Genomic DNA, 135569 nt, shown 5'->3' with positions numbered 1-135569 from the left:
CCTTCACCTTCACAGCCCTGCTCTGTCTGGGTGAGATGTGGAGAGGGGGAGGGGACACTGTGCTCTGGGGTTGATGCTGCCCCACAGCCCAGCACTGCTCAGTTAGGAAATCCCAGGCTCTCAGGAGGTTCTGCAGAGGGGAGGACCTTCTCAAGCTTCAGGGACAAACCTCTCACAGGGAACTCTCTTCCAGGGCTGACACTTGAACATGGGACACCAGTGCTGGCAGGTGAGTGAATGAGTGTCTGTAGATGTCCTGACATCACTTCTCATCATTCCTGGAGCCAGGCTGGGCAGTGAGGATGGAAACCAGCACATGAGTGCTGACTGATGATAAAAGGGCTGAGAAAGAAATCAGAGAAACATCACCCTTTACAATTGCCACAAACAACATAAAATACCTTGTGGTAACGCTAACCAAACAAGTGAAAGACCTGTATCACAAGAACTTTGAGTCTTTAAAGAAAGAAATTAAAGAAGCCCTCAGAAAATAGAAAGATCTCCCATGTTCTTGGAAAGGTAGGATCAATGTAGTAAAAATGGCAATCCTGCCAAAAGCAATCTACAGATTCAATGCAATCCCAATTAAAATACCAGCACAATTCTTCACAGACCTTGAAAGAACAATAATCAATTTTGTATGGAAAAACAAAAGACCCAGGATAGCCAAAACAACCTTACTCAACAAAGCAACATGTGGAGGCATCACCATCCCTGACTTCAAGCTCTATTATAGACCTATAGGCCTGAAAAAAGCTTGGTATTCGCACAAAAATAGACAGGTAGACCAATGGAATCGAATTCAACACCCTGATAATAACCCATACATGTATGAACATCTGATCTTGGACAAAGAAGCTAAAAGTATACAATGGAAAAAAAGCACATTCGACAAATGGTACTGACATAACTGAAAGTTGGCATGTAGAAGAATGCGGATCGATCCATGTCTATAGCCATGCCCAAAACTTAGGTCCAAGTGGAGCAAAGACCTCAACTTCAATCAAGGCACACTGAACCTCTTAGAAGAGAAAGTGGGTGGTACCCTTGAACAAATGGGTACAGAAGACAGCTTCCTGAACATAACACCAGTAGCACAGACAGTGAGATCAACAATTAATAAATGGGACCTCGGGAAACTGAGAAGCTTCTGTAAGGGAAAGGACACAGTCATCAAGACAAAAAGGCAGCCCACAGAATGGGAAAAAATATTCACTAATCCCACATCTGACAGAGGGTTGATCTCCAAAATTTACAAAGAACTCAAGAAGCAAGTCTATAAAACAACAAAGGATCCAATTAAAAAGTGGGCTGCAGAACTAAACAGAGAATTTTCAATAGAGGAGTCTAAAATGTCTGAGAGGCACCTGAGAAAGTGCTCAACATCCTTAGCTATCCGGGAAATGCAAATCAAAACAACTCTGAGATACCATCTCACTCCTGTCAGAATGTCTAAAATAAAAAACACCAACGACAATTTCTGCTGGAGAGGATGTCGTGAAAGGGGAACACTCCTCCATTGCTGGTGGGAGTGCCAACTGGTTCAGCCTCTATGGAAATCAGTATGGAGATTCCTCAGAAAAAATGGGAATAAACCTACCACAAGAGCCAGCAACTCCACTCTTAGGCATATATCCAAAAGATGCCCACTCATACAACAAGGATGTCTGTTCCAATATGTTCACAGCAGCATTATTTGTAATAGCCAGAACTTGGAAGCAACTTAGATTCCCCTCAACCGAAGAGTGGATAGAGAAAATGTGGTATATTTACACAATGGAGTACTATTCAGCAGAAAAAAAACAATGGAATCCTGAGATTTGCAGGCAAATGGATGACACTAGAAGAAACCATCCTGAGTGAGGTAACACAGTCACAAAAAGAGAAACATGGCATGTTTTCTCTCATATATGGATTTTAGACATAGATCTGGGGAGTGCCAGCCTACAATCCCATGGCCAGAGAGTATGGGAAACAGAAAATTCATTCAGTGGCTGATGGAAGAAAGGCACATTCCCACGGCTAAGCACTGAGTTCAACTCAAGAAATCCACTGACAGAGAGGGAGGACTGATGACCAAAGGGATTAAGACTGGGTTGGTTTAACCCCCAGAAACTGCTGACCTGACAAAGATTAACTCTTGAATCCCAGGCATCAGCCTTGGGATCCAGCATGGGACTGATCAAGACCCCCTGAGTGTGGGTGTCAGTGAGGAGGCCTAGGTAATCTGCTGAGCCTTGGGCAGTAGATCAGTACTCATCCCGAATATACACATGGATTTTGGACTCCCATCCAACAATGTGAGATGCCCTCTCACACTGAACTCTTGGGGGAGGGTCTAGGCCCTGCCCTGGAAGAAATGACAGACTATGGACACCCCCATGGAGGGCCTCACCCTCATCTGGCTATGTGGTCAGCCGTTATGCTGCCTGAGAGTGCCATGGATGGAGGAAATGGGGCAAGGTTGGAGAAGAATCAGGACCCTACATCCTGGACAGTTCATTTACATGGGCAAATGTGATGCCTCTGCTGGAACTCTACCTCTAATCCATCCTTGTCAGAGAGGACTGAGGAGATGCCATGTGTAACCCCCTGTCATCTGGGGCAAGTTCACTACATAGAACTCATCCCACCATGTCAAATGCAGGTGTTCAGTATTGCAGTGTTCCGCAGAAAAAAGCATGGTCACCCCAGGATGAATTTTAGCTTTTGCAGAAGCAGGGGAACCAAACTTCAGTGAACTGACTGAGTTTTCTTCACAAAAGCTGCTTTATTGTTATACAGTTTACACTTAGCAATTCAATTTCCCCATACCAAAACCTCTTAGCTAAGTCTTCACAAAGGAGACAAATTCCAAGGCAATTCTCAGTCCCAGGACCTCTCAGTTTTCTGAGTCATCCTACAACCAAATTTTGCATAGGTTTGAACCTTTCAGGATGAACTCAGATAAAATTTACTGACTTCAAACTGAGGACAGTAAACACAAATGATAAGAGCAACAAAACACAAATCAAAGCACAGGTGCTAACACTGCACCTTACACTGCACAACCAGGAGAGGGCAGCATCTCTCTTCACTGACAATGATGCCTATAGGAGGCAGGAGAATTTTTGTGATTCCAGCCCAGTCTGGTCTACATAGCCGGATCCCCAACAGCCAGGGCTCCACAGAGAGAGTCTGTGTCAGAGCAGCAAATGATATACTTAAACCCATAAGCATAATAAAATGATAACAGATAAAAAATTAAAGGAACGTCAGAAATGTAAAGTTACAAGATGAAGTGGGTGTGACTAGGGATGGGTATGGATCAAGGACAGTAGAATACTGGAGGTCCCTCCATCAATCCCTAGCACCACAATTAAAAGAAAACTAAATAGCTTTACTGATCTCTCTTGGTCTTCATCTAGGTGCTGAACAGACACCAACATACAGGTCTTTGACAAGGTGCTAAAGGGCAAGACCATCACCCGCCAGGTCCAAACAAACAAATAATTGCATCGAGAATGGCCAGACTGTAAGAGAAAAGCTGCTAGCACTAAGTGTCTACATAAAGAGAGTGGAGAAATCTCACACACGTGAATTAACAGCACACCTGAAAGCTCTAGAAGAAAAGGAAGCAGACTCACCCAGGAGGAGTAGATGCCAGGAAATAATCAAATTGAGAGCTGAAATCAATAAAGTAGAAACAAAGAAAACATTACAAATAATCAATGAAACAAAGAATTGGTTCTGTGAGAAAAATCTACAAGATAGACCAACCTTTATCCAAATTAACCAACAGGCAGAGACAGAATATCCAAATTAACAAAATGAGAAATAAAAAAGAGGCATGTAACAACAGACACTGAATGAATCCAAGGAATCATCAGGTCATGCTTTGAAAATCCATACTCCACAAAATAGGAAAATAAAAAGGACATTAAAGAGAAATCTGGCATTAGGGAAATGTTCAAAGATCCACAAGAATGACCCCCAACTAAGAATCTAGTCAGTAGTGGAGAGGCTACATTTGATGCCTATCCACTATAATGAAAATGACAACTACCTTAATTTCCATCATAGAACCTTCATCCAGTAGGTGACCGAAGCAGACGCAGGCATCCACAGCTAAGCACTGAGTCATACTCCTGGAATCCAGTTGTAGAGAGGGAGGAGGGATGAGCAAAGGAGCCAAGACTGTGCTGGAGAAACCCACAGAAACAGTTGACCTGACCTAGTGAGAAACACAGACCCCAATGGTAAAGCTTGGGAACCAGCACTGAACTGAACCAAACCTTCTGAATGTGGGTGCCAGCTAGGAGGTCTGGGCAGTCTATGGGACATATAACTGTAGAGCCAGTGTTTATCCCCAGTATACAATGGACTCTGGGAGCCCATTCCCTATGAAGGGCTACTATTGCAGCCCAGATACACGGAAGAGGGCCTAGGCCCTACCCCAAATGATATGACAGACTTTGATGATCCCATGTGGAAGACCTCACTAACCTTGGGTGTGGTTGGGGGAGTGAGTTGGGGGTTGGTGGAGGACAAGGGAGGATAAGACAGTAAGGGACTGGGGGATTGGTATGTAAAATAAGATTGTTTCTAAAATAAAAAAGATTAAAAAAATAAAAGAAAACGAAAGAAATGCACACTTTTCTTGACAGGTACCACATACCAAAATTAAATTCAGATCCAAGACAAGGAAGGCATCCCACCTGAGAGTGGCTGTTATCTGCTGCCAGCAGATAGACGATGACTGCTTCCTGACCAGTGACAAAGTCTAAAAACAATCCCACATTTCACCCAGTGCTGTGCCTGTGTGGTAGCATCATAGAGCCATCCCTTTCCTGTTTCTTTAGAAGTACAACTGGCCTTCCAGGCCCCAACTTCCAGCGATCCCAGCTTCAGGTGAGCTTGGGTCTCCGGGGCCAACACCCATCCCCTCAATCTTCCTGGGGCCTGCTCCTCATATCCAGAAGACCTGCCAATAAAGGAAAGACATTAGCCCTTCCAGGCCCCAACCTCTGGGGATCCCAGCTTCAGCTTCAGCTTCAGTGTCAGTGTCCCCAGCTTCAGATTCAGGAAGGAAGGAGACCAGTAGATTCAGAAAGACGCCACCTGCACCCACTGGAAGGAGAGATGGGAAGAAGACAGAATAAGAGCTCACTCAGCAAGAGAAAGACCAACATGACTCCACCAGAATCTAGGGAACCAATGCCAGCAAGACCTGAAAAGCACTACACAGACAAAGCAAAGGGGACAGACCTTAAAAATTATTTTATAATGATGATAGAGACCCGCAAAGAGGAAACGAGGAAGTCCCTTAAAGAAATACAAGAAAAAAAACAAACAAAAAAATCCATGAAATGGGGGGAATCTAAAGATTACCAAGAAAAAACAAACAAACAAATGAAGGAAACAACTCAAACAGTTGAAGGATTGAAAGCTGAAACAGAAACAATAAAGAAAACACAGAATGAGATGCTGGAAATAGAAAAGCTTGGTAAATGACCAGGAACTACAGATGCAAGTATCACCAATAAAATATAAGAGATAGAAGAGAGAATCTCAGGTGTTGAAGACTCATTAGACGATATACAGTCGTCAACCAAAGAAAATCTCAAAACCAACAAATCCCTAACACAAAATATCCAGGAAATATGGGACACCGTGAAGAAGTCAAACCTGAAAATAATAGGCATAGAAGGAGGCGAAAAAGTACAGCCCAAAGGTACAGAAAACATATTCAACAAAATCATAAAAGAAAACTTCCCTAACCTAAAGAAGGATATGCCTATGAAAATACAAGAGTCTTACAGACCACCAAATAAGCTGGACCTAGCCATATAATAATCAAAACCTCAAACCTACAGAATAGAGAGAAAATATTGAGAGGAGCTAAAGAAAAAGGCCAAGTAACATATGAATGCAGGCCTATCCCAATTACATCTGACTTCTCAATGGAAACAATGAAAGCCAGAAGACCCTGGACAGATGTCCTACAAACGCAAAGGGAACAAGGATGCCAGCCCAGACTATTATATACAGCAAAGCTTGCAATTACCATAGATGGAGAAAACAAAATATTCCATGACAAAGCCAGATTTAAATAATACATATCCATGAATCTAACTCTACAGAAACTCCTGGAAGGAAAACCTAGACACAACGAAGATAACTACATTCACACAAAGACACAGACAAAAGATAATCCCACTTTACCAAACACCAAAAGAAAAAGGGAGGAGAACCTACACAAAATAACTCCACTACCAATAAATCAAGCACAAACAAGAATCATCAATCAATGCTCATTAATATCCCTCAATGTCAACGGTCCCAACTTACCTATAAAAAGACACAGACTAGCAGAATGGATATTAAGACAGAACCCATCCTTCTGCTGCATACAAGAAACACATCTCAACATCAAAGACAGACGTTACTTCAGAGTAAAGGGTTGGGAAAAGATTTTCCAATCAAACAGACCCAAGAAACAAGCAGGTGTAGCAATCCTAATATCTAACAAACTAGACTTCAGATTAAAATCAATCAAAAGAGATGAAGAAAGACATTTCATATTCATCAAAGGAAACGTCCATCAAGATGAAGTCTCAATTTTGAACATCTACGCCCTATTACAAAGGCACCAGCATTCGTGAAAGAAACATTACTAAAACTCAAATCGCACATAAACTCTCACACACTAATAGGAGGAGACTTAAACACTCTGCTCTCACTGCTAGACAGGACCTCCAGACAGAAACTTAACAAAGAAACAAAAGAACTAATAGAAGTTATGACCCAACTGGGTTTAACAGACATCTATAGAACATTCCACCCAAATACAAAGGGATATACCTTCTTCGCAGCGCCACATGGAACCTTCTCTAAAATTGACCACATAATAGGAAACATAGCAAACCTCCACAGATACAAAAAAATTGGAATAACCCCCTGTATCTTAGCAGACCATCATGCATTAAAATTAGAATTCAGCAGTAACACAAATCGCAGAAACACTACAAACTCATGGAAATTGAACAATGCACAATTGCACCATACCTGGGTAAAGGAAGAAATAAAAAAAGAAATTAAAGACTTCCTGGAATTCAATGAGAATGAAGACACAACATAACCAAACTTATGGGACACTCTGAAAGCAGTGTTGAGAGGAAAGTACATAGCATTAAGTGCCCACATGAAGAAACTGGAGAACAGTCACACTAGAGAACTATTAGCACAGCTGAATGTTCTAGGAAAAAAAAGAAGGAAACTCACGCAGAAGGAGCAGACACCAGGAAATAATCAAATTGAGGGCTGAAATCAAACAAGTAGAAACCAGGAAAACATTGAGAAGAATCAATGAAACAAAGAGTTGGTTCTTTGAGTAAGTCAACAAAATAGACAAACCTCTGTCCAAACTAACCAAAAGGCAGAGAGAGAGCATGCTAATTAACAAAATCAGAAATGAAAAGGGGGACATAACAAAGGACACTGAGAAAAGCCAGAAAATCATCAGGGCATACTTTGACAACCTGTACTCCACAAAATTCGATATTTAAAGGAAATTGACAATTTCCAGGATAGATATCACTTCCAAAACTAAATCAAGAGCAGAAAAACAATCTAAACAGACCTATAACCCTTAATGAAATAGAAGCAGTCATCAAAAGTCTGCCAACCAAAAAAAAAAGCCCAAGCCCAGATAGCTTCAGTGCAGAATTCTACCAGAAATTCAAAGAAGAGCTAATTGCAATACTCCTCAAATTATTCCACACAATAGAAGAAGGAGGCTCACTGCCAAACTCTTTCTATGAGGCAACAATTACCTTGATACCCAAGCCACACAAAGACACAACTAAGAAAGAGAACTATGGACCAATTTCCCTCATGAACATCAATGAAAAATACTAAATAAAATACTAGCAAACCGGATTCAAGAACACATCAGAAAAATCATCCAACATGATCAAGTAGGCTTCATCCCAAGAATGAAGGGATGGTTTAACATTAGAAAATCTATCAATGTAATCCACCATATAAACAAACTGCGAAAGAAAAACCACATGATCATCTCACTAGATGCTGAAAAAGCCTTTGACAAAATCCAGCACCCCTTCATGATAAAGGTCCTAGAGAGATCAGGGATAACAAGAGCATACCTGAATATAATAAAAGCAATATACAGAAAACCAACAGCTAACATCAAACTAAATGGAGAGAAACTCAAAGCAAGTCCTCTAAAATCAGGAACAAGACAAGTCTGTCCACTCTCCATATCTCTTCAGAATTGTACTTGAAGTTCTAGCTACAGCAATAAGACAACAAAAGGAGATAAAGGGATACAAATAGTAAAAGAAGAATTCAAGCTTTCAATATTTGCATATGATATGATAGTTTACATAAGTGACCCGAAAAACTCCACAAGGGAACTCCTAGACCTGATAATCACCTTAAGCAAAGTGGCAGATACAAGGCAAACTCAAAAAAAATCAGTGGCCCTATTATATATAGATGATGAAGTGACAGACAAAGAAATTAGAGAAACATCACCCTTTACAATAGCCATAAACAGCATCAAATATCTGGAGATAATGTTAACCAAGGAAGTGAAAGACCTGTATATCACGAACTTTGAGTCTTTAAAGAAAGAAACAAAGAGGATACCAGAAAATGGAAAGATCACCCATGCTCTTGGATTGGTAGGATCAACATAATAAAAATGGCAATCTTGCCAAAAGTAGTCTACAGATTCAATGCAATCCCTATCAAAATTCTGGCACAATTTTTAACAGACCTGGAAAGAAGATTAATCAACTTTATATGGAAAAACAAAAGGCCCAGGATAACCAAAACAACCCTATACAATAAAGGAACTTAAGAGGCATCGCCATACCTGACTTCAAGGTCTGTTATAGAGCTATAGTCCTAAAAACAGCATATTATTGGTACAAAAATAGACAGGTAGACCAATGGAACCGAAATGAAAACCCTGATTTTAACCCACACACCTATGAACACTTGACTTTTGACAAAATAGCTAAAACTATACAATAGAAAAAAGAAAGCATCTTTAACAAATGGTTTTGGCATAACTGGGCATTGGCATGCAGAAGACTGCAGATAGATCTATGTCTGTCACCTTGCACAAAATTTAAGTCCAAATGGATCAAAACCTCAACTTAAATCGAACCACACTTAAACTCATAGAAAAGAAAGGGGGTGATAATATTCAAAGAGTTGGTACAGGAGACCACTTCCTGAACATATCACCAGTGGCACCGACACTGAGATCCACAATTAACAAATGAGACCTCCTGAAACTAAGAAGCTCCTGTAAGGCAAAGGACACAGTCAACAAGACAAAAAGGCAGTCCACAGAAAGGGAAAAGATATTCACTAACGCCACATCTGACAGAGGCCTGATATCCAAAATTTACAAAGAACTCAAGAAGCAAATCTCCAAAATACCAAAGGATCCAATTAAAAAGTGGGCTACAGAACTACATAGAGAATTCTCAATAGGGGAGGCTAAAATGACCAACAGACACTTAAGAAAGTGCTCAACATCCTTAGCCATCAGGGAAATGCAAATCAAAACAACTCTGAGATACCATCTTACTCCTGTCAGAATGGCTAAAATCAAAAACTCCGAACACAATTTATGCTGGAGAGGATATGGAGAGAGGAGAACACTCCTCCACTGCAGGTGGGAGTGCCAACTCGTTCAGCCACTTTGGAAATCAGTATGGAGATTCCTCAGGAAAATGGAATCAGTCTACCACAAGACCCAGCAATTCCACTCCTAGGAATATATCCAAAAGAGGCAAGTTCATACAACAAGGACATCTGCTCCACTATGTTCATAGCAGCATTATTTGTAATTGCCAGAACTTGGAAGCAACCTAGATGTCCCTCAACTGAAGAGTGGATAGAGAAAATGTGCTACATTTACACACTGGAGTATTACTCAGCAGACAAAACAATGGATTCCTGGAATTCGCAGGTAAATGGATGGCACTAAGAAGAAACCATCCTGAGTGAGGTAACCCAGTCACCAAAAGACAAACATGGTATGTACTCACTCATATATGGATCTTAGATCAGGATAGTGCCAGTCTGCACTTCCACTGACAGAGAGTCTGGGAAACAAGAAAGAACCTAGAGAGATATGCATGGTACCCAAGAGAAGAGGAATGAGGCAAGATCTTCTGAACAGATTTGGGACATGGCAAGGGTTGTGGGGGGAGTGGAAGCTGAGAAGAAGAGAGGGGGAGAAGAGGAAGAGAGAGTAGGTCATGGGTGAACAGGAAGGTTGAGTGGGGTGTAGAATAGGAGGAAGAGGGAATCACAGGTTAGAAGACAGATCTGGCACCAGTCAGACCTCTAGTGATTTAAAGGGATGACACCAACTGGCAAGCTAAGCAATAGTAGAGAGACCACCTTGAATGTCCATTCCTGATAATGAACTTTATGTCTATAGCCATCCTAGAACACTCATCCAGTGACTGATGGAAGCAGAAGCAAACACCCACAGCTAAACACTGAACTGAACCCATTGACACAGATAGATGGAGCGACGAGCAAATTGGCAAAGAATGGGCTGGCAAAACCAGCAGAGACAGCTGATCTGAACAAGGAAGAACTCTTGGACCCCAGAACGACAGCTGGGAGGGCAGCATGGGACTGATCCAGACCCCCTGAATGTGATGGTCAGTGAGGAGGCTTTAAATCTATGGGGCCCTGGGCAATGGATCAGTATTTATCCCTGGTGTACAAATGGACTTCGTGTGTTCATAACACAAAGAGGAATGCTCTCTCAGCCTGGACTCTTAGGGGAGTGCCTGGATCCTGCCCTGAGTGAAATGATAGACTCTAGATATCCCCTATGTGGAAGGAAGTAGCGAAAGGGTGGGAGGCTGGGGGGGATGGGGGGTGTCCGGGAGGAGGGGAGGGAGAGGGAACTGGGATTGACATGTGAAGCAAGCTATTTAAATTTTAAAAAATAAAATAAATAATAAACATAATTTATTATTGTTACATAAGTGCAATTTAAGAAATATGTGTAAATAAATAAGTGTCATTTAAACTTGTAAAGTACACACATCAAAAAGGAACAAACACATACAAAAAGTGTGCACAAGTGATATGTTTTTTAAAGATGTATTTACTAATATGTACAGTGTTTTCCTGGATGTACGCCTGTACACCAGAAGAGGGCACCAGATCTCATTATAGATGGTTGTGAATCACCATGCTGCAAATTGATCACAAGAGCTCTAGAGGAGAAGCCACAGCTCTTAGCCTCAGAGTCATCTCTCCAGTCCCTAGTTCACAATTGTACGGCAGCACTTGAGACTGTGAGGAAGTGGATTATACATGTTATTCCATGTAGATGTGGGCAATGAGACCCTTCAGAGAAACCTTCAAACACTTTGAATGGGAAGAAGTATATCACATAAAAAAATATGAACAGGAAAAAAGCAAGCCGACCTGAAAACTTGTATTTTTTATGTGTAATATTCATTCGTGCCTGCTACCACCCAGTGCTGACAAAGATGAGGATGAAGGAGACAGACCCTGATGGGATTTTAGAAATGACATCCACTAAATACTGATGGAGACTTCTGCCTGACCTAGCCACAGACTTGGGGAAGCCAGAGCCTGGAGCCTGAGGAGGGCAGTTCCCCTTCCTGTGGGGCTGCTGAAGTACAACCCTGTCATAGGGAGGGCACTGCCTCCAGAGGCCACACCCTGTGTCTCCTGTCCCTTAGACAGTCTCTGTAGCTCTGTCCACAAGCACAGCTGCAGCCTCCAGGAAGAGATGCCATGACCTTCACCTTCACAGCTCTGCTCTGTCTGGGTGAGATGTGCAGAGGGGGAGGGGACGCTGTGCTCTGGGGTTGATGCTACCCCTCAGCCCAGCACTGCTCAGTTAGGAAACCTCAGGCTCTCAGGAGGTTCTGCAGAGGGGAGGACCTTCTCAAGCTTCAGGGACAAACCTCTCACAGGGAACTCTCTTCCAGGACTGAGTCTGCGACATGGGACACCAGTGCTGGCAGGTGAGTGAGTGAGTGTCTGCAGATGTCCTGACATCACTTCTCATCATTCCTGGAGCCAGGCTTGGAAGTGAGGATGGAAACCAGCACATGAGTGGTGACCCTGGGGAAGGAAGGAGGGTTGGGATCAGGTGCTGCCATCTGAGGGTGGCTGCCCGGCGTCCTAGCTGATCTTTTCCTTGCAGGAACTCTCAAACCTATCCTCAGTGTACAGCCAGACTCTGTGGTCTCTGTACAGACTACAGTGACATTCTTATGTGAGGGGACCACAGGAGCCCAAGGATATCGTCTGTACAAAAATGGAAAATACAGGCGCCAAGAGATTCCTCCAAATCCGAAGAACAAGGCTGAATTCTCAATCTCAAAAATAAGCTCTCAAGAGGCAGGGCAATATACCTGTCAATATTGGACCTATGGAGGAGGATGGTCACAGCAGAGTAATTCCCTGAAGCTGGGGGTGACAGGTGAGAGGAATCACAGTCCACAGCATCAGGCTTCACTGTCAAGAAGTGGTTCTGTACACAGGGATGACTCCTCCTCCATCCCTGGAGGATAATGAGTTCTTTGAGGACACTAAACTGATTCCTCCTTCTCTATTAGGGGCCTACAGTAAACCCAGACTCTCAGCCCAGCCAAGCCCTGTGGTGACTGAAGGAGGGAAAGTCAACCTGCGGTGTGAATCAAATCAATGGTATCACAAGTTCATTCTGACTAAGGAAGGACCACAGAAGCAATCCTGGACACTGGACTCAAAGTATGACCATAACACTCAGCAGTACTATGCCCTGCACCATGTGGGTCCTGTGACCTCCAACCAAAGGTGGACATTCAGATGTTACAGCTTTGACAGTAACCAACCACTGGTGTGGTCAGAACCTAGTGACCCCCTGGAGCTCCTGTTCTCAGGTGAGGAACCCCAGCCTTTCCCTAGAATGATGTTGAAATGACACAGGTGCTGAGGGTGGTCTCAGTGTGTGTGTGTGTGTGTGTGTGTGTGTGTGTGTGTGTGTGTGTGAGGAGCCAGGGCTCCTGAGACCAGAGACACAGATCGTGGTAGACAGAGGGACACAGTATACAGAATCCAGGGGACACAGTGACAGCAGAGTCTAGGAGGTCCAGGACAGACAGGAATCTTCATGGATCCCTCTGTTACTCTGGATCAGATTAAATAACATCTACAAGAACTCAGACAGAAAGGAAGTGCCACACAGCCCTCAGGACACCAGGAGAACACAGAACTCAGGATAAACTCAGCGGGACCATGAGGGCTCCCAGAGACTAAAGCAGCAATCAAGGCACAGGCATGGGTTTTCCCTAAGCCCTCTGCACACATGCTGTGCTGATTTACCCTGGGTTCTTTTTATTTTTGTTTTCTGAGGTTCACTGTGTCTTGACCTCACTCTGTAGACCAGGCTGGCCTTGAACTCACGCATATCTTCCTGTGCTTGGCTCCTGCATACTAGGATTAAAGGCATGCACAAGCACAGCCAGACTAGCCTTTTAGTTAGACTCATAACAATAGGAGTCTGGAAGTCTCTGACTCTTTTGCCTACACAGGGGACATTTTTCCTCCTACTGGGTTGCCTTCTCCAGTCTTAATAGGAGAGGTTTTGAATATTACTGCATGTTGTTATGTCATGTTCCATTAATATCCGGGGAAACCCTGAACTGTTCTGAAGGGAAACAGAGGAGAGGCGGATCTCAGGGAGAGGGCAAGTGAGGGGGCTGCTGCCAGGATATATTGTCTGAAAGGAGAACAAATTACATAGAAAAAAAAGTGCCTCCTGCAACTGTGACTTTCTCTGTCCTGTGTCACTTTTAAACAGACCCACCTCCTCCTCTCCTATTTCCTTGCAGGGACCCTCCACAAACCCACCATCAAGGCTGAGTCAGGCACTGTGGTCGCCTCAGGAAGCCCCATGAACGTCTCGTGTCAGGGAACCCAGGATGCAGAAATGTGCTTTCTGCATAAAGAGGGAAGCCAACAATCCTGGGGTACACAGACTCCAAAGGAGTCTGGGAACAAGTTCATATTCTCCATTCCTTCTGTTGCAGACTACAGTGGGGGGCAATATCACTGTTACTGTTACAGCTCAGCTGGCTGGTCAGAGCGCAGTGACATCCTGGAACTGGTGGTAACAGGTGAGGGGACAGTCAGAGTCCCAGCCCCAGGCTCTGCTCTCAGGAGTGTTCCCTCCCAAAGCCTAGCCCTGAACAGCACTGTGACTGAGTGAGCCCATGTAACAGGCTGCTCCTTCCCTCCTAGGACTCTATGACTATAAACCACGCCTGACAGCACTGCCCAGTCCTGTAGTGACCTCAGGAGGGAACATGACTCTCCAGTGTGTCTCATGGGTAGGATATCACAACTTCATTCTCACCAAGGAAGATCAGAAGTTCCTCAGCTCCCTGAACTCGCATTACAATCCCAGTATTGGGCAGTACCAAGCCTTGTTCTCCAAAGATCATGTAACACCCAACCACACAGGGACATTCCGATGCTATGGTTACTACCAGCAAAAGCCACAGCTGTGGTCAGTACCCAGTGAGCCCGTGGAAATACACATCTCAGGTGAGTAAGCCCCATCACTGACCAATCATTCTTTGACACCCCAATCCCTTTGCCATGGACCTGTCCCACTGTTTGGTTGCAGGTAAAGACTGACAGAGTGAAAAAGGATGGGTCTGGTGGCTGAGCCAGAGCCCCAAACCTGGGGAGAAGCAGTGACATGTGCAGAACAGGACGGGCAGGGATCAGTGCTTGTGAAACCAGGTCCCCAATCACCAGCCTGTCACCTTCCCTCTAGGCCTGTCTAAGAAGCCCTCTCTGCTGACTCACCAAGGTCATATCCTAGACCCTGGAAAGAACCTCACCCTGCAGTGTTGCTCTGACATCAACTATGACAGATTTGTTCTGTACAAGGTGGGAGAAACAGACTTCACCCAGCTCTATGGCCAGAGGACCCAGTCTGGCCTCTCCTTGACCAACTTCACACTGGACCCTGTGAGCCACTCTACTGGAGGTCAATACAGATGCTATGGTGCACACAACCTCTCCTCTGAGTGGTCAGCCGCCAGTGACCCTGTGGACATCCTGATCATAGGTGAGCAACTAAATAGATTCAATCTGGTACCTAAGCTCTGCATGAGTTCTCATGTGGACCTAAGAGCTGATGGCTGGGATGAGGAAAGGGATCTTATTTGGGAAGAGATGGAGACACAGAGAGCAGGAGAGAGGGTAAGGCAGAGAAAAGACAGAGTCACAGGTGCTCAGAGCTGACCTGTGTGAAGTCTCGGATCAGAGCATTGGAGACAGCCTCTCATTATCTCTGTTCTCTTTAGGACAGCATCTTGACAGACCTTCCCTCTCAGTGAAGCCGAACTCCACAGTGCAGTCTGGAGACAACGTGACCCTGCTGTGTCAGTCAACATACACAGCTGACACTTTCATTCTGTCCAAGGAGGGAGCAACACACCAACTCCAGAAAATGAAATCCAAGTCACAAGATGGGGAGCTCCAGGCAGAATTCTCCATGAGTGCCGTGACCTCTGCCCACTCAGGCACCTACAGGTGCTATAGTTCTCATGACTCATCTCCCTACATGTTGTCACATGCCAGTTTCCCTGTGGAGCTCTCTGTCACAGGTGAGGTGACCCTGAACTCTCAGGGTGACTTACAGACCAAACATTAGGAGAGTCCTTGACTTGGTCGGGATTAAGGCGACAATAGGAAGCATTAGTCAGAAGTCAGTTTCCCTGCAGATACATGGATGAGAGCACGGTCCCTCAAGTACTGTGCACTGCTTCCTCTATCGCAATCTAGGTTTGGGGTAGACAGCAGGAGGATCTTGGGGAGGATACAGGTCAGATCTAGGAAAGACGGCAGAGGCAGATTCCTGAATTAGCATCTATCCCTAACCCACTCTTGTTCTGTTTCCTAGGTCACATTGGAGCCTCCATCCCACCACCCTCAAGTCCCTTGCCAACAGCTGGTAAGTATCAGGCATCCACTGAAGTCCTGAATTCTCTGTCACTTCAGCTTGTGAGTGTGGGAGGGAAAGAGACCCCATCAGAGACCCCAGAAGCCCAGGACACAGAGGTTAGGTTACAGAAGATTGTGCTCAGAGAGAGATCTTTTGGCTCAGTCTGGAGGATGGAGCAGGTACTTAGTGAGAGGGAAGGGATCCCAGACACTCACCTCTCCATCTGCCTCTAGGGTCCTGAGAACACACCTCTCACCTCATTGATTCAGGGACGAGAAGCCTATGTAAAAGTCCTATTGGATGTGGTACCCAGATGGGCAATAGTTATGGGCTTGAAACAGCAGCTTCTGGAGATGCTGACTTGGACAAGTCCTTCCCACTCTGACCTGGCTGCTGTTTCCCCGGCTATAAAGGGAGAGGCCTGGCCCATCTGTATAAATTTCTTTCTGTGCTGGCCTTGGATGTCAGCTCTAATAACACAGGAGTCCTGCACATCCTGAGTCTGCAGTAGGAATGTCCCACCTTGGTGGTGACATGGGCAAGGGTGGGACACAGGATCATGGCAGGTCATTCCTGCTCCTTCCCTCCAGCTCCTGAGGCTCAGCTCAGGTGGAGAGAAAAGAGGTGGAAGTCAGAGTCCTGGGTTCAACTCCCAGCTCTGCCACTTCCAGTCAGGTGATCTGAGGCAGGTGAACTCTGGGGATAGAAGAGACAATTGCTCGATGCATGATTGTGAGGATGGCAGATGATGAGTGCACCATAGTTCTGTCACACAGTAGGTGCTTAGATAAGCATCAACAGTCCCTACTCATGGTGTCCCTTGTACCTCAGGTCTGGAAAAGTACCTGAAAGCTCTGATCGGAGTCTCTGTGGCCTTCCTCCTGTTACTCTTGATTCTCATCTTTCTCCTTCTCCGGCGAAGGCATCAGAGAAAGTTCAAAACGGAAGGTGAGTTCACTGTGGTTGACCTAGGTCTCAGGTGGGGATGGGTTCCTCAAACTGGGCCTGGGGAGTCTAGAAACACTTGCATGTCTCAGATCAGAAAGCACGTGATCTCAGAACCTGTGTGACATCAGGGGTTCTGTAACCTTTACCATGTCCTGGGACATTTGCTCACTCACCCCTGTTGTAAAGTTCCCTTCCTTCCTTCCATGCAAATGCCTGGGGGTGGCCCCACCACCACTAGCTGAGACTCATCTCTTTTGCAGCCCAGAAAGGGACAGAATTGCAACTTCCTGCAGGAGACGCAGAGCCAGTAACCAGAGACAGAGGCCGCAAGAAGAGGTAACTAATGGCCAGGGACATAGACCCCCACCTTCCTGACACAACTCACTGCCAACCAACACCTCCTTGTCTTTCCAGATCCAACCTAGCTGCTGCCATCCAGGAAGAAAGCCTTTGTGAGACAATGAGGGTCCTGGGGTGGAGTCTGAGGTCTCAGCATTGCAGGGGTGGTGAAGAGGTTCTGAGGTCTTTGCTGTTTGTGTCTGAACTCACACTATGAACCCTGGGACATTACAACACTCCCTGCTTCCCTGTCCCCACTCTAGTAAGGCAGGAAACTTGAGACCTGAGACATCCCTAGACTCTGGTCAGGAGACATTCTGTGTTTCTGCTATGACAGATGCTTCAGTGGAGGACATGAAACCTGAGGATGAGGTCAAGATGGACACTTCGGTGAGGTCCCTGTCCCAATTGCAGTGCTAAGAACTAAGGGCCCATTTTAGTCCAGACAGCCTTCTTCATTCTCCTTCGCTTGGCCCTCAACAACATCCATAGCTGACCCCTCCCTTCTCCACCAACCTGGCTCCTGTGTGCAGTGGCCTCACTCTGTCCTGGGGTTCCTGGGATTATGGGTCTCATCACTGCTGTCTGCTTCTGACTCCTTGGCATCTGTCTGGTTGTCATCTGAGGGGCAGCCCAGATGGAGAAGCCCACAGAAACGTCTAACAGAATAGCATCTGCAGGCAAAGGAACCAAAGGAACTTGGGCAGAAACACGTGTGGTTTTGTTTTGTATTTTATTTTGGGGGAGGGTGTTTTCCCTGCACTTTGTCTCTGTACTGCATGCCTGTATGATGCTCCCAGAGGTCAGAAGAGAGTGTCAGATGCCATGGAACTAGAGTTATAGATGAATGTAGGTCGTCATGTGGGTTCTGGGAAGCAAATCTTGGTGCCATGCGATAGCAGTCAGTGCTCTTAACTACAGAGCCATCTCTTCAGGCCCCAGATATGGGTTTTCATGAAGATGGACTCTGTGGGTACCGCTAAGACAGCAATGTTTAGAGTGTCAGGATGAGAGGCCAGAACTGTAGGAAGGAGGCCCCGGAAGTTCCCATCAGGGATGCTGTCATCTGAACTGTCACTGTGGCCTTGTTGTGGAAATCTGGCCAGGGGAAAGTCACAGAGGAACAAGGTGACATTATCTATACCTCACTTTTTTCCTGCTACAGAGACCATCTGAGGAAGACCCCCAGGGAGAGACATATGCCCAGGTGAAGGACTCCAGGCTCAGGAAGACAAAAGCTGTCCATCCTTCTGTCACATCAAGAGAAGTCCCAGAAACAAATGATGAACAAGCAGAAGAGGACAGAGAGACAGACACCCAGGTTGGTCCTGTATTCCCCATGCCTTCAGCATCCAGCATGTCAAGCATATACATATTTAACATTGTCTCCCACTCCAGGCTGCTGAATCTGAGGAGCCCCAAGATGTGGTCTATGCCCAGCTGTGCAGCAGGTCACTCAGACAGGGGACAGCTGCACCTCCTTCCTCCCAGGCAGGAGAAGCCACAGAGGAGCCCAGTGTATACGCTGCTCTGGCAGTCGCTCGACCAGGTCCTGTTCCCAATAATGAGGATCAATGACCCTCTACCTGCCTACAGACACCTCTGAGGGTCTCTGTGAACTTGGCTGCATTTTACTAACATCATATATTTTGGAATTAAAGCAGATTTGTCAATAATCAAGTGAAATGAGAAATGGTGCAGACGGGAAGGCTTTATACTGAGTAAGAATTTAATGACATTACTCATCAAAGCCATGAAATGAGAAAAATTTCAGGCACAGATCCATAATCTCAACCCATGGGAGGCTGAGTGTAGAGAATTTCTTTTGTTTCATGGCCATCTTGGGCTACCTAGTTAATTTCATGCCGGCCTGGGATGAGTAGTGAGACTTGTTTTGAACAGTATCAGCCACCAAAGGCCACATCTGAAATTCTAGCACTTTCGAGGCCTGGACAGGTGGATCAAGAAGTCAAGGTGATCTTCACCCTCACATCGTAGGAGTAAGAGGCCAGGTTGTAACACACGTGACACTGTTTTCAATAAATACATAGACCAGGCATGGTGGCGCATGACTTCAGTCTCAGCACTTAGAAGGCAGAGACAGGCAGATCTCCAATGCCAGCTGAGATAATACTGAGTTCCAGGACAGCCAGGGCTACATCGAGAAACCTTGTCTGGAAGAATAAATAATAAAATAGGGCCAGTGAGATGGCTTAGTCAGTAAAGCACCTGTCACCAAGTTGATAACCTAAGTTATATCAGCAGCAATAGGGGATGAAGAAAACTCCCACTGATTGTTCTCTGACCACCTAAGTCCTTGGTGTCCACTCTATACCCAACAAATAAATGAAACAATTTTAAAAGTAAACTAATAGGGGCTGAAGAGATGGCTCAGTGCTTGAGAGCATTGGCTGCTCTTCCAGAGGTCTTGGGTTCGATACCCAGCACCCACATGGTAGCTCATAATTATCTGTAACTGCAGTTTCAAGGGATCTAACATTTCACACCAATGCACATAAAACAAAAGTTAAATAGATTATTTTTAAATAAACAAATAATCACAAATGAAAGCTGGGTGTGGTGGTGTAGACCTGTAATCCCCACAGGGCTGGCCTCAGACTTGCTGTCCTTCTGCCTTGGTTGCTGGCATTTGCGACCATGTATTTGCTTTATTTTCTTAAAGGTTTGTTGTGTTTTATGTATGTATATGTATGGGTCTGTGTGGTTTTATGCCATGTACATACAGATGCCCATGGAGGCCAGAGTGGACCCTGAGGCTGGAGTTTTAGGTGTTTGTGAGCCACGTGCTGTGGGTGCTGGGAACTGAACTCGGGTCCTGAGCTAGAGCGGTACATACCTTAACCACAGGGCCACCTCTCCAGCCTCCTACATGCATTCATAATGTAATAGCAGCAGAACACTATCAACAATTTCATACCAACGTATTAGGACCTGTACATAAAATGGATATATTCCTTGATGTCAATAAAACATTTATTTATTGCTCAATAAATACAAAATCTGGAGCCGGACGTTGGTGGCTCACACCTTTAATCCCAGCCCTCGAGAGGCTGAGGCAGGCAGATCTCCGTGAGTTCGAGGCCAGCCTGGTCTACAAGAGCTAGTACTAGGACAGCTTCCAAAGCCACAGAGAAACCCTGTCTTGAAAAATCAAAAAAAAAATAAATAAATACAAAATCTGGGAGGGAAAACTATGGTTGGTACGTAAAACAAATGGAAAAAATGTTATTTAAAGAAAAGAAAAAAATTAAATACAAAATCTGAGTGGCTTCTCGACTTCTCTCACATTGAACAAACTGTCATTAGAAAAGTTCCCCTTTGGAAATTCTCTTCCTGGAAGTTGGTGGTTTTTTTTCAGATGTTTGTGCGTTTGAAATAAAGACCTTATGAAACTAGAGAAAGAGGAAATAACTCCATATAGCTTATCAAATCAGAAAATAATTATCAGCAAAACCTGACAAAGAAAACTAAGAAGAAAGTTCTTTCTCATCAGTCTAGATGGGATCCATTTAAAAAATTAATCAACCAACAACTCGGGAGCCTACTTGGGACTGACCTATACCCTCTGCGTGTATATTACATTTGCATAACTTGGTCTTCTTGGGGACAGTCTAACAGTGGGATCAGGGGCTGTCTGACTCTGTGGCCTACTTTTGGGACACTCCTACTGGATTGTCTCATCCAGCCTTGAGAGAAAGGAGGTGCCCTCTGTCCCTGCAACTCGATGTCCCATGGCTGCTGATATCCATGGGAGGCCCTCCACTTTCTGAAGAGAAACAGAGGAGGAGGAGTGGATGGACAAGTTTGAGGGTGAGGAACTAAGAGGAGAGGAGGGGGGAGAAACTTTGATCGGGATGTAAAAACAAGAAAATTAATAACAAAAAACAAAAGTAAGCCAGGCGTTGGTGGCACACGCCTTTAATCCCAGCACTCCGGAGGCAGAGGCAGGCGGATCTCTGTGAGTTCAAGGCCAGCCTGGTCTACAGAGCGAGTTCCAGGACAGCCTCCAAAACAATCCAGAGAAACCCTGTCTTGAAAAAAAACAAAACCAAAAACCGAAAAGTAATGTTCAGTAACAATTTTAAGGATGTCACAATCACGCTGCTGGTTTGACTTGGCTTTTTTGCCCCTCCCCCCATTTCTGTCTTCCTTTTTTTTTTTTTGAATACTGTTTAATTTTGTTTGTTTCTTTGTTTTTGTTTGTTTGTTTTTCGAGACAGGGTTTCTCTGTATTGTTTTGGAGGCTGTCCTGGAACTCGCTCTGTAGACCAGGCTGGCCTTGAACTCACAGAGATCCACCTGCCTCTGCCTCCCGAGTGCTGGGATCAAAGGCGTGCGCCACCAACGCCCAGTTGTTTCTTTGTTTTAATACTGGCTTCAAAGACATTGGTGGGCCTGGTGGTATGGTCCTGATACCACCGCTACTTTGGAGGCTGACGCAGGACACTATAAAATGCAAAATCCACTTTAGCTGCAGAATGAGTTCAAAGCCATTCTGGACAAATTAGTGAGACACAGTCACCAAATAAAGGGTAAAAGAAGTTCTGGGGATGCAGCTCAGTGGAACAGCCCTTGCCTGGCAAGGACTGTTCTTGGGTTATTTCTTGATCCTTCATTATCTTCTTTCTCTTCCTTTCATTGCTTGATGTACCCAGACACAATGTAGCCAGCTGGGCTCATACTTGCTATTTAGTTATTGCTGAACTTGAACTTCTGACCACCCTGCCCCACCCGCTAAATGTCTAGTCCACAGGCTTGTGTCACCTTGCCCAGCTCTGAGTCCTTTTCTAGCGTCTGCTGTTTTCTGTGCCCATGATGATGCTGGTTTTAGATTTATAACCTAAGCCATCATTTGTCTTTTCATACATTATCTTAGGTTTAGGTCTCTGCTTGTGTTTTTTGAGTCTCATCGTGTAGCTGACTGACCTGTCATTTCATATGCACACTGTCGTCAGAGTCATTGGCTTTCAAAACGTTGGGATGAGAGCTATCCATCACCATAGCCAGTTTGAGATGTTCTAGTTCTGTGGAGAATGTCCCTGAAGTTTTCATGGGGACTGTTCTGAATCTCTCTACAATGCTTCGGTTCACATAGCCTTTTCCCACTGCTGACTCACATAGAGAAAAATTTTCCCTTTTTCTGTTGTCTCTAATCTGCATGTGGGTGATGTGTGCGTGAGGGGTCACAGGTCAATGCTGGATGTCTTTATCAATGGTTCTGTGTCTTTCTGGAGGGAAGGACCAGAGAAACAAGATTTCCCACCGAACCCAGAGTGCATGAATCTGGGTAGGTTGGGTGATCAGTGACTGAGCTCCAGGGATCTCCCTGCCTCTACCTCCCCCAGCACTGTGTAAACTTCTTGTTAAGTTTACATAAAATGCTTTGAGTGCATTCTCCCCACCCTCCACCCCTGTAAGCACCCAGCTTTTTTTTTTTTTTTTTTTTCCCGAGGCAGTGTTTCTCCGAGGCTTTTGGAGGCTGTCCTGGAACTAGCTCTTGTAGACCAGGCTGGCCTCGAACTCACAGAGATCCACCTGCCTCTGCCTCCCGAGTGCTGGGATTAAAGGCGTGCGCCACCAATGCCCAGCTGTAAGCACCCAGGTTTAACGAGTGCTGTGGGACAGGTTCATATGCTTGCACAGTACAATTTTGCAGACCGTATCTGTCTTCTTTAACTTTGAATCTTCAGATTAACATCGCTCACCGCAGATCTTTAGCCTCCTTGGTTAGGTTTATTGAGAAGCTAAATTGGTGTAGTTTTAATTTCATACCGAGGCTATTATGGACGCTCCCTCTTGAATTCTAAATTGGGGAGATCATCTTTCCAGTTCTCTAGGGAGGCTCCAGGGTGAGCTGGAGGCAAGACTTCCCAATTCCTATAGCACTCACTGAGACCAAATCCAAGGATGAGAACCTGTTGAGAAGTACCCACAAGTCCTGCCTCCCATCACTGGCTCAAACCTATTCCACTGCCAACAGCTGTGCGGAGATGGAGTGGACAGGCGATGTGAGTGTTTGGTAGGGTTTAAGTGGCTTCTGGCGTCAAGGATGGGAGAGGAGTCTCACAGGTTGCTTTTGGTCTGTAGAAGGATGCTGGGTAACCTGACTCGCCTCTGCTGACCAGTCACTTCTACAGCATCCTGGACTACAGGGCTCCAGAAGGGTCTCAGCACAGCACCTTTTGGCTTTCTCCCTCGCACTAACCTTTGTGTGAAACCAACTTTTTGCTTCTTCCAGACAGGGTTTCTCTGTGGCTTTGGAGGCACAGAGAAACCTGTAGACCAGGTTGGCATTGAACTTAAAGAGATCCATCCACCTATGCCTCCCAGGGCTGGGATTAAAGGTGTGCGCTGCCAACTAAACAATGGGGGGTTCCTACACCATGGCAGCTCCCAGGGGTGTATGCCTGGAGCCTGGTTTCTGTTGAAAGTACCAAAGCCTCTCCTTTCTAGCCCCTACAAACTACACCAGCTTTTCCGTATCACAGGCATTTATAACTACTCCTTGGCAGATCTGTTCGACTTAAGTATAACCAGGGTAAGACCAGTCTCCTACAGAAAAACCCCAAGTCAAGGCTACCCCCACCCCACTACTGTATTTCAAAGGGCTCTGACTGCTGTTTACTCATCAGTAAGGTGCTCTGCCCAGCTAGCTGCCTTGAAGGCCCATGCCCTCCACAGTCCAGAGATCCTAAGACTGACCATCGACTCTCAGCTGTGATAAACCCATGCTGGTTAGAGGCCACTTAATTTGTTTTGGAAATTGTCTTACAACCTACCCAAGTTCCTGCAGAGCTTACTCCAACCCATCATGGATGGCGAGGACCAGGCCACTTGCATTGCCAGAAGATTCTAGGCAGGCTGTAAGTCTTCTTGCAGGTTGCTGACCTGACCTGACCTGAGTAGGAAAGCAGCTATCCCTGACGGTTGCTTTTCAATTTCAAGTGGGTTCTCACTTCCTCAGAGATCAAACCACATCTCTCTATCTGACTCAAGCTTCCCAGAAAGGCAAAATAGAAAGAGGAAGTCAGCCCTCTCTCCTGACCATGAGTACAAAACCTCAGCTAAAAATTTCTTACGTGGCACCTTCCTGCTTCCTACCAAAACCACATCTTGAGACACAACTTTCAAAACCTTGGAAGGTTACAACCAGTTAACCTCAACTGGAAACCTTTGATTATAACCCACTAAGCAAAGACCAAAGAGCAAATAACAAAGCATCTGGTCAACCAAGCTTCTCTCCTGGGAACATTATCAAACAAGTTGTGTAGCAGCCTGGCCTACATCTGGCAGGGCTTCTTCCCAATGCAGAGACCATGTTCAAAGCAGAGGCATACCAGTATACCAAGTGTTAATTAATTCTGTTTTATTAGTCAACTGGAAATCTGGATGACTCTGCAGTCTGGGGAGGAGTGACTTAATCCTCTTCCTCATCGTCACCAGCCCCAGCACCACCCTGGCCCTTCTTGGCGTTCTTCCTCTTCACGCGGCCTGGGCGTCCACCACCGTAAGGAGAGCGGAGGGAGAAGTCAATGTGCTTCTGGGAGTCCAGGCGGACAATGAAGGACGGGATGTTCACCACCTGCTTGCGGACCCTGAACGGAAGAACAGGTTAAAGGGACAAGGTGAGGAGAGGTTGAACCATTCGGTCCTGTCCTTGACAGCAGGCTGATGGGCACTATTGACCACAGGCCCAGATAGATGTCTTATGGGTAGCCTTGGAACCACAGAACCCATAAAAATGCTTCTTTGTGAGTACAAAGCCTCAAAACAGCTCAGACATCAAGAGTGCATCTCTGCCCAGAGAGGAAGCTGGTGAGCGAGAATCTGAACCCTCCCTGTAAAGGGCTTATGACTAGTGCTCATTTGCAGAACACAAACTTCCCACTCAGTCACTTCAGCCAGGCTATCAACTGGCAAATTAACTAATAGGAATAAAGCAGTAAGGGTCTGGATTGGAACTCAAACACCACGCTCCAATGACAAGTTTACCACCCCAACAACATCAACTCAATCCTCTCCCTCCAAGAGGGTACCAGGAGCTATTACCTGTCCAGCTGCTCGCATGCCTGGCAGAAAACTTCGCAAGGTGTACGGCTTATGCCGCAGTGACGCTTGCGCTGGGCTATGGGGAGACAAGGCTTCCCAATTCCCCCATAAGCTTTCAGTCTGAACCCTCAGGGTGCTCAGATTTGTCAGCTTCGAAGGCTACACAAGAGATAGGGACGGCAGCTTAGCAAAGGAAGCCAACAGCATAGGTAGGAAAGCAAAGAAAGGCTTACAGGTCTCGCTGTAGCTTACCTGATATGACGCTGGCGGATGAGCACGCGGGCATGGTGAATAGATTTAGCCAGGCCCAGCTTAAAGACCTGGGTCTGCAGCCGCCTCTCCAAGAAGTCCTCAATCTTCAGGCCCAGGATGTAATCCAGCTTCATCTTGCCCTCATCCAGTACCCCAATGCGAACAAGTCGCCTCAGCAGAGCATTGCCTGGGGATGGGAGTGTAACCCAAGTTAGACCTGACCTCAGACTTCCTCCCCTCAAAGCCTGGTAAGGTAGGTTACTACAGCCTACACCCATTTTTGCAAGGAGCACAGGAGAAAACAGTGATGTGCCTCATGATAGGTAAGGTAAACTTTTGGTTTTTCGAGATATTGCTTTGGAGGTTGTCCTGGAGCTTCCTCTGTAGACCAGGCTGGATCTCAAGAGATCCTCCTGCCTCTGCCTCCCAAGTACCGGCATTAAAGGCGTGCACCACCAACGCCGGGCAGATAAGCTTCCTTTAAGAGCTCCTGGTTTTGACAGACATGGCCACTGGATCACCCTTATAGCAGGCATTATACCATAGGTTTACAGCTTTTTAACCTTCATCACTACAATGGGAACTTTTACTTGCAACTTAAGGTAACATGCTGCTTCCACAAGAATCATGGTACTCGTGGAAACTAGGTAGAGACCAAAAGATAAGACTACACAGCACCAGGCCAACAAGATATACAGAAACTTTCATCTATTCAAGGAGTTTGGTAGAAAATTGTGAAAGCCCAGTCCCTAGAAAGAAACCAAACCGAAAAACATGCACCATCCATTTTACTCCAGCATGGTAAAATACAGGCCTAAATTATTATGTTTTATAAATACTAGTCAAGCACAATCTCTGGCTTCCATTTGACCAAAGCTGACAGACCAAGAACTCTATATGTTAACTCAAATAGACCCCTTGTGGCACAAACTGGTATTAAAGTTTCTAATCTGAAATCTTGACTGGCAACCAAGTGACTACCACATGGCAAAGCCTAAATCTGAATCAAAATAGTGCCAACTTCAAAACTCCAGGGCTTTTCCTTCCTAACTGTCGCTAGACGGTTTCATTCGAAAGTGATCCCTGGGAGGCTGCCTTGACAATTTCCACTTCTGCTCAAGAAAATCAAAGGCAGTCTCATATACCTGCAGCTCCCATTCTCCCGTAACTAATTCCAAAACTAATTCCCCCTAGCAAAGGGTTGTGGCTCAAACCCAGTACTCCTAGATCCTAGAGTTGAAGACCAATCTACATCAAATATTCCCCAGTAGCCCAACCTGTTCATCGTCACACCGCCCAGGACCACGGTGTAGCCTAAAACCTCAGCCACCCAACAAACACGCCACCACCCACTATTTGGAAATGGGCCCATGCACACCTTCAAAAAGACGCCGCGGGTCCTTTTCGTCGAGTGTCAGCAGCTCCCGGGCGGCCTTGCGGATCTTGGCCAGGGTAAACTTGACCCTCCACACCTCACGCTTGTTCCGGAGCCCATATTCTCCTGCACGCGGGTGGGGGGGGGAGGACCACGGGTCACCACGACACTCGTGCCTTCACAGCACGAAACTAATCTAGCCCACAACCTCCCCAGCGGCGATGGCGCCCAGGGCGAGCACGTGGCAGGGCCGGCCTCACGGCTTCCTAACTCCTCCCCCGACCCCCCATCCCCGATCTGAAACTCCCACCTTGGGCCACCCACTCACCGATCAGCTTCAGTTCCTGGTCGAGACGCGACTTCTCGAAGGGCCTCCGTGGGGTGACATAGGTTTTGCGACAAACCCAACTCCTGGCGACTGGCATGCTGGCGTCTCAGGGCCCGCCGCGCCTGCGCAAAGGGTCGGGGTTTTTACAAAAAAAAAGACAAAAACGCCGTGGCGCACGCGCAGCAAAAGCCCACGCCGGCACGCCGCGGCCCGGCATCAGCTCGGCTCTCGCGAGAGCCGCCCTAGAGAACTGGAGACTGTCCCCGCCGCCGTGCTGTGGAGTTAAATGTCCCGCCACCTCCCTCTCGCTTTGTGCGCCCGTAAACGCTCGGGTGGCCCCGCTAACCTCCCCGAAAGCCCACCGGATCGCACCCGCGACGCTCACCTGCCAACTCACGCCGGCGACGAAGAGAAACGTGGCCGTCGCACCGGGCTTTTATAGCCACGGCGCCCGGCCGTGACGTCACCGCGCACGGCTCGCGGCCCCGCCAATCAGAAGCGGGAAGGCAGTAGAGCGGAGGTGGGGGGGGGTAGGTGGGGCCAGAGCGGCGCCGGGGCGGGACTTACCGGTGCGCTGCTCACAGGCGGCTCCGGAGGGCGGAGGTGACGGACGTCCTGGTTCAAATCCAAGGATTAACGTGGGCAGCCGCCGCTGCTACGGCAGGGACGCCGAGCAACGCACTGCAACTGCCATTTCTTGGCTTTAACGAAGACTCTTGGGGAAAAAGCTTGCAGGAAATCCAGGGCGGCGGCCACGGCTACCCACCGATGTCTTGAGTGTCGTGACAATTATCCCCCTGTCTTGGGCCTTACCGATGCATTTTTAGGTCTCTGAGCCTGCCTCCGTGCTGGGCTTATAATATTGAAATATGCATCCTGTGCCTGTTCGTTGTTTGTCAGCTTGACACAAATCTAGACGTATCTGGAAAGAGGAACTCTTAGATAAGAAAATGCACCCACCCCCATCATCTCGGCCTGTAAGTCTCTCCTATTTTATTTGTTGTTTTTTGAGACAGGGTTTCCCATCAAATGACCATGAATTCATGATCCTCCTGCCTATAGTTCCCAAGTGCTGGGATTACAACCCATTTTCCGGCAGATATATTCTGTTTCGTTTGGTTGGGGTCCCTCCACCACCTTGCCAAGACCGGTCCTTCTACTTAGTCCTCCCTGTCTCTGGAGCTGGCAATGTGGACCAGACAGACCTGGAACTCAGAGATGCACTTGCTTCTGCTTCCCAAGTACTGGGATTAAAAGTGTGCACCACCACACCCGACTTATTTATTTTGAGGTGAAACTACATAGACTCATAGGTTCGATGTTCCTGCCTCTATCCCAGAGTAGCTAAGAGGACAGGCCTATACCACTAGGCCTAGATCAGGTATTCTTTTCTTTTAACCAGTTTGTCTGGTAGGGATTTACATTTGCATTTATATACTCAGAAGGCAAGGATCTTGCTCAGTCTGGGAGGACAGAGTGAGGGGAGGGGACAGGTAGGGACAGGAAGAAAGACAAGTTTACTTCCTGTGTCAAATATTTGAGGTTTTTTTTTAATGTATATGCATTGGTATTTTGCCTGTATGTATTTTGACACTGTGGCGGTGTCAAATCCCCTGGATTTGTGACAGTTGTGAGCTGCCATGTGGGTGCTTGGAATTGAACTTGGGTCCTCTGGAAGAGCAGCCAGGGCTCTTAAGGGCTGAGCCATCTTCCCAGTCCCAAGTTTTAACTTTTAAAGACGATTTAATGTGCACAGGTGGTTTGCTTGCATAAGTACACGTCTCATGTGTGCACCTAGTGCCTTCAAAGGCCAGAAGAGCTTAGATGCCCAGAAACTGGAGTTACAGATGATTGTGAGCCCTGTGTATGCTGTGACCCAAACCCAGGTCCCCTGCAAGAACACCAAGTACTCTTATTATTCATCTCCCCAATCCGTATTTGTCCGAGCCAGGCCCTGCTGGCCTGGCACTTGCTATGCAGACCAAACTAGCCTTGAACTCAAAGATCCCCCTCCTGTCCTACCTGAGCACTGGGATTAAAGGAACTTTGTTTTTAATTATGTGTATTTATGCGTGGGTACGTGCGGTTGCCTGTGGAGGATGGAATAGGGTACCAAATTCCCTGAAGATGGAGTAACAGGCAACTATGATCTGTCCTATATCGGTGTTGGGAACTGAACTTACTTAGGTTCTTTGGAAAAGCTCAACTACTGAGCCGTCTCTATGGCCCCAAAGGTGTAGCCCGAGCGGGCCTCAAACTCATGATCCTCCTGCCTTTACCTCTTTAGCAGGCCTTCCTGGACTGGTACACACCATTACAACCAGTTCATCAAAGTTTTCAGTTGTAACCTTTATATGCAACTGAAATGGTTTATAGAAATCTCAAGGGCGTTGGTGGCACACGCCTTTAATCCCAGCACTCAGGAGGAAGAAGCAGTTGGATCTCTGTTGAGTTCGAGGCCAGCCTGGTCTGCAAAGCAAGTTCCAGGACAGCCTCCAAAACAATACAGAGAAACTCTGTCTTGAAAAACCAAAAAGGGGGGGGAAAATCGAGAACAGGCTTTTTTTTTCTTTTGATTTTCGAGACAGGGTTTCTCTGTATTGTTTTGGAGACCTTGAACTCACAGAGATCTGCCTCTGCCTCCCAATTGCATATACCACCACCATCAGGCAAGCAAGACCAGGCTCTCTTACACTTGTCTTTTGTCCTCCGCATATGTCCCATGACACATTCATGCCCACATACATACATACAATAAGTATAATAAAAAAATAATCTTCAAGGCACCACTTAGTGGGATACACAGAGGCAGACTCCTGAATCAGAAAGGCTAAGTATAAAGCCCCAGGCCCAATAGTTTTGTGACCCTGGGCGAGTCATTTCTTCTTCCCTTTTCTCATCTGAATATAGAAATAAAAGCTCTGCATTCCAAAGGCTGTTGTCAGGACTCAAAATACAAACATTTATTCAGCAAATTTATTGAGAACTGCCCAGTAGAAAACAGAAAAGCCAAATAAAATAAGAGCAGTCTCAACTCTGAACAAGCTCACAGTTTGGAAACAGAAATACAAAACAACACAGCCAGGAAGTGCCTTAAAACGGGGTGGGGGGGGAGAAACTAGAAAGAATGTAGTGTTCAAAACTCTGGATTCAGGCAGGGCGGGAGACACAAGCCTTCATGTGGAGACAAGCTGGGGTGACCATCCAGGAGGTTCTTAGGGCCCACAGCCACACCCCCTCACTCTCCGGCTCACTGTAGGCTGGCCCACTGCAGGGAGGTGTAGACCACCTTCCCGTCAGGCTGTGGGGAGCAGAGAAGCAGGGTCTTTCTGACACTGGTTCCCAGGCGGCCGGCAGAGACCAGGTCCTGAAGTGGGATGGGGTCTTCGGCAGCCCAGCACTGAGCAATGTAGTGAGCATGGAAACGCAGAGGGTCACCTGGGGGACAGAGACAGATGCGTGGCACTTCCCGCCTGCAGGAGCTGCAGTCCCGACCAGGGGCGCTCCGCTCGCTGCGTGTTTGCGGTTCCTTTGTGGTGCTAGGTGTGGGCGCCTTGTGCAGGTTAGGGAAGTACTCTCCGGCTTTCTTCTTGTTTATTTGAAGTATAAGAGTGTTTGCTTGCCTGCACGCATGTATGTGTACCGTGTGTGCGTGGTGCCCGTATATGCCAGAAGATGGCACCAGGTCCCACAGCTCTGGGGTTGCAGGTGGTTGTGAGTCAATTTGTGAGTGCTTGTGTCCTCTGCAAGAGCACCATTGAGTCATCCTCTGGCACCTCTTTGTACTTTTAGAGACATTGCCCATGCTAGTCTTGAACTTGCCCTATGGCCCACACTCACCCTAACCTTGGCATTCTCATCATCCTATCTTACTAGCTCTCTGAGTAGCTGGAATTAGGAGCTACATGGACATTCTGCACATACCTAATATTTTGAAACACATACCCTTGGACCCAGCTACTCTACTTTTTTTTGACCCGAGATCTCGCTCTCTCTCTATATATAGCTTTGGCTGTTCTGGAACTCATTATATAGACCAAGTCAGCCTCAAACCAAGAGAAATCTGCCTGCCATTGTTTCTTGAGTGCTGGGAATACAAAGTGGTATGTATCAGCCGGGCAGTGGTGGTGCACACCTTTAATCCCAGCACTCGGGAGGCAGAGGCAGGCGGATCTCTGTGAGTTCGAGACCAGCCTGGTCTACAGAGCAAATTCCAGGACAGCCTCCAAAACAATACAGAGAACCCTGTCTCAAAAAACCAAAAAAAAGTGGTAATGTATCACCACACATGGCACAGCTACTCTACTCTGAAGGATCGTCTCTCTCTTTTATTTTTAAAGATTCATTTATTTATTATGAATACAACATCCTGCCTCCATGTATGTCTGCACTCCAGCAAAGGGCACCAGATCTTATTACAGATGGTTGTGAGCCACCATGTGGTTGCTGGGAATTGAACTCAGGATCTCTGGAAGAGCAGCCAGTGCTCTTAACCTCTGAGCCATCTCTCCAGGCCCAGATCTCCTCTTTAGAAAAAAAAATTTTTGTGACAGCTGTTTCATGTGACCCAGGTTGCTTTTTTTTTTTCTTTTTTTTTTTTTTTTCCGAGACAGGGTTTCTCTGCGGCATTGGAGGCTGTCCTGGAACTCGCTCTGTAGACCAGGCTGGCCTCGAACTCACAGAGATCCTCCGCCTGCCTCTGCCTCCCGAGTGCTGGGATTAAAGGCGTGTGCCACCAACGCCAGGCCCAGGTTGCTTTTGATGGCCCCAAATGGCTTCACAATTGCCAATAACAGAATAGAAAGCACAGAAAGGAGGACTGGCGAGATGGCTCAGTGGTCATAAGCACTGGCTGCTCTTCAGAGGACCCAGGTTCAATTCCCAGGACCACATAGCAGCTCACAACTGTCTGTAACTCCAGTTTCAGGGGACCCGACACCTTCACACCAATGCACATACAATACAATTAAATAAATTAAAGAGAGAGAGAAAGCAAAGAATGGTTGCCTCCGTGGTACAAGAGACATCTATAAGACTAAACAGTACACAACTATCATGATTAGAAGATATGGTGAGACAGGCTTGTAACCTCAAGCACTTAGGAGGCTTAGGCTGGGCGGGGGACTCCTTGAGCTTAGGAGTTCAAGGACAACCTGGGCACCACACAGACATTTTACCATACAGAAAGAAAGTCAGGATTAAAAGATAAGCCACATGGGCTGGAGAGATGGCTCAGCGGTTAAGAGCACTGACTACTCTTCCAGAGGTCCTGAGTTCAATTCCCAGCAACCACATGGTGGCTCACAACCATCCGTAATGAGATCTGGTGCCCTCTCCTGGCGTGCAGACATATGTAGAGGCAGGATGTTGTATTCATAATAAATAAATAAAATCTTTAAAAAAAAAAAAAAGATAAGCCACAAGTGCTGGTATGTAGCTCATCAGTAGCCCACTGATGGATCCCTAACACCGCAGCTACAAAACAAAAACAACCCACCTGAGACTTTAGTAGACCAAAGACGAATAGATTTTATATAATACGATAGAGCAAAAATGGAAAGTTCCCTCCAAAGCCACAGAGAAACCCTGTCTCGAAAAACCAAAAAAAAAAGGAAAGTTCCATGCTAATCCCAACACTTAGGAGGCAGAGGCAGGTGGACCTCTCTTTGAGTTCCAGGCCAGCCTGGTCTACAGGGCAAGTTCCAGGACAGCCAAGGCTACACAGAAAAACCCTGTCTAGAAAAGAGAAAGAAAGGAGGAAGGAAGGAAGGAAGGAATTAAGGAAGGAAGACAACTAAACTGTCAATAGGACCCTCCCACCAAAAAAAAAAAAAAAAAAAAGAGCCAGTCGGTAAACATGGTTAGTTTTGTGGGCCTTGTTACAAATACTCAGTTCTGCCAGCATAGCACAGCAGTCACAGGTTACATAAGCGGAGGCCCTCTGATGGCTTTAGTCACTGAACAGCTGACAGTCTGTCCCTGGGAGAGGTGGATCTAAGTTAGCGGGCCAGGAATCTGAAGGCGACTGTACAGGGGGTGGATCGCAGGCAAGGGAAATTTAAAACGGAGAGCTGGAGAGGTGGCTCTGTGACTAAGAGCGCCTACCACTCTTCCGGAGGCCCCGAGCTCGGTTCCTAGTATTCGCACTGAGCTCGTAATGGCCTCAAGTCCAGCTCCAGGAGAAGCCAGTGCTATCTTCTAGTCTCCCTGTGCAGCCACACACATGCACACGTACTAACACAGGTAAAAATCTTTGGGGGTGGGGATCTAAGCCACGAGACTGTGTAGCATTCTAGGGGATTGTTTGCTGAGTCCCGGCTTGGCAGCTGGGTTCCTGGCAAGAGCCTCGCCAGAAGCGAGAGCATCTGGCTGTTAAGGCCGCAGCCAGCTAAGAGGGCACATCAAAATGCTGGAGTAACTAATCCTGTAACTGTTTTCCTGGAGGCTTAGGAACTTTTGAGCCTCAGGCAAAATTTAAAAATAAATGTTAACAGTGATCGAGGCCATTGGACACTATTTCACAGGACACAAGGATTCTCTCAGTGTCCCGTGTTTTAGAAATATTGCCCTAGCAGAACTAATTGGTCAGTGCCAGGCCTGAATGCTCGTGCATTTTAATCACCCCAGCACGCCCACATTTGAGGCCAGCCAGGGTTACATGCACTACCCTGTCAAAGGAAAGAAGAGAGGCAGGAAAAAACAAAAAGTTTACCTTATGGGTTCAATTCAGTTCAATTAGAGCTGGATGTGGTGGATTTGTCAATCCTAACTCTTTTTTTTTTTTTTTTCAAGACCGGGTTTCTCTGTATTGCTTTGGAGGCTCTGTCCTGGAACTAGCTCTTGTAGACCAGGCTGGAATCGAACTCACAGAGATCCGCCTGCCTCGGCCTCCCGAGTGCTAGGATTAAAGGCATGTGGCGACGGCGGCACCACCACCACCACCACAGCCCGGCTAATCCTAGAAGGCCGAGGCAAGAAGATTGCTTCCAACTGTGGTAAACTGGACATCCGGTTGGGATTCGATACTGAGACTTTGCATTAAAAAAAGAAAAGAAGTCCTGGTATGGTAGCGGATACCTTTGATTCCCAGGCAGATCTCTTTGAGTCTGAGGCCACCCAGGGTTACATAGTAGACCTTATCTTAAAAAATTGTGAGAATGCCAGGCATGGTGATACAAGCCTTTAATCTGAGCACTTGGGAAGCAGGCTCTATGAGTTCTAGTTTACCCCGGTCTACAGAGACAGCCAGAGCTATATACAATGCCCCTATCTCAAAAACAAGAAGGTATAGAATTAGGTAACTAACTGACGTAAACTAGTTATTTTAAGCTGCAGCAGTTCTGTCTAGGAACAGGAGTCTCACTCACTACGTATGTTGCACAGGTTGGTTTTTAAATTCCAGGTCCAAGAAACTCTGCTGCAGTTTCCTAAGTAGCTGGGGATACAGGCACATATCATCGTACTCGGACCTAGCTAAAACTTCGACAATCAAGGCTACTTAAATGGCATGTATGCATCTGCATATCTATATCAACATATAACCTACCATATATTCTCAACCACCTGTCATTTTTTTTCACTTTTGATTGTGTTTTTTCACATACATGACCCTACTTTTTTTTTTTTTTTACTTTTTTTTCCAGACAGGGTCTGGCCTGAAGTCACTATACAGCCTATATAGGTCTCAAACTTGTGGCAATCTTCCTGTCTCAGACTCTAAAGTGCTAAGATTATAGGTATAACCATCACACCCCATTTTTTTTCTTTATTGAGATGGGGTACCACGCAGCCAAAGCTAGTCTCAAACTGGCTATGACTGCACTTATCATTAGAGACATGTCTCACCATACCCAACTATAACCCTACACATTAATTCTTTGATAGCTAATGCTGTGTTTCTCAGACTACTGGTTTTTAGTTTTTTGGATGCGTTTTTTCTTGTTGTTTTGAGACTGTCTCCTGGCTGGCCTAGAACTCAGAGACACACCTGCCTCACCAGAGCTTGATTAAAAGAAGGGACCACCTTTCTGTCTTAATTGCTGTGTTTTGTCTTAATTTGTTTTTTTGTTTGTTTGTTTGTTTTTGCTTTTTGAGTCAGGGTTTCTCTGTATTGTTTTGGAGCCTGTCCTGGAACTCGCTTGGTAGACCAGGCTTGGTCTAGCGATCCACCTGCCTCTGCCTCTCGAGTGCTGGGATTAAAGGTGTGCGCCACCACCACACGGCGACTTTGCTGCTTTTAATCTTTCAATTGTATAAAGAATCTTGCAGTATATGTGCTCATGTTTTGTGCACACTGGTAAGGATTTCTAAGCCCATCTTGTAGATCACAGACAGTATTTACGAGAAATTAGTAAACCGAGGCAGCTGTTGTAACACAGGCCTTGAATCCCAGCACTTGGGACGTAGAGAGAGGAAGACTGCATTCCAAGGCTAGCCTGTGCAGCATAGCAAATCCCAAGCTTGTCTTGGTGACATTGAGACCCCGTCTCAGAACAAGTTACTGAACCACTCTCCTCGAGCTCAGGAGAACCCCCTCATTACTTGCTGTCCCCTGGGTCCCCAGGGCATACAACAAAAAGAGAAAACACAGAACAAATAACGACCATCGGGAAAGGTACAGCCACTAGCGCCCCAACCTGAACTCACCAGGATAGACCAGGAAGTCACCCCCAAACTTCCCAGCCGCGCTGAGGAAGAAGCCTCTCTCCCACAGGTCTCGGTAGATGCTGTAGCGAAGCTCGTGGGCAGGGCGGCCAGCATGGGGCCAGTCTTTGGACTGCACACGCCAATCCAGAGGCTTAGCCTTTACAGGCCGAGGCCTGGCGGTGGCCAGCTGGATGAGCAGGGCTGACCTGGGCAAGGGGGTCACCCCGTTTGAAGGCCCTGGCTGGGGAGATGAAGACTCTGGGGGAGATGACGAGTCTGGGGAGGGTGCAGAGAAGAGTTTACTGAACCCGCAAGGCAAAAGGTCTGCTTATCCCCAGAAAAAAGCACCCAACTAAAATTCCCCAAAGCTTCCTTCCCTCCTGCCCCACATCTGAACTGCAAACCTTACCTTCACCTGCTCCCTCCGGCTCCGCAGTAGCCGGGCTAGCATCACTGGTCTCACTCCCTTGGGTGGCTTCGCTTCGGCCAGCATCACTGGTCTCACTCCCTTGGGAGGCTTCGCTTCCACCGGCTTCTTGGCCTTCATCTGCCCCTGCATCCTGCTCCAGCTTCTGCTTCTTGGCAGCCTGGCCCTCTACGATCTTCTCTAGGAGCTCCTGACGCCGGGTCTCACGGGCCTCGGCTGCCAAAGTGCTCTGCTCCTGGAAGCTCTGCTCTTGCTGCCGTTTGAACGATGCTAAGGCCTGAGAAGTAAACTTAGCTGCAAACCCCCAAGCAAGACAGAGCCTGCGTGCGATCCCTTAGGGAAACAGGGAACTCTGACCCCGTTTACGGACCTTCCAGCAGCATCCTTCCAGAACAGGCCCTCCCAGGCCTCCCCACCACCGGGGCCTTTCGCTTCTTACCAAGCCATGGTTGCGGGGATCCGGGCGCGGGGCGCTGACCAGCGTCACGGCACCAATCTCGGCCAGGAGCCGGGCTTCCTCGGGTAGCAGCAGAAGCGGGAGGCCCAGGCGCGAGTTCTGGCGGGGCCCGCGGGGCAGGGCTCCCACCGTGCGGCCCCCGACTCCCAGGCGCTCCCGCAGCGCCTGCACCGCCTCAGCTCCCCACACCAGCGAGCGGCCATTAGCAACCTCCACCACCAGCATCCTCCTGCAAAGTGGGGCGGCCGTCGGTCACCCAGACAGCCCCGCGGAGCCGACCGAAGCCTTCCACGCCGCACACTCCCCCCCCCGCTCCCGCGCCGCCCCCCTCCAGCAAGCGAGGCCCCGCCCCTGAACCCGAGGGGGCGGAGCGAATGCCACCTGCGCCCCAGGCCAAGCCCCACCCGGAAGGACTGCTGAGACCACGCCCCTCGCCCAGGTCCCGCTGCTCCTGCCCCGCTCTGCCCAGCCCAGCTCCCGGTGGCCGTCATCCCTGCCAACGCGTGCCAGCGCGTCACGTCTCCGCAGGGAGACCAGCCGCCACGGCGGCGCACCGTCCTCTGCGCAAAGCGGGCGTCTTCCCCCGGGCGTGTCCGTCCAGGCCCCCGGACGCCTCTGAGTGGGCAGTTCGCTCGAGCCGCCACACCCTCCTCTAGAAACTGGGGAGCCCGGCCCCGCCCGTTTCGAATTTCCCTCTCCCGCCTGGTCCCCCTTAGCCGGGACTTTCTAAAAGATACCCCCCTCCCCGGGGTCCCGTTCGATGTCCCGGCATCCTCGGCTGCGCTCAACCCGGAGCCCCTGGCCCACCCCGAAAAACACGAGCGTTGTCAGCCCTCCGGCGATCCGGGGCTCCGTCGCACCGGCCACCCCCTTCCAGAGTGGCCAGATGCCCGGTCAGTCCTCCAGCTGCGGCCCCGCCCACTCCCTACCCAGTTTCGGGAGTTCTCGCCCACGATCGACCCCCCTCTCGGTCGCACTCCCGGGCGGGCGCAGCGCACGCCTCGGCCTCCCTTCAGGCCGTGGCAACCCGTCCTCGGTCGGAGGCAGCAAGCCGGCTTTCCCTCGCCGACCCTCGCAGGAGAGGCGGGGCCCGGCTCTACGTAGCGCGTCTTCCGTCACCCCGTCACGTCAGCCGCGGAGCGGAAAACCGGAGGCGAGCTCGCGCCGCCGCCCGGTCTCCAAAAGAAGTGGGACCTTGAGGGGCGGGGGTGGGAGCGGGGCGGGGGCGGGGGTCATCGCTCTTGGCCCCACCCCCGTGCCCGTCAGTCTCGTAGGCCCCGCCCCGTTCCAAATGACACGCCTTTTTCCGGTCTTCTCTGGCTCCGCCTTCCTCCTACCACTCCCCCACCCCGAAAGAAAAAAAAAAACAAGACTGGATGTTTCGAGAACAGGGAGCTAAAACATATTTAACTATTCGGGGTGGGGGGGAATCACGAGCATTTGGCTCCGCCCACATTCCCGCTGTTCTTTGACACCGCCCCTCCCCGCCAGACTCCGACTATCTCCGAAGTAGGCCGACGCAGGTGACCCCGCCCACATCGCGCGGCGTTCGCCTAGGGCTACACGGAGGCTTCGGGAACCGATTACCTCCGAATCGCGCCGAAGCGTGCGGGCTCCGCCCACACCCGGCCGAGTTCGCGAACTGCTCTAATTCCGAACCGTGGCTTTTAGAACTCGGCTTTACCTCCGAAGTAAGCCGAAGCTCGTGGCCCCACCTCCACGCCCGTCCGCTCCAGCTCCCGAGGGTGCCCGAAGGAACCCGAAGCTGAGGGGTCCGCCTCTTTCCGAACGCCAGCGCTCCGGGTCCCCGCCCCCCTTTTCAAGTCTCAACCCGTTTCCTCCGGACTGGAAGCCTTGGCCCCGCCCCTCTGCCTCGAAACCCCGCCCCTTCACGTACGGGCTGCTCTTTGCCCTGCGGCCTCCCAGAAAGAACGCGGCGGGGCTTCGCGCGGCGCGCTGGCGTCCTGGGCTCTTTTCCTCCGGCGCTGGGTCCTGCACTGCAGCCGATCTCTGGGCCTGGGCCGCGGAAGCCCTGCGGGCACCCTCCGGAGCGAACGGTGCGGGGGCGTGCTGAGCTGGGGAGGCGTGGCCCGAGCAGAGGCGGTGGCGAAAGAGGGCTTCTCCTCCGCAGCCTCCCGGCCGGCGGACGACTCAGGTGGGCCCGGGGTGGGGTTGTGTGGAGGCGTCACTGGAGATCGTAGGGTGGCAGGGTTGTGGGATCAGCGGCCGGAGCGTGACCCGGCTGGGTGGCGTAACCGCCTGTGGATCTGCTGGGGCGGAATCGGATTCACGCTGGGCTGCGCCGGGCTGGGTTTAGGAGGGAGCCTGCAGATCAGACGGGGTCATTGCCTTCTCTCCGGGGTCTGGGTTGGAGAGGACGCCGGAGCTCTGAGGACCGGTGGGTGGGTGCTAAGTGCTGGATCCCTCCCGGCTGGATGGGGGTGGAAGTTCTGGGTTCTTGGGTCAAGGGGAGACAGAGGATCCAGACGGGATTCTAAAGGGTTCCCGGGCTATCGGAGAAGAAGGCTCTTGCAAAGGATTGTTTTCCGGACCGGAAGGTGTCTAGATGTCTGGGTCTTAAATAGGGGTACAAGTACTTTTGATTTGTACATTGGCAGAGGGCTGCGGTGGGGGCTTGACTCCTGGGTCCTGGAAGGAGGAGCGAGCTGGGGGGGCTGGGTTCTCAAAAGTGGGGGATTCTGTTCTCAAAAGAGGAAGGGACTGGAATACTGGTTCTCATTGGGAGCCCTTCCACCCCCAGACCATGACACCCGAAGAATGGACGTATCTAGTGGTCCTGCTTATCTCCATCCCCATCGGCTTCCTCTTTAAGAAAGCTGGTGAGTCAGGTTCCGCGCCCAGTGGAAAATTGGGGGTGAGGGAGCCGAGGCGGGCATCATCACCCCCCGCGAAGGTTCGATCGATGCTCATACTTTGCCTTTCCCTTTCAGGACCCGGACTGAAGAGATGGGGGGCGGCAGCCGTGGGCCTGGGGCTCACCTTGTTCACCTGTGGCCCCCACGCCTTGCATTCTCTGATTACCATCTTGGGGACCTGGGCCCTCATCCAGGCGCAGCCCTGGTGAGAACTAGGTGGCCAGAAAGAAAAGAGGATGCAGAGACACGGCAACCTGTTTCCTGTCCGGGTCTTCCATTTCTTCTCTCCCGGTCTTTTCGCCGCCTCTTGTTTATCTCGAGTTTCTCTACTCCTTGGCCATTTTTTTTTCCTCCCCCACCTTGTTCCGTACCTTCTTGTCAACCTGCTTATGATATGCCCGGTCCTCAATACCTACAGGCCAATCACTCCTAACCCGGTCTTGAGCCCTGGAGCTTGCAGAGGGCTCAGCTGTCTTCACCACAGAGCTTCTCTCTTAACCCTCCTCATTCTCTTCTCCTCTCTGGCTGTGCCTCTCCCGGCCCTGCCTGCCATCCACCGGTCCTCCCCCGCCCCTCTTTCTGTCTGAATCGGGGTGGGGGTGGGGTGGAAAGCCACACTCAGGAGAAGGAAGTGGAGGCTGAGGTCCCTGTACCCAACACTGTCCACCTCTGTCCTAGCTCCTGTCATGCCCTGGCTCTTGCGTGGACATTCTCGTATCTTCTGTTCTTCCGAGCCCTCAGCCTGCTGGGCCTGCCCACTCCCACGCCCTTTACCAATGCTGTGCAGCTGCTGTTGACCCTGAAGGTGAGACTTGGGAAACACTGCTCTGTTTTCCTGTCTGCCAGCCAGGCAGCCTCCTTGCTCTGTCCTCCCAGACCAGACTTTCTCAACAGGGCTTTGGGTTTTTTGTTGTTGTTAGTGTTGTGTTTTGAGACGGGGTTTCTCGGTGGCTTTGGAGGCTGTCCTGGAATTAGCTCTTGTAGACCAGGCTGGTCTCGAACTCACAGAGATCCGCCTGCCACTGCCTCCCGAGTGCTAGGATTAAAGGCATGCGCCACCACTGCCTGGCTTGGTTTTTTTTTTTTTCTTTTATCTTTCACAAACCCTAAACTTGGAACTTCACCTCTCCCTGGGGACAGAGTTCACCTCTCACATACTCTGGAGACGGTCTTCACCTCTCCACTCATTCCAGGGCAAGGAGATGTCCCATGTGCTCCATCACAAGCCACTTGGCACACCTGGAATATGCCTGCCCAGCATGCTTTGCCAACATTCTCTTCTAGAGTCTATAGCATTCAATCCTCCAAGGAGGAAATATCACTGTGGAGAGAAGGTATCTGGCCCAAGGGCACAGTGGGGACAACCAGGTCTCATTTTGTTGCTTTGTTCTTGGGACAGAGTCTGTTGTAGTACCCTGTGTTGGCCTCAAAGAAAAGATGACTTTGAACAGTTTTTTCCCTAGGTTTCTTTGAGACGGCTTCTCTGTGTAGTCCTGGCTGTCCCGGATATGTAGACCATGTTGGCCTTGAACTCACAGAGATCCTCTTGCCTCCTGAGTGCTGGGGTTAGAGGAGCGTGCCACCACCACCTGGCAAGTCTGACTCTTAATCACATAGGAATAGGGCAGAGAGAGGCTGATCCTCAATTCCTAGCCCAGACCACAACAGTGGAGAGCTCTTGCTGGGTTCTGGGCTCTAGCAACAGAGGCCTGGACAGTCCTGCCAGGCGGAGAGCCGGTTTCTCCAGAGTTCTTTGTTCTGATTGACAAACTCAACAGTCGGCGGTGATTGGTCAGCTGGAAGAAGAGACTTTCGGGGTGTGTGTGGGCCTGTGCATGTAGATGGGAATGGGGTGGGTCCCGCAGATGACGCTCACCGTGTTCACTTTCCGAATAACATACAGTTGAATGGGCAGCAGAAGCCAGGCCACAAAGGGCTTTGTTGGCTGTGGTGAAGATGGAGCTTACTCCTAAATGGCACTGAGATCCCTCAGCAAGAAAGTTTTTTTTTATTTCGCTTATTCGATTTTGGCTTGTTAGCCAAGAGACAGGATACACCAAATTTGTCTCTTTGATAAGTAGAATGGAATGAGAGGAGATAGGATCCTTTTAACAAAGTCGGGTATGGTGGTTCATGGACATTGTCCCAGCCTTTAAAAAACAAAACAAAACACAAACTGAGCATGGTGGCACATACCTTGAATCCTAGAGAGGCAGATCTCTGAGTTGAGGCCAGCTGGTGTACATAGAGATTTCCAGGGCTATTTAGAGATAACAAAAAAATAAAACACCCCTCTCTTCAAAAAGTACAGTAATGAAGGTAGCCGGGCAGGTATGCTGTGGAATTGGATGAAAGCAGAAAGAAAAACACAAACACAGAGAGAGAGTAAGGTCTACTACTGAGCCCTGGGGAAGGCCACCAATTAGAGGTCCCTTCGAATACTCTGCCTATATAGTGCCATCCATGAGGTGGGACCTCATCCCTAGCTATAGACTGAAATGAAATGGGTGTGAAGATGGCCACTGATCATATGTCTCCCTCTCTCTCTTCCTGCAGTTGGTGAGTCTGGCCAGTGAGGTCCAGGACCTACATCTGGCTCAGAGAAAGGAAATAGCCTCCGGCTTCAGCAAGGAGCCCACCCTGGGCCTCCTGCCCGATGTCCCCTCTTTGATGGAGACACTCAGCTATAGCTACTGCTATGTGGGAATCATGACAGGTGAGTGGCCTGCCCAGCACTGCCGGGTGACCCTCTGTCTCACTCCACCCGGAGTCCTGTTCCTGTTCTGTGTCCTCGGCCCTATCCCAGACTACCTGTACTCTGTCAGCTGCTGTCCTGTCCTGAGCGTATCTGTCTACTGTGGGAACCAACCCTGGAGTACTGCTTCCTTTTCACCTATTAGGGGGCCAATAGGAGAGCTAAAGGAGACAGGCCTGTGTCAGCCAGGGGTGTCTTGTAGCTGGCAGGTTTCTTGTCGCACCAGGTTCTGCCACCATTTAGCCCCAAATAAACACATGGACGCTATATTAATTATAAAACTGTTGGCCAATGGCTAGGGCTTTTTATCAGCTAGCTCTGTCTTAATTATTAACCCATAACTACTAATCTATGTATTTCTATATGGCCTTATCTTACTAGAGAACACCTGACACATCCTATCCTCCCGGTCTCTACATGGCGACCCTCTGGCGGCTTCTCTCTGCCTCTTCTCCCAGAATTCTCCTCATCTCCTGGCCCTGCCTATCTTCCTGCCTCTATTGACCAAACAGTGTTTTATTCATCAACCAATAAGAGAAACATATATACAGAAGGACATCCCCCATCAGTTTCTACCATCCAGGGGACAAATATTTGCAGCTCAGATAGGGGATAGAACTCACACGCGATCACCAACGTGTATGTGCCTATACCCACTAAGCCATCTTGCTCCGTTTGATTTTTTTTTAAATATATGTGTGTATATATGTGTGCCTGCTTGTCTCTGTGTGTGGAGGCCAGGAGAGGGAGTTGGATCTCCAGTTCCAGGAGATCCAACGCGTGGGCTGGGAACCAAACTTGGGGCTTCCAGAAGAGCAGTGAGCACTCTACTGAACTCTGTCCAGCCCCCTTTGTTTGGTTTGAAACAGGGTCTTGCTGTGTAGCCCAGGCTGGTCTTAATTTAACTCAGGATCAGGCTCAGCCTCCCAGCATCTGGGATTACAGGCGTGCCTGCCAGATTCCTAGTTTGTTTTTGTTGTTGTACGCCGTGCTGAGGCTTGAACCCAGGGCCTGTGCATGTGAGCTGTGAGCTGATTGTTCTACTACTGACTTGTATTTCCTAGCCCTGGCTTTCTTTCTTTCCTTTCCTTCTCTTTCCTTCCCTTTTCTTTCCTCTTTCTTTCTTTCTTTCTTTCTTTCTTTTTTTGTACAGCCTTACGGAGCCTTATTTCTGTATGCATCCTCCAACTCACTGGCTTTTATATAACTGTGAAGCCGTCAGCGGCGCCTGCTTGTTTGCAGGACAGGCTCATCTCTGAAAAGGAGCCGCCCAGCCTTTAGTCATCAACCCCAAACCTCGTCCGTCCCTGACACCACCGACTTCTTCCTTTAAAGACGCTCTATAGAAACAGAGCCGTACTCGCGGCTTATGGTGGGCCTCCAAGGGCTTCAGCATCCATGCCTTCATCCAGGCTTGACCTATGCTCCCTGGGCCACACCCTAGCTGTCCTTTCCCCTGCTTTTCTCCCAGATGCTCAACATCCCGAGGGAGCTTATGGAAAGTGCTCAGCTCTCCCTGTCAGGGAAATCTACAGCGGTTTCCTGGTCTGGTTTCCTATCTCCTCACTCCCGCCCCTTTACCCCCCCTCTCCTTAGCTCTTGTCCCTCAGTTCTCTAGGTCTCTCCCCCTCTTCCTTTGCACGTCCCTACCTGCCCTCAGCTCCTCCTCCTCCTCCCCTTCCCCTTCTCTCCATCCTTTCCCCGGTAGGCAGGCGCAGATAACACAGCCTCGAACCACCTGCTCCTTGCCGCCCTCCACAGGCCCCTTCTTCCGCTACCGCACCTACCTGGATTGGCTGGAACAGCCCTTCCCGGGAGCCGTGCCCAGCCTGAGACCCCTGCTGCGCCGTGCCTGGCCAGCCCCGCTCTTTGGCCTGCTCTTCCTGCTGTCCTCCCACCTCTTCCCGCTGGAAGCCGTGCGCGAGGATGCCTTCTACGCCCGCCCGCTGCCCACCCGCCTCTTCTACATGATCCCGGTCTTCTTCGCCTTCCGCATGCGCTTCTACGTGGCCTGGATCGCGGCCGAGTGCGGTTGCATTGCCGCGGGCTTCGGGGCCTACCCGGTGGCTGCCAAAGCCCGGGCCGGGGGTGGCCCCACCCTCCAATGCCCAACCCCCAGCAGGTCAGGCGGCGGGAGGGAGGCTTCCCAAGACCCGGCAGGTCCCACCACCAAGGGTTGGCTCTGCCCCCTAGTAGGGAGGAGAGCAGGGAGCAGGGTGTAGGGCTACCAGCTGTGGTTGACAGCCTCTTGCCCCCCCAACCCCTGGTGACTGTCACCTGCCTTCCCTGGCCACTAGGGAAACCATGTGTTCCTGGTACCTACAGATTGCCCCCCTGTTGCTAGCCCTTGTTACCCCTTGGTATGGCTAATTGCCCTCTGTTGCTTAGGGAAAGGGAAACAGTATCATAGCAACCACATGCCTACCCTGTGTTGCCATAGGAAGTGTCACCCCCAAAACCAGGTCATTGCTGGTTACTGGAGATACCATCATTTGGGAGTAGTGGGTCTACCTTCTGTTGTTAGGGAAACGGTTCCTTAGGAATTGAACTGCCCCTAGGAAACTATACCCCTAGCCACCATGGTTCCTTCCTTCTTGCTGATAGCCTTGCTGTTTGTGGCTGTGGATTCTGCCCCTTGAACTGCCTGTCTTGCTGAGAGTCAGCCAGCCGCCCATCCTGGGATGTTCCCACAGAGCACCTCCCAGTTGCCCTATTTCTAAGGACGTAGCATCCTTCAGTGCTCTCCTCAGGCTGAGGAGAACACTACTCTCAGTCATCTTAGCCTTACTGCTGAGGCTTAACCCTTTACTAGTAAGGCTACCCCCCCCCCCGACCATCATTGCTACATGAGCCACCAAACTAATAGCTATAGGGTTCTTGTCACTTAGGAAGTATCACTCCTTGTCGATGGGAAAATGGTATCCCTAGCAACCAGTAATGAACCAAATCTCGGTTTCTGGAATCCATTGTCAGCCTTCCAACTGGGGAATGGGGTAGCAGCCACCCCCAGTTGTAATAAACTGCCATCCTGTTGGAGGCAGACACACCCCCAGGATGCTATTTACACCCACTGCCCTCGTAACTGGGCGCACCTCCCACTGCTAGAGAGAGGGAATCCTACAGAGAAGTCAGGCAGAGATCCAGTGCTGATTTAAGTCGACAAGTCCCACTGGTGAAGGCTGCCTTCCCTCCCGTGTCCAGAAGCCACTGGAGTTTCTCCTAAGCCCAGCATCTTTCTCCATAGCTGACATCGTTGGTGTCGGGGACCTGGAAACCTCTGATATTTCTGGAGGTGGCACTTCTCAAACAATCACAGGGACCAGGCAATAGGCCTGTTCTGAACGATTTTTCTGAACAGCCTGGACCTTGTTGCTAAGGAATGCCTTTTCCCTAGCAACAGAGATCATTGAGAGTCGCAAGGCCTAGAATATCTCCCTGGCAACCATGAGCCACCTTTTTAGAGTGGATGCTTCCCTGGCAGCCGCTCGGCCCCACAGGTCAGGAGGGGACCATACTTGGAAACTGTCCCCAATATACTGAGCTTGGTTGCTGGTGGACTTGATAGTTTAGCAACCACAGCCTTCCAAGGCTTTTTAGTGGCTGTATTAGGCCCTATTAGTTACCAAGAGCACCCCGCTATCAGTGAACTGTGCCCCACCCACCTGACCCCCCCCCCCCCCCGGCCTATCCTACCCCGTTACCCTTGAAAGTCACAGCCAGAGAGAGAGGGAGCTGTCGCCTGTCCCGAACCCTTTCTTTAGCATCGGGCTGGGACAGAAGCAGGTGTCAGGAGGGGCGTGGCTGAGCTGCATGTCTGTCCCCATCCTCATCCCCCCACCTCCCCCAGTCCGGAGGACGCAGCTTCCCTGGAGTATGACTATGAGGCCATCCGTAACATCGACTGCTACAACACAGACTTCTGCGTGCGGGTGCGGGATGGCATGCGGTACTGGAACATGACGGTGCAGTGGTGGCTGGCACAGTACATCTACAAGAGCGCGCCTTTCCGCTCCTACGTTCTCAGGTGAGGGACACCACCACCCCCCCACCCCCACCCACCCCCCCGTCCAGCATCACACACAGACAGGGCAGAACTACATCTCCCAGCAGGTCCTGTGACAGTCGGGGGCTTCTCTGGCAGAGCCCCTAGTCCTGAGGCTCGTGGGAGTTGTAGTTCTTGGGTCTGTTGAGGTTAAATCTTTACTCTGGGCCTAAGGCCAGCATCCTTCAACAGTGTAGCCATTCTCTGTCCCGGAGATTCACCTCGGGTCATCAGGCTACAGGGCGCTTTACCTACTGGGTGTGTTTTGACAGTCACTGTTTGTTCTCAGGCAGAGCCTCATGTGGGCTAGACTGACCTTAATCTAGATTGGTACCCAACCATGACCTAGATATCCTGATCTGCCTGGCTCTGCTTCATGGCGCAGGTGCGCACTGCGACTGTTTTGTTTTGTTCTTGAGATAAGCTCTCACTCTATAGCCCTGGCTGTTCTGGATGTGTTACATGAACCAGACCGGTCTCAAACATCAGCTATCCTCCTGCCTCTGCTCCCTTGGTGTTGGGATTACAGGTTTGTGCTACCATACCTGGCCAACTTTTTCTTTTTAACTGTTTCTTTTCCATCTGCCTTTTTCCCGTTGCTCACGTGTCTGCAGAACAGCTCTCGGCCGCTCAGTGGTGGCTTCAACCCGTTCAGTGGCCTGAGCGGTGGGGGCTGCAGACCAGTCCTCGGCCTAACTTTTAAATTGTTTTCATTATTCTTGGTTTGTTTGTTTGTTTCTTTCTTTCTTTCTTTTGCAATGCAGACACTCAGCCTTTTCCAAACTGCCAGATGTGATCAGTGGACACAGAGTTAGCATCTCCTGATAAGTAGTTAACGATGGCAACTTGTGAACTAGATTTCCCTGGGCATCATGGGAACTGTGGTTTAAAGATCCACTCTGAGGGGCTGGAGAGGTGACTCCAGTGGTTAAGACTGTCTATTGCTCCTGGAGAGGACCCTAGTTCAGTTCCCAGCACCCATATCCGGTTTACTGCCACTAGTAACTCCAGCTCCTCGGGATCAAACACTCTGTTTTAGCCTCCGTAGGCACTGCGCTTACATGCATAACCACCACACACACACACACACACACACACACACACACACACACACACTTAAAAAAAATTTAAGCCAGGCAATGGTGGCTCACGCCTTTAATCTCAGCACTTGGGAGGCAGAGGGTGGATCTCTGAATTCAAGGCCAGCCTGGTCTACAGAGCGAGTTCCAAGACAGGCTCTAAAGCTACATAGAAACCCTGTCACGGAAAAACAAAACAAAAGGAATTTAAAGACAGATGGTGGTGGTGGTGCATGCCTTGAATCCCAGCACTCAGGAGGCAGGTGACTGACTGTCTATGAGTTGGAAGCCAGCCTGCTTTACAGTTCAAGTTCCAGAACAGCCAAGACTACACAGAGAAACCCTATCTCAAAAAAAAAAAAAGGGGGATTTTTTTAATATTCACTCTGAATCAGGCAGGCATGATAGCACACACTTGTAATCTCAGCACTCTGCAGGCTGAGGCAGGAAGTTTGATATCTTGGGCAACTTAGTGAAATCACATCTCTAAAGAAACAAAGATGTGCTTTGTGTCTGATGTGCATAAGGCCCTGGATTCCATCACACACACACACACACACACACACACACACCCGCAGTGAAGAAACAATCTGCTCTGGCCTTGTGGGGAGAACGTTGTGGTGGCAGAGGTGAAACAGGAGGGTGGACTGTGAGCCTTTAGGTATCCGGATGGGAGCGATGGAGAGGAGGGTTCCTCCACAGGCCTGACACTGGCTTCTGGGGGAAGAGCTGGGCCTTAGAGACCTGAGCAGGAGCAGAACAGAAATGAGCCTCCCTTCCCAGGCCGCGGGTTGTGGTCGGTGCCCGGGAAAGCCTTTCCAGAAAGGGGGACACCTGGCGTGAGGAAGCTGCTGGGACATGGGTGAGGCAGGAAGACTTGAGTTTCGTCCCGCTCACTTGAGAACTGCCGGATGTCACTGGAGAGGCAGATGGTAACATGAGGCTGGCACTTAAGGGAAAGGTGTTAGGAGTGGACACTGAAGCCAAGAGAGGTAGCACTCATTGCACTGGAGCGTCGGGCAGAAGGATCGTGAGTCCCAAGTCGCCCAGGTGACAAAGTGAGACACTGCCTCAAGATAATAGCAATACAGCAGCCGCTGAGGCGGCTGGACTTGTGGAAGCACTTGCTGCCAAGCCTGGCCACCTGTGTTTCATCTCCAGGACACACATGGTAGAAGGAAGGAGAGAACTGACTTGTTGGTGTAGTTCCTTGTCCTACCAGGTCCTACCGCCCTACAGCCCCAAATAAACACACAGATGCTATATTAGTTATAAAACCGTTGGCCGATGGCTAGGGCTATATTAGTTATAAAACCGTTGGCCGATGGCTAGGGCTATATTAGTTATAAAGCCGTTGGCCGATGACTAGGGCTTCTTACTGGCTAGCTCTCTCTTAATTATTAACCCGTAACTACTCATCTATGTATTTCTACATGGCCTTATCTTACCAGAGAACGCCTGGCGCGTCCTCCTATCTTACCGCTACGTGGCGGCTCCTTCTTGAGGTGCTTCTCTGCCTCTCTTCCCCAGCATCCTCCTCATCTCCTAGCCCCGCCTATCTTCCTGCCTCTACTGGGCAAACAGTGTTCTATTCACCAACCAGTACCAGAAACATCCCCCATCACTGACTGCAGCGAGCTGTCCTCCCAACACTACACATTCTTCATGATACACAAGAGTACATGCGCGCGCGCGCGCACACACACACACATACACAATATGGGGTATGGGGAGCACACAGCACACACACACACACACAATATGGGGTGGGGTGTGGGCTGGGGGTGTAGTTCATCTGGTAGTGTTTGCAGGTAGTGCTTTACATATGTAATAACAGCGCTTGCAGAGCGGAAGCAGGAGGACCAGGAGTTTGAGGTCAGCCTCATGAAACCTTGTCTTTTCAAAAAGGACATTTGAGTGTTAAGTTATAGACGGTACTATTAAAACCTTGGGGATCAGGGTCAGGTCAAAGCCCAGGGCACCTCAGTATTTTGCTCACTTACTCTCAATTAAGGGAATTGTGCTGTACCCTCAGGGGACATATGACAATGTCTGGAGACTTTTAGTTTCCAGGGCTCCAGGCATACCAGGCAAGTGCTCCAGCACTGTCTTAGAGTTTCTGTTGCTATAGTAAAACCATGACTGGCTTGGGGGAAGAAATGGTTTGCTTCAGCTTATAGTTGTCTATAGTGGAGGGAAGTCAAGGCTGGAACCTGGAGCAGGAATTGAAGCAGAAACTAACGGAGTGCTGCTTACTGGCTGGCTCCCTATGGCTACGGGGTTTCCATGCCCAGGACCACCTACCCGTAGGGCTAGGTTCTTCCACATCGCTCATCAGTCAAGAAAACACTCCAAGATTTGCATAGGCTGATTTGATGTGGTTATTTTCTCAACTGAGAGTCCCTCTTCTCAGATGACTCTAACTTGTGCCAAATTGACATAAATAAAAAACAGGGGAACCACTAAGCTGTATCCCATGTCGGGAGACTTTTTTTTTTTTTTTTTTTTTTTTTGCTATGGCTGAGACATTCCCTTGGCATCTGTGGTGGAGACATAGGATTCTCTTCTGGTTTCCCCCCTGCCTCTTAATAGTATGGTCAGCATTGTGCTGTCATTGCAGTATGCTGGTAGGTATGTCAGAGACAAGTCCCCAAGCAGGAAAAGAACGCAGGAGTACCTGCTTCTGTTAGGTTGCTGCCCAGTTGGAGAGCGAAGTAGAGAATGCTTCATTCTGTGTCCACCTTGGGAGAGGGTCGCAGCCTGAATTTGTGGACTGATAGGTAGAGGCGTTAAGGTGGGGAGAGATGACTCAGTAGTTAAGAGCACTTGCTCTTACAGAGGATCTGAATTTGGTTTCCCAACACTCACATGACAGCTTGCAACAGTCTGTAACTTCAGTTCCCGGGAGCCCTCTTCTGGACTCAAAGGGTCCCAGGCACACACATGGTATACAGACATACATGCAGTCAAAAATCACCCATACACATCAATAAAAATAGAGAATTTAATCTCTTAATAAGAGATAGTGAACCAGCCAGGAATGGTGGTGTCACACACCTTTAATCCCAGCACTTGAAAGGCAGAGGCAAGCAGATCTCTTAAGAGTTCAAGGCTACATAGTGAGACCCTGCCTCAAAAAAACAAAAAAGAGAGAGAATCAAACTTTAGGGTCCACCAAGAAGAGGTGGACCATCCCTGACTTTTTTGTTTTATTATTTTATGACTGCTTTGCTTGTGTGTACGCCTGTATACTACACGCTTGCCTAGTACCTAGGAAGGTGAGGAAGAGGCATTGGGCCCCTGAGACTGGAGTCACAGATTGTCGTGAGCCACCATATGGATGCCAGGAATCGAACCTGAGTGTTTGCACGAGCAAGAAGTCCTCTTAACAGCTAGGTCAGCTCTCCAGCTCCTCCTACACAGATGTATACAGCATGCCTGATTTACCTACAGGGTTTCTGATGCAGATGAGAGGATCCTAAGAATGTATATTCTCCCATTCAAATACTAATCTAGCCTGACTCTATTTAGCTCGAGATCAAATTAGTTGTTTTTTTTTGTTTGTTTTAGGTTTACTTTTTATAGCCAGGCTGAGGTGGCACTAGGGAGATAATAGGCAGGCGTATCTCCTGTGAGTTCAAAGTCAGCCTGGTCTACAGGATGAGTTCCAGGACAGCCAGAGCTACACAGAGAAACCCTGTCTTAAAAAAAAATCAGGAAGTAAATTTTCTTGCATTTCTTCGTTCTGAAGGAGGAGGCCCCTACAATATGAGACATTGGGTCTTTCTAGGAGGAAAGAGCCAGGGGTAGCCTCCCTGGAATCTGCAAAGAGATTGGGAGCTTGTTGACCACAGAAAAAGAAAGCTCAAGGCTGTCTCAGTATGCTGGAGCCTGAGAGATGGCTCAGCAGTTAAGAGCACTGGCTCCTCTTCCAAAGGACCTGGGTTCAATTCCCAGCACCCACGTGGCCGCTCACAACCATCCGTAACTCCGGTGTCAGGGGATCTGACGCCTTCTGGCTTCCTCAGACACTGGGCACACATACGATGCACACATATATTTAATTTAAGAAGCTGTCTCAAGCCGGGCAGTGGTGGCGCACGCCTTTAATCCCAGCACTCGGGAGGCAGAGGCAGGCGATGGATCTCTGTGAGTTCGAGACCAGCCTGGACTACCGAGCGAGTTCCAGGACAGGCTCCAAAACAATACAGAGAAACCCTGTCTCGAAAAACCAAAAAAAAAAAAAAAAAAAAGAAGCTGTCTCAGGAGCCAGGCAGTGGTGGCACGCCTCTAATCCCAGCACTTGGGAGACATAGGCAGGAGGATCTCTGAGTTCAAGGCCAGCACGGTCAAAAGAGCAAGTTTCAGGGCAGCCAGGACTACACAGAGAAACCCTGACTGGAATAAGAAAAGAAAAAAAGAAGCTGTCTGAGAACGCTGGTGATGCAGCTTAGTAGTACATTATTGCCCGGTGTGTGCAAGGCCCTGGGTTCAATCCCCAGTGAGAAATAAAAGCCTCCTTGACTTTGAGGATGCAGGAAGGAAGAGTGGGCCTGAGCTCCGCCGCCTGAGGGAGGAGGGCGCGAGGCAGTGGCGACTGTGTCCTGACCCGGTCTCTTTCTCCAGGAGCGCCTGGACCATGCTGTTGAGCGCCTACTGGCATGGCCTCCATCCTGGCTACTACCTAAGCTTCATGACCATCCCGCTGTGCCTGGCCGCTGAGGGCTCCCTGGAGTCAGCCCTGCGGAGACGCCTGAGCCCCAGGGGCCAGCGAGCCTGGGACTGGGTCCACTGGTTCCTGAAGATGCGCGCCTACGACTACATGTGCATGGGCTTCGTCCTCCTTTCCATGGGTGACACGCTGCGGTACTGGGCCTCCATCTACTACTGGGTCCACTTCCTAGCCCTGGCCTGCCTGGGGCTAGGGCTTGCTTTGGGTGGGGGCAGCCCCAGCAAGAGGAAGACGGCATCCCCGGCCACCAGCGGCCAGGCCAGGGAAAAGCTCCGGGAAGAGTGAGCTGTGCTGTGTGCTGGCCTGCCAGGCACCTCGGGCTTTGCTTGGGAATTCCGTGAACCGGGCTGTCTCTTCTCCTTCACCCAGCAAGAATCCCTTGTTTGGCTAGGAGTCTGGAGAGGATTCCTTCTTCCCAGCTAATCCCCTGCCTCTGACTTAAACAAAGTCAGGGGTACCCTTCTCCCGGATGCTTACAGCATCCTGACTTCTCCGAGCCTCCCTCTGCTGACGTCAGGGTGTTAACTCTCCATTCTTGCCCTGTCTCCCCGGAAGTCTTCAGGTATTCAGAATGCCACACTTCCCAGAATGCAAGGGCACTGGCCCAGTGGTCATGTGGCATCTTGGACAAAGTCCCCCGTGGGTCCCCAGTATTGAGATAGGAGCCTCAGGGTCAGGTCCTGGGGAAGGGGAGGAACACCCTTCCTGTTTTCTTCTTGGCCTTTATCATCAACCCAGCATTTCAGAGATCATGACCTTACACACCCTGAAGGGGAAACCGAGATGTATAAAAGCAGCCCCAGGGGAACATGCTCCTACAGAAGCTTCTGTCTGAGCCGTTTCTGGGCCCCCACGCAAGCTGCCACCCAGTGTCATCCTTGGCCTGTGACAGGTCAGAATGTACAAATCCTCCCCAATAAAGTGTTACACATGCATCTGTCTGTGAGTGCATCTGTGGGCGACAGGGTACACTCAGCCCACATTGCCAGCCTGCCCTGCTGAGGTCCCGGTGCCACGAAGTTCTGCAGGCTCAGGCGGTGAGGACTTCAACTCCCAGGAGACGACTTAAAGCAGAGGCCTGGCCTTACAGGAAGTGTACCCAAGTCACCTCAGGCCACCTAGTGGGCAGGTACATCCCCACCTCAGGCCCCTCCCTTACCTAGGGCAGTCCCCGCCCTGGGGGCCTCTAGACACGGAAACCACAGGTGCAGAAAGCACATCCACAAACATGGACGAGTGTCCCAGGGACGCCTGGGGCCAGCCCAGGGACTGGTCTAGCTCCCGGAAGTCAAGAACAGGTAGGAATGACTCCTGGGAAGTCAGGTCCGTCGGTCAAGGAAAGTAGGAGCTGCGTTCCTGAGCCCGAGAGCAGGATTTCATTTCCTGGGTTTCCTGAGACGGAAACTCTGAACCCCTGAAGAGGAACCTGGAAGAGGCCTAGTTACAGTGTTGGAGGAGAGAGGCGGGCGTTGGGTTCCCAGTATCAGGTACAGGAGGGGCCAGGGTTCCAAACTCCGCAGTGAGGAGACAGGAAGTTGCAGTTCGGACTCACACTTGGGGGGCTCACACCTGGGGACCTTAGGAGGGAGAGTCTAGGACTGTGGGTGTGTCAGCCTGAGGTTTTGAAACAGTATGAGGAACGGCCAGGGCCTGGACCCCTGGAGCAGAGGGATAAGAGCTAGGTTTGAGGGAGAAATCCCTGGTTTGAGGGAGAAATGATGGGATCTGTAGTTCTGAGGGAAGAGAACCTGAATCTAGAATCCCGGGTCCGAGGGAGGTGGACTGAGGCCTGGGCTCCTAGGTCTGAGGGAGGAGGACTAGGGATGAGGTCTGGATCCCTGAATCTGAGGGAGGAGGCTGGGGACTGATCTTCTTCGTCTGAGGGAGGAGGGCAGGGGCCTGGCTGGTGCCCTGAGTGTGAGGGAGGCGACTGGGGCCTGGACTCCTCAGTCTGAGGGAGGAGGAGGGCAGGGGCCTGGACTCCTCAGGATGAAGGAGGAGGAGGGCAGGGGCCTGGACTCCTCAGGATGAAGGAGGAGGAGGGCAGGGGCCTGGACTCCTCAGTCTGAGGGAGGAGGGCAGGGGCCTGGACTCCTCAGTCTGAGGGAGGAGGGCAGGGGTCTGGACTCCTCAGTCTGAGGGAGGAGGAGGCTGGGGTCTGGACTCCTCAGTCTGAGGGAGGAGGGCAGGGGTCTGGACTCCTCAGTCTGAGGGAGGAAGGCAGGGGTCTGGACTCCTCAGGATGAAGGAGGAGGAGGGCAGGGGCCTGGACTCCTCAGTCTGAGGGAGGAGGGCAGGGGTCTGGACTCCTCAGTCTGAGGGAGGAGGAGGCTGGGGTCTGGACTCCTCAATCTGAGGGAGGAGGGCAGGGGTCTGGACTCCTCAGTCTGAGGGAGGAGGAGGCTGGGGTCTGGACTCCTCAGTCTGAGGGAGGAGGGCAGGGGTCTGGACTCCTCAGTCTGAGGGAGGAGGAGGGCTGGGGTCTGGACTCCTGTATCTAAGGGAGGAGACTGGGCCCTGGGCTCCTGAGCCTCGGGAAAAGGACTAGGTCTGAGGGAGGAGGGCTGAGTCCTTTACTTCTGGGTCTGAGGGTCCAGGCCTAGGGCCTGGATTCTGGGTCTGAGGGGAAAGGATGGGTAGCCTCGACTCCGCCTGTCTTCCAATCCTTCTGTTTTCACGGCCAGGCCCATCGCTGGCCTCTGTGCTGAATGACCTCCCAAGTGCTGCTACTCTCCGATACCGTGGCCCTGGTGTGCTCCCTTGGGGGGCACATGAGGATGAGGATGGAGGAAGGAGTCTTCAGGCCTTTGCGGAAACTGCCCAAATGGAATCTCACTCTCCCCGGGAACTTCCCTGGCCTATGCAGGCAAGGCGGGAATACAGGTGAGCCCCTCTGACGCCTCCTTCTAGCAAGTAACTCTTCCTGGTTTCAACCGGTTATTTTCTTTATTGCCTCGCCACTGGCCAGGGTAAGGTCTGCCTGGGTTTGTTCTGAACTTTGTGTTAGAGAATCAGGAAGACTTTTTGTTGTTGTTGTTTTTCAAGACAACCTAGGGTCAGGGTTAGGGTTTTTCTGTGTAGCCTTGGCTGTTGCGGAACTCGCCCTCTAGACCAGGTTGGTCTCACAGAGATCCGCCTGTCTCTGCCTCCCCAGTGCTGGGATTAAAGGGCGCCGCCACCGCCCGGTTTTTTTGTTTGGTTTCCTTGAGACATGGTCTCACTCTATAACCCAGGCTGGCCTGAAATCACTGTTTATCTCAAGCTGGCCTCGAATTCTCACACTAGTCTTTCTACCGTGTTCTCCCTATTGAGGGGACTACAAGCATGAATGGTGTACCACACCGGACTCCTTCATTTTCTCTCAAAAGCATGTCACTAATCTGACCAGCCTGTCCTGGGACTCTCATGCCCCTGCCTCAGCCCGACTACTGGCGGGGTTCACCACCATACGTGGCTCTATCGCTATCTTGTGCCTGGTTTCCTATGCACAACGCAGACTTGTTTTCTTTTTAATTGCTGGAGAGTATTCCGCTGCATGGATACAGCGCACCGCAACCGCCACCCTCACCGTGTTCGAGGTGTTTGTGTCTTTGGGTGGTTCCCAGTTTGCAGTTTCCAAACCCTTCGTTTCCCGACTCTCCTTTCTTCCCAGGAGGACCCAGGCCAGGGAGCAGGTGGCCTCTGGCTCTGAATCGAAGGCCGCCCACTGGAGCCGGCAGCTGTCCAGGACCAAGGGGAAAATGAAAGAAGGCTTTCAAACCATCCAGCCCTGGGCATGGACGCTGAAGAAGATTGGGGGTGTGGTCCGCTTTAAAGGATGAGGGCTGGGGCCTGGACTCCTGGGGTCGAGGGAGGAGGGCTGGGGTCTGGAGTCGGTCTTGCACTGGACTGAGATGTCTCTGCTGCCCCCTGCAGGCCAGTTCGGAGCAGGCACCGAGTCCTACTTCTCTCTGCTGCGGTTCCTGCTCTTCCTCAACCTGGTGGCATCTGTGATTGAAGTCTGCATGAAGCTGATCCCCGCCTGGGCGGGAGGGCCTCCTCCGGGTCCCCCTGGCCCTAACATCTCCTCACCCTGTGGTTCCTACACCCCCAACACCCAGGGCCTGGTCTCCTTCCCGACCCAGCTCTTCAACTTGCTCTCTGGAGAGGTAGGTGCCGTGGCCCCGGGTTCCCTCAATGGCCAGCTCCCTTTGCCTCTACCCGGCCCCACAACGGCCCGTGCTCTGCCTCCCCCTCCCTCCCCAGGGTTACCTAGAATGGTCCCCTCTGTTCTATGGGTTCTACCCGCCCCGATCGGACCTGGCCGTCACCTACCTGTGCTCCGTCTTCGTCATCGGCCTCATCTACTTGCTGTTCATCCTGCACCGGTTAGTGACGCCCACATCCCGACTCTGATGGGGAGGGGACCCTGGAGGCTAGTGACACCCACATCCCGACTCTGATGGAGGCTAGTGACACCCACATCCCGACTCTGATGGGGAGGGGACACTGGAGGCTAGTGACACCCACATCCCGACTCTGATGGGGAGGGGACACTGGAGGCTAGTGACACCCACATCCCGACTCTGATGGGGAGGGGACACTGGAGGCGGCATAGAAAAGCCCCCTCCTCCCCCAGGGGCCGTTTCTTCAGCGTTGAAATCTATGTCAAATTCAGGTATGGAGCCTGAAGCCAGCAGTCTCTCGTCACTTGGGAGACTGAGGCAGGACGCTTAGGTCAGCCTGGGCTACAACAGAGTAAGCTGAAGGCCACCCAGAAAGATCCTGTCTGCCTGCGCATGTGGTCCTGCTCCTTTAATTCCAGCACTAGGGAGGTAGAGGCCTGAGAGACCTCTGAAGCCAGTGTGGTCTACAAATTGAGTTCTTTTTTTTTTCTCTAAAAGAGACAGACAGACAGAAGAGAGCACAAATTGGGAAGTCCCCACCCGCAGCTTATCTAGTGGTACCCTAAGGTGAGGGTACCCTAAGCACATGAAGGCCTGTTCTTTTTGGTTTTTGGTTTTTTAAATTATTTATTTACTAATTTATTTTATATACAGTGTTCTGCCTGCGAGTATCCCTGCAGGCCAGAAGAGGACACCAGATCTCATTACAAATGGTTGTGAGCCACCATGTGGTTGCTAGGAATTGAACTCAGGACCTCTGGAAGAGCAGTCAGTGCTCTTAACCTCTGAGCCATCTCTCCAGCCCCTTTGTTTTGTTTTTAAGATTTATTTATTTATTTATTATGTTTTTTTTAAAAAGATTTATTTATTTATTGCATATACAGTATTCTGTCTACACACCAGAAGAGGGCACCAAATTGAACTGTAGATGGTTGTGAGCCACCATGTGGTTGCTGGGAATTGAACTCAGGACCTCTGGAAGAGCAGTCAGTGCTCTTAACCTCTGAGCCATCTCTCAAGCCCCTTTGTTTTGTTTTTAAGATTTATTTATTTATTATGTATACAGTGTTCTGCCTGCAGACCAGGAGAGGGCACCAGATCTCATCACAGATAGTTGTGAGCCACCATGTGGTTGCTGGGAATTGAACTCATGGCCTTTGAAAAAGCAGGCAGTGCTCTTAACCGCTGAGCCATCTCTCCAGCCCATGAAGGCCCGTCTTGAAGATGCATAATTACACTAATTCCAGTGCTTGGGACGATGAGGCAGGAAGGTTACCTTGAACTCCAGGCTCCGTCTCAAGATCCCCAGTTATATCAAGGAATAGAACACCAAGCTGGCAGGGTTTTGCCGAAGGTGGGGATACTTTTTGACAACCTGTCTTCCATTCCCAGAACCTGCAGGGTACAGAGAGGAACTTCCACAGATTTCTGTGTGACTACCACACACGTTGGACCATGGCACACTAGTGCCGTCACACGAACACACACACACACACATACACACACACACCCACACTGAATAAATACATCTAAAAAGAGATGAATTAGAATGCTAAGCCTTCAGGGATGGCGCCTGTCCATAATCCCAGCACTGGGGAGCAAGATCCGGAACTCTAGGTTATCCCTGACTGCACAGTTGAGGCTAGCCTGGGCTACGTGAGACCTTGTGTCCTGTTTTTGCCCTTTATATAAATGGAGACTCCGGGTATATTGAAGGGGAGAGCACCCAGGAATTCCTGTGAGGGAGGCAGAAAATGGAAGTTATGTATCACTTCCTGTACAGGTATGCTATTTTTTTATTTTATTTTATTTTTTTGAGACAGGGTTTCTCTGTGTAGCCCTAGCTGTCCTGGAACTCACTCTGTAGACCCGGTGGGCCTTGAACTCACAGAGATCCACCTGCCTCTGCTTCCAGAGTGCTGGGATTAAAGGCATGGACCACCACCACCGCCACTTGGGTATTTTGTTTTGGCAATGCGTCATGCTGTACTTGAGGCTGCCTTAAATTTTGTTATGTAGCCTAGACAGGTCTTGAACTCATGGGAATCCCCCTGCTTAGCCTACTGAGGGTTACAGACTTCCCAGCATGCCTGTGGGGTGTGTGTATGTGTTCGTGAGGCTGGGGATGGGATCTGGGGGCCTCATGTATACTAGGCAAGTGCCCTACCACTGAATGGCTCCCACACCCTCAGGCTCTGAGGTAACTTTCAGATGTACAAAGGAAGTCCTGGGCAGGTATTTATTTGGGTACCTGAAAAGGGTAGGCGCTGGAGATTCATGTGTGGATGTATCTCCCTCATCCCTTCCCAGGAGGGGACGGAGCTTAGGGCTTCACACTTGCTAGGCATGAGCTCTGCCACTGAGCTAAATCCCTAATGCTGAGATTGATGAGACTGAGAGATCTTCAAGGAGGGAAACCAAATATTTTAAAAGGGGGTAGGGGTGGGATCATGCTCCCAAACTAAGAAAGCTATTAAAAAAAAAATTAGTGTCTCCTAGTTGACAGGCATTGCTCCAGCTTGCAGTTCTGAGGGTAGACACAAGTCATAAGACAGACTGTTTAATTAAGGACAAATATAATTGTGAGCAAGTATAAAACACGAGTAAATGGGTAGGGGAGCCCAGGCCTGCACTGGGGAGGTAAAGGAAATAGGATTGTGATTTTGAGGCCAGCCTTACCCTCATAGTGAGACCTTGTCACCAAAACAAACAAAACATCCTGGCGGTCGTGGCTCACACCTTTAATCCCAGCACTCGGGAGGCAGAGGCAGGCAGATCTCTGTGGGTTCAAGACCAGCCTGGTCTATAGAGTGAGTTCCTGGATGGCTAAGGTTATACAGAGAAACCCTGTCTTGAAAAAACAAACTAACTAAATACAAAGGCTGAGGAGATGGCTTGGTGGATAAAGTGTTTGCAGCAGAAACCCAAAGACAGAGGTTCAGACCCCAAAACCCACAGTAGAGCTGAGCGTGCCAGCCACACACATCTGCAACCCCCGGCACTGGGGGATGGGGAAGGCAGCAGACTCAGGAGGACCCCAGGAGCTCACCGGCCAGCCAGTGTATCCTAAACAGGTTCAGTGAGAGACTCCATCTGAAAACACAAAATGCAGACTGACAGACACCTGGCATACACCTCTGGCCTCCAAGCACACACACACATACATGTGTAAGTGCACCCATATATTCATGCACACACACATTCCCTAGTGCACCTGTACACCCATGCATACAGCACACAGACACTAATCCCAGCACTCAGGAGGCAAAGGCAGGCGGATCTCTGTGAGTTAGAGACCATCCTGGTCTACAAGAGCTAGTTCCAGGACAGCCTCCAAAGCCACAGAGAAACCCTGTCTCAAAAAAACAAAACAAACACACACACACACACACACACACACACACACACACACACACACACACACAGAGAGCGCTTCCTGGTTTGCCAGGAAGATGCTCAGTTCTTGGAAGCTGGGAGAAGATTTGTGGCAGTTTTCTTTAAAAACAGGAATTCCTGGAGGCAGAGGCAGGCGGATCTCTGTGAGTTCGAGGCCAGCCTGGTCTACAGAGCGAGTTCCAGGACAGCCTCCAAAGCCACAGAGAAACCCTGTCTGGAAAAACCAAAATAAATAAATAAATAAATAAATAAATAAAAAACAGGAATTCCTTCTGATTTGCATAAAAATGATGTCCCCGCAGGTTCAAATACTGAGAATGGAATCTCTACAGATGCAGAGGTCATGTGGGAACACTCCCTAGTTGTTCAGGGGAGAAAGGAGGGGGTAGTGAAAGTAGACACGGACTGTTTGTCCAGTTACATTTTTCTCTTCTTTTTGTTCTCATCCTTCCTTCTTATTCTCTCTAGTCTTTGCCGCCTCCCCCAACGCTTGTCTTAGTGGGCAGGTTGAGACAGTTCCCCTGTAACCTTGCATACCTCTGGCTGGTCTGGAACTCACTGTGCAGCCAGGCTAACCCTTGAACATGCTACGTAGCCTGGATTGTAGGCATCCTCCTGACTCAGCCTCCTTCCACCGGGCCTGCTTGCCTTCGTCGCGCTAAGAGTGTCTTTTTTTTTTTTTTTTAATTCTTTCTTCTCTTACCTCTGTCTTCTCGGATCTCTTCCTCTCTCGGGAGATCTAGCAGTCTCTCCTAGGTCCTTCTGTCGCTTTAAGGATGTCTGCTTCCCAGTTCTCTCTTAGCCTTTGGTTCCAAGTGCATCTCTCTGACTCCAGCTGATGGCACCCGATTACAGGTCTTTGAGTTCGTTTCATACTCCCTATTCTCGTGGTCTCTTCTCACAGTTCGGTGTCCGGGTTGAAGGAGACGCTGTTGGCCGAGTCCGAGGTTCTGACCAGCTACAGCCACCGGGTGTTCTCAGCTTGGAATTTTGGCCTCTGCGGGGCAGCGCACGTGCGGCTGCGCCAGCACATCATTTTGCATGACCTTCAGGTGCGCTCGCGAAGGCGGGGCTACAACTAGCTGTGGACCACACAAGACCCGCTTGAGATAAGGAGGAGCTGGGCATCGCTAAGAGACGAGAGTTCAAAGAAAGCCGCGCTAAAAATGCCTGGCATAGAAAGGACTAGGGGGCGGAGGGAGGGATTCGCTTAGGGAGGAGGCGGATCCCATGGCTGGTCCAAAGCGAAGTAGGGGCGTGGCTCGGAGGCTCAGAGGAGTGGATCCTGCGATTCATGGTTGGACAAGGGCCTCGGACAGGAGGCGGAGCCTCAAAGGGGTGAGGCTCGGGGTTCTCGGTTAGACTAGGGAGGGTGAACCTTGGGTGCAAGTCCGGGCTGCGGAGGGTCAGTGGCCCGAGAACTAAGTGGTCCCACGGACATCCCTGGAGGGCACGGAAGAAAGGAGAGGGCTGTGTCGGCTCCATCTGAAGCAGAGCCAGACCTGGAGGGATGGATCCCCAGCGGCAGGCGTTCCTCTTGGCCTCAGGTGGAGCTGGAGGAAGCCATGGTCAGGCGTCGTGCTGCGGAGCAGACGCTGGGCCAGCGAGCCAAGGTGTGGTCGTTGAGGGCTGTGCTCAACCTGCTGATCCTCGCGCTCCTGGCGGCGGCCTTCTACGGCATCTTCTGGGCCACCGGGTTCACCGTGACGCTGCAGGTGCAGAGGGTGTTGGAGGAGTGTCTTGGTTCTGCAACTCACATTTCCTGTGGGACAGAACTGAGGTCTACAACCCCTGGGCTTTTAAGAGGCTTGGAGACGGGGAGGTGTTGGGCCTGGGATTTTAGGGTCCTTTGAGGTGAAAAGAAACTAAGGGCGGACAGACTTTCTCAGCTTGCTTCCTTGTTCCGCACCTCCTCTCAGGAGACATCCGTTGTCCAGCAAACCCCCATACTGAAGCTTCTGGTGGATTATCTTCCGTCCATTTTCATCTCGGTGTTCAACTTCGTGCTGCCTCTCGTGTTCAACTTCATCACCTCCTTAGAGGGCTACACGCGCAGCCGCCAGATCGTCTTGATGCTGCTTCGGTTCTGGACTCCTGGGATGGGCTGGGCTGGGAGCTCTGGGAGAAGGGAGAAAGGGACAGGCAGAGAGAGGGTCTCTGGTTCTCTGGTTCTACAAATAAGGCGTTGGTGGCGCACTCCTTTAATCCCAGCACTCGGGAGGCAGAGGCAGGCAGATCTCTGTGAGTTCGAGACCAGCCTGGTCTACAGAGTGAGTTCTAGGACAGCCTCCAAAGCCACAGAGAAACCCTGTCTCGAAAAACCAAAAAAAAAAAAAAAAAAGACAGAGAAGTCTGGGTCGGTGAGGTGGCTCGGAGGATAAAGGGGCTTGCTGTGCATGTCTGTGCATCCCCAGAATGAATGTAAAGGCGGAAGGAGGAGCCAAATGCACAGAGTTGTCCCCCTGATCTCACACAAGCACTATTGCATGGACTTGCGCACACGCATGTGCGTGCACGCGCGCGCGCGCACACACACACACATACAGAGTTTTTGCACACAGAGTTTTTGTCTTTAAGACAAAGGAACTAGAGATGGCTCAGTGGTTAAGAACACTTATTGCTCTTGGAGAGGACAAGGAGTTGGTTCCTAGCACCCAACTGCCTGAATATCTAGGTCCAGGGGATCAGACTCCATCTTCTGGTCCACTAGCATGCTTGTGGTGCACACTCAAATGTATAGGAACACTATATATACATACATATGTAAATATACATACATATATATACACATACATACATATATATACATATATACATAGTGTGTGTGTGTGTATAGGACACACAAGTCCCATGCATGTGAGATCCAGGGAGTTCTGGATTCAAATCCTGACACTGAAACACAATTCCTTCCTTTGTGGAAAGGGGCGTGGGCGGGGAGGCCGTGAGCTTGCACCCAGAAGGAGGGACCAGCACCGTCTGCAGGACATCAGTGTGAGCGTCTGCAGGACATCAGTGTGAGCGCCTCCGTCTGCTTCGCCTTGCAGGACGGTGTTTTTGCGTCTGGCGTCCCTGGTGCTCCTCTTGTTGTCTCTGTGGAATCAGATCACGTGCGGGGGAAACAAGGAGGCAGAAGGCTGCAAGGCCTGTGGCTACAATTACAGAGAACTTCCGGTGAGATGACGGTGCTGCCGGTGTCTAGGTGGCATTCTTGGGCTTAGGGGTAGGACAGGGACTGTGGGAACTGGGTGGGTCCTCCCTTGGCTTGGGAGGAAGCTGAGCTGAGCATGAGTGTTTATGAACACCGAAGCCCCCACCCATCCACCCACCCAAGCACGCCATTTACGGGGGCGGTTTCTGATGCTGGCTGGCAATTTGGGGCTTCGGCTGCTTGAGCCTCCGTGCCGGAGGGTCTGGTCTACCCATGTCTTCCTTCTGCAGTGCTGGGAGACTCGTTTGGGTCAGGAGATGTACAAACTTGTGATCTTTGATCTGCTGATGAGCCTGCTGGTCATACTGTTGGTCCAGTTTCCTAGGAAGTAAGTGTCCTGCCCTCCTTGTAGACCTGCCCTACAGGAGCTGGCCCCGCCCCCGTGGGACCGCCGCCCCCTCCTGTTCTACCTGTTTTCTTTTCTTTTGGGCGGGGGTCTTTACACAAGCGAGGTAGTTTGCCAGTGACCCAGATATTGTAGCCCTCTTTATTATTTCCATCCGTCTTAATTTATTTGTTGGTGTGCATGTGTGTTCGTGTGAGCATATGCGGCGTGCTTGTGTGTGGGGTGATCAGAAGAGGGCTTTGCATGGCTTCCTCTATCGCTCTCTGCCTGTTTCTTTGAGGCAGGGTCTCTCTTTCCCTGAACGTGGGACGCACATTTTCTTAGCTAGGCAGGAAGTCAGCAAGCCCCAGCGAGTTTCCTATCTCTGGCCCTCTCAATGCTGGGATTACAGGCATGCCAGTGCCTGGCTTGTTAAGTGAGTCCTGGGGTCTTAACTCTGGTTCTCATGATTGGCCAGCAAATGCTTTTAACTGCTGAGCCACCTCTTCTGACCTGTCGTGTGCGTGCGTGCGTGTGTGCGTGTGTGTGTGTCTGTGTGTCTGTGTGTCTGTGTGTCTGTGTGTCTGTCTTTTTTGGTTTTTCCATACAGGGTTTATATTTATTGTAAATTTTTATTTAAATTAGAAATAATCTTATTTTACATATCAATTCCAGTTCCTCTCCCTCCCATCCTCCCATGCCCCCCACTGACCCCCCATCTCACCTCCCCATCCACTCCCCAGGGAGGGTGAGGCCTTCCATGAGGGATCATCAAAATCTGTCACATCATTTGGGGCAGGGCCTAGGCCCTCCCTCGTGTATCTCGGCTGAGAGAGTATCCCTCCATGGGGAATGGGTTCCCAAAGTCCATTTGTGCACTAGGGATAAATACTGATCCACTACCAGAGGCCCCATAGACTGCCCAGGCCTCCAACTGACGCCCACGTTCAGGGGGCCTGGTTTGGTCCTATGCTGGTTCCCCAGCAAGACAGGATTCTCTGTAGCTTTGGAGGCTGTCCTGGAACTCACTCTGTAGACCAGGCTGGCCTCGAACTCACAGAGATCCACCTGCCTCTGCCAACTGAGTGCTGGGATTAAAGGTATTCGCCATCACCTCCAGCTTGTATGTGTCTATTTTAAAGATTTATTTATTGCTGGGCGTTGGTGGCACACGCGTTTAATCCCAGCACTCGGGAGGCAGAGGCAGGTGGATCTCTGTGAGTTCGAGATCAGCCTGGTCTGATTTTCCAGTCAAACTGGAAGTCAAGCCTTGATCTAGAAAGTGGGTAGGATACTGGGAGTGGTGGGTTAGACTGGCAATCAGAGCCCCAGGGAGGCTGGATCACTAGTTCCAGGCCAGGGAGGCTGGATCACCTCCAGTTCCAGGCCAGCCTAAGCTACAGTCAGACAGTGCCTGAGAAGACTAAAAAGGGGGATGAGAGAGACAGTTCAGTGGTGGCGCACGCCTTTATTCCCAGCACTTTCAAGGCAGAGGCAGGTGCATCTCCATGAGTTCAATGCCAGCCTGGTATATACAGAGAATTCCAGGACTCTTCTTCCGGAGGACAAGAGTTCAATTCCTACCACCCTCATCAAGTGACTCACAAACACCTGTATCTCCAGCAGCAAGAGATGACACTCTTTTCTGGTTTCCAACGGCACATACACTCACATGCACATACCCACTCCCTGTTCCACCACCCCACAAACATAGCTAAATAAATTTTCTTCTTTCTTTCTTTTTCTTTTTCTTTTTCTTTTTTTTTTTTTTTTTGGTTTTTCGAGACAGGGTTTCTCTGTATTGTTTTGGAGGCTGTCCTGGAGCTCACTCTGTAGACCAGGCTGGCCTCGAACTCACAGAGATTCGCCTGCCTCTGCCTCCCGAGTGCTGGGATTAAAGGCGTCCGCCACCAACGCCTGGCAAATCAGAGATCTTAAAAGTCCAGCTCCTCACAATCCTTTACAAAATGGTTGGGAAGACATAAAAAATAAAATAAAGCAGGCCTATGACGGTCCCACCTGTCCTTCAGGATACTCTGCGGCCTCTGTCCCGGGGCGTTGGGTCGTCTGGCAGGGACCCTGGAGTTCCAGGTTCCTGACGAGGTGCTGGGGCTCATCTATGCTCAGACGGTGGTCTGGGTGGGCAGCTTTTTCTGCCCTTTACTGCCTCTGATCAACACCGCCAAGTTCCTGATTCTTTTCTGTCTGAAGAAGGTGAGGCTGGGGACGATCCCCAAGTCTGAGCTGAGGGGTTTGGGGACTGTGCTCCTGGACTAGGGAAGGGGGAGAGCCAGGGTCACGGGAGGGGGAGGGAGGCAGGGAGGGGGAGGAGGAGAGGAGGAGGGGGAGGAGGAGGAGAGGAGGAAGAGGAGGGGAGGAGGAGGAGGGGAAGAGGGGAGGAGGAGGAGGGGGAGGAGGAGAGGAAGAGGGGGAGGGGAGGAGGGAGAAGGGGAGGAGGGGAGGAGGAGGAGGGGAGGAGGGAGAGGAGGGGGAGGAGGAAGAGGGAGGGGAGGAGGAGGAGGAGGGGAGGAGGGAGAAGGGGAGGAGGAAGGGAGGAGGGGGGGAGAAGGAAGAAGAGGGGGAGGAGGAGGGGGAGGAGGAGGAGGGGAGGAAGATGAGGAGGAGGGGAGGAGGAGGAGGAGAGGAGGAGGGGAGAAGGAGGAGGAAGGGAGGAGGAGGAGGGGGAGAGGAGGAGGAGGGGAGGAGGAAGGGAGGAGGAGGAGGGGAGAAGGAGGAGGAGGAAGGGAGGAGGAGGGGAGGAGAGGAGGAGGGGAGAAGGAGGAGGAGGAAGGGAGGAGGAGGAAGAGGAGAGGAGGAGGAGGGGAGGAGGAGGGGGAGAAGGAGGAGGGGAGGAGGGAGAAAGGGAGGAGGAAGGGGACAGCGCTGGAAGTCAGTCCTGGGTCCAGAGAAGGAGGGATCTGAGATAGTCTGCCCTCTAGGGCTGAGCAACAGGTGGCTCGGGTCATCTTGGTCCTGCCTCAGAGGAGGCCAAAACGTCCGGATGGGAAAAGAGGATAAACAAAGGACTGACTGTTGGGTCTCAAACCTCCATTTCCCGACCTCTCCCCGCCAGATGACGCTCTTCTCCATCTACTCACCGGCCTCTGGCACCTTCCGGGCTTCCGCCGCAAATTTCTTCTTCCCTCTGGTGCTTCTCTTGGGTCTGGCGATCTCTGCTGTCCCCGTGCTTTACAGCATCTTCCTGTGAGTACGAGGCACCCGTTTCCCGTTGCGTCACCACGGGGTCCTCCCTCTGGCCCTTCTTGGTTGAGCCCAGAGTGTCTCTGCCCGCAGGATCCCACCTTCTAAGCTGTGTGGCCCATTCCAAGGAAAGCGGTCCATCTGGGTCCACATCCCCCAGTCCATTGAAAGCCTCCCTCAGACCACCCAGAACTTTCTCTACTTCCTGGGCACACAGGCTTTTGCCGTACCCCTTCTGATCCTCTCTTGGTAAGTGGGTCCAGACTTTACGGTCAGATTTTGGATATGTGTGGTTTAGTGTTTGAAAAAAAGGGGGGGAGCTGGGGGCTGGGTATCTGAGTATTAGAGAGGAGGGCTGCTGCCTGGGTACCTATGGGGCAGAAGGGAGCTGGGGTCTACCTAGATCTGGGCTGGGGTCTGGACTCCTGGGGCTAAGAAAAGAGGCCTGGGTTTGGAACACTGGGTCTAAAGGAGGTCTGCAGACAGTCTAGAACCTTGGTCTGAGGGAGGAGGGCAGAGGTGTGAAAACCTGGATCTGAGGGAAGAGAGAATGGAAGAGTGGCCCTTGGAGTCTCAAGAGGGTTTTGAGGGTCCCGATCCTGGTTTCTGAGGAGCCATATGATGAAGATGTACATACACATTTTTTTTTTCCGGAGTGACTTTCCTTCCTGTCTTCCTTAGCATCCTGATGACGTATACAATAGCCCTGGCTAACTCTTACGGACGCCTCATTTCTGAGCTCAAACGCCAGATAGAGACGGTGAGCCATGGTGGTTCTCTCTGAGAGCACGGGGAGGACATGGGCGTGGAGGAGCAGTGCCTCACTTCCGCCCCCTTTGTCCTCAGGAAGCGAAGAATAAAGTCTTCCTAGCCCAGCGAGCTGTGGCTCTGAGCTCGGTGAACGGAGCGATCTGACCCGTCTCGTTGGAATGCCGCCGCGCCTTCAGACCCGCAGACCCACGAATACTCCTCAGTATACGCTACCCCCTCATCTCTAGGATCGAGTCCCCCGCCCTCCGCCACCAAGTGCCGCACTCTCAGTTGAACTGTATCAATAAACGGCAGCCGAAGCTGCTCTGCGTTTTGAAACCGGGTCCTGAAGCTGCGGACAGGGTTTGGGGAGGGGCCCGACTTCGTGTCCCGGGTTTTGTCTGCGAGAAGGGCTAGACGGGCCCCGCGTCACCAGCCTCAGACAGCGGCGTCCGGGGTGGAGCAACTCAGGTTGCAGACGTTTAGGATTGGCTGCGATGCAGGGCCTCTTAGCCAATCACCTCCAGATAGGGCCATGAGTGGGCGTGGTAACTGGTCCGGAACCAATGCACAGGCACGGGTGGGACCATGGGGCGGGGGCGTCCTCGCGCCAATCGGAAGTGTCGGAGAGTGGTCCTGCCGGTCGGAGGTCAGCTAAGGAACCATGAATATCTTGCCCAAGAAGAGCTGGCACGTCCGAAACAAGGACAATGTCGCCCGCGTGCGGCGCGATGAGGCCCAGGCCCGGGAGGAGGAGAAGGAGCGAGAGCGGAGGGTGCTGCTCGCTCAGCAAGAGGTAAGCTTGGGGCTGGCCCGGAAGCGAGGCGGGCCCGGCGGTCGCTCGGGGTCCGGCGCGGGTCTGGGTTTGGCGATGTTTCTCCGCAAACCCTTTGCTGCCTTCCACGGAACCGTCCTAGATTACCGCGCTGGTGTAGTTGAAGTGGCCAGAGACTAGCATCTAAGAGTGGGACAGATATTCGGATTTATAGATCGTCCGCACAAGTTTAATTACTGAGCACCCACTGTGTGCGTGCCTAGGCTTGATAAATCCCTCTTAGAGCAACTTTGAGTCCTTAAAGGGGTGCTGTCGGCACTGACTGCAGAGGGCGAGCAAGCTGGAGTCCGCTCCGTTAGACGCGTTTTCTCCACCATTGCTCCCCCAGGCAAACACACCCAGAGGCTTGCTTTCTTAGAAACAGGGTCTATGTATGTAGCCCGGACTAGCAAGTAGCCAGGCTGGTCTCGAGCTCTGAGATCTGCCTGCCTCTGCCTCCTGAATGTGGCATTGAAGACCACACACATGCATGCACAGGCGTTAGTAATTAATTACTCAGTCTTTCTGGTTTACAATTAAGTCCCTCGGCCAATCCGATCATGAAGTAGCTGGATTTAGTGACGTTTGTATGTCCAGATACTGAGACTACAGAGGGGAGGATCGTGAATCGGAGACTACCCTGAGCAGTTCTGAACCCCCCCCCCTGGGATGGGAGTGACACGGGCAGTCATTAATGTGCTTGGAATAGTGACCTGGAGCCACACCTGGGATTCAGATCCTTTGCCCAGAAACTGTTTGGCTACCTAATAAGCTGTATTTGGGAGTTTGTGCATGCGTGTGCTGGGCATAGCTTAGTGGTTTTGGATAGCTGTTTTTCTTGCATCACTCCAGGCTGCGAAGCCATCTGTTTTAGGTCGAGGATCTCCCCAACTATCCGTGGTAATCCAGTTTACTGTTAAAAAAAAAAAAAACCACCCATTCTCAATGGGCGGTGGTGTCGCACGCCTTTAATCCCAGCACTTGGGAGGCAGAGGCAGGCGGATCTCTGTGTGTTGGAGACCAGCCTGGTCTACAAAGTGAGTTCCGGGACAGCCAGGACTGTTTCACAGAGAAACCCCATCTCAAAAACCAAAACCAAAACAGGCAAAAACTAGAAATGGTGTCTTTTCTGACTCCCAGTACCTCTACCCCCCCCCCCTTTTTTTTAAGTTTTTTTCCAGATAGCATTTCTCTATGTAGCCCAGCCTGCTCTGGAACTAGGGCTGGCCTGGAATCTAGAGATCCACCTGCCTCTGCCTCCCGAGTGCTGGGATTAGAGGTGTGTGCCACCAGCAGCCCGCCCATGGCTCTTTCTTGTAGCCCCCAGCACTTTTCGGTTCTAATGTCCTGCCCAAAACTTTCTTCACAGGCCAGAACAGAATTCCTACGGAAGAGAGCCAGGCGCCAGAACTTACTCCCTGAGCTGGGAGCAGCAGATGCAGAGGCTCCAAGCTCTGGCCCTGTGGACCTGTTCAGGGAGCTGCTGGAGGAAGGGAAAGGGGTACCCAGAGGCAACAAAGAGCACGAAGAAGAGAAGCGGCAGGAGAGGGTGAGCTGGCGGCCTCGGTTGGCTGATTGGGGGCGGGCGGGGCGGGGGCTACCAGCTGTGACCACCAGCTGTGAGGGTATGGTGACAGAAAATCCTGAATGTGACTGAAAGGGAGCTCCTGATAGTTTGGCTACTGCTGTAGAGCGCCTCAGGCTGTTTCTGATGAGATCTCAACTACACAGACCAGGGTGTCCTCCAGCTCACAAGCCCTGCTCTGGCCTCCTGAGCGCTAGTCATGAGCATATGTGCCGCCAGGTGGCGCGTGTTCCTCACACTGTGAATTGCACTCTGACTCCTGTGTCTGACCCACCCGACTCTGGAAGTCACTCCTCTGCTCTGCTGTTTTCCGTAGGCTTCTCCACCCCCACCCCGGTCACTGTCCTCGTTTCCTCCTCCCCCCTGCAGGTCAGCCCTTGGCACGTTGCATAGCTAGTCCCAGGTCTGTGATTTCCGTCGTTGAATACCTACCAGCCCTTGCCCTCACTGGGAACTCAGGCCCTGGGTTTCCCCACAGCCACATCTCCGGCTCCCACAGGGACTTGCAAAAAAGACTATTTTGTCTTCTTGCCCCCACAGGAGAGGCAAGAGAAAGCACTGGGCATCCTGACGTACTTGGGCCAGAGTGCAGCAGAGGCTCAAACTCAACCTCCTTGGTACCAGCTCCCCCCAGGGCAAGGGGCTTGTCCTCCAGGCCCCAGCCCAGACGAGAAGATCAAGAATCGGTTGGATCCCTTGCGGGAGATGCAGAAGCACCTGGGAAAGAAAAGGCACAGCAGTGAAAGCCGTCCTTCCAGAGAGGAGCGGCCTCGGAAACAACGGCCCAAAGAGTAAGAGTGGACCCAGGGCACAGAAAGCAGCGAGACTGGAGGGGGGTGGCGCTATCCACCAGCCCGGGCATCACAAAACAGCTCAGCGATGTGAAGTGGTTCTCAGTGTGCGCTCTGTGGAGACAGACTTAAAAAAATTCCTAAGATTGATTGATTTACTATGTATACAGTATTCTACCTGCATTATTCCTGCAGGCCAGAAGGGGGCACCAGTCTCATTATGGATGGTTGTGAGCCACCGTGTGGTTGCTGGGAATTGAACTCAGGGCCTCTGGAAGAGCAGCCAGTGCTCTTAACCGCTGAGCCATCTCTCCAGCCCCTTCTTTAACTTAGGCTTTAAGAATAGTATCTCCTCTTATTGCTAAGGGTGTGTGTGAATGTGTGTACAGGATTTCTCAGTTTTTTTTCTTTAATATGCATGGGTGTCTGCTATGTTTGTGTATGCACCACACGTGTGCTGGTGCCTTTAGAGACTAGAAGGCACTGGATCCCCGAAACAGGAGTGCCACAATTGTGAGTCACTGGATAGTACCGAGAATCAAACCGGTCGCCTAGAAGGGGAGCCAGTGCTCTTAACCACTGAACGATCTGTCTCTCCAGCCCTTCTGTTTTCTTGTGAGACAGGGACTCTCTATGTAGCTCTGCTGACCGCTGCCTCCAAACTGCGTGTGCCACCACACCGAGTTCAGTACAGAGATATAGATACATAGATACAACCTACTGCCAGGTGCTGACAGTGCACACCTTTAATCCCAGTGCTGGTGTGTGTGTGGGGGGGGTGGAGGCTGGGAGACCCCGAGTTCGAGGCCAGCCTGGCCTACAAAGTGAGTTCAGGACAGCCAGGACTGTTAAACAGAGAAACCCTGTCTTAAAATCTTAAAAGATCTTTGTGGCCCTTGGGTTTCCCCCCACCGCCCCTATAAATGTTCTGTAGTGTTGCATGTGAAGGCTAGACAAGGACATCAGGTGTCTCCCTATCAATTTCCATCGTACTACTCTTTGTACTGGCTGGTTTCTTGGTTCTGCCTGTATCTATGCAGGCCAGAAGAGGGCACCAGATCCCATGATGGATGGTTGAGAGCCACCATGTGGTCACTGGGAATTGAACTCAGGTCTTCTAGAAGAGGAGCCAGGGTTCTTAACCACTGAGCCATCTCTCCAGCCCCTAGGTTTTGCTGCTGTTGTTTCTTAATTTTTAATTTTTCTGAGATAAGGTTTCATTATGTAGCCCTGACTATCACAGAACTGGCTATGTAAACCAGGCTGACGCTGAGCTCAGAGATGCCTGCCTCCCGTGTTGGGAACCAAAGTGTAAGAATCCCTAGGATGAGAGAGTAAGAGCAGGTTTCTGTCTGTGAGGTGCTAGACTCTATCGACTGGAGAAGGGGTAGTGGCGGGCGGGCAGGCTACCCTCTGAGAATGGTGCGGGGACCCGCAGTCCACTGCTCAGAGTGCCTGCTTGACGGGAGGGCATCTCATCTAAGTTATTCAGGGAGGCACGGCTCTCAAAGCGAGTCTTGGACTTGCTGAACCAGGTGGCTTCTCTCAAGTGTGCTGCTCTCCGTCTCCTCCCTGCAGGCCACCTTCCCTAGAACAGCTCCGGGCTGAGCGTCGTCAGCGGGAAGCAGCTGAGAGGGCCCGAGCAGAGGCCCTGCTGGCCCGCGTACAAGGCCGGGCCTCGCAGCAAGATCAGGCAGACGTGGAAGAGACAGATGAACGGAGGCGGCGGTACAACTCCCAGTTCAACCCCCAGCTGGCCCGGTGCCCCCGCCAGCAGAACCCCACTCCTGCCCACTGACTCTTGGGGGGGGTAGGAGAGGCTGCAGCTGCCAGCCGTCATATAAAACTATTTATTCATAAATATTTTCCAAAATGAAAATAGGTTTACCAAAAAATGTCCCTCACTGGGGAGGGGAGGAGGGGGCAGCTCTCGCCCCCAGGGTAGGGCAGAGAGGAAGAGAAAGCCTCCCTGCCCTTTCCCTGCTTCCTGGGGGGGGAGGGTGCCCCATGGCCTTGGGCCTCCCGCAGTCTTCCAGGGCAGGGCCCTCACCTGGGCAGGGGGTCAGCATGCGGGGGAGGGTCAGGTAGAGGGCCGGTGTCACTGGAGGTCCCGGTCCTCCAGGTAGCGGTACTCAAAGGTGAAGCCTTCCTTCTTCCGCTGGCCCCACTTCTCGTAGTCAAAGTAGATGTAGGTGCCCTGGTCGGGGAAGAAGGCAGTCAGTGAGTGGACGGACGACGAGGGGCCAGGCCTGGGCCAGGCACAGACACAGCAGCTGTCAGGGACAAGGAGCAGCCAGGCCGACCGTCCTACAACATGGAGGACCAACACAGCCACGAGGTCTAGGCTTATTTGTGTGCAGACACTGAGGAAGGGGACCAACGGTGGCCTACAAGGCAACAGATGCAGCGTCCACAGCCAAGTGCTCTCTGCGGGGACGCACTTCACTGACTGACATTCACGTATCAATGTCGAGGACGAACCAGGGTGGGAGGGCACAGAGAGAAGCTGGCCTGGCAGGGACAAGTGTGTGTGGAAAGGTAGGGATGGAGTGATTCTGTGAGAATGGGAACCACGAGGGCCGGCCTGGCACCTGGAAGTGCAGCGGGGAAAGCCACTGTGGAACACCCCAACTGGAAACAGTGAAAATTTCCGTGACGCTCACTGTATAGCAGGCACCATGAGTGCTTACGTGTTATCAACTTATTTAATTCTTGTAACAACTGGTGGGGATGGGCGCTGTCCCTCTCAGTTTTACAGACAGAGAAACAAGTGAATAGGTCCAATTGACTTGTCCAAGATCATTCAGAGAGAACGGGGCTCAAAGCCACATCAGCTGGCCTTGAGGTATTGAGGGAGAGTGGAGTTTCTAATCAGCTAATGGCTGAGACTCGAGAAGGCTGCCTCGGCACACTTCCTTCTAAGTCTGCTCAGTCCGCTACTTGCCAGGAAATGGAGAAGGGGCCACTGAGGTCAGGTTCAGGAGATGCCAACTAGAAATTCCCACACGCAACTAACGCACCCAGGGCTGCATGGTGGAGGCGTTGGCAGCTCTAGGAAAGCTGCTCTTTGGAAGCAGCAGCAATGGCTCAGACTTAAAGCACTGGGAATTCAACAAATGGAGAGGGATAGCATCCCAGGCCAGGTGAACAGCCTGGGAGGCCAGACTGGTCTGTCTGCAGAAGGTCAAAGGCCAGCAGGACTAGGCTTGGGGACACTAGCCATACCCCAGTGGGACCAGGGTGGGCGGGGCCCTCACCTGCTCAAACTCATCTGTGATGGTCTTGGGCTCCTCGTGCCTCTGGAACCACATCATGTATTTGGTGTGGAATCGCCAGGACTGCTTCTTCAGGGCCTTGGCTGCTAAGTACTGTGCCTTGGTTCCCTGGGAAAGAAAATGCAGAGGAGGATTGGGGGCTATCCAACCCAGGTAGGGAGCAGAGGGCCAGGGCAGGGCATCGGAGCTGCACTCAGGCCCCACCACAGACCAGCTGAGGTGGAGAGTCCACCTGGAGTCAGGCTGGGAGCACAAAACATACCATGGTCAGAAGAAAATGAGACAGGAGGTGAGAGGTGTTTTCAGAAAAGCTTTGAGGAGTAAACTAATGCACAATGAAAGCGGAGAGGAGACTGTGGAGGAAACTCAAGGAGTGATGGAGAGGGCACAGGTCCTAGTCTCCAGGGAGGCCTTGAGAGTGCCTACGCACTCGGCTACACCAGGAGCGAGCGCTCTCGGCAGTGGGAAGTGCACACAGCCTACGGTCTGCAGTCTCCCTGAGCTGAGCACCAGGAATGCCTGGACTGGACAGGCTTGATCTGAGGGGGCCTGGGGCGGGGAGGGGTGCGGTCCCAGTGGCCGCAGTGGGACACCCACCTCGCCCCTCCAGCCCGAGGGGGGATGGCAGCGGTGGCGGCGGAGCTGGGGGGCCCGAGGCTGCCCCGGGGACCCTGCTGTACCTCCAGATAGTAGAAGATGAAGAAGAGTGTCTCGGTTGACAGGCGCTGGTAGAACTCCACGGTGTCCGAGTGTGGGGGTGGCATCTGATGGTGGTAAGGGGGCGTCGGGCAAGGGTTCCGGGGGAGGTACTGCCTGTGAACCACAGAGGGTTTAGTGCCAGGCGGCTTCAGGAGGCTGCTCGGAAGCACACTTTAGCCTGCTGTAAGGAGCCCCAAGGCACGTCCTCAGCACTGGGAGACAGTACTCTACCTAGTCTCTCAGGGCCAGGGACCAGCTCCTCCCTCAGACTGGGGAGTCCCGGCCCGGCCCCTTTCTGCGGCCCCTCACCGAATGCGCTCGGAGTCAGAGGGGTGGGGCATGTGGTGCCAGGCGGCCTCTTCCATGGCCTGCTGGTAGAGCTGCTCCTTGGTGAGGGACACCGGCCCCAGTGGACACACGCCCAGTGACAATGGTATGTTCACCTCGGACAGCTGCAGGGGGGGCTGGGCTGAGGTGGGGGGTGCTGACGTGCTGCTCAGGATGATGTCTGTAGAGAGGGTGGGGCCCCAGGCCCCTTAATGATGAGGACGGGTCAGTTCCTTGTAGCCTCTGCCCCCCCACCACTCCACGACTATCAATCACCTCGCTCCGTCAGGTGTAACGTTGGCACAGGGTCCTCAATACCAGAGCTGATAGCTGCCCGTTCTGCCATGGATTTCAGAGAGCTCAGAGGTTCAGGGGCCTGGGAAGAGAAAGGGGACGAGCCTCAGGACCCGGAGCAGAGACTGGGCTGCAGAGAAGTGCAAAGGCTGCTGGGACCTGCATGTCTGCCTACTCTTCTGCTGTCAGCTCCCTGTTCTGAGATCTCCCCATATTATGATAAAGCGTCATGGCTGTAGGGAAGCTGCAAATCTGAGGTCACCATCAGAACGCGGTCCACTGACTCCACTGTGTAATTCTGGACAGGGTACATAGTACCCTACAAAACACGGTGGACAGGCCACGGCACACTCCTCCGTGAAGACGCTACATGCTGGGAAAACACCCACGGGATTGCCCACAGTAGCACGACATCCTGAGGGAGGTGGCTGGCAGGATGGCAGGCTCTGCTGTTGCCTTAGGGCTGGCGGCCATCCCTTGGGCACTCAGTCTCCTTGGGAACATCAGTGGGTTGGGTCTGCAGCCCCCACACTGCCTTGCCTGGTGCAGCAGCTTAGGGCTGGCTCCTACCCACTCTGTACAACCCTTCCGGCACAGCCAATAAGGCCCAGTCCTCCATCCTCTCCTTCCGCCATCCCACCCACAGCCTCACAGGAGCCCCTCCACAAGGTGTCACCTGTTTCTTCTCCCCCCAAAACCGTGCCAGAGCCCCATCCCCACTCACGGGAGAACTTCTATGCTTTTCCCCTAGAAAAGTAGACACACTGGACTTCCTGTCCCAGGACAGGTTCAGGGCCCACATCTGAGGAGCTCACCTTGATTTCTGGGGTGGTGCTGAACTGTGGAGGACCATTGAGCAGGGTGCCAGCTGCCTTGGCCTCGCTGAAGCTGGGCGTTGGAGAACTGGGGGGATTCACAGGCAGTGGCACCAAGAGGCTGGGTCCCCCCGAGTTGTTCCCTGAGCCTGCAGCCACATTCCCAGTCCCAGTTGGGGCTGCCGTACTGGATTCTTTTCTGGGTGAAGAATGGAGGCGACTCAGACTCAGGTCCCTAAGGAGGATGGGCACAGAAAAGGGGCTCCGAAGGGGCGGCTGCAGGGGACACCTGAGGCAGGCGGGGGCAGAAGCAGTATCTGGGGTCCTCTCAGTACAGCAGAGGTACTGAGCTGGGAACACAGGCTTTTAGGATCCCCTGACAGCTTAAGAGATGGGGGACGAGACACTGGGGCAGACTCAGACTGAATAAAGTCGTCTCGCACAGACGCACATGGTGCGATCCCACTAAGCTGCTGGCGTGGGGCAGATCTTTCCTTCAGCATGGATTCAGAAACAGCTGGAGGAATCTGAGGTCATCTCTCAGAAATGGGGGACTAGGGCATTTCACTCAGAAAAGAGAAAAAAAAGCCCTCACACCCACGGAAGATAGGTGCTTCAGAGCAAAGGGCAGAAACAGGAGAGAGCAGTCTGGAACCTAGAGTAAGAGTAGGTAGGAGGGACAAAGCTGGGAACTGCTGCACCACGTCCTGGTGTTAGGAGCAGGGACGGAAACCCTGCCGAGACAAGGCAGAGGCACTGGACACTCCCCGAGGAGGCAGGACGTGGAGCCCTGCAGCCAGGGTGGCGTGAGACCGTGCCCAACCCTCCACCCCAGAACTCACGAGGTGATGGGAGCTGGGTTGTGCGGGCCCGAGGCGGGCCCCAGGGCTTGGCCGCTGGCACCGCTGCCCCCACTGCTGCTCAGGGCCGCCTCTGCAGGGCTGTCTGCAACAACCGAACTGTAGCCTGGGGAAGAGAGGGCACGTGTGAACGCGCTGCAGCCACTGCCCACCTCGCCCTGTCCCAGACTGGCCTGCACTTACTGGTGGCACCGTTCTGCTTGCCAGCCCCTCCGCCTGTGCCACTGTTACTATTGCTGCTGCTCCCTCCGCTGCTACCACCACTTCCCCCGCTCGGCTGGGCACTGGGGGGCCGGGGCTGGGCAGTGCTGGGCCCGCTGGCATTGGGTGGGGCCACAGCCTGGGCATAGGGGGCAGGAGTACCCGAGTTGTGGCTGGGAGCTGGACTGGCCTTGGGGCCCAGGGCACTTGGAGGTGCTGCTGGGGTAGAGGCCCCATTGTTGCCAGGGGTGGAGCTCAAGGCAGAAGTGGCAGATGGGGGGCCAGAGGGGTAGGTGGGCGGCACAGCTGGGGACTGGGGGTGCTGGTTGCTGTGGACAGGCTTGGAGCCGTTTTTGGCTGGAGACTGCAGGAAAGAAAGAACAAAGGGTGAGGTTCTAGGCCAGCCTGTCCACTTACCACTCCCTTATTATCTCCCCACATCTCTGACGGCTGTCAATGTACACACCCTCCAAGGCAAGAACTCAATCGCCTTCATGTTCAACAACTATTTACTGCCAGCCTGCTCGGCTGTCCAAAGTCCTTGCTGGACATCGCCCCTGTAGCCCACATGAATCCCTCAGGTTATTTCATTAAGACAAGAGACCAGTGGAAACTTAAACACCCTCCATTAGAGACCTGGAGTGGTGGTGTACCACCTAGCACTTGAGAGGCAGAGACAGGCAGATCTCTGAGTTTGAGATTAACCTGGTTTCTAAGGCAAGTTCAGGCCAGCCAAGGCTACACAGTGAGATGCTTTCACAAACAAAAACTAAATAGCCCCATCCCCTAACAAAATCACCTCAATTTGGGATTAGTTGGATCAGCCTAAATGTTTAAGGGTAAGGACAGTCAGGATACATCTAAAGGTCCATTTTATAGCTAGTCACACAACTGTAAAAACAGTGCAACCACCAGGCTGCCATGCCGCACTGTCTCCTGGACTTCTCAAGTGCCACAGAACCTCACTGGCCAAGTATCAAAGGGAACAGGCCATTCACTGTCCTCCTGGGATCACTGTTGACAGTTAGGGCCCATTCCCAGGAGTCCCTGCCCCAGTCTCTCTCTCAGGCCACGACCCTTGCTGTTTCCAACCCTGGTGCCCACTGAGGTCCTCCCAGAGACTATTCCTTCTATCACCCCAGAGGGGCTTTGGGGTCCTTCTGCTCCTCAGCACCCCTGTTTCCTAAGGTATGTCCCTGTCTTAGGAGACGTTGACAGAGCTAAGAGAGCTCACTCACTACAAGTGCCACACACTGCCTTCCTTTCTCAGGGAGTGCTTCCTACACACAGCACAGCACAGCACAACAAAACACAGCACAGCACAGCACAGGCAGTCTGGCCTTCGGGTCACTTCCCAGGCTTGTTTGGTTCCTTCAGAGACAGTCTACCCAGAGCAGGTCCTTGGTCCAACAGGCCTACTTCTCATACTTCCAAGTTTCCTGCCGTAGCTCCCATGGCCTGCTGCTGCCCACAGATCCACCGGGTCTTGCTCTACAGGCCAGGATACAGGCCACCTCCACCACAGCACCAGTCATCAGCCTGCCTTCAGGGTGGCACGCCACTGTCTCAAGAGCCCAGCGCTCCAGCTTCAGTAATTTTAAGGACCAGTGAATAAACAAGTGACAAGCCTTCAGAGACTGACTTGGACCCACCTGACTGACTTCACTGTCTGTGGAGCGGCCTCTCTTCTTATCATCTTCAGAGTTTTCCTGAGGTAGGGGAAACAGATTCAGAAACTGTGACCTCCAGGGTCCCAACACAAAGGGCAATCCTTTAAGGACCCAGGAGGGCCCTTACTGCTCCTAATCTCTCACGGGCCCATCTGACTGCCTGTGACCCACATCTGTTCCAACAGTCAACCCCAACCTGGGAAACACCTAAATGTGAGCTCACCAGGACCATCTTGTGAGAGGCAGCACTCCCCCCCCCCATGGAGCACCTAGGAACCTTCTTTCTCTCTAAATTTCAGCCCTGGATCCCTGTCAGAGCAAACAGCCAGCTGCCCGGGTCCTCAAGCGTTCCACACTCACCTAAACCCCACATGCACGCCAACCCTGAGTGGGACCCCAGGGTCTACCCTTGGCTTTTTGATATGCATTCCACACCAACAAGGGCCGAGAGCACGAAAAGCCTAGACCTCACTTCCCTAGCTGCTCTCTGGGGCAACACCGACTGGGCTTCTGACTTCTCCATGCCCAGCCTTCTTGGGAACCCGGGTAATTAATACCCCGGCCCTCACCGTAGTGCAGTTAGCTGGGCTGGGAGGGATGGGAGAGCTGGAAGTTGTGGAGGTGGGCGTGCTGCTGGACTGGTTGAAGATCTCATCCTCCATGTGGCTGTGGCTGGGTGGGGAGGTGGCGACCAGCGCCTGTGCTGTGGGGGCAGGGGGGCAGCAGGCTTAGCTGGCTCAGCTACGCCTCCTGCCCTCACCCCGTGCCATGAAGGTCAGCCCGGGGCCTCACGAATGTCCTCGAGGTCCAGGTCGTCATAGAGGAATTCATTCTCTTCAAAGTCGGGGTCCTGGGACGAGTCAACGTAGTACTCCACGTCATCCTTGATCTTTCGGATGGCGTCGACCAGGATGGAGTCGTTGTCCAGCATGCGCAGGATGGTCTCCAGCATGCGGACATGGTAGCGGTGCTTCTCGATGTGCCGCTTCAAGCCCTCAATCCGGTCCTGCTTCTGCTGGCGAGCCCAGGGCCAGGCTCAGGGGCTGCAGAGCACCTGCCCGGCCCTCCTGCCCCCACAGAACCTGTCCTCAGTCCCCCGTCCCCAGGGCACCCCCAAAACTCCACTCCAGCCCCTCCTAGCCCACCCTCTGTCCCAGTGAGGACCAATGTGAGGGTTATGACATCTCAGAGATCCACTTCTCCCTCCCAAAACCCTGTGGGCTCTAGGGACCCCTAGAGCCTATGACGCCTGAGCAAGCCCTACAACTTGACCTCTGTCTGCCTCACCTGTCAGCCAGTCTCCCCCAGGCCACCCCCACCGCTCTGACCTCTGCCTGGGATACCCAGCCCATCTCACTGCACAGTAACGGCAGTAACAAGGGCCAGCAGTAAGAGGAACCCCTACTCCTCTCAAGGTTCCAAGTCCCTTTACCCCTGGACGCCTTCGTGCTAGCTCCAAATTCCTCCTCCTGACAAGCACCCCGCTTCCCCCAGTCCTGGTTCTCACATCCCTCACCAATCATGACAAGTCGTTCCCTTTCCACGCCGTCCCAACTTCCTTCTCGGCTGACACCATTAAGCAGACAGCCCTTTCAATGCACACCCTACAGTCCTAGAGGTGTAGGACCCAGAACCCTAACACATGACTCTGGCCAAATCATCCTTTCCCGGGCACTCACGGCCATTGGTTTCTCAGGGACAACCCCCTCAGCTGAGAACCTGGGACTTTAGGGGTGCCATGCACCTTCCCAGTCTGGTTGTCCCTTCACGTGTCGCTTTATGGTCCCAGCCGAACCTGTCAGTCTTTACCAAAGCGCCCCTCACAAGCACCCCAGGTCCTGTCTCTCCTCCTCCCGCCGTCTCAGCCCCAGGTGTGGCAGGCACCCAGAACAGACTCCCTAGCCCTCGGCGGCTTCAGGTCCAGGCCACGCACCCCCCTCTGCGCTCCCCCACTCACATCCTTGTCGCCCTTCTTCTTGCGTGTCTGGACGGACAGCGACTCCACCTCACTCTCAAACTGGTCCACCTGCATATTTAGGGTGTCAATGGTGTTCTGGGGGAGAGAAGGGAACAGGGGTTTGTCCTCAAGTCCCTGGCATCCACTTAAGTCTGGGCCCATGAGCTCACCCCGTTTTTGGCCCCAACTCACCGTAAGCCACTGGCCAACCTCTTCCTTCTCCTTCTGGGCGGGGTCCACCTTCTGAGCCAGACCTAGGCCCTCCTTGCTATAAGCTTTGGTTTTGGTCTCTCGTTCCACAACTTTGAACCGTTCCATTTGCTGTGGAGAGCAGTTGATGGCGAGCTCTCAAAGGCGGGGCGGGAGGCGTAAGGGCGAGCAATGCTAACAGCCTGGGACCTCATGGCTCAGCCCTCGCCCTCGCCCTGCCCTTCGCTTGGTTGTGGAGACACCACTCTGCCCAGGGGTCTGGAGTGGCTGCTCCACCTCTCCTCCTAGGCACCCAGGAACCCGACCACACCCCCACCCAGAGTCCCAGGCTTTGCCTTCCTACCGTTTCGATGAGCTTGCGGTTTTCGATGAGCTGCCTTTTGTCCTTGATCTCGTTGGATGCTACCCATGTCTTGATCTGGTCCCTCAGCCGCTGAAGGGACACGAAGCAAGGTCATCAGGCTGCAGGTCGGAACTGGGGCCCTCAGCGACCTCTCCTCCTGGGACCCAGCAGTCCACTCTCCCCATCCCTCCTCCCACAGGACAAAAGAGTCCAGCCCCAGCCCCCTCACTTGTAGCTTCTTAATCTCCTTCTTTAGGTCAGCCTCATACTTTTCTTTCTGGTTCGCGTTGGCTGCATTGTGGAGCTGAGGGATGAAGAATTCAGCAGTCAGTGAGTGTGGCTGCCCACAACTCGCCAGAGCAGTAAAGGTCCAGTCTCTCTCCCTCGGCTGGGAAACCTAAGACCCTCTTCCCCACAGTCGATCTTAGAGATGCTCCCTTGGCCAACACCCTGAGACTTTGAACCTCTTGGTTCTTCTCCCCACAGACCCAGACTTGGAGGTTCTTAGGCTGTGTACCTTTTGCCAAATATCTTCAAACTGCTCCACGCCTTCGGACACCTTCTTGAGGCAGCGATCAATCTCACCTGGCCAGGGAGGAAGACTGTTAGGACCCTGCCGAGGCAGCAAATAGCCAGAGACAAGTTCCCAGAGGAGAGGGCATGTGGCCAGATCTACAGGAGGCAGTCTGTTACCTTGGAGTTTGCGCTTGTCCGCCATCTTCCCTGCCCTACAGACGAACTCTCTTCATACTCTCTTGGAAACGGACGCTGCTGGGAAAAATTGGATAGGACTTAACATCTGTTCCCTGGCTAGTCGAAACCCAGAGGCATGGTGGGAATCATGGAGCAGGCAGGACGGTGAGGAAAGCAACAGTTACCTGCCCTCTCTCCTACCTGAGGGCAGAACTCAGGGCCTCGCACAGGCAAGCCTTCTTTCTACTAGCTACACCCCGTTTCCTATCTGAAGAGGGAGATCAGGCCTGTTCTCACATTCCTTCCATTGCCCAACAGAGACGCCAGACTAGACTCTGGAAAACTATGTCTATCTGTGGGCCTCTGACTTAGGAAGCAAATATTTCTAGAGCAGAGTATGCGTTCTCTAGATGACACCACAGCACACAGGTGGACTGCTGTGAGGGAGGCCAGAGCCCCAGCAATGAGGATTCTAAACAGGTTGGGCGCAGAGGTGACTGGGAGAGGTCACTCCAGGCAGGTCGGGAATACACGAGGCTGGCGGCTCCCGGGAAGGAGGAGGTGCTGCATCTACAGGTGTGACCTGCAGGGGATGAGCCACAGGGGACTTGGGAACTACGAAGACCTGGACCTGCTCAGACAGGACAGGGCAGGATGTCACTTCCAAGAAGCGTATTTCACTGCAGAACCCTGGAGGCAGACACTCAAAACGGTTAGAAACTGGGTAGCAGGCAGCAGCTCCTCAGAGAGGGCTAGGAGAAGATAGAAGCTTACAAAGATAAGAGAGTAAAGAGGCACCTCGGCTGTGAGAGAGCAGGTCTGCACACATGGAGGAATCCCTATCAGATAGACTGGCAATTTAGACTCAGAAACGTGAACCCATGGGGCAGAAAACAAAATGCACAGAGGGGCATCTAGTTTTACTCTCAAGGAGGGTGAGCTTAACTCAGAGGGGCCTGAGGACAAACCATGAAGAGGGGAGTTCACACAAAGGGAAACGCACACTACGAAACTTGACTCTGCAATGCAAAGAGGATTTCTGAGCTGCTAGTAGAAGCTGTCCCCACTGGGGCTACATTAAAAAGCAAGGCTCTGAGGACTAGACTATACAGGACAGGGGTGCCCTAAAGTAGCTCTTAACCATAAAGGCAGAAACAGCCCTGCTCCCAGAAACAGTGAGGGTCCTTACTACCAAGGAAAGGAATACCCAGAGAACAGTTTTAACGGAAGATGCAATGTGGGAAATGTTCCAAAGTGCTGTCAGCCAGTGTGATGGAAAAACGGATCCTTTCCCTTTGCAAGACAGGGCCTTACTACACAGCTCAGGCTGGCTTTGAACCCAATTCCTGCCCTGACCTCCCTAATGCTGAGGTTAGAGGAGGGCACTGCCACTCCGGGCTGTTTTTTTTTTTTTTTCAGTTGTACGAATTGCAAACTGCATGGGACACTGCATTACAGAGACAGCTTTCGAAAAAGAGGCACAGAGAGGACGGGGCTGGCACCTTCTCTGAAAGAAATGTAAAAAAATAACTCTGTTGAGCCCCACTCAAACTCTGGGAACTTGAATCTCTTCAGTACAGGGCCTATCAACCCCCTCCCACCCCACCCTCTCGAAAACCAGCACTCTCACTGAGGATGGGCTGACACACCACACCCCAGAACCTTCAGGAAGATGAAGCAACTAGCAAAGGACTCGGCAGAGAGCCCACCGAGGAGACTGAGGCATAGGTACCTCCCATCCAGGCACCTCGCCTGGATCAGCAAGAGACGCTCAGGAGTGAGTCTTGGCTCTAACGTCCATCAGCACAGAAAGGCCTCTCTTTACACCAGGGAAGGAAGGGTTGTCAAACAACAGCTTACACTGCCCACTCTGTCCCGAGAGCCGGCGGCAGGGCTCTGGGAAGACACTGCAACCTTAAGGAGGTGAGGCCCTACCCTAATTCCACAGTGAAGAGGTTGGGGCTGCAGCACAGGGGAGGAGGTGAGACGGCCCTGCAGTGAGAATACATCACCGTGGCGGCGGCAAAAAAGTGACAAAAATCCTAGAGGGCCCGGAAACAAGGCGCCATCAAGTAGGATCAACAGGGACCAAGAGTGACAACCCAAAGTCAACCTCAAGGAGTCACATGGTAGAGAGAGAATCAATCTCTCCCACATGTACGCTGGCACGCACACCAAATAATAAGTCCGAGAACACAATGCTGGGCTACGGTTGGCCCTTTAATCCCACCCTTGGGAGATTGAGGCACACAGATCTCAAGGCCAGCCTGGTCTACACAGTGAGTTGCAGGCCACCCCAGACTACATAGGGAGACGGTCTCAAAAGTTAAAAAAGTAATAAAAAATAATTACAGGCCGTAAGACGGCTGAGTAAACAAAGGTACTTGCTACGAAGACTGGTGATCGGGATTCAACCCTGGGTCCCAAATTGTAAAAGCACACAATCAACTTCCCAACGTTTTTCTCTGACCCTCACATTCCTGTCATGGCATGCATGCGCACACCAAATAGAAAAAAAAACACATTTAAATAGAAGAATAAGGCAACTGAGAACTGAGATGCCTTGGGTTAAGAGCACGTGTTGCCTTGTCTTTTTACACAGCACCCACATGTACAGCGCACACTGCCTGTAAGCCCAGTTCCGGGGACTAACAGCCTTCTCGGGTACAGCACATATTCTCAGGTACAGCACATACACAGGGCACTTACATGAGGGGAGACAAAATACACAGAATAAAAGTAAACCTGGAAGATAATTTAAAAAAGAACAGCTGTAATACTTCGGCCGTCAAGACTGGGTACAGCTGTGGTTAGAGAAGACACTATCTGACTGGCAGAGAGCAGGACAAGGCCCACACACCCAGGAATTTCTACTCCAGAGGCTGGAGCCTCAGTCACAGCGGTGGCAATACCTTCTATACACACACACACACACACACACACACACACACACACACACACACACACACACACACACACCCCAAAACCACTCCACACCAAGAGGGTGCGCACACCTGAGCCAGTGCTGAGCCTCACACCACAGGTGCGGCCAACAGGAGACTGCCCACCCCACTTCCCAAGACCCTCTGGGACAGCATGGGGGAAGGTGGAGCCTCTGCCCAAGGATGTGGTACATCCTCACAACAGCAGCCAGCGACAAAACAATCCCCAGAACTTTTCACCACAGACTCCGGGGTCATCACGGCGCAGAGACCCGATGAGGGGCACAACCCGACGCTGAAGGTGGTGCTGTCGGGACCACACAGGCGTCCCGGGGCACAGCACAGGCAGGGGCAGCTCAGAGGGCTCACACTACAGCAAGGAGGCGGTGGCCAGCAGCGCGCTGGAGGAGGAACCTAAGCCCCGCGGAGGAGCCTGGCACCACCGCACAGGGGTTCTGTCAGGTGGATAGAGTCCTGGTCGGAGGTAACTGTGAACCCCGCCCCCGCAGAGGCCTGACACCAGACAGGTAGGGGATGAGGAACCTACACCTTGAAAGGGCATCCCTAATCTTCAGTCCCACGCAAAGCGACCACAGCAGTCTCTCTCCCAAGTCCCACACGCCGCCCAAGAAGCTTCACTGTAGACCCACAGAGAAACCACAAATTAGGAGCGAGTCACACCAGCCGCGGTACTCACACCCAAAGAGTATCCTAGCCTCAAGGTGGGTCCGCAGGGGTGGAGCGATCCCAAATGCAGGGACGGGGGGGGGGGGGATGCCACCACCAAAGGAGGCGGGAACTTTACCTCGCAGGTGACAGCGCTACCCCACAAAGACAGCCCAACTGCGGGGAGAAAGATGTCTGCATCCCGACAGGGTACCAGTTTGGGTGAGCAGGACTAGCCCTCGCGTACAACGCTTCCCTTCACCCAGCGGGTTTCAATTATGCGAGATCACACGTTCACACACGGGTGGGCAGCTGGGGATTCAAACGCGGGAAGGTGAACAAGCCCACGGGATGAGGAGAGAAGGTGAGGACAGAGATCGAATCCTAAGAAGAGATGCCAGATGCCAGAACCGAGATGCAGCCGTTTACAAGAGGTGCAGAAGACCGTCCCCGACAGCAGCCCACCAGTTAACCGAGAGCCTGGGCGCTCACATTCCATGGACACAGGCCCACGGGAGCTAAACAGCTCCCACCACGCACGGCAACAACGGTAGTAGAGACGACACCACTAGAGCCTGCATCCCCAGAGCTAGAGGCCGCTGATACCCTACCTCAGAGATGTAAGAGAAGCCAGGAAGTGAACAATACGGTGGCCAGTCCTGAATCCAACAAGGTTTGGGGAGGGAGTGTTATAAAAACAATAAACGAATAAATTTGTAAAAAGCCATGCTTCCTTAAAAGAAGACCGGTGGAATGGGACATCTAGGAGACTTCACTGCCAGGGCTGTGAGCACAAGGTGGAAACTTTGGCTTAGGCTCCAACTCACAACGGGAGCTGCACCCTCGCTCGGGTCTTGGGGGGGGGGACTTTTGCCTCCACCAGATGCATCTCTTGCAAAGAGGCTCGCCCCTCTATCGAGACACCAACAAGCTGGAGCTCTCGGGTGCACGGGGACCACCGCTCCCGGAGGGAGCTCTCGGGGGGAGGGCATGACTGCAGGAGCGGTCCCCCACCCCCCGCCAAAAAAAACCCCCACGGCAGAGAGCCGCCCCCTCCCCGGGTCCCGCTGCGCGCCCATCGCTCCAAAGCCCGGCCAGACGCGGAGGAGGGCGGGCACCTCGCTCGCTGGCTCGCACCCGGGGCGGGCAGGCGCGCTGCCACGCGGGAATCGGGACGCGGGAGGACTTGGGGGCCGAGGGTCCCCGCCCGCCCGCCCGCCCGCCCGCGCCGAAGCCAGGCCTGAGCGCGCGGCCGGGGCCCGGCGGGCGCGGAGGCCGTATCGCGACAGGCGGAGGGGTCGCGGAGCGGCGAGGCGGCCGACGACGCCGAGGGGGGTTGGGGGAGAGGGGAAGGGGTCCGGCCCAGCCGAGCCTGACGCTCTCACCGCAGGAGCCGGCGCCGCCGCCGCTGCGGAGCGTATCCCGACGGGCGAGGAGGGGGGAGACGGAGGCGAGCGCCCGCCAGCCGCCTTCTTTTTTTTTTTCCCTTTTCCCTTTTTTTTTTTTCTTCCGCTTTCCTCGCGCCCCAAGCCCGGGCGCTATCGCGATAAGAGGGCGCGAAAGCCGGAAGTGGGGGGCTGGGTTGTTGATAGAGGAAGTGGGCCCGGTGGGGGCTGTTCTAGACGACCGAGTAAGGGATTCGGGGCTCAAGGGAAGGCCCCGCGGCGGCGGCGGCCGACGGCTCCACGGAAGCTGAACGGGCCCGGTCCAAGATGGCGGCGGCGGCGGCGGCGGCGGAGGAGGCCTCCCCTCCTCTCTTCTCGGCTCCGGCGCCGGCCCGCCCCGAGCCCCGAATAGAGGTCCGTCATTGCTCCCGCAGCACGTCGCTCCGCGCCGACAGGCGCGTCCCATTGGCCCCTGGCGAGGCTGCGGCCGGCCCCCTCGCGCCGATTGGCTGCTGCCTGCAGGGCGCGGCGTTCGATTGGCCTCCCGCTCCGCTGGCTTGGATTGGCTCAGGGTTTTTTCTTCCCCCCGGCTCCTCCTCCTCTCCGCCTCGGAGCACAACACGCCAAGCGCGAGGGCCCGGCTGTCAATCAGGAGGTCCGTGGCGTGCTGATTGGGTGGGTCCGCCCCCTTCTCCCAAATCAATTGGCCGCGGGGAGGAGTCGCGGCGAGGGGCGGGAAGTCGTCCGTCAAGTTTGAAGGCGGCTGTCATTGGTTGCGAGGGGGGGTTCTGCCCCGAGCTCATTGGTCGGGGCGTGGAAGTGGGCAGGCGAGAAACGACGGGAGGAGGCGTGGCGAGTGGGTGTTAAAGGCCGCTCACCTAGTCCCAGACAGACAGGAGACGGGGATTGGGGGGGCGGGCAGTAAGCCCAAGCTATCTGCCAATCAAAAGAGCCGCCTGGCCTCAGGGGAGGCGGAGCCAGACGGGAAGGCCCCGCCCATCCTATCCGTTTGGCCAATAGGGTAGTTTAACGGAGGGTGCTGCCGACAGGTGTGGTTCTCCGAAGCATCTTTCCCGATTCCTGCAGCCCAGGCTGTTCTTTGATCCTCATAATCGTTTCCCCAAGTGCCTGTGCTTTCTGGAGGGAGGGGAGAAGGAAGGGCGGAATCAGAGCCAAGCCACCAGCTAGCACCGTGCATAGCAGAGGTGCCTGAGAAACGCACAGCCTCGGGTCTGCCCTGTTTCCGAGTAAGTGGGCGAGCGGACTGTGGAACACTCCACCTCCGTTTCTTGGACGTTTCAAGGATCCTGTAGTTGCAGAAGTTGCAGAAGCAACTGCGCTTTACCCGACCTCGATTACAAATGTAACGGCTATTCATTAGAGCTCTGTTACGCTTCCATTCTTAGGGAGTAAACTTCCCTGACCACCCTTGTAGAGTGCTTGGGTGAGCCTTTCTAATTTTGTTCAAGTCCCGCCTTTTTAAAAAAAATTACTTAATTTGGTCTCTCTCTCTGGATTTAGCAGTGTTTAGCACTTATAATGCACCCCGCAGCTTTTTGCTGAATTAATAGATGAATAGTCCGAGCAATGACTTGTGTTGGAAACTTCTTGAGCACCACGCTTTCCTGAATTGGAAAACCAGATCTGTTTCTGTCTGCCTAGGTGAAGGAAACTAAATACAAACTTGAAGAGAACCCTACCAGAGCGACATGAAGCAAGAGAGGAAGAAATGGCTTATAAAAACCGTATCCCTCTACTGGAGAGATGGCTCAGCAGTTCGGACACACTTTCCTGCAGAGGACTCGGGATTCTGTTCCCAGCACCCACACAGTGGCTCACATGCCTTAAACACCAGTTCCTGGGTATTCGACTCTCATTTGGCCGCTGCTGGTACACTTACACTAACACAATCACATAAATGCACATTTTAAGGTCACGTAGACTTATGAAAGTGAAACCTGGGAACCTGCGTTTGTCCAGATTTTTCTAACACCCCCATAGTTTTTCGAGTTCCTTATTCATGTACAGCTTTGCTCTTGTGTGTGGGCCCTGAATGTGAAACTGTTTCTGGCCTTATCAGGAATCCCTTGTGAATTTGTTAAGATACAGCTTATCCATTGAATTGAAAAAGCCCTCAATTCTGCTTTTTCTAGCAAGCTCCCAGGGCATGCTGATGGCCACAAAAACACAGGGTGATGATTCTCAGGCTTGGAGGCACTTTAGAATCACCTGGGAAGTTGGGTGGGTGGGGATCCAAATGCCCAGGCTCATGTTAGAGCAATTACATCAATCTCTGGAGGCGGGAATGGGCTATCAATCTCTCCCTGAGATAATTCCAACGTGCAGCTAGTTTAAGAACCACTCAGAGCCGGGCGTTGGTGGCGCACGCCTTTAATCCCAGCACTCGGGAGGCAGAGGCAGGCGGATCTCTGTGTTCGAGGCCAGCCTGGTCTACAGAGCGAGTTCCAGGACAGCCTCCAAAGCTACAGAGAAACCCTGTCTCGAAAAAAAAAAAACAAAAACAAAAAAAGAACCACTCAGGAAAAACATGTGTGCCTGGTACCCAGGGAGATCAGAAAAGGATGCCATATCCTCTGGGACTGGAGTTATAGATCACTGTGGGCTGCCACAAGGGGTGCTGGGAATTGAGCCCAGGTCCTCTGGAAGAGCAACCAGTGTTCTTAACCACTGAGAAATCTCTCCAGCCAACTCCCTTTCCTGAACTTGTGTGCACATATGCAAGCGTTGATTGTACTGTGAGTAGCTTGGGCATGGGCTTGTGAATGCCAAACCAACCTTCGAAGTAGCGGCTTGTTTTTTTTTTTTTTTTAAGACAAGCCGCTCATCAGGACCTGGGACTCACTGTATTTCAGCCTGCAATCCTAGCTACCCTAGCATGCCCCAGTGATCCACCTGTCTCCACCTCCTCAGCATTGGGATGGCAAACACATGCTGCCACTCTTGGCATTTTATATGAGCGCTGAGCATTGAACTCAGGTTCTTATGCTGGCTTTTGTTTGTTTGTTTGTTTGTTTTTTCCAGACAGGGCTCTGTGTAGCTCTGGCTGTCCTGGAACTCAGACTCAGAGATTTCCTCCCTCCCCAGGTTCTTACGCTTTTATGAAGAGCGCTTTACCAACAGTGCTCTCTCTCCAGACCACGCCCCAGCTTTTTGGAAGCAGATTTTTTTCTACAGCCCAGGCTGGCCTTGAACTCACCATATAGCCCAGGTAGTTCTAAGCTTCTAATCTGCCTGCTCAGGTCCCTTGGGTAGCTAGGATTACAGGCTGAAATACAGGTGTTTGAGCTCTCTTAGCAAAACTGAATCTAGAACTAGCACCCATGTCTTAGAGAACGCTCAAGGCATTCTGCAGCATGTTGAATTCTGAGACTCACGTCTTCATATTGCGTTCACTCGCTACGGGCAATGTCAGATGCAAGTCAGGCAGGGGCCGAGTAGGGATTCCAAAGTGAGTGATAGACAAAGTGCTTTCCCTAGCAGACCCACAGGGGATTGGGATCAAGACAGGGAGCAGGGAGACAGGTGAAGACCCAGAGGGAGGAATGGGGACCAGGAAGTCCAACCCTCACCAGCTGGGTCCATGTTCAGACCCTCAAGTTAAGCTCAACCTGAGAGAAACGGAGCCCAGCAGCGACTCTCACTAAATTCTGCAGAACCAGATTCCTAACACACCAAAGATGGTCCACCCTGTTCTACTTTGTCCCTTGGCTGAGCATTGGGTGGTGTGTTTCTTTTGCTTACCTGGCTGGCATTTGTGCCTCCCAGGGCAGGGTACTCAAGATGGCCCCCCCAGTCAACATGGATTAAAACCACTGGCTCCCCAATCAGCCCAGTGCTGGGTGCGTTCTGCAGACACTTCCCAGGTATCTTAGGTGCCCCACAGTGCAGATGTGGATCTTAGACCAAGGAGGCATCTAGCCTGAGGGTTAACAATAATCCTACGACCTTTAGGCCCTGGAACTTTGTGGTGGCCATGATGCTGAGGTTCTCAGGGGGTGGGTGATGATGTCAGAAATGGATGGGGCTTTTCTCTTCTTGGATTCCAGGACAGGAGCAGACGAGAGCTTGGTTCATGATACCTGGACTGGAAACCCCACACTTCTGACTCTGGGTCTTTCACGAATTATCACACCCTGTAGTCAGAGTCTGACACTGTGCATTTAATTGTACTCGATCTAGAACAGCACCTCCTTTCCCCGTGTAAGTAAAAAAGATGAGTGAGGGAGACCTCCGCCCATTTAACTGGGGCAGCAGCAGTCTGGGTGCTGGGGAGGCGGGCCAAGGCTCTTCACCCCTTTCCTTGGATGCTCTGGTCTTGGGCCAAGGACAGAGCAGGGCAGGCTGCCTCCACCACAACTTCCTGGCTGGACGTCCATCACTCCAGAAGCTCCAGTCCTCCGTGTCCTTCCAGCGGGTGGCCACCCGGGGCGTGCGCCCCTTCAGGTGGACATGGTACCGCTCTTCTCACCCTTGACCTTGAGGAACTCAGCCATGCTGGAGAAATACTTCTGGTTGGCCTCTGCCACCTTCTTCTCGGCTGCTTGTGGGTTCACAATCTCCAGACCCTGGGTTGGGGAGGGAGAGGGGGACAGATAAGGTGGGGAGGCTCAGGCCTCCCTGCTGTATGAGAAGCAGACATGTCTCAGTCCCCAAACACTCTAGCGGACCGTCCGGGAGGTTTTGACCCAGCGGGTCTGGGGACAGGGCCTGGGCATCAGGGCTGTTAACTTCCTCAGGTGATGCTAAAAACACCACCCCTGTCTGATTCCGGATGAGGAAACTAAGCCTTACAGGGACGTGACCGGCCAGAGCTTCCTGCAAACCTCACACCATCTCAGTGATGATAAGGCTGGCACTGTACTGGCTGCTTCCAATCTTCTTGCTGGACCTTTCCTTCCTGCTTCTCTCTGGCACCCATGGCCTTCTAATACAGTACATACTTAACTCCCTCATCTGTCCTCTAACCTGTGACCCCCAAAAGGCAAGGCTTGTCTCCTTTATTCTACGCCTGAAGCCTGGAGGATGGCAGGCAGGAGCTCGGGAGACATTCTAGCAAGCTTGTGACATTACGGGACACAGCTGCCCACCTGTGTTGAGTAACCTGAGGCCACTCTGCTTGCCGCTGGGCTGCTGTGACACTCAGGCCCACCTCGAGGCTACCCTGACTACTGGGCCTGTCTCTGAGTGACGACCGGGAAGCTCAGGGAGTATCTGGATCACATGAACAGAGTCCAGTACCGAAGTTGGTCTGAGCCTGTCACAGCTGGCACTGCCAACGGTTTGCAGTCACTGTGCGGCTCTGGATGCCTGAGCTCTTCAGGTGTTAGGTCAGCATGCTTGGCAGGAGAGGGTGCGGTACCTGGAGCGGAGTGAAGGCCACGCTGGAGGCAGTCCCTGAGGAGCGGTCTCGGATGGTAGACTTCCCGCCATACACCACACTCTGTTTCTGTAAGGTCCGCTGAGGGAGAGGGGGAGGGGCCATGATGATGCAGGTCACCGACCTCCACGCCCTACTTGCCGCCCACTCCCACGGGCCCTGTCCATACCTGCAGTGTTTTGGAGATCCTGGCTTTGGTGGCCTCATTCACCTGTGTCTGCCGCACACGCCCACTGCCGGACTTGCCCAGGTGGCCCAGGCTGAAGCCCAAATCTTCTTGATAGGCATCCTCTTCAATCTGGAGAGATGGCAACGGCCTGCCGTTAAGAAGCTGGCTACCTTCAGCCAGCCCCCCAGGACAGTCCACTGGAAACCCAGGGAGTCTCCAGTCCGCAGGGCTCACGGTCGCCCACTCAGCTGGGAAGACTGCACTAAGTGACCTTCTAAGAGCCCAGCCTAGCCCTGCTTGGGTGTCGCTGGGAACCCTGTGACCTAGCAGAGAGTGGCCGCCTCTCCCTGACCCCAGCAGAGAGTGGCCGCCTCTCCCTGACCCCAGCAGAGAGTGGCCGCCTCTCCCTGACCCCAGCAGAGAGTGGCCGCCTCTCCCTGTGTTCTGGTTAAGTTGCCAAGCACTGGGACAGGCTGCACTACGGAGATGCCACCTAAGTGGACTCTCAGGACCTCCGGGACGAGGGTCACATACACGTGCAGCGTGGGGAGCTGGGGGGGGGGCAGCTGGCTCAGAGCTGCAAACATCACCATGGGGTAGGGCGGTTTGAGAGGAGAGGCTAGGCAGGAGGGAGCAGGAGGCTGGGGTGGCCCCAGATCTGCTCTAGGGTTGCGGGTGGAGAGGAGCGATGGCAGCAGGATATATGCCGGGAGAACCCTCTAGGTCCCACTGCTACTGTGGAGCAAGCCTGACCTCTCCGAAGCTCATGCGGTTGGCCTGCTTCCGGATCTCGGTCAGCCCCAGCCGCTCCTTCATCTTGCGGTACCTGGGGAAGGTGGGTGTCAACAGGGTACAGGAAGTTGACTGGGAAGGGGCCCGCCTCCTTCCCCCACCCTCCCCAGCTCCTTACCTGCGGCCCCCTCGCTTCTTCCGCTGCCCATCAAGGGGTGCAGGCAGGGGCTTCACCTGCTTCACAGGTGGTGGCTCCTGCCACTTGTCAAACTTGCGCTCAATCTCATCCTTTAGTTCGTACCCCACCTGGGCAGGGAGTCAGGGAGAAGCTGTAGGCAGCCATGTAGACTGCTCCCCAGGCCGCATGCCTGTACACCGTCAACCCATCTACTGCGTATCTGTCCACCTGACAATGTACCCTCCCCCAAGACAAATCTGTCCTCCTCGGGCCAGGGATGGTGTCCCCGGGGGTTCTCAGCCTTGCACTTGTAGTTCAGGGTCAGCCCTTACAACCGAGCTCGGCACCCTGTGCGTGACTGCTTCCTTCCGAGTCCTTTGAACATAAATGGGCCAGGCAGAATCCCTGTGTCCCCAGTCAGACGACAGCACACCACCCCCTCTGTATCTTCTCATACCACACGTCGCCCTGGCCTCTCAGAACAGACCCCATCACAGACGCATCTCCACAGCAACCAGAGGCGCAAAGGCGCACACTACCTGCTCCGTGCAGCAGGCTCCTCGCCCTGCTGGGGTTCACCCGACTGTAGTCTCAGGTTCTCACTATTCCCTCTGCTTGAACACTCCTTCAACATGCACACGACCGACCCTAACTTCACACGGGCCCACACCAACACTTCCACAAAGCTCCTCCTCACATCCTAGCTAGGTGAGAATCTAAGCTTCCTCGCCCCACGACTCCCCTTATCATCCCTGGTGTTCGCACAGTACTGGACCCGGTCAGATTTTCCAGGCCTCTGCCGGGGTGTTTTGGTTCCAGCTAGAATATAGGTGCTGCGCAACACCAACCTCTAATCCCAGTTACCAGGGAAGCTGGGGCACGAGGGTCAAAGCTCTTCAAGGCTTCCCTGGACTAGAGAAGAGCCCTATCTCAAGGGGAATAAAGTGAGGGTGGGGAGACACTGAGAACCTAGCTCAATGGTAGAGCATTTGTCTAGATCATATAAAGTTCTAGGCTCCATCCTGGTACCTCCCTCCAAAAAAAGAGGCAGACATCTGTAATTCCCTGCTGCGCTGCCCCGTCTAGACAGTGACAAAAGGCAGAGCGAGAGACTGAACCCTGACTTACGATATGACGGAGTTTCTAGCAAACGGACACACACAGCAGAGACTCTGTACTTTCTAAGCCCACCCAGGGAAACAGAGGGTGCTATTAGAGTCACGTCCCTACTATCGGAGGACAGGTCCTAGTGTGGTGAGCAAACACTGGCCCCTCGCACGCCAGGTGTCCTGGTCTCTAGAATCTGTGACTACAGTTCACATGGCAGAGGATCTTTGCAGATGTGACTAGGTTGAGGACTGAGACGTGACAATACCTTGCATTGTCAGTGTGAGCTCAACATCCTACAAGGGGCCCCAAACTAGCAGAGTCAGAAAGGCTGGAGATGCTGTCTTGGCTGGTGGCCTCTGGTGCTGACAGGGACAGGAACATTGCTTCCCAGGAGCCTACAAATGGGAACAGCCCAACTCACACCCCAGTGTTGTTAATCCGGTGGGACTCTGTGTGTGCCCACATCTGAGGCCAGAGCTTGACAGGGCGTGGCTTCTACACCCGCTCCTCGCCCCATTTCTTGAGACAGGATCTCTATTAACGCTGGAGCTTGATGATCGGGTTGGCGGGCCCACAAGGCCCAGATACCCGTTTGGGAACTGAACTTAAGTCCTCACGCTTGCATGTGCATGCAAGGACTGAGCTGATTAAGTCACACTCATCTCCCGCCCTGTGCCGTTTTCAAAGGCCGCATCTCACTACGCAGCCTCACCTGGCCCAAACTGTCATCTTCCTGCCTCTTCCTCTCCAATACTGGGGTTAAACATGGAAGCTACCAGGCCTGGCAAACGTGTGTGTGAAGCCACCCATCTACAGCGACGCACGGAGGGGAGAAGGTGACAATCTCGGTGCGGGTGCAGACACACACGTCTGTCTGCTTGTCGGGAGTCCCCTCATGAAGACCCCAAGCCCCAGGGGCGGGTGCCTGACCCCTCCTCACCTTCCCCTCTGCGCTCTCATGGAAACTGTCCACACGGGCTGCCAGAGTGCACTTGGCAGCCACCAGCCGGGCCGCCTTCCGCCGGAGATCCTGGAGCAATGGAAAGGGGAGAGAACTGTGAACCTCCAACAGTCACGTCTCAGCTAGGTCCAGCTGTACCCCGTGTTCTAGGAGGCAGGCCTCACCCCTGTGGACTGTCTACTAACAGCCTCTTGAGGGGTATACTCTAGCTGCCAAACTGCAGGCTTCCCAGCTTCCAGCCCTCCACCATCCTCGCTGTCAAGTGGTGGTCCCAGAACTGTGTCCTTGCTATTCCAACCCATGCTGCCCTATGCTCCAGGCTCCTGAGTGCTGCTCATGGCCAAACCCGGTAAGGCACGGGGGGGGGGGGGGGGGGGGGGGGGGGGGGACGACGACTGGGGACAGCGGACAAGGGCTCACTGGGGGCAGAGACTGCACGATGTCACTGTGGTAGATGTAGCCGGTGTGGGGCAGCACTGAGGTAGAGGAGAAACCGGACAGTGTCTTGCGCTGGGCTCCCAGCAGCATGATGTTGCAGGCAGGCATCTTGGAGAGGTTGGTCAGGCCGCCGGCCACACCTGCAACAGGAGGTGAGGTCAGGAGACAGGGCTTGAAGAAGAACGTCCCCAGTGGCTCATGTGTCTGAATGCTTAGTCACCAGGGAGCCAAACTCTACTAGACTAGAGGGGTTAGGAGGTGTGGCCTTCCTGGAAGAAGTGTGTCCCTGAGGGTGGGCTTTGAGGTTTCAAAAGAATGCCAGGTCCCATCTCTCTCTTTGCTTGCTGATCAGGATATAGCTCTCGGCTACTTCTCCAGCACAACACCTGCCTGTTGCCTGCCCCCTGCTCCCAAGGATGATGACCATGATGATAATAGCTTAGGCCTCTGTAAGTGTAAGCAAGCCCTGAGTGAAATGTTTTCTTTTATAGGAGTTGCCTTGACCATGGTGTCTCTTCACGGCAGTAGAACAGTGACTAGGACAATTTTGCACCTTCATGGTGAGGGAGCTGACTTTACCACTCTGTGGCCGCCCCAGGGTCCAAAATGGACCCATTGGCAGGAGGAGACTGACCCACCATCTGTGCAACCTGCTTAACCAGCGTTTCTTCCAAGGGGTTGCTGCACTTCTATTATTTGCTATGCCAAGCTGGCTGACTGCAGTCTCCAGATGACAACATAACAGAGCTCCTAATGTCAAGCCCCACTTCCCCGGGACGACCTAACCTATCAGCACACCCAGCTGGGACCCAGCGGGGAACTCACCCATGATCTTGGCGGCTGTGGACGCTCCAATGATGATGGACAGGTTGGGTGCAATGAAGGACATCCGGGACTCCACGTATTCATAGATGCGGTGCTTGGAGGCGTTCAGCTCCAGTGCCATGTCACAGGCCTCCTCCAGCCGCTCCAGCTCCTCATCCGACAGCTGCTGCCTGAGTTGGGACGTAGGTAGGAGTTGGGGCCAGCGCCCAGTTCTGCTGGACACACGTCTAACTGGTGTTCAGCCCCACCCATCCTCTCGGCTTTGTAGGCATGTGTGTTTGTGTGTGTTTGTGTGACTCTGGGGCTATCCCGAGTTCTATCAGCCTAGGGACCACGGTTCTCAGCCAGCAGCACCCTCGCCATCAATGCCATTCTGCCCGCTCTGGTCTCTGCTTCTAGTTGGCTGATGGTGGGCCTGGAGCACCTCACTGTGTGGTCCACGTACCCCTGGGTGGTGGAGGCGGTGACGCTGACAACCATGATGGTGGCATTGGTCAGGATTTGCTGGAGGTTCTCATTGTTCTTGCATTTGTCCAGGCTGTTGCCCAGCTCCTGGGGTGGGAAGGGGAGAAACAGAGAGACCGTAGTAACCCCAGAAGACGCTAGAAGCTCTTTTGTTCCAACACCAACACGGGTCCCCCCTTGAGGGACCCGGGAAAGCTAATACCGGAGACCTCTCTTGCCTTTCACAGGCTAATAACTTGGCTGCGTAAAGCACCAGCGCTGCCTGCTCGGCTCTGCTCTGCTGACCCAGAAGAGGAAGCTGGGCAAGTGGCCTCCGAGGATGACACGCTGCACTAAAGAAGCCTGCAGGAGTCACGGCGCGAGACAGAGGTCCTCTGCTACCACCGTGACCTGGACAGAGGTGGGGGCCCTGCTCTTTCCCCTCCTCCTGTCACCTCTCCCAGAGGAGCCCAAACCTTCCATGTCTGATGTGCTCCGACCTTTCTGACCTGTCAAGCGCCCCTCCCCGCCTCTTCTCACTTCCTCCTCGTTGGTTCCCACTCGGGACCTCAGCTCTTATCTAGCTGAGGCCTCTGCCTGTGTCAGCCTTCAGATGCCAGTTCAAAGGACACCTGGCCCAATGACAGCCAGAGGCAAGGGCCAGGCCAACGGGGATCCTCCCACAGGACCAAGGGGAGGGGAGCAAGCGACGTGTGTGTCATCCTTTCCAGCATCTGTCCCTTCCCACTGAGCCCCACTCATGCCTCGCCATCGTTTTCTAGACCCCGAGGCCTCATGGTCTCGTGGCCTCAGTCCTTCCGGGGCCAGACTCCTCTCCACTCACCTTGACCGTGCGGATGTAATCCAGAGCGTTGGGGACCAAGGATTCTAGCTCCGGGAATCTCTTCGAGTACTTATCCCGGATGAACTTATGGATAATGTCTAAAGCGGGCAGGGAGGGCGGGTGTCCACTTAGGAGGGGGCAGACTCTGCTGCTATCCCCAACACCCACGTCCACCTCTCTAGTAAACAACCCCAGATCTTGGGTTGGTGCATGGCATGAGGCCAGCATGAAATCTACATTTCCTAGCTGTCCCCAGGGCTATGTGCTGGCAGGAGTCTGCTCTAATGTCTACAAGATGTGAACTGAATTGGCATTTTCAGCTTGCAGACCACAGCCTTAAGGAAACAACCACACCCTGGCTTCCCTCCCCTTTTGCCGGTAGGAACTGGAAGTAAGGCAGTCACCCAGGAGCACGAAACTGGTGGCAGAGTCTGGCCGCTGAAGGGGCCAAAGGGTGAGTCTAGACCTGCTGCTTACTCGGGCTTTTAGGAAGGAGAATCCACTTTCTCTTTATGTAAACCTAGTCAGGGCAGTAGTCTAAGAAAGGCAAACAGAAGCAGTCCAGGTTCACGCGCGTTCTTCCCTCTGCGTCACGAAGCGCGAAGGGCACACGACAGGGCTGTCCCACGGCCCTTCCCATCACTCACTCAGCTCATTCTCTATCTCCACAGTCAGGTTGTTGGCATCCACAATGACTCGGTACTCAGGCGCTGCCTCCACTGGTCCCATCACTATGAAGAGGAAGGAGGAGGGCTGTGGAGGAGGGAGGGACACCCACCCCTCTCAAGTCACAGAGCTGGGGGAGAATGGAGCTGAACTGGATGGGATCAGAAAGGAAGGGCTGAGGCAGAGACAGGTGGATATCTGTGAGTTCGAGGCCAGCCTGGTCTACAGAGTGAGTTCCAGGACAGTCTCCAAAACAATACAGAGAAACCCTGTCTCGAAAAACCAAAAAAAAAAAAAAAAAAAAAAAGAAGAAAGGAAGGGCTGAAGCATGCACTAGGGGCTTGGAAACCTCCCCAGGATCCTTATTCCGGCCTCTCATCTCTCTCCTGCAGCCCATCCTCTGGGATAATCTAGTCTTGACCTCATCTTGCTCCGAAACTTTACCCTCCTGTGGCTCTCCAAAGCCCCGAGGCTGACGAGCGAGATCCTCTGACTGGCACTGGAGGTCCCCCATCTAGATGGAGGCCACACAAGGAGGAGAACAGGGCCCATGGTCCCCACACCGGCACCCTTGGTGCATACAGCACAGGAGCCCCTCCAGCGGGATCCGCTGACTCATCACTCCATGAAGTCTTTCTGCCTTCCTGCCTCGTCCTCAGACACTCAAGGCTTTCTCACTCCTCAGGCCTTCATGAACACTGTGCCATCTCCCTGCAATGCTCCTTCCTTGAGTCTGTTTCTAGAAACCTTTTTTTTTTTTAAATATATGTGGTTTCTCACTTCTAAAAATTTTTATTTTATGTGTGTGTTTTGCCTGATGTACATAATGTATGTACAATGCATTATGGGAACTGGAAGATTTCAGAGCTCCAAGAAGTAGAGTTACAAATACTTATGAGCTATGTGGATGCTGAGAACAATCCCAAGTCCTCTGGAAGAGCAGTAAATACTTTTTCTTTCTTTTTGGTTTTTCAAGACAGGGTTTCTCTGTGGCTTTTTGAAGTTGTCCTAAAACTAGCTCTTTTTTTTTTTTTTTTTTTTTTTTTTTGCTTTTTCGAGACAGGGTTTCTCTGTATTGTTTTGGAGGCTGTCCTGGAACTCGCTCTTGTAGACCAGGCTGGCCTCGAACTCACAGAGATCCACCTGTCTCTGCCTCCCCAGTGCTGGGATTAAAGGCGTGCGCCACCAACCACCCAGCAATACACATTTTTGAGACAGGGTTTTCCCCGTCCAACCCTGACCTGACTATGCAGCCGAGGCTGGACTTGAACTTATGCACCTCCAGTCTCAGCCTCCCAAGTGGCTGAGGTTATAAGCAACCATCGACATGCCTGGGTACAATGTGGTATGCTTTCAGAGGGCTGGTGACTGGGATGAAAAGAAGAGGGGGAAACACTCGGTTTTCAAAACCCCAAGGAGCAAAAGCGCCACGGGGCCAGGGGAACGGACAGAGGGAGGCGTGAGGGCGGAGAGGTACCTTCTGAAGCTTTGGCTTGTTTGCTGATATACTCCTCAATCTTCATCATGATCTCAGCAAACTGACGGGGAAGCGGGGCACAGTCAGAAACTAGACTCTCAGGGAGAAGACCGGCCGTTCCTACCCACCCTCCTCCCAGGAGCAGTCGCTTATAGGGACCGTCTCACCATCTTGCTGTCCCAGAGCTTGGCAATGCTCTTGACCGAATCCCCGGAAAGATCCAGCTGTGTCTCCTCCTGGACATCCTCGATGGCCGGTTCCTCCTCCTCCTCGCCATAGCTTCCTCCTTCCTCCTCTTCCGCTGCCTCCTCGAGGTCAGCCAAGAGCTCATCTGCCAGGGACATCCCGAGGCCTGTGGGAAAGTGAGACCGAGGTTCCCCGATGCCGCTGCACCTTGACTCTCTGTCCCCTTCACGTTACCAGAAGGAGCGCCTCCTCCCCGGTCCCCCCGAGGTCTCCAAGGCTTCCTACTCTGTTCCCGGAGGACGTCCTCCGGCTCCCACACACACAACCCACAGCGCACCCCTCCAGGTGCCACCCGACCTGGAGACGCTTCTCCACGCCTCTGGGGCCTTCGCACAGCCGCCTGCCTCCTCTGCCTAACCTGGCTCTTCCCCTCGCCCCGCCTTCAAGCTCGCACACTACCCCGATCTGGCTCACACGCCCCATTCCAGTCTGAGCAACGAGGTGATTCAATGACGCCCTGTGCACGTCGTTTCCAAGGCGCTTCGTGCGTTCACGATGACTTTAGGCTACGGTTTGAGTTGGCCTCTCCTCCCGGACCCAGCAGCAGTCTGGCTTCCCCGCCCTCCCTTCCCCTCCATCGCACTCACCGCTTAGCTCCTCTCACGACCGTTTCTTAAGAAATCCGCTTTTTTTCCCCTCCAACCCCAGAGCTGCCGGCGCTCTTTGATGACGTCTTACAAGGCGCCGGCGATCTGCGTTCTGATTGGCCGCTTCCCCGGCAGCGTTTGGACCACAACTTTACTTAGCGGCGGCCTCGCTGGGGCCGGCAACCGGGAGAGCCGGGGAGTGGGGCGGGCTCGGGCGAGTGCGTGCGACGTCGTGGGCCGGGCCTACGACACGGCGACGACGAGGAGGCAGAGACCAAGACGGCGACGACGCAGACGATCGGCGGAGGCGCTGAAAAGATAAACCCGGGGCTTCGAGGCGCCTGCGGGTCGGGCGCAAACCACAAGTCCCAGGGGATCCTGAGCGTGCCTGTGTCGCAAGGCCTGATGGGACGGGTAGTTTGGCGCCCGGCTCCACCTCTCTGAGGCTCGAGGTCTCTCCTGACCCTAGAAATGGAGCTGGAGCAGAGAGAGGGGTGAGTGGCTGAGCCCTGTGTACACCAGAACTCGGAAAACCCAGGCGCGTGATGTGCAGCGGCCGGCCTTAGCGATCCCAGGAGGATGGGGGTTGTGGCTTGTGCTTTCTCTTTGGAATCTTTTTGGGGTGCTGGGGGCTGTCCCGGAGCACCCTGGGGGCGGGAGGAGGATTAGGATTTTGTGTGCCCTCATGGATCTGAAAGCAGGAGAGCGTGGACTCTAAAGGTCCGAGGCTGGGGTCTGATTCCTGGGTGATAGGGAGGAGGGTTAGGGCCTGGACCCCTGGATGTGAGGAGGGAGGCTGGGGTCTGATTCCTGGGTGATAGGGAGGAGGGGTAGGGCCTGGGCCCCTGGATGTGAGGAGGGAGGCTGGGGTCTGATTCCGGGGTGTTAGGGAGGAGGGTTGTTGGGGCCTCGACCCCTGGGTGTGAGAGAGGAAGGCTGGGCCCTGGCCCTGAGCGTCTGAGGAGGAACTGGAGAGCCCGAGTGCCCGGCTCCTGAAACCTCTCGGCCCCACAGGACCATGGCAGCCGTGGGATTTGAAGAGTTCTCAGCGCCACCAGGCTCAGAGCTTGCTCTGCCTCCCCTGTTTGGAGGCCACATCCTGGAGAGTGAGCTAGAGACGGAAGTGGAGTTTGTGTCCGGTGGTCTGGGTGGTTCGGGACTCCGGGAGCGGGATGAAGAGGAAGAGGCAGCCCGGGGTCGCAGGCGTCGCCAGCGGGAACTAAACAGAAGAAAGTACCAAGCTCTGGGTCGGCGCTGCCGGGAGATCGAGCAGGTAGGTGAGTGTGGATTCCCATTTGGGGGTCCTCAGGCTTAAACTGTCTCCTCCTCCTCCCCTTCCTCCCCCTCCTCCTCCTAGTTTCCTTCTCTTTTCGTTTCCTCTTGTACTAGGACGAGTAAATAAACAGATCCATGTGGATCAGACTGCCCCGCACCCTGAGGAAGGGTTTACTCTGGCTTAGAATTTGGCAGGGGAGGCATGGCATGGTGGGGGGAGAGTGGAACAGCTGATCGTCTATAATCAGGAAGCAGAGAGAAACAGAGACGAGTATTGGTGCTCGGTTGACCTTTTCTTTTCATTAAGTTCAACTACTTGGGAAGGGTTATGAGGTCTGACATTATTGGAGGAGGTGTGTCTCTGGGGGGCGGGGCTTTGAGGTTTCAAAAGCTCGTGCCAGGCCCAGTCTCTTTCTCTGCCTGCTGCCTGCAGATCGGGATGTCAGAGCCCTGTCTGTCTGCTTCCCACCATGAGGATAATGGACTAGCCCTCTAAAACTGCTGTCTGTTACACGATCTGCCTTGGTCGTGGTCTCTCTTTACAGCAATAGAACAGTAACTAAGGAAGGGGGTTATTTCAGGTCCGTAGTGAAAAGTCGTGTAAGCGTTCATTCAGCAAGGTTTGACTGAGGCTCTACCAGGCAGGCGCCGCTAAGGCCTGGGGGACACAGGCACATTGCTGTCACTGGGGAGCTTATGTTGTGGGTGGGGAGACAGACAGTAAGCAAACCAAGTAAAGAAAATGTGGATGTGAAGAAAAAGTAAAGGAGCCAGGTGGTGGTGGTGGCCCGTGGCTCTAATCCCGGCACTTAAACCACAGTGGAGACAGGTGGATCTCTGTGAGTTCGAGACCAGCCTGGTCTATAGAGCAAGTTCCAGCCAGGACAGGCAGGGCTGCACAGAGAAACCCTGTCTTGAATGCCCCCCCCATAATAAATGAATAAATAAAGAAAAAGAAAAAATTAAGCTGAGCCAGAGCTCTTCGAGTTTTAGGCCAGCCGTTGCTACATAGTGAGCTGCATAAATAAATGAGTGAATGAATGAATAAATTGTAGGTGTGTGTGGCCAGGGTTCAGGTGTGATAGCCGGGGAAGCCGTGTCGCAACTTGGTGGTGAGGCGACTCCCTCAGTAGGAGACATTTTAGCTAGAAACTGACTTTGGGGGAAGGCCAAAATAGAAGGGAGACAAAGTAGAAAGGCCGTCCCTGGACCAGGAGTGTGGTCTGGGGAGTCAGGCCAGCCCCTGGCACTTGGTGAGGAGGGCGGGTAGCATCAACTCACAGTGGACAGGAGAAAGTAGTAACTTAGTAGGGCCTCGGGCCCCAGAATGGCTCCATAGAGCCGGGCGCATGGGAGCGCGGCATCAGAAACCCTGAAGGACTGAATAGGGGCGTGATGGAGTCCAGCTGACCTGGGCGTCTCTATTAGTTACTTTTCTGTTGCCGTGGTAAAATGCCATGGCCAGGGCAACTTAAGGAAGAGTTTCTTTCAGCCTAGGGTTCCAGAGGGTTCCAATGCAAAATGGTGGAGCAGAGAGGCATCTGGAAGCTGAGGCCTCACATCTCGAACAGCAAGCATGAAGCAGAGAAACAGCCCTGGGAATGGTGTGAGGCTTTTGAAACCTCGGAGCCCTCGCCAATCCCCCCACCCCACCCCTGCCCAGTGATGTCCTTCCTCTGGTATGACCACACCCCCTAGACCTCCCCAGACAATGCCGACGTATGGGACACAAGTCTTCAAATGCCGGAGCCTCTGAGGACAGCCCTCATTCAAACCACTGCGTTTCCTCCGCCTCCCTGCAGGTCAACGAGCGAGTCTTGAACAGGCTCCACCAGGTGCAGAGGATAACTCGGAGACTCCAGCAGGAGCGCAGGTACCGTTCTGCGTGCCCCGGGGGACCCAGCGCCTCCGCTCCCACGCCTTCCCACCACCGTCCACCCGGTGTGCCCTCTCTCCTCAAGTCACAGGGTCAAAGCTGAGGTGAAGGGCCCAGAATGAGATAAATGGAGAAGGGGGATCGGGTGGTGGAGAGAAGAGCTGGGACCGGGTACGCGGTCAGACTGAGTGTTTTCCGTGCGAGTGGGGAGGACGGCGGGAAGGAGGCAGCACACGGAGCTCACCCGCTGTATCTCAGAGCAGCTATGTCTCAGAGCTGCGCCCTCCAGCCCTAAGGGTGGCAGCAGCATCAGGAGGCTGCAGCGAGGCTTCAGCTAGAGTTCTTCGCTGTGGCTAGCTCAGGTCGGCACCTCCTGCCGGGCACTGGTGTCACACCGTGACCGCAGGGTGTGGGCCCTGTAGCCAGCTGCCCGCCTGGTATCCCATTGGCGCAGGGACAAGCTTACGTTTCGGAGCTCCGTGAGGCCGAGTCCACCCAGCTCTTCTCAGCTCCACGGCCTGGCACATTCGGCCTTTAGAACACCGTCCTGGTGTCCCGGTCCCCCTAGGCTGTTCCTTCTCAGCCATCTCTGCCTATCTGTCTTCACATCAGCGCCGCTGCGACGACCCCCCCCCCCATCCTCCTCACCCAGTCAGTTCCCAGGATTCATTGTCAGGCATGGTAGCTGCCAGCTCCTGGTGGCTTTTCTTCCCCCCTTGTATTTGATAAATTAAAGTTTAAATTCCCAGACTGGAGAGGTGGATTTGGTGGTTAAGAGTGTTTACCGCTCTCGCAGAGGACCCGGGTTCAATTTCCACCACCCACATCGTGGCTCGCAGCTGTCTGTACCTCCAGTCTGGGGATCCAGCTCCCTCGCCTGGCCACTGTGGCCATCAGGCATGTGTGAGGTATACATGTATACAGGGAAAAAAACCCCTCAAACTTAAATGACAGAGCAGAGAGAGAGAGAGACAGACAGAGAGAGACAGACAGACAGACAGAAACAGACAGAGAGAGAGAGGGAGAGAGCGGGCACGCGCTGGGGATATAGTTCAGAAGTAGTAACGTGCTTGCGTGCTGCCTGGAATCTCCCAGTAAGGGACTGGGGTTTGGCTCATTAGTGGACCACCAACCTAGAGTCCCCAGGAAGGGCTGGGCTCAGCAGTACAGCATTTGCCTAGTATGTGCATGGCCCTGAGTTCAGTCTCTCTGTCCCCCTGCCTCCTTCTTTAATTTTATTTATTTTACATCCCAACCACAGTTTCCCATTACTCCTCTCCTCCCAGTCACACCCACCTCCACCCTTCTGTCCCCCACCCCTCCCTTTCTGTTCAGGAAAGGGCAGGTCTCCCGTGGATATCAACAAAACATGGCATATCTAGTAGCTGTGACACTAAGCACCTCCCCGTGTATTAAGGCTGGACAAGGCGACCCAGTATGGGGAATAGTGTCTCAGAAGCCAGCAAAAGGGTTAGAGACAGCCAAAGCATTAGGGACAGCCCCTGCTCCCACTGTTAGGAGTCCTACTCAAGAACCAAGCTGCACAGCTGTCACACACATGTAGAGGGCGTAGGTTGGTCCCATCCGGGCTGCCGGGTTGTTAAGACCCTGTGAGCTCCTATGAGCCAGGTTAGCGGATGCTGTGCGTTTGAGTATGTCAGAATAACACTGGACATCATTACATTGATGTTTTTATCCAGTCCTGTTTGGCTCTATCCTAGGTCTCTGCATCATCCAGCCTCTGGGTCCTGGAGCCCCAGGCAGTGTCGGGGGGTGCGGGGGTAGGTTTGCTCTCCCGGTGTGGGTCTCAGGCTGGACCAGTCATCCGTTGGTTGACCATTCCCTCTATGCTACTGTTACCCAGCACATCCCACAGGCAGGACAGAGGGTATATGACTGGATTGGTGTCCCAGTCCCTCCACTGGAAGTCCTGCCTGGTCACAGGAGATGGCAGGTTGAGGCTGCTCTATTGCTAGGAGTCTTAGCAAGGATCACCCTTGTAGATCATCCTTGGGAATTACCCTTAGGCCAGGTTTCTACCGTTCCGCTAGTGTCTTTCAGTATTTCTCCCCTCACCCCCCCCCCATGTTCACATCACCATCCTCCTTCAGTCCACCCACAAAGCACCTCCTATTTCCCACTCCCAGAGAGATCTGAGTATCCGTCTTGAGCCCACCTTGTTCCCTAGCATCTGTGGGTCTGTGGTTGATAGCGTGGTTATCCTTTACTTTATAGCTAATATCCACTTAGGAGTGAGCACATTTGTATATAAGAGGGCTACTGATTTTTTGAGTTAATCTTGTATCCAGCTACTTCAACAAAGTTGTTTATCAGCTGTAGGTATTCCCTGGTAGAATTTTTGAGGTCACTTATGTATACTATCATGTCATCTGTAAATAGCAATGCTTTGATTTCTTTTCCAGTTTGCTAAATTTCCCATTCTTGTCCAGTTCTCCTTTTGTCTCATTGCTCTAGCTAGAACTTCGAGTACTATATTGAATAGATATGGAGAGAGTGGACATCTTTGTGTCATTCCTGATTTTAGTGGAATTGCGTCGAGTTTCTCCATTTAGTTTGATGTCGACATCAGCTTATTGTATATTCCTTTATTATATTTAGGAATGTTCCTTGTATCCCTGATCTCTCCAAGACCTTTATCATGAAGGGGTGTTGGATTTTGTCAAAGGCTTTTTCGGCATCTGAGACGATCATGTGGATTTTTTCTTTCAGTTTGTTTATATGGTGGATTACATTGACAGTCTTCCATTGAACCTTCCATGAGTGTCTGGGATGAAGCCTACTTGATCATGGTGAATGATCGGTGAATGATCTTTTTGTTGTGTTCTTGAGTTCGGTTTACCAGTATTTTATTAAACATTTTTGCATCAGTGTTCATGAGGGAATATTGGTCTGTAATTTTCTTTTGTTGTTAAGTCTTTGTGTGGTTTGGGTATCAGAGCAATTGTGACTTCATAAAAAGAATTTGACAATGTTCCTCTGTTTCTATTTTGTGAAGAGTATTAGCTCTTCTTTGAAAGTCTGCTTGGAACCATCTTGCTCTGGCTCTGTGCTTTTTTTGGTTGGGAGACTTAATTGACTTTTTTTCCCCTCGCAGCTTTTTCCCCCTAGACAGGATTGTTCTGGGTAACAGTCCTAGTGAAAAGTTTCTACACCCCATAAGCCTCTTCGCCAGTAGAGCAATCCAAATCAGACCAAATCAAACCAAATTTAAAAAGCCCACGCTTAATGGATACAATTCTCCCAAATGGCCTTCCAACCCCCCAGAGAGGAAAAAGGAAAGAGAAACCAGAAAGCCACGAGTCTGGTTTCTGGGGGGCAGTTTAAATATCCTGTGGGAGTGGTCTTGAGCATCTCTGGGGCAGGGGTCATCATTTGTCAGATCTCTTGAGATGTAGCAGGGTTTGGAGGGAGATAAAGGGGGAAGCCTTGGGTGGAACTTCCACCATAACAGTCCAGACTCTTTGGTTGTATGGATGCCAGGGGCTGGGTGAAGCTTCCACAGTAACACCTGTCCTGGAAGTCACTCTGTAGACCAGGCTGGTCTTGAACTCACAGAGATCGCCTGCCTGTGCCTCCCAAGTACTGGCATTAAAGGTGTGCGCCACAACCACCCTGCATCCCTTGCAGCTTTTAATATTCTTTCTTTCTTCTGTATGTTTAGTGTTTTGATTACTATGTGACTTGGGGATTTTCTTTCCTGATCCGATCTTTTGGTGTTCTGTAAGCTTCTTGTACTTTTATAGGCATGTCCTTCTTTAGGTTTGGAAAGTTTTCTTCAATGATTTTGTTAAACATATTCTCTGGCCGGGTGTTGGTGGCACACGCCTTTAATCCCAGCACTTGGGAGGCAGAGGCAGGTGGATCTCTGTGAGTTCGAGGCCAGCCTGGTCTACAAGAGCTAGTTCCAGGACAGCCTCCAAAGCCACAGAAAAACTCTGTCTCGAAAAACAAACAAACAAACAAAAAAACATATTCTCTGGGTTTTAAGTTGGGATTCTTCCTCTATTCTTTTTGCTCTTAGATTTGATTTTTTTCATTGTGTTTCAGATTTTCTAGATGTTTTGTGTTACAAGTTTTTTTTTTTTTTAACATTTTCTTTTTGGTTTTTTGAGACAGGGTTTCTCTGTATTGCTTTGAAGGTTGCCCTGGAACTCACTCTGTAGACTAGGCTGGCCTCAAACTCAGAGATCCGCTTGCTGGGATTAAAGGTGTGAACCACCAAGGCCCTGCCTAACATTTTCTTTGAATGATAATCTAGTTCTTCTATCTTATCTTCAGTGAATGAAATTCTTTCTTCTATCTCTTGTATTCTATAGATGACGCTTGCATCTGTAGTTCCTGATCACTTTTCCAGAATTCCCTGTTTGTGTTTTCTTTGTTGCTTCTATTTTGGTTTTCCTGTGTTTTCAGTTTCCTTCAGGTGTTTGGGTTTTCTTGGCATTCTTTAAAGGAGTTATTGGTTTCCTCCTTGATTTCTGTAAGCCAGTTTTTCATTTCCTTTAAGGACCTCTGTCATCTTCATACAGTTGTTTTTAAGGCCATTTTCTTGTGTTTCAGTTGCGTTGGAATACTCAGGTCTTACTGTCTTTGGATAGCTGGGATCTGGTGGTCCCATGTTGCCTTGGCTGTTGCTGATTGGTTGGGTTCTTAAACTGGTGTTTAGGCATCTGGGATGATTATAGTTCTAGGTCCTGATTCTAAGCTTGTCTTTGTTGGATGGGTGTTTTGTTCCTTTTGGGTCTTCTAGTCTTTGTGGCCTGGATTTTTGGCTGTCCTGGAACTCTCTGTGTAGACCAGTGTGTCCTCGAACTTGAAGGTCCACCTGCCTCTGCCTCCCAAGTGCTGGGGTTAAAGGTGTGCAATTGTTTTTAATTAGTTTATTTTTAAAATCTTTTGTGTCACTGGTGGTGGTGGCACAACACCTTTAATCCCAGCACTCAGGAGATACAGGTAGGTGGATTTCTCTGAGTTGGAGGTCAGCCTGGTCTACAAAGCAGAGATAGCCAAGGCTATTACACAGAGAAACCCTATCTCAGAAAAACAAACAAGTTTGAGCCTCCTAGCTCAGCGGTGCAATACTCGTGAGGCATGTTCAAAGCCCTGGATTTAGTCTTCATTACCAACAACAAAACTGGAATTCAACTGAATGTTCGCCAGATGCTGACACCGTGTAATTTAGGGAATAGTCTTTGGAATGTACAACTACAGCACCTAGCCCAGACAAGGATGTCGACTTATCTTTGACACTGTGGGTGAGGCAGGTTCCCAGGCTATGCTCTCAGGCTCCAGAGCTCCAAACCTTTCTAGTCTGGGACAAGTTTAGATTGAAGTAAAGGGAGATCTGGACTTTTCTCTGTTACTTCCCTCCCCCAGAAGATGCCCAGTGCCTACATTTCTGTCCTCACAGGTTCCTCATGAGGGTGCTGGACTCTTACGGGGATGACTACCGGGCTAGCCAGTTCACCATCGTGTTGGAGGTGAGCTCCGCTCTCCAGGCAGGTTGGGGTGACTAACGTGTACAGTCCAGTTAAGTCTTTAACCGCCTCCAATTCTCATTTTGCCAGGATGATGGCAGCCAAGGTACAGATGTCCCCACCCCAGGCAATGCTGAGAATGAGCCTCCAGAGAAAGAGGGGCTTTCCCCACTCCAAAGGACACCTGCACCCTTAGACCCCAGCAGCCCAGCCCCTGGCGAGGGGCCCAGTGGGCGGAAGAGGCGGCGGGCACCCCGGGTGGGAGCCTCGTTGACCCCAGAACTGGCCCCCGTGCAGGTGGGAGCCGAGGGCTGGGGCCAAGGCGTGGTAAGAACCCTGAGCTGGGCCTGAGGGGCCCGGGGCTGGGCGAGGGCTGGGCAGGGTGGCAACAGGATTGAGGACGGGAAAGAAGTTGGAAAATTTAGGGTTAGAGTTTGAAGAATGTGACTAGACGCAGGAACAGAGGGAGAAGAGGAAGTCAGTTGAGGGAAGCTACTCAGGGTTGCCTGAAAGTGAGAATGGCCTGGGAAACCAGGGCCCAGAGGCTGATTGGGTGCGTGGGTCGGGGTGGGGTTTGTCTCCTAAGTCTCCATACCCACTCACATCTGATTCTCTTTCCAGATTAAGGTTGAGGACGACTTTGGCTTTGAAGCAGATGAGGCCTTGGATTCAAGTTGGGTTTCTCGAGGGCCGGACAAACTGCTACCCTACCCTACCCTAGCCAGCCCACCCTTTGACTAATTCTCTCTCCCCAATAAACAGACCCCCCACCACCACACGTACACTTGTCCAGGCCACTGTCTGCTGCTCCCATCCCTGAAACACTCAGGTTCTGGGATTGGAGGCCAAGGCGGAAGATGTTTTGCTAGTGTGAGGCCACCCTGGCTACACACTTGAGTTCCAGGTCAGCCTAGGCTACATATACAGTGAGACTTCCTTCTCTCAAAGCAACAACAAAAAGACTCTGCGGTTGGTTTTCAGTTTTATTGGGGGGCAACAGGGAAGTAGTCCATCAGCAGTATTCACAGGTTCTTCAGCCATTCCAGGCTTGGGCCCTGAGGGTCCTGAGGGTGGCTGGGCACATCGGGCATGTTCCCATTATCTCGAACAGGTACTATAAAACAAGAGGATGAGCCACTGAGACCAGCAGGTCCCTAGTGCCCTGTAGAGAGCAGCCTAGTCTGTCTCTGTATTCAGACAGTACAGACGCCAGGTGAGAAGGAGAGGCATGAGGGCCGGAAGTGCAGCAAGGTTATTAGGCAAGCAAGGGAGAGATCCCAATGGGTGGAGGAACCCAGAGACCCCGAGAGACAAACTCCAGGCATGGTAAAGGTATAAAGAACGTCCGAACGCAGCAGGGACTCTGCGACACAGCTGTCTGCCCCGCCCCACAGCGCAGGCGGCTCACCTGGGTAGTTGTAGGGTGTGGCCTTGTTGATCATGGTGGCATACTTGGTGTAGGGGCTGATTATGGGCATAATTATAGCTGTGGAGACAGACATGAGTGTGAGACCCAAGGATGCAGCGGCTCTCGAGGTGGGAAAGGGGAGCAACAGCCCTGGCCAAGGGGAGCGGGAAGGGCCGGCCTACCCAGCCAGGCCCTTTGGTAGTTCCCTCAGCACTCCAGCATCCCCACTTAACAGGTCAGTGTGACTCCTGAGACTGGGGAGCAGCGGAGAGGATGGAGCCTAACACTCATGAACACATGAGGCCCACAGGCTGGTCACAGGTTGATAGCTTTTGGATTAGCCCATGTGGGCTACAGCCAAGAGTCTTCAGGAGTGGAGGCGGTGTATAACGGGAACGTTAATAGGCCAGTGTTGCTGACATAAGGTAATAATTTCACATCTTCAACTGCACGTGTTTAAAAGGGGCTGGAGATGGCTCGGTAAAAAAGAACGTGTCGCCTTTGCAGAGTTCGGCTCCTAGCACCTAGATTGGATGCTCACAACTTCTGCAACTGTAGCTCCAGCTCCAGGGTATCCAAGAAACTCCCACACACATGTGGCATACACAAACACCCATACACAAAAATCTACTTTGAAAGGGCTGGAGAGATGGCGCCTCAGTTAGGAGCACTCGCCGATCTCCCATCGGACTCCAGAGTTCAATTCCCAGCAGCCGTGTCCCTTAGCTCACAACTGTAATTCCAGCTTCAAAGGGTCATGTATGTGTCTTCCTGGACTCCACAGGCCATGCACTTTTAAAGATTTGAGGGGTGCTGGTGACTTATGCCCGTAATAGCAACACTTGAGAAGCCAAGGCAGACTGCTTTGAGTTTGAGGCCAGCCTGAGCTAAATTGTGTGTTTCCCCCTAGAAAAAAGAAAACTACAAAGGTACAAAAAAAAAACATCCTAGGAAGGATTTAACCATGGAGTTGTAAAAGTACGTCTACCTGCTGCCAAAACTGACAACCTGAGTTAAATCCCTAGGACTCAGAGTCACACACACACACACACACAACCTAAGTTAAATCCCTAGGATTCAGACAGACAGACACACAGATAGACAGACACACACACACCCTAAATTAAATCCCTAGGATTCAGAGTCACACACGGGGGCGTTGATGGCGCATGCCTTTAATCCCAGCACTCCGGAGGCAGAGGCAGGCGATGGATCTGTGTGCGTTCGAGATCAGCCTGGTCTACCGAGCGAGTTCCAAGACACAGAAACCCTGTCTCAAAAAACAAACAACCGGATCGTGTACACCTCAGATCATTATCCCAACATATTTTCTAATTGAAACCGCATGCTTTGGAGCATCCTAGCTCATTTGAAGTCATGGCGGTGGGTTCTAGAACTTCACTATCACACTTCGTTCGGAATAACTGCGGGACTGCTATGCCTGCCAACACCCCCCTCCCCCCGCCCCCAGACCTTCAGAACCAGAATTTGCTTAACAGTCGGCTCCCACCCCCACCCCCTCCAGGGCTTGGGCGCATCTGAACTGCGAACCGCCCTGTCCCACAGCAGGTTCCTCGCCGGGGAGGCTTGCAGGGAGATTTGCCGACGACAGACTTCCCCGAGGAATTCTGCACGAGCAAGGTTGCAGGTGCACCTCTTGCGTGGGTGTGCGTGGGGCGGCGAGGGGGGCTACAGCAATGTCGGGGGACGCAAGACCAACTGTGGAATGCTGATGACCTCAAGGAGGACGGACATGGGCTCCCGGGGCACTCACCCAGGCCCCAGACTGAGAAAGACACCACCAGCACCGGATGCTCCGCCCAGGCATTCTTGAGGAAGGCGCTGAGTCCTGGAGAGGTGGGAGAAGAGTCACCCTTGGGGGGGCTGCTGCTGCGGTGACCTCTAACCCTCTCGTACCACCCCGGCCCTGCAAGAGCACCCTCGTGGCCGCCGCGCCCCTCCTCTGGGACGGACCCCACCGCGCCCCCAGAGCTCTCCTGAGCCTCGGTCGCGGCTCAGCCCACCGCTCCCCGGAACTACCTGAGCCCCGAGCACCCCAGGGCCCAGTACTTACTCGCCGCCATCTTGGTCTTGCAGGCGACTAGGGCGCGGAGGTCTCTGGGAGTTGTGGTCCCTTTCCTTGCGTGAGGCTCCGCCCCCTGGGCCGGGCCTTTCAGAGTAGGAAGGCGAGGGCGTGGAGCCTGGCGGGAGTTGTAGTTCCAGAGTGAGGCTCAGCCGACTCAAACTAGAACAGAGAAACTTGGCAGCAAAGATTTAAACCACGGGGACTTTGCACACCTGCTGGTCTCAACGTTTTATTTTAGCTTTAAAAAAATGCATCAAAGCCAGGCGTTGGTGGTGCACGCCTTTAATCCCAGCACTCCGGAAGCAGAGGCAGGCGGATCTCTGTGAGTTCGAGGCCAGCCTGGTCTACAAAGTGAGTTCCAGGACGGCCTTCAAAGCAACAGAGAAACCCTATCTCGAAAAACAAAACAAACAAACAAAAAAATGCATCAAAAGAGTAACTTTGGCCGGACGTTGGTGGTGCACGCCTTTAATCCCTGCACTCAGGAGGCAGAGGCAGGAGGATCTCTGTGAGTTCGAGACCAGCCTGGTGCACAAGAGCTAGTTCCAGGACAGCCTCCAAAGCCACAGAGAAACCCTGTCTCGAAAAACCAAAAAAAAACAAAAACAAAAAAACAAGAAGACCAAAAAAGGGGGAAAAAAGGAGTAACTTTGAGTTCTCCCGCAAGAAAGTCCGTTTCACTTTAAAACCACAACTGGACATCCCTCATTCTGGAAGGTCTAAATTGATACCAAATAGGTTAAGGACTGTCTGGGTCTTACGTTACCAGCGTGCAGCTCCCCCTCCCGCCCTTTGGTTTCGCTGGAGACTGAAACCATAAACCACCGAGCCACGCCTCCAGCCAGCCCCTCGTGCTCTGAACCACGCCCCCAGGCTCTAACTGGCGGATTCTAGGCAAGCCCTTTGCTGTGGGCTGCCACCTTTTTACGCCCCTGCCCTGGTCTTTCTGTTTGTTTAGGTTTTGCGTGACAGGGTTTCTTTGTGTAACTTTGGAGCCTGTCCTGGCACAAGCTGGCCTCGAACTCACATAGATCCAAGTGTTGGGATTAAAGGGTTATGCCACCACTGCCCGGCCTGCCCTGCCTTTAGTTTTTTATTTTGCGACTGAAATCAGGGCAGGTCCATCTGCCACCGAGGCACGCCCCCAGCCCCTCTAGCTCAACGTCTTAACCTCTCCCCCAGGCTTCATCTGGTGGATTCTAGGCAATCCTTTCCTGTGAACTGTCACGTTTTCGTGCCCTGTCTTTTAGTTTTTATTTTGAGACAAGGTTTTATTAAATGGCTCAAGTTGGTCCCGCAAGCTTTGAACTTGTTGAACTTGGGGTCCTCTTGCTTCGGCTTTCCAAAGTAGGTGGGATTACAAGCCTGAGCCTCCCAAGAACGTGCACATCACAAAAAGAAAAAGAAAAGAAAAAAAAGAAAAGAAAGAAAGAAAGAGTATCTGGCTTGAGTAAGTGAGACACCCGGGACTCCGGGGCTGTCAGGCGGTGATGGTCTCTGTGCCTTCTCTTTTTCACCAGGACAGCGTATATTGTGAGCAAGGATATTTTTCCCTTTCCTCCTCTTTTTTTTTTTTTTTTTTTCTTTTCTCAACACCTAGGCTAGAGCACACCCGGAAAGCAGTCTCTCTTAGTACAACATTCCCAGCCCCCCTCCCCTACTTTTAAGTTGAATTAATGAACATCAGAGGTCATGACTGTTCCCTTGCAACTTTTTCCAAGACAGCGGGGCTATGACACAGTTACCCAGGGGCCTCCACCTGACTCCTCTCTTCCCTAAACAGGGCTCTCACATGGCTTTCTGGTGTTGCTTCATTCCCTCGGCAGGCAGAAGGCAGGACCAGTCTTTTCCGCCTTTTCCGGAGAGTGCCCGCCATGATCCTGTCGCTGATCCTCCAGCTGTTGACTCTCTGTGAGCTGTCGCTCCCCTGCGTGGGGGTGGGTCCTTGGCTGGGCTGAGAGCTGAGGCTGGTCGTCTGGAATTCAACATCCAGTTTAGAAAAAGGCGTCGGGACTGGTACCCAGATACCCGAGTCCTAAGTGGGAGGAGACAGGCTGCTGGGTCTGGGGTGAGGTTAGGTTTCTCTGGATCTCCAGGAAAGTTAAGTGGTATCTAGGGTCAAGGAATACTCAGTTCTCACGGCAGAGGGACCGGACTCCCGCATTGGAAAGAGGAGGGTATCCAGACTTCCAAACCCCAAGGGGGCGCAAAGGTCCGCTTGAGTCAGACCACTGGCTTCTTAAATATCTGGGGAGTGGAAGTTTTGCTGCATCCTTGAAAAGACGGGGATAGGAGTCTTAGTTTCCGGAAGGAAAAGCGAAGCTGTGCAATCAGAGTCTAGGGCTCCCGATGAGCGAGAACTGGTAGTCACAAAGCCTTGTGAAGAGCTGACTCCTAACCTTCTGCAGGGCCTGCGTGTCGTGGGGACTTGACGCTAACCGGTGAGTGGCACACTCCAAATGCTCTTTATGCTGCTCACATCCGTCTCCAACAGCTCATTTCATTCTGATGCCCAGCTTCACCTACATTTCTTTATCTCCCTCTCCTCCTCCCCTTCTCTTCTTCTCCTTTTTATCCATTGACGCCCACCTCCCTTATTCCTTTTCTCCTGTCTCCTTTCCTTCGAGACTGGGTTTCTCTGTGGCTTTGGAGGCTGTCCTGGATCTAGCTCTTGCAGACCAAGCTAGTCTCGAACTCACAGAGATCCTCCTGTTTCTGCCTCCCGAGTGCTGGGACTAAAGGCGTGCGCCACCAACGCCGGGCTCCTTCTTCCTCTTACTTCTTTCCATTCCGTCTTCCCCCCCTCCCCACGTCTTCTCCTCTCTCCTCCATTCCTTTCCTCCTTTCCCCCTTTCCTCTCCTCTCCCTTCCCTTTTCTTCATCCCTTTAGTGATCATTATAGGTGAGTATAGAAAACCATGAATATGGATATTAGGGAGCCCTAAACTAGACCATCATCTTTTTGTTGACGTTTTTATTTTAAAACAATCTTTTCTCAGTTTACATACCACTCCCTCCCACTCTCCCCTCCTCCCCCCTACCCCACCCCATCCACTCCCCAGAGAGGGTAAGGCTTCCCATGGGGAGTCAATAAAGTCTGGTACCTCTCTTTGAGGCAGGACCAGGGCTCTCCCCCCCCCCCCATATGTAGGCTGAGCAAGTTATTCCTCCAAAGAGAACGGGCTCCAAGAAGCCAGTTCAAGCACTAGGGATAAATCCTGGTCACACTGCCAGTGTCCTCACAGACTGCCCAAACCACATAACTGTCACCCACATTCAGAGGGCCCAGTTTGGTCCCATGCAGGTTCCCCAGCTGTCAGTCCAGAGTTAGCGAGCTCCCACAAGCTCATAGACCATCATCTTTATTGTGTGGCCTTGAACAAACCAGGGACCTTGAAGACTCCGTTTCCTTCTCTGGAAAATGGGTTGCAAAAGTTTAAAATAGTTAACATAAGTAAACTGTAGGCTCAGATCCTGGCATAGTCCGGGGCTCCAGACATAGGATTTCCTGCAATGCCAATTATACCAGCGTCTCTCACCGGAGCCTGCTTTCCATAAAAGGAGGGTTCCCCTACCCCAAGATGGTTTCATTTTGGATTTTCGCATGGAGTTGATGTTTCCTTTCTCTTTAACTTTCTTCCATTAGATTCCAGTTTTGAACGAGAGCCATCAGGAAAGCCATTCATACCTGAGTTATCAGTTAGCTTAATTTCGTTGTATGTGTGCGAGTGTTTTGCCTGTATGCATGTATTTGCACCGTGTGTATGCCTGGTGCTGGCAGGGTTCAGAAGAAGCTTTAGGATTCTCTGGAGCTGGAGTCACAGGTAGTTGTGAGCCACCACGTGGTGCTGAGAATCCAACCCCAGTCTTTTGCAAAAGCAGCAAGCCCTTTTTACTGCTGAGCCGTTGTTCCAGTTCCCTGATTTTAAATTCGTTTTATTATTATAACTTAAAGTGATAAAGCTAATGAGTACTCAAGGTTACAAAAACTCAGTGAAAGCCGGGCAGTGGTGGCACATGCCTTTAATCCCAGCACTTGGAAGGCAGAGGCAAGTGGATCTCTGTGAGTTCGAGACCAGCCTGGTCTGCAAGAGCTAGTTCCAGGACAGCCTCCAAAAGCCACAGAGAAACCCTGTCTCGAAAAACCAAAAAAGAAAAAAAAAAAGACTCAGTGAAAAGACACAACAATTTTCCCCTTCCTCTTCCTGTGTTCCCGAAACAAACTTCGGATCCTAGAAACAAACTTCGGATCCTACAAAAAGTTTTCCATGCATTCATACACACCTAAAAAAGTTTTCCATGCATTCATACACACCACGCATTTACACACTTCCTCCTTTTCCGGCCAGATCAAAATTGGTATTTCATGACCCATTCTGTTCCGGATCTTAAATGTTAAACTTAACAATCTGCCTTGGAGCTCTTTTCCAATCGTTAGTTGTTATTTTTTTACTTTTTAAATTGATTTACAAATAAGTTTGCCTACGGTGAGGCAGTGGAATCGTTGGACCGTTGATCATGTTATGCTTCTGTTGTTTGCATATATACTAAGGTTGGTTTGAACCTGTGGTCTTTTACATAGTGGGCTATGGCTCGCTCATCAGCAATATTCCCAGCTCGTCCCTGGGGCATCCTAAGGAGGTGTTCTACCACTGAGCCACACCCCTGCCCCCGCTGAGGGATGACTACACATACCCCATTACACCTGGTTTTCTGTTCTATCACCTGTTTAAGAAAAAAGATTTCTTTTTGTCTTTTAAATTAGGTGTATGTGTTTGTGTCTTTGGGGGAGTATATGTACATGAGTGCAGGTGCCCGCAGAGGTCAGAGGTGTCAAGATCCCCCTGGAGCTAGAGTTACAAGTAGTTATCAGTTGCTCAGTGTGGGTGCCAGGAGTTAAACCCAGGTCCTCTGCAAGAGCAGTAAACACTCTTAACTGCTGAGTCATATCTTCAGCTCCCTATTCTATCACCTGGTAAGGAGCCACCTTTCGACACTTATATCAAAGAGTAAGCTGGGGAACGTGTTCAAACCATAGCAGCAATTATTGACATGTGGCAAACCATAACCCCTTACAGTGAGGTGTGGTGGTATAGGTCTATCATCCTAGCACTTGGAAGCTGAGACAGAAGGATTACAAGTTTGAAGGCAGACTACACCATAGTGAGCTCTAGGACAAACTGGGCTACATAGTGACCGTTGTTTCAGAACAGATAAACAAAAAACAGCAACAATAAGACCAAACGAAACAAAGTAACAATTTATGGTATGTTGTTTTGAAACTGTGCCTTGGAGAAAGGGTTGGGGATTTCGCTTGGTTGGTGGATTGTTTGCCTAGCAGGCCCGGGTGTTGCATAGATGAGGAGGGAGGTGGTGGTCCTGATGGTGGCACATGCTTATAGTCCAGGAGTATTGGAAGTTCAAGGTCATTCTCCACTACATAGCCAGTTCAAGGCCTGCTAGAGTTACACAAAACCTTGTCTCAAAAAAAAAAAATTATGGAGGCGGTTTGAGGCTGTATCTCAGCGGTAGAGTGAGTGATTACCCACAGTGCGTAAGGTTCTGGGTTCAGTCATTGGCACACAAACAAATTATGGGTCAGACCTTCATTTGGGCTGCCAGCTCACAAATAATGGCAAGGAGACTTATTAAATATGAAACCTTGGTCATTAGCTTAGGCTTGTCTCACTAGCTCTTTTTTTTTTTGTTTTTTGTTTTTGTTTTTTTTTGTTTTTGTTTTTTGAGGCAGGGTTTCTCTGTGGCTTTGGAGGCTGTCCTGGAACTAGCTATTGTAGACCAGGCTGGTCTCGAACTCACAGAGATCCGCCTGCCTCTGCCTCCCGAGTGCTGGGATTAAAGGCGTGAGCCACCCGGCCTCACTAGCTCTTATAATTTAAATTATGCCATGTTTTTATTAATCTATGGTCTTCCACGTGGCTTTTACCTCCCTCTTCCCTCCGGTTCTGTGTGTCCAACTCTTCCACGTCTCCATGGTGTTCCCGCCTTTCTTCCCAGAGTTCTCACTGACCCTGGAAGTCCTGCCTAACCACTTCCTGCCTAGCTATTGGCTATTCAGCTCTTTATTAAACCAATCAGAAGGTGCCCTGGCAAAAACATACCTTCACAGTGTGAACAGATATTCCATAACAAAACACTCCAAGTTAGAGGTGGGCATTCTTGGTACTTAAGGGAAGGAGCATCATAAGATGAGGGAGGGGTCTCCTCTGCTGTCTTCCCCACGGATACTCTGGGGCAGATAGGAGTTTTCCTGTCTTCCTCTTCTCTTCTGCCCCAAACCCACCAAGGTCCCCCATGCAAGGTTCCCCCTCACGCTTTTTTTTAAAGATTTATTTATTTACTTATTATGTAGGGCACCAGATCTCATTATAGATGGTTGTGAGCCACCATATGGTTGCTGGGAATCGAACTCAGGACTTCTGGAAGAGCAGCCAGTGCTCTTAACCTCAGCCATCTCTGTGGTCTTATCGTAACAGGCATGGTTGTGCAAGCCTTTAATGCCAGCCCTGAGGAGGCAGAGGCAGGTGGATTTCTGTGAATCATAGGCAAGCCTGGCCTACGGAGCTAGTTCCAATACAGCTATGGGTGCTACACAGAGAAACCCTGCCTTGAAAAACAAAACAAAACAAAAACAGCTCAATGTTAGAGCGCTGTAATTTTCATCTGGTTTGGGCCATCTGTAATTGCACTCGGGCCCTCCCCTCCTTTATAGAGATGTATGATCAAGAGAGATGGGTGTCTGTCCAATTTCTGCTTGGTCCCCTGAGGCTTCTGGAATGGAGGGTCCTGAGAACCCAAGCACTTTTCTTTTAAGCTCCCCCAGCCTCATCCCCCCCGCCACGGCTGGGGGCTCATCCTGCTGCAGTTGTGACTCCTGGAGTGAACGTAACCTTGAGGTGCCGGGCACCCCAACCTGCCTGGCGGTTTGCACTCTTCAGAACCGGCGTCGTTACCCCCCTGCGCTTCCGGGATGTGGCCACGGAGCTGGCTGAGTTCTTCCTGGAGGAGGTGACTCTGGCCCAGGGGGGCAGTTATTACTGCCGCTACCGCAGGACAGACTGGGAACTGGGTGTCTGGTCCCAGTCCAGCAATGTCCTGGAACTGCTGGTGACAGGTGAGGTTCGGGAGGAATGGGAGAAGGGAACTGGAGTGAGATTCAGGTGGAGTGTGGGGGTGGGGTGGGGTCACAAGGAGGGAGACATAGGGAGGTAGACGGAAAGATTCTCGAACATGCGGGAAGAAGAGGGTGAGCTTGGGGGCTGGGAAGAGAGGCAGAAGAGAAGGGAGGAGGAAGGGAAGATAGACGAGCCAGCCTATTTAAGACCTTACCTGTGTTCCATAGTTCAGCTGCCCAGACCATCACTGGTGGCACTGCCTGGACCTGTGGTGGCCCCAGGAGCCAACGTAAGCCTGCGCTGTGCAGGCCGCATGCCAGGCATGAGTTTCGCGCTGTACCGCGTGGGCGTGGCGACCCCTCTGCAGTACATCGACTCTCTGCAGGCCTGGGCTGACTTCCCCCTGGTGGGCGCCAGTGCCCCGGGCACCTACAGTTGCTATTACCACACGCCCTCTGCCCCCTATGTGCTGTCACAGCGCAGTCAGCCACTGGTCATCAGCTCCGAAGGTGAGGTGTTCTGGTCCTTCTGCAGACCCAAGGGTCCCCAGGGTCCAGGGACATCAACCCCAATTCCGCTTAGAGACTTGGGAGTTGAGTCTGCGACTCCACCTGCGTGTGTCAGATATGCAGAAGACCGTCATGACTCTGGGACAAGGGACCAACACCCTGTCTCCCTCCCCTTGGCCTACAGGTTCTGGCTCCTCGGACTATACTCAGGCAAACCTCATTCGTTTGGGGCTGGCCGGCCTGGTCCTCCTCTGCATGGGCACCTTAGTTACCGTTGACCGGCGCAGCAGGAGCTCCGCTCTTGGTGGCCTCCCGCCCCAGAAAAACAGGGTGTAGCCGCGTGGGGTGAGAAGAGACTGCCTGGAGATGGGCAGCGAAGCCGGGAGCCTTGGTGGCTGATTGCTGCGGAACATTCCAGGCCTCCAGACTCCACTATTAACCCCTTCACCTTTTTTTTTTGTTGTTTTGTTTTGTTTTGTTTTTTGTACTGTAGCTTCCTGCTGGGTCCTCTCCTAGACCTTCGAGGGGAGTGGACAACACGGCTGTATTTTCTTTGATTGTAAAATGGTGTGATACCACATTATTACACTTGTTGAAGGATTAAAAGCAGTGACCGGCCTATGGTAAATGATGCTCAGTGAATGTTAGTGACTTTATCCTTCCTTGGAAACCCCTTCCCTCCTCATGTCCCTTTCTCCCATCTCCCTTCTAACCCCCTCACCTAGGTTCATTCATCCATACTCAGAAATATCATATATATATTGGTATTTTGAGTCAGGGTTTCCTCTGTGTAATTTTGGTTGTCTTCTGTAGACCAGGCTGACCTCAGACTCAGAGACCTACCTGTCTCTGTCTCCCGAGTGCTGGGATTAAAGGCATGTGCCACCACCACTCAGCTGCTATAATTATATATTTTAAGGAATGATACACATGCCTCAGCATGTGTATGGAGATGAGAAGATTAAATTTCGGGAGTTGATTTTTGTCTGCATTCAGTGGGTCCCAGGGTTTGAACTCAGGCTGCAGGCTTAGCGGCAAGCATGTTACCCACTGAGCCATCTGGCTGGCCCCTGGCCATTTATTTTGTTTACATGTATGAGTGTTTTGCCTGTATGTATGTCCGTGTATGACTTGCAGGCCTAACTCCCTGAGGAGGCCAGAAGAGGACATCTGGGCATCTGGAATTGGAGTTACAGATGGGTGTGAGTCATCATGTGGGTGCTGGGAGCCGAACCAAGGTCCTCTAGACGAGATGCCAGTAGTGTTAACTGCTAAGCCATCTCTCCAGGCCCTCGGATTTGCAGATTAAAATCCTCATTTTTTTTCCTTCCAATGTTTCAGTTTTTGCTTTTTAGTGCAGGGTACTAAACCAAGTACTTTACCCCTAAGCTACAATCGCAGGCCCGTGGCAAATTTAAAATAAAAGTCAAGAATTAACTTTTGATGTTATGGAAACAGAGTCTCATTCTATAACTGAAAATAGCTCGAACTCGCAGAAATGCTCCTGCCTCAGCCTCTTGGGTGCCAGGATTGCAGGTATGAGCTACCTTACCCAGCTGGAGAACTCTTTTTGAAGGGTGATTACTGTGTTGGAATTTAAAATAACTTTTTTCCCACACAGTAAACCCCTTTATCATACAGTTTTTTCTTTTTAAAAGATTTATCTATTAGCCAGGCACTGGTGGCATATACCTTTAATCCCAGCACTCGGGTGGCAGAGGCAGGGGGATCTCTGTGAGTTCGAGACCAGCCTTGTCTACAAGAGCTAATGCCAGGACAGCCTCCAAAGCCACAGAGAAACCCTGTCTCGGAAAACCAAAAAAAAAATTTTTTTACTCATGAATAGTGTTCTGCGCCGGGCGTTGGTGGCGCACACCTTTAATCCCAGCATTCGGGAGGCAGAGGCAGGTGGATCTCTGTGAGTTCGAGGCCAGCCTGGTCTACAGAGCGAGTTCCAGGACAGCCTCCAAAGCCACAGAGAAACCCTGTCTCGAAAAACAAAAACAAAAACAAAACAAAACAAAAAACAAATGAATAGTGTTCTGCCTGCATGTATGCCTGCGGGCCAGAAGGGGGCACCAGATCTCATTACAGATGGCTGTGAGACACCATGTAGTTGCTCTGGCCAGTGCTCTTTCCTGCTGAGCCATCTCTCCATCCGTACCTATACATTTTTACAAGCAGGCATTCATTAAGAACAACCTTTGGTCTGGTTAGAGGCCCCTAGTATCTGCTACACTGTCGCCGCCAAGCCCTCTATGGGACTCTTCCTGGACATCTCGTTACTTCTCTGTGTCCTGGAGATTCTGTAGCCCTGGGTCCACAGAAACACTCAACCCCTCCCCGCCCCCATGCTCCAGGAGATCACAGATGGGGTTTACCCCTTGCGGAGAAGAAGAGCAAGGGACAGGGGCAGTTCTCTGGCTCTCGTGTCCTCGGGGTCAGCTCAGTAGCAACCCAGTAGTGTTGCTCAGGTAGGTATAGGGGCCACTCTCCAGAGTTCTGCAGCTGGTGAGGGGCAGGGACTCAGGGCCGGTTCTTCCACCTGCCCTGGGCTGGGGTTGTGGGGGAGGGCATCTCTCCCGGACCCCAGCTGCCACATGACAGATGAGTAGTACAATAAGGTTTTACATGTTAATTATGCACACACTGCCCTCACACTGGATTAGGAGATCTGGGGCTATGTTGATCCTGACCTGATGCTGTCTGGACACTGAAAATCTCCACTGAAAAATCACTGCGACCACACACACGACAGAAACAAAGCAAGGACCGTTTATCTCGGCCTCTGGTTTCAGAGGATTCAGTGCGTGCATTCAGCTCCATGTGAACAATATAGCGGAGAAGCTTCTTGGAGGGACAGGAAGCAGAGGCTCCATCATTTCCTTCACCACGTCCCCCTTGTTTGCCAACCAAACCAAACCCTTTTAAACTCCTTCTCCGACTTTATTCCAAAGTAGACCAAATGCAGAGCAAGCAGCGCTCCCACCAGAATTAAAAGCACAGTAGCGTGTTACGGGGATTCTGTGACGGTCTCGCTGTCCAATTGGAAAGAGCGGTTTAGTCCGAGAGGCGGGTTTTACCCTGGGGATGGGGAGGAGGCGGAGCGGGAGGTTGCTCGGCCTTTTCCAGGGAGGTAGCTGGCCACAGGGCTGTGAGCGGTGGCCTGTGATTGGTCCAGGTTCCCCCTTTTGTTCTTTGATACTGATGCATGGATTTTGTATTTTAATAGACGATAAAGGAAATCTTAAGGTTTTAAAGCGCCCTGTCTAGATCCGTACGGTACCTTGGATGGGGGATTACGTTGCCAGGGCAACAGTAAACAGCTCGCATAGTAGAACTTTGACCTGGAAACCGTCCCTCTTGGTCTGCTTCCCACTAGGCTCTTGGCTGCCCTCGAGTTTTAAAAATAACACAAACCATTTTGCAGCCTGTTTTCCCAACTTGTTATGTCTCTTACCTACCAGAGCGTGGCTGCTTTCCAGGATCACCCGCCTTTATTCATTTAACTTCTCTTTCTTTTCTAACAAAACAAATCTGGAAGCGATTGCTGCCGCTCTGCATTCCTGCCGACTTCGGCTCCAATCCTGGTGGAGCACACGCCCTCTCCGGCGATAGACTTCTCAACGTCCAGCCCTTCTCTTTCCAATTCATGGAGATGAAGATTTGGATTTGTGGGTTTCGTTTGTGTGTTGTTTGTTTTTGACACAGGGTTTCCAACACATGGAAAAAAGACAGAAAGACAGAAACTAATTTCCTCATGACCCCTTTTCCTTTCTTTCTTTCTTTCTTTTTTTTTTTTTTTGAGATAGGGCTTCTTTGGATGTCCCAGAACTAGCTCTGTAGACCAGACCCAGGCTGGCCTCGAACTCGCAGATATCCTCCTGCCTCTGCTTTTCCAGTGCTGGGATTAAAGATGTGTGCTCCCACTGCCCAGCTCTTTCTTCTTTCCTTCCTTCCTTCCTTCCCTCTTTCCTCCCTCCCTCCCTTCCTTTTTCTTTTCTTTTCTTTTCTTTCATACAGGGTTTCTCTGTGAAACAGTCCTGGCTGTCCCAAAACTCACTCTGTAGACCAGGTTGGCCTCCAACTCATAGAAATCCACCTGCTTCTGCCTCCTGAGTGCTGGGATCAAAGGCGTGTGCCACCACCACCCAGCTTCTTTGTTTCTTCTTCTTCTTCTTTTTTTTTTTTTTGTTTTTTTGTTTTTTGGTTTTTCGAGACAGGGTTTCTCTGTAGCTTTGGAGGTTGTCCTGGAACTCGCTTGGTAGTCCAGGCTGGTCTCGAACTCACAGAGATCCGCCTGCCTCTGCCTCCAGAGTGCTGGGATTAAAGGCATGCGCCACCAACGCCCGGCTTCTTTGTTTCTTCTTAAAAATATATTTTAATATTTTTTTTGGACAGGGACAGAGTAAGGACAAAGTTTACATCACAACCCTATATGCAAATTTTCCGAATATGGTGGCTGGAGGGGTGGCTCTAGGGTTAATCACTGGTACCACATTTGCAAAGGATTCAAGTTCTGTCCCCAGCATCATCCATGACAAACACCTCATATCACCTGTAACTCCAGCTCCAGAGGATCAATGCCTTTTGCCTCAATGGGTACCTGTGTGCACATACATGATTAAAAATAATAAAAACAAACCTTAGAAGCAAATTGTTACATGTAATGTATTTAGTGTGTAAAGTCAAATTACACACACACACACACACACACACACATATATATGCACACACGGGTATATGGTGAGTGTGTTCAGGTTTCATGTTCTAAAGTTTCCTTCTACATGCTCGCACACTGCCATGGTCTAACCTGTGTAAAATGCCCCTCACAAGACTGGAGAGATGACCCACCAGCTCACAAAGCTTTTTATAGAGCTCAGGTAATTTCCACTCACATCAGGAAAAAGCTATTAGAATTCCAAAGGAAAACCCCAGGACAGGCAAGCTGTAAATCTCAGCAGCTGCTCAGAGGAGAATGGAGAAGAGAAACAAAGCCCATGCTGTCTGAACTAAGACAGCATGGAGGTCAGCCACAGCGTGGGGAGAGGAGCGTTGGGGGTAAAACAAGGAGGGCCAAACTACCTGGGAAAGCATACTCAGGCTCTGGTCAATATCCAAAAGAAAAACACAGAGTAGAATGTAAGTGGAGTTTTCCTGTCCCGATCGCCCGCTCCCAAATAACCACTCAGAATCTTAATGTTAACTATAAATGCTTGACTGATAGCTCAGACTTACTACTAACCAGCTCTTACAACTTGAATTAACCCACTCCTATTAGTCTAAGTGTTGCCCTGTGGCATTTACCTCTCTGGCAGGTCTGCCTTACTCTGTGTTTGGCTGACCACTCCTTTGGCTCCGCCCTCCTTTCCGGCGTCCTTGGTTTTCGTTGACCCGCCTATCCTTCCTGCCTGGCTAAACTGCCAACCATTTTATAAAATCAAAACAAATGACAAATCTTCACAGTGTACAAAAGGATCGCTCCACAGCAGTAGATAAAGTCAGGATTCAGAAAGGTGGGCAGACCCAGCTAAGCCACAGAATACCTTGCAGGGTCTGAGTCAGAGCAGGCATTCTGGGAGAACAAAGTGCAGTATCACATTAAAGGGATAATTACTACTCCTATTCCTTTAGCTTGGTTTAAGGTGGACCCTTGGACCGGGGATTGACTTGCTCAATTAGTCACTCTTAAGGGAAGAGATGGTGGCATGTCTCCACCTAGTGGTAGATTCCATTCTCCACTATGCCGCCGCATGGAGGGCTGTGAACAATTTGGGGAGTTAGTTCTCTCCTTTAACTAAGCAGGTCTCAGCGATAGAAATGATGTTGTCAATGTTGGTGGTCTTTTTTTTTTTTTTGGTTTTTCCAGGCAGGGTTTCTCTGTATTGTTTTGGAGGCTGTCCTGGAACTAGCTCTGTAGACCAGGATGGCCTCGAACTCACAGAGATCCGCCTGCCTCTGCCTCCAGAGTGCTGGGATTAAAGGCGTGCGCCACCAACACCCGGCCCAATGTTGGTGGTCTTAATCATTGTTCTGTTGTTGTGAAGAGACACCATGACCATGGCAACTCTTAGGAAAGAAAGCATCATTTAACAAGAGGGTTTGGAGCCAGGCGTTGGTGGTGCACGCCTTTAATCCCAGCACTCGGGAGGCAGAGGCAGGTGGATCTCTGTGAGTTCGAGGCCAGCCTGGTCTACAAAGTGAGTTCCAGGACAGCCTCCAAAGCCACAGAGAAACCCTGTCTTGAAAAACCAAAAACCAAAACAAAACAAAACAAAAAAAACCCAAGAGAGTTTGGTTAAGGTATTATGGGCTGGGAGGTACGTCTTTTTTTGTTTGTTTGTTTGTTTTTTTTTTTGTGCGTGCGCCACCAATGCCCCACAGTGCTTTTTGTTTTTGTTTTAAGAGAGGATCTCTCTGTAGTCCTGGCTGTCCCGAACTTACTATGTAGACCAGGTAGACCTTGAGCTCACAGAGATCTAAGTGCTTCTGCCTCCTGAGTGCTGGGATTAAAAGTGTGTGTCACCACACCTGGTGTGGGCTGGGTGTTTTAACAGGTTTCTTTCTCTTCAGTTGGAAAAGAAAGGAATGTTTTAGAAGGCTCTTAGGGTTAGATTTGACAGTAAGGTACTTTTATGTGACTGACTTTTCCTGGGGCAATACACACCACACACAGACACAGACACAGACACAGACACACACACACACACACACACACACACACACACACACACACACACAGAGGTGTGTGGGGGCATGACAGACCAAAATTATTGCGCTAGAGTCCAACACAGTGAACCAATGCATCCTTATTGATGTTACTAATAATCCCAGCACCGGGAAGGCAGAGACAGGTGGGTCTCTGAGTTTGAGACCAGACTGGTCTACAGAGTTCCAGGACATCCTCCAGAGCTACAGAGAAACCCTGACTTGGACAGAGAGAGAGAAAGAGAGAGAGAGAGAGGGAGAGAGAGACAGAGAGAGAGAGAGAGAGGGAGAGAGAGACAGAGAGAGAGAGAGAGAGAGAGAGAGGGAGACAGAGACAGAGACAGAGACAGAGAAAGGGCGAAGGGTTACTGACAAAGGATTGGGGATGATTCAGAAGGCGCTGCTTCTCCAAACATCCACCCCAGTGTGGTGAAGACTCCGTACCGCTCACCAGCATCACCTCAGGTTCAGGGTTAGAGTCTCCTCCCCAGCCGTTGTTTCCTTTCTATGAAGCTGGGAAGGGGGTTTCTAGAATCTTCCAAGTGTTCAACTTCCCAGACGAGTGATCTTTTGTTTACCCACCCTACCCTCTCACCCCCACCCAGGGAATGTTTCTGTTAGTGAGAAGCTGGCATAGAATAGTCAGCAGAAGTACAAGTCTGTCTTGGCTTTACAGTAAGCGCTGGGACTCAAAGGGTCTGGTATTTGTTGCCTCTGTTATCTGAGACCCAGTGGAAGGTTTTCCATCCAGAGTTTCCAGGTCCCAGAAAACAAAACAAAAAAAAAGATTATTATTTATTTTCAATATGTGTGTGTGTGTGTGTGAGCACACGTGCACATTCCAGATCACATGTGAGAGTCAGAGGACATCTGTGTGGAGCCATTTCTCTCCTGTTTTTTCTTTTTCTTTTTCTTTTTCTTTTTCTTTTTCTTTTTTTTGGTTTTTCGAGACAGGGTTTCTCTGTGGCTTTGGAGGCTGTCCTGGAACTCACTTTGTAGACCAGGCTGGCCTCGAACTCACAGAAATCCGCCTGCCTCTGCCTCCCGAGTGCTGGGATTAAAGGCGTTCTCCTGTCTTTTCATGGGTTCTGGGAACAGACTAACCCTGCCAGGTTTGCCCACTTAGCTATGTCACTGCCCCCCATCTGACTTCTTTTCTCTCTCCACTGCACATTTATTTATGTATTTATTTATTATGTGTGCGTGCAATGCATTTATTTATTTATTCCTTTTTTCCCATTTTAAATTTAAATTAGAACAAGCTTCTTTTATATGTCAATCCCAGTTCCCTCTCCCTCCCCTCCTGCCCTGCCCCCCAATGACCCCCTATCCCATCCCCTTTCTGCTCCCCAGGGAGGGTGAGGCCTTCCATGGGGGATCTTCAAAGTCTGTCACATTTGGAGCAGGGCCTAGACCATCCCCCATGTGTCTAGGCTGAGAGAGTAACTCACTATGTGGACTGGGCTCCTTAAGTCCATTCGTGTACTAGGGATAAATACTGATCTGCTACCAGAGGCCCCATAGATTTTCCAGGTCTCCTAACTGACTCCCACGTTTAGGGGGTCTGGAACAGTCCTATGCTGGTCTCCCAGCTATCAGTCTGGGGTCCATGAGCTCCCCCTTGTTCAGGTCAGCTGTTTCTGTGGGTTTCTCCAGCCTGGTCTTGACTCCTTTGCTCATCAGCGTTTAGCTGTGGGTATCTGCCTTTGCTTCCATCAGTCACTGGATGAAGGCTCTAGGATAGCATCTAAGGTAGTCAGCAATCTCATTATCAGGGGAGGGCTTTTGCTAAGACTATCACTTAAATTGTTAGTTGGGGTCAACCACGTAGATCTTTGGACATTTCCCTAGTGCCAGATTTCTCTTTAAACCTTAATGGCTCCCTCTATTAGGGTATCTCTTTTTAAAAATTTATTTATTATGCATACAGTTTTTAAAAAAGATTTATTTATTCATTTAACATACAGTATTTTGCCTGCATGTATGTCTGCAGGCCCGAAGAGGGCACCAGGTCTCATTATAGATGGTTGTGAGCCACCATGTGGTTGCTGGGAATTGAACTCAGGACGTTTGGAAGAGCAGTCAGTGCTCTTAACCTCTGAGCCATCTCTCCAGCTCTCGGATACAGTTTTTTTTTTTAATTCCGTGTACACGCTTGTATACATCAGGAGAAGGCATCAGATTTCATTATAGGCGGTTGTGAGCCACCATGTGGTTGCTGGAAATCGAACTTAGGACCTCTGGAAGAACATGCAGTACACTTAACCTCTGAGCCATCTCTCCAGCCCCCATGGTATCTCTTTTCTGCGCATACATTTATGTGCATGCCGTAGCTCTCACATAGAGACCAGAGGTCAACTTCAGGGAGTCAGTCAACTCTTGGCTGAAATGTCCTGGCTGACCCTAATGATAACAGGATAGAGCTTTTTGACACAGACTAGATGAATTCCTCTGATTGGTTCCTCACTCGCATGTTTCTAGAAGCCAAGTAGCCTTGTAGCACAAAGCTGTCAAAACGGCATCCACGTTAACGTGCTACTGCCATCGTGTGGTTGATTTCTGAACAACTCTATAATTCAGACCATCGCATCCGCGCATACGATTAGGACCATAGTTGCTGGCTGCTGGTGTTGTCTGTTTGGGACAATGGTTGTGACAGGTGGTGATACCATTCTCAAAATAGAGCATGTAACTAAAAACCTTCCACACCAGCTGTCCCATGCCCTGGGTACAGTGACAGGCTGTGGGCGGGGTTAGCGAGTTCACTAGACCCAAGGTAAATGATAAATGGGTGTCTTATTGGGGAACAGCTTACACAGATAACAGTAAAGAATCGCCGTGGTGTTCCTGCTCCAGAAGATGCAGTCTCTGACCTCCCCATCCGATCCATGACCCAAAAGAGAGAGAGCGATCGAGCGAGGGCGCCGACCGGGTCAAATCGGCGCCCGACCGGGTCAAATCCGCACCCGAAGCCACGCCCAAAGGGGCGTGGCCACCAACACCAATTCACTGGCAAGGCCAGATGCCCCTACAATTCCCCTTTTAGTCTAAAGAAGAGGGTTTTAAGCCTGATGCAAAAACTATATGCAATGATAACAAATGTCAAGTATATTCCAGGAAAAGGAAAGGTTAAAAAAAGAACATACACAAATTAAAACCCGCAGCCAGCAAGAGTAGCATTGAGCAACAGACACATACTCCAACCCGCAGGGCTGGAAACAGTAGCAGGTCTGTCATCGGAGTCTGAATGCTAAGGGGTTCAGTGTCCTGTTGGTGGTCTCAGCAAGCAGTGTCCTGTTGGTGGTCTCAGCAAGCAGTGTTGCAGACCTATGGCCTCTGAGGAGAGCTATCAGAGTCATCATTAGATTAGGTGTGTAGCCGGGCGTTGGTGGCGCACGCCTTTAATCCCAGCACTCGGGAGGCAGAGGCAGGCGGATCTCTGTGAGTTCGAGACCAGCCTGGACTACCAAGCGAGTTCCAGGACAGCCTCCAAAGCCACAGAGAAACCCTGTCTCAAAAAAACCAAAAAAAAAAAAAAATTAGTTTCCTCCATTCTGTCTAGCTCATCCATGAGACACCCTCCATACAAAATGCCTGGGAGGAGCGAACAAAACTCAAGTGGGAGTCCAATGACCCTCTTGTTCCATCACAGAATGCCATCCATCCATGGGCCTGATTGTGACTGACACAACTCTGTGGCTTTGGAGGCTGTTCTGGAACTCACTTGGTAGTCCAGGCTGGCCTCGAACTCACAGAGATCCACCTGCCTCTGCCTCCCGAGTGCTGGGATTAAAGGCGTGCGCCACCAACGAATTAACTAATTAAGGGGACGCTCCATCTACACATCTATGCTGCTGATTTGAGGTCACCCAGGTTCCTGCTTGCACCCCCCTTACCTGTTCTTTGTAAGCAAGTCTCATAACTCAACTGTTTCCCAGGTCAGCTTTGGTGAAATCGTATTTTGCTTTGTTGCTGGGACCCCCGGGGAAAGGGCTGTGGATGTTCTCTATATCTCCCTAGAGAAAGAATTTTCGTAACACACAGGCTTTTACTTTTGCAGGGCTTAAGTAGTCTTCCTCCAAAGCTGTTAACCAATGTTACCATTTTTTGTGTTTGTGCATCCATCCGGCAGGCATCATAAGCGGTATGACCAGTGATCTGAGATCTGGGTATGTGTCTGGCATCATGGGGTTCTAGTGAGGGTTACCCATGGATTGTAGATTTTATTTATTTGTTATGTACACAGTGTTCTACCTGCATGTTTGCCTGCAGGCCAGAAGGGGGCACCAGATCTTATTTTAAATGGTTGTGAGCCACCACGTAGTGGCTGGGAATTGAACTCAGGACCTCCAGAAGAGCAGGCAGTGCTCTTAACCTCTGAGCCATCTCTCCAGCCCCCACAATGCCTTCTTGTTGTAAGAAGGGTAGATAGGGGGAGGAGGGAGTAATTTTTTTTTTTGAGACAGAGTCCAGGATGGAGCTGGGCCCACTAAAGTGCCTGCCTGGCATTATGAAAGCCCTGGGGTGACTACCTGGCACCTCATAAAACTGGGTGTGGTGGAACATGCCTGTCATCCCAGTGTTAATAGAAGCAGGAGGGTCAGAAGTCCAGGTAATTCCTGACTATACATAAAATTCAAGTCCAGCCTGAACTATTTGAGACTCTGTCTTAAAAACAAAATAAACAGCCAGGCAGTGGGTGATGGACACCTTTAATCCCAGCACTCAGGAGTCAGAGGCAGATGGATCTCTGTGAGTTCTAGACAAGCCTGATCTACAGAGAAAGTTCCAGGACAGCCAGGGCTACACAGAGAAGCCCTGTGTTGAAAAAAAAAAAGATAGTAATTAATCTGTGTATGGGGATGATGGGTTATGGGTGGGAGTATGTACGGGTGAATGCAGGTGCCTCAGGAAGCCAGAGACAATGGATTCCCCTGGAGCTGGAGTTCTGTGAGGTTGTGAACCATCCAAATGTGCGTTGGGAACTGAACTCTGGTCCTCTGCAAAAGCAGTAGGCAATTGTAACCGCTGAGTCATATCTCTAACCCCAGTATCCAGGGGTTTTTAAAAGCGGATTTATTTATTAACTTTTTGTTTTGTTTTGTTTTTTGTTTTTTCGAGACAGGGTTTCTCTGTATTGTTTTGGAGGCTGTCCTGGAACTCACTCTGTAGACCAGGATGGCCTCGAACTCAGAGATCTGCCTGCCTCTGCCTCCCAAGTGCTGGGATTAAAGGCATGCGTCACCAACGCCCGGTATTTTCAAGCAAAATTACTTTTTGTCGATTCTCGCCTCACCCTTCCCATTATGCCCAGTTTTATTTATCTCTAGTTTTTTTCCCTCTGTCCCCATATTAGTTGGCACTGCAGCCTCCTGCTGTATCTTTTTTGTTAACCTTGTTTTCATTGAGCTATACATTTTCCTCACTCCCCTTTCCCTCCCTTCCCCCCCCCCCCCCCATGCTCCCAATTTACTCAGGAGAGCTTGTCTTTCTTCCTGTCACCTGAGCTTCGGTAGTGAGGAGAATGGGTCCGGAGGTCTTTGAGCCCTTAGGGCAGTCAGGATGATAACGGGTTGTGAGATCTGCAGCCAAGTCAGGAAGAAGGTGTGGACCACTTGCAACTGATACCAGATGTGGGCCAGGTCCAGGGGGAGCAGAGACCTCACCAAGGGTCTGCACGAAGTCGAGGGACTTGGTGTCAGAACCGAGTCTAACATCTGGGCACTCCAGTTAGTGCCTGCAGTGAACTACAGACACTCCTTATCTAGAGAGGCAAATACTGCACGTCTGGTGTCGGATTCACCGTGGTTAGAGACAATTTTCCTCGCCAGGGCTGTCACTCAGGAGGCTGTCCCCTCACTTCCTGTTGTTGATGTGTTGCAGATTGGAGCCACAAGAACGTAGAAATGCTTGTCCGGTCTGCAGATGCCTGTGTGCTCGAGGATGAACGTGTGCATGTGCGTGTGCGTGCGTGCGTGCGTGCGTGTGTGTGTGTGTGTGTGTATGTGCGTGCGTGTGTGCGTGTTTAGTTTTTTTGAGACAGGGTCTTTAGTATGTAGTTCTGGAGCTCTGACTGTCACGGAACTCATGATGTAGACCAGGCTGGCCTCAAATTCACAGAGATCTGCCAGCCTCCCTGCCTCGGGCTCCCATTTTAATGATGTATTTTTGTGAGGAAAGGATTAACAGGAAGCTGACGGCCCTGAGTGACTTATTCTTCTAGATCAACATTGTTGTCATTTTCGGGGGTCCCATGGCCATCAGCACCCAGGCAAAATGCTCAGTCATCCCTGGTTATTAGCATTTTCCAGGTTAGCTGCACATGTGCTGTCAGCATTCAGGCAAAACGCCTAGTTGTCCTGGGGCCTTATGCGCATGCTCAGCGTGGCTACGTAATCCAGGCTGCTTGTGGTACCTAAGCCCCCATACGCATGCGCATGCAAGCACTAAGTGACCTTTAAAAGCAGATATGCCTGACCCGGTCCTCTCTCCTGTGCCCACCCCCTCTCCCTACTTTTTACTAATAAAACTCCTTTTTTGTTTTTGTTTCTAGAGACAGGGTTTCCCTGTGTGGCTTTGGAGGCTGTCCTGGAACTAGCTCTTGTAGACCAGGCTGGCCTCGAACTCGCAGAGATCCGCCTGCCTCTGCCTCCGGAGTGCTGGGATTAAAGGTGTGCACCACCGACGCCCGGTTCAGAGTGACATATCTTTACACAGTGGTGTAGTCAAAGATCTTGCAACAGGAGTCAGGAAGATCTCAAGGCCTGGCTGAGGTTCACAGTGAGACCATGTCTGAAAAAGCGATTATTTTTCAAGTCTTTGAGTCTACCTGTAAGTAGTTCAAGGAACACGGGCCAGTGAGGCTCTTGCTTCCAAGCCTGATGAGCTGAGCTCGACTCCCAGGAACCACATGGTGGAAAAGATAGAAGCAACTCCTGCAAACTGTCCTCTGATTTACACACACACACACACACACACACACACACACACACACACACACACACGTGTACATACTAAATAATGTGATACTAATAGCAAGAATAAAAGAAGTATAAGCAAGAATTGAGAAGAAATTGTTGCTTGGGATTTTTCTAGAACAATTATTGTTAATAATAATAATAATAAATTATTATTATTATTATTTGTGTGCACGTGTTGTGGTCAGAGGAAACCCTTGAGAGTTGACTTTCTCTTTCCACTAAGTGGGCCAATGGGCTTGAACTCAGGTCATCAGACTGTGTACCAAAAACCTCTGCTGCCTCTTAAGCTATCTCCCCCTCCCTTTATTTTCCAACTATGGAAAGGGAGGACAAGAGAAGAGGAGAGGGGAGCAGAGGAGGAGGGCAGGGGAAGAGAGAGGAGGGGAGGCTGTGGATAAAGAAATAGACTCTCAGGCCATGAAATAAACTCAAGAGTTCAACTGGATAAAATGACAAACTGAAAATACTCAGAAAGACTCTAAATGTGCTTTGTAGTCCCACGCAGGGTGGAGAGTTGTGGATGTTAATTATGGTTGTCAATGCATTACTTTCTCTAGTTCTATGGATCTGTCACTTAAAGCATCATAATTTGCACAAAGTAACCTTGCAGGAGTCCAAAGGCAATAGGTACGGTGGTCTCCCTTGATCCTCTGTTACCCTGGTAACACTGTTATAAATGACATGTCTGCATTCCCAAGCATCAGAAAGTCTGGTAAAAACAAGTCTGACAGATCCTAAGGCACTCATTAGCACACCATGTTGTTTTTCCTCCCACACTTATGATGCAGAAAGATTAAAAGATTCAAGACAATGCGAGAGATTCCTTTCTTTCTCTTTCTTTCTGGTTCCCAGTGTGGGAATTGAACCAGGCGCCTCACA

At 51.5% G+C, this 135569-nt stretch overlaps 11 protein-coding genes across 21 annotated transcripts; 6 read left to right on the top strand and 5 right to left on the bottom strand.

The window, feature by feature from the left end:
* Window positions 1–11726: 11726 nt before the first annotated feature.
* On the top strand, window positions 11727–18990 carry LOC101825271 (leukocyte immunoglobulin-like receptor subfamily B member 3). The gene is made up of 15 exons (XM_040733925.1): window positions 11727–11848; window positions 12012–12047; window positions 12230–12508; window positions 12645–12950; window positions 13902–14186; window positions 14311–14616; window positions 14852–15148; window positions 15387–15689; window positions 15986–16036; window positions 16859–16975; window positions 17236–17311; window positions 17390–17427; window positions 17652–17704; window positions 18480–18635; window positions 18713–18990. The coding sequence occupies exons 1-15, from the start codon at window positions 11815–11817 to the stop codon at window positions 18890–18892; spliced, it is 2517 nt and encodes an 838-aa protein (XP_040589859.1). The 5' UTR covers window positions 11727–11814; the 3' UTR covers window positions 18893–18990.
* Window positions 18991–24686: 5696 nt separating this feature from the next.
* Window positions 24687–27825, bottom strand: Rps9 (ribosomal protein S9). Its single transcript, XM_005088318.4, has 5 exons — window positions 27725–27825; window positions 27340–27461; window positions 27015–27137; window positions 25637–25823; window positions 24687–24930 (listed from the first exon to the last, which is right to left on the bottom strand). Exons 2-5 carry the CDS (start codon window positions 27434–27436, stop codon window positions 24753–24755), a joined length of 585 nt encoding a protein of 194 aa, XP_005088375.1. The 5' UTR covers window positions 27437–27461; window positions 27725–27825; the 3' UTR covers window positions 24687–24752.
* Window positions 27826–30280: 2455 nt separating this feature from the next.
* On the bottom strand, window positions 30281–38043 carry Tsen34 (tRNA splicing endonuclease subunit 34). Of its 2 annotated transcripts, none has more exons than XM_040733939.1 (5): window positions 37799–38043; window positions 36852–37098; window positions 36395–36689; window positions 35986–36261; window positions 30281–30777 (listed from the first exon to the last, which is right to left on the bottom strand). In XM_040733939.1, the coding sequence occupies exons 2-5, from the start codon at window positions 37092–37094 to the stop codon at window positions 30590–30592; spliced, it is 1002 nt and encodes a 333-aa protein (XP_040589873.1). In that variant the 5' UTR covers window positions 37095–37098; window positions 37799–38043; the 3' UTR covers window positions 30281–30589. The 2 variants fall into 2 exon arrangements, with proteins under 2 accessions (XP_040589873.1, XP_040589874.1); XM_040733940.1 differs by lacking the exon at window positions 37799–38043 and adding an exon at window positions 37677–37777.
* A 717-nt stretch (window positions 38044–38760) lies between these two features.
* Mboat7 (membrane bound O-acyltransferase domain containing 7) lies at window positions 38761–53288 on the top strand. Of its 2 annotated transcripts, none has more exons than XM_005084141.4 (8): window positions 38761–39024; window positions 39631–39709; window positions 39821–39950; window positions 40424–40550; window positions 42302–42461; window positions 44262–44622; window positions 46348–46524; window positions 52248–53288. In XM_005084141.4, the coding sequence occupies exons 2-8, from the start codon at window positions 39634–39636 to the stop codon at window positions 52636–52638; spliced, it is 1422 nt and encodes a 473-aa protein (XP_005084198.1). In that variant the 5' UTR covers window positions 38761–39024; window positions 39631–39633; the 3' UTR covers window positions 52639–53288. The 2 variants fall into 2 exon arrangements, with proteins under 2 accessions (XP_005084198.1, XP_021090970.1); XM_021235311.2 differs by lacking the exon at window positions 38761–39024 and adding an exon at window positions 39145–39267.
* A 220-nt stretch (window positions 53289–53508) lies between these two features.
* On the top strand, window positions 53509–67957 carry Tmc4 (transmembrane channel like 4). The gene is made up of 15 exons (XM_005084185.4): window positions 53509–53651; window positions 55038–55236; window positions 56006–56151; window positions 56269–56501; window positions 56599–56720; window positions 61039–61186; window positions 61682–61849; window positions 62054–62217; window positions 63179–63305; window positions 63573–63670; window positions 65698–65881; window positions 66741–66871; window positions 66962–67117; window positions 67550–67628; window positions 67715–67957. Exons 1-15 carry the CDS (start codon window positions 53582–53584, stop codon window positions 67781–67783), a joined length of 2094 nt encoding a protein of 697 aa, XP_005084242.1. The 5' UTR covers window positions 53509–53581; the 3' UTR covers window positions 67784–67957.
* A 118-nt stretch (window positions 67958–68075) lies between these two features.
* Window positions 68076–72687, top strand: Leng1 (leukocyte receptor cluster member 1). Its single transcript, XM_005084143.4, has 4 exons — window positions 68076–68414; window positions 69802–69981; window positions 70558–70808; window positions 72387–72687. Exons 1-4 carry the CDS (start codon window positions 68283–68285, stop codon window positions 72604–72606), a joined length of 783 nt encoding a protein of 260 aa, XP_005084200.1. The 5' UTR covers window positions 68076–68282; the 3' UTR covers window positions 72607–72687.
* Cnot3 (CCR4-NOT transcription complex subunit 3) lies at window positions 72645–87282 on the bottom strand. Of its 7 annotated transcripts, none has more exons than XM_040733926.1 (18): window positions 87146–87282; window positions 82153–82227; window positions 81977–82044; window positions 81689–81763; window positions 81460–81549; window positions 81099–81227; window positions 80907–81002; window positions 79742–79964; window positions 79519–79652; window positions 78932–78988; window positions 77262–77643; window positions 77061–77184; window positions 76219–76417; window positions 75386–75485; window positions 75092–75317; window positions 74764–74896; window positions 74066–74191; window positions 72645–73005 (listed from the first exon to the last, which is right to left on the bottom strand). In XM_040733926.1, the coding sequence occupies exons 2-18, from the start codon at window positions 82175–82177 to the stop codon at window positions 72907–72909; spliced, it is 2286 nt and encodes a 761-aa protein (XP_040589860.1). In that variant the 5' UTR covers window positions 82178–82227; window positions 87146–87282; the 3' UTR covers window positions 72645–72906. The 7 variants fall into 7 exon arrangements, with proteins under 7 accessions (XP_040589860.1, XP_021091054.1, XP_040589864.1 ...); XM_021235395.2 differs by having other exon boundaries at window positions 75092–75290; XM_040733930.1 differs by having other exon boundaries at window positions 77442–77643.
* A 4023-nt stretch (window positions 87283–91305) lies between these two features.
* Window positions 91306–101358, bottom strand: Prpf31 (pre-mRNA processing factor 31). Of its 2 annotated transcripts, none has more exons than XM_005084144.4 (14): window positions 101221–101358; window positions 100555–100739; window positions 100388–100448; window positions 98892–98975; window positions 98245–98342; window positions 97402–97508; window positions 96957–97126; window positions 96114–96271; window positions 95673–95762; window positions 93623–93750; window positions 93466–93538; window positions 92713–92841; window positions 92526–92624; window positions 91306–91731 (listed from the first exon to the last, which is right to left on the bottom strand). In XM_005084144.4, exons 2-14 carry the CDS (start codon window positions 100729–100731, stop codon window positions 91606–91608), a joined length of 1500 nt encoding a protein of 499 aa, XP_005084201.1. In that variant the 5' UTR covers window positions 100732–100739; window positions 101221–101358; the 3' UTR covers window positions 91306–91605. The 2 variants fall into 2 exon arrangements, with proteins under 2 accessions (XP_005084201.1, XP_012979181.1); XM_013123727.3 differs by lacking the exon at window positions 101221–101358 and adding an exon at window positions 100931–100952.
* Window positions 101359–101451: 93 nt separating this feature from the next.
* Tfpt (TCF3 fusion partner) lies at window positions 101452–110644 on the top strand. The gene is made up of 6 exons (XM_005084146.4): window positions 101452–101714; window positions 102235–102493; window positions 104298–104368; window positions 109800–109869; window positions 109957–110193; window positions 110488–110644. The coding sequence occupies exons 1-6, from the start codon at window positions 101692–101694 to the stop codon at window positions 110605–110607; spliced, it is 780 nt and encodes a 259-aa protein (XP_005084203.2). The 5' UTR covers window positions 101452–101691; the 3' UTR covers window positions 110608–110644.
* A 192-nt stretch (window positions 110645–110836) lies between these two features.
* On the bottom strand, window positions 110837–113488 carry Ndufa3 (NADH:ubiquinone oxidoreductase subunit A3). Its single transcript, XM_005084148.4, has 4 exons — window positions 113349–113488; window positions 113049–113123; window positions 111275–111352; window positions 110837–110980 (listed from the first exon to the last, which is right to left on the bottom strand). The coding sequence occupies exons 1-4, from the start codon at window positions 113356–113358 to the stop codon at window positions 110889–110891; spliced, it is 255 nt and encodes an 84-aa protein (XP_005084205.1). The 5' UTR covers window positions 113359–113488; the 3' UTR covers window positions 110837–110888.
* A 1589-nt stretch (window positions 113489–115077) lies between these two features.
* On the top strand, window positions 115078–121633 carry Oscar (osteoclast associated Ig-like receptor). Of its 2 annotated transcripts, none has more exons than XM_040733943.1 (5): window positions 115078–115271; window positions 115769–115801; window positions 120317–120492; window positions 120721–121002; window positions 121187–121633. In XM_040733943.1, exons 1-5 carry the CDS (start codon window positions 115093–115095, stop codon window positions 121336–121338), a joined length of 822 nt encoding a protein of 273 aa, XP_040589877.1. In that variant the 5' UTR covers window positions 115078–115092; the 3' UTR covers window positions 121339–121633. The 2 variants fall into 2 exon arrangements, with proteins under 2 accessions (XP_040589877.1, XP_005084243.1); XM_005084186.4 differs by having other exon boundaries at window positions 115138–115271; window positions 120193–120492.
* The last annotated feature ends 13936 nt before the right edge of the window (window positions 121634–135569 follow it).

This window comes from Mesocricetus auratus, unplaced genomic scaffold (genome assembly GCF_017639785.1).
Source record: "Mesocricetus auratus isolate SY011 unplaced genomic scaffold, BCM_Maur_2.0 Super-Scaffold_100037, whole genome shotgun sequence".
Classification (NCBI taxonomy): domain Eukaryota; kingdom Metazoa; phylum Chordata; class Mammalia; order Rodentia; family Cricetidae; genus Mesocricetus; species Mesocricetus auratus.
Note: the sequence above shows the minus strand (reverse complement) of the source record. Positions and strands in the feature narration are given on the sequence as shown.

Excerpts from the sequence above, each read along its gene's own strand:
- LOC101825271 (XM_040733925.1), top strand. The coding sequence starts at position 11,815 with ATGACCTTCACCTTCACAGCTCTGCTCTGTCTGG. Across the intron at positions 11,849-12,011 it reads CACAGCTCTGCTCTGTCTGG|GACTGAGTCTGCGACATGGG; the intron begins GTGAGATGTGCA and ends ACTCTCTTCCAG. Across the intron at positions 17,428-17,651 it reads CATCCAGGAAGAAAGCCTTT|ATGCTTCAGTGGAGGACATG; the intron begins GTGAGACAATGA and ends CTGCTATGACAG.
- Rps9 (XM_005088318.4), bottom strand. The coding sequence starts at position 27,436 with ATGCCAGTCGCCAGGAGTTGGGTTTGTCGCAAAACCTATGTCACCCCA. Across the intron at positions 25,824-27,014 it reads CCCGCGGCGTCTTTTTGAAG|GCAATGCTCTGCTGAGGCGA; the intron begins GTGTGCATGGGC and ends TCCCATCCCCAG. Across the intron at positions 24,931-25,636 it reads ATCCGCCAGCGTCATATCAG|GGTCCGCAAGCAGGTGGTGA; the intron begins GTAAGCTACAGC and ends TCTTCCGTTCAG.
- Tsen34 (XM_040733939.1), bottom strand. The coding sequence starts at position 37,094 with ATGCTGGTGGTGGAGGTTGCTAATGGCCGCTCGCTGGTGTGGGGAGCT. Across the intron at positions 36,690-36,851 it reads ATCCCCGCAACCATGGCTTG|GCCTTAGCATCGTTCAAACG; the intron begins GTAAGAAGCGAA and ends TTTACTTCTCAG. Across the intron at positions 36,262-36,394 it reads GCCGGAGGGAGCAGGTGAAG|ACTCGTCATCTCCCCCAGAG; the intron begins GTAAGGTTTGCA and ends CACCCTCCCCAG.
- Mboat7 (XM_005084141.4), top strand. The coding sequence starts at position 39,634 with ATGACACCCGAAGAATGGACGTATCTAGTGGTCCTGCTTATCTCCATC. Across the intron at positions 44,623-46,347 it reads CAATGCCCAACCCCCAGCAG|TCCGGAGGACGCAGCTTCCC; the intron begins GTCAGGCGGCGG and ends CACCTCCCCCAG. Across the intron at positions 46,525-52,247 it reads TTCCGCTCCTACGTTCTCAG|GAGCGCCTGGACCATGCTGT; the intron begins GTGAGGGACACC and ends CTCTTTCTCCAG.
- Tmc4 (XM_005084185.4), top strand. The coding sequence starts at position 53,582 with ATGGACGAGTGTCCCAGGGACGCCTGGGGCCAGCCCAGGGACTGGTCT. Across the intron at positions 61,187-61,681 it reads TCATTTTGCATGACCTTCAG|GTGGAGCTGGAGGAAGCCAT; the intron begins GTGCGCTCGCGA and ends TCTTGGCCTCAG. Across the intron at positions 66,872-66,961 it reads GTGCTTTACAGCATCTTCCT|GATCCCACCTTCTAAGCTGT; the intron begins GTGAGTACGAGG and ends CTCTGCCCGCAG.
- Leng1 (XM_005084143.4), top strand. The coding sequence starts at position 68,283 with ATGAATATCTTGCCCAAGAAGAGCTGGCACGTCCGAAACAAGGACAAT. Across the intron at positions 68,415-69,801 it reads TGCTGCTCGCTCAGCAAGAG|GCCAGAACAGAATTCCTACG; the intron begins GTAAGCTTGGGG and ends CTTTCTTCACAG. Across the intron at positions 70,809-72,386 it reads CGGAAACAACGGCCCAAAGA|GCCACCTTCCCTAGAACAGC; the intron begins GTAAGAGTGGAC and ends TCCTCCCTGCAG.
- Cnot3 (XM_040733926.1), bottom strand. The coding sequence starts at position 82,177 with ATGGCGGACAAGCGCAAACTCCAAG. Across the intron at positions 75,318-75,385 it reads GTTACACCTGACGGAGCGAG|GGGCCTGGGGCCCCACCCTC; the intron begins GTGATTGATAGT and ends CTCATCATTAAG. Across the intron at positions 74,192-74,763 it reads TCATCTTCTACTATCTGGAG|GGAACCAAGGCACAGTACTT; the intron begins GTACAGCAGGGT and ends TTTCTTTCCCAG.
- Prpf31 (XM_005084144.4), bottom strand. The coding sequence starts at position 100,731 with ATGTCCCTGGCAGATGAGCTCTTGGCTGACCTCGAGGAGGCAGCGGAA. Across the intron at positions 98,976-100,387 it reads ACAAGCCAAAGCTTCAGAAG|TGATGGGACCAGTGGAGGCA; the intron begins GTACCTCTCCGC and ends TCCTCTTCATAG. Across the intron at positions 97,127-97,401 it reads ACCGCCTCCACCACCCAGGG|GCAGCAGCTGTCGGATGAGG; the intron begins GTACGTGGACCA and ends GTCCCAACTCAG.
- Tfpt (XM_005084146.4), top strand. The coding sequence starts at position 101,692 with ATGGAGCTGGAGCAGAGAGAGGG. Across the intron at positions 101,715-102,234 it reads GAGCTGGAGCAGAGAGAGGG|GACCATGGCAGCCGTGGGAT; the intron begins GTGAGTGGCTGA and ends TCGGCCCCACAG. Across the intron at positions 109,870-109,956 it reads AGTTCACCATCGTGTTGGAG|GATGATGGCAGCCAAGGTAC; the intron begins GTGAGCTCCGCT and ends TCATTTTGCCAG.
- Ndufa3 (XM_005084148.4), bottom strand. Across the intron at positions 111,353-113,048 it reads TTTCTCAGTCTGGGGCCTGG|CTATAATTATGCCCATAATC; the intron begins GTGAGTGCCCCG and ends CTGTCTCCACAG. Across the intron at positions 110,981-111,274 it reads CACACCCTACAACTACCCAG|TACCTGTTCGAGATAATGGG; the intron begins GTGAGCCGCCTG and ends CTTGTTTTATAG.
- Oscar (XM_040733943.1), top strand. The coding sequence starts at position 115,093 with ATGACACAGTTACCCAGGGGCCTCCACCTGACTCCTCTCTTCCCTAAA. Across the intron at positions 115,272-115,768 it reads CCTCCAGCTGTTGACTCTCT|GGCCTGCGTGTCGTGGGGAC; the intron begins GTGAGCTGTCGC and ends AACCTTCTGCAG. Across the intron at positions 121,003-121,186 it reads ACTGGTCATCAGCTCCGAAG|GTTCTGGCTCCTCGGACTAT; the intron begins GTGAGGTGTTCT and ends CTTGGCCTACAG.